General features: G+C 39.8%; 2 protein-coding genes and 1 long non-coding RNA gene across 6 annotated transcripts in view; 2 read left to right on the forward strand and 1 right to left on the reverse strand.

The window, feature by feature from the left end:
- Nucleotides 1-5,468: 5,468 nt before the first annotated feature.
- SLC26A8 (solute carrier family 26 member 8) lies at nucleotides 5,469-86,515 on the reverse strand. Its single transcript, XM_045866152.1, has 19 exons — nucleotides 86,331-86,515; nucleotides 80,668-80,807; nucleotides 67,343-67,459; nucleotides 65,693-65,874; nucleotides 58,529-58,693; nucleotides 57,683-57,832; nucleotides 52,719-52,801; nucleotides 28,620-28,767; nucleotides 27,668-27,781; nucleotides 21,941-22,018; nucleotides 19,683-19,778; nucleotides 18,236-18,342; nucleotides 18,085-18,154; nucleotides 17,565-17,657; nucleotides 17,326-17,457; nucleotides 13,140-13,511; nucleotides 10,888-10,942; nucleotides 10,607-10,791; nucleotides 5,469-5,900 (listed from the first exon to the last, which is right to left on the reverse strand). Exons 1-19 carry the CDS (start codon nucleotides 86,513-86,515, stop codon nucleotides 5,469-5,471), a joined length of 2,904 nt encoding a protein of 967 aa, XP_045722108.1.
- Nucleotides 86,516-96,813: 10,298 nt separating this feature from the next.
- Nucleotides 96,814-144,179, forward strand: part of MAPK14 (mitogen-activated protein kinase 14) — a 73,727-nt gene continuing 26,361 nt past the window's right edge. The window contains exons 1-8 of one of the 4 annotated variants that reach the window (XM_045866784.3): nucleotides 96,817-97,352; nucleotides 120,757-120,886; nucleotides 126,940-126,998; nucleotides 141,561-141,672; nucleotides 142,380-142,409; nucleotides 142,746-142,793; nucleotides 143,484-143,598; nucleotides 144,162-144,179. The exon at nucleotides 144,162-144,179 is cut by the window's right edge and continues 54 nt beyond it. In XM_045866784.3, coding sequence (XP_045722740.1) covers nucleotides 97,237-97,352; nucleotides 120,757-120,886; nucleotides 126,940-126,998; nucleotides 141,561-141,672; nucleotides 142,380-142,409; nucleotides 142,746-142,793; nucleotides 143,484-143,598; nucleotides 144,162-144,179 — 628 coding nt within the window. In that variant the 5' untranslated portion in view covers nucleotides 96,817-97,236. Of the gene's footprint in view, nucleotides 97,353-120,756; nucleotides 120,887-126,939; nucleotides 126,999-141,560; nucleotides 141,673-142,379; nucleotides 142,410-142,745; nucleotides 142,794-143,483; nucleotides 143,599-144,161 lie in introns of all 4 variants that reach the window. The other 3 variants (XM_045866783.3, XM_064597525.1, XM_064597524.1) reach the window with 3 other exon arrangements.
- On the forward strand, nucleotides 97,370-118,027 carry LOC135365556 (uncharacterized). Its single transcript, XR_010413606.1, has 2 exons — nucleotides 97,370-98,210; nucleotides 100,820-118,027. It is a non-coding gene; the product is annotated as an uncharacterized LOC135365556 (long non-coding RNA).

The raw sequence follows: 144,179 nt of genomic DNA on the forward strand, positions 1-144,179 counted from the left end.
GCTCCACAACCAGCATGGAGCCTAATGCGGGACTTGAACTCATGACCCTAAGATCAAGACCTGAGCTGAGATCAAGAGTCAGACGCTTAACCAACTGAGCTACCCAGGCACCACTATACTTTTTTTCCTCCTTAACTGTCAGACATTTTTCCTGCCTCTTCAAATGCCTTGCAGTTTTTTTTTTTTTAAGACCTTATTTATTTATTTGAGAGAGAGAAAGAGATAGAGAGAGCATGAGAGGGGGGAGGGTCAGAGGGAGAAGCAGACTCCCTGCCGAGCAGGGAGCCTGATGCGGGACTCGATCCCGGGACTCCAGGATCATGACCTGAGCCGAAGGCAGTCGCTTAACCGACTGAGCCACCCAGGCGCCCAAATGCCTTGCAGTTTTAAAAAAGTGTATGCTGGAGGTTGTGCAAAAAAGAGAGACTGAAGTCAATGTTATTTCTTCCCACATAGGATACATACTTCTTATTAGGCAAAAAAAGTGAGGACCGATCATTCTAATTGTATTAGAAATTGAGCTGTGTTATGCCTTTAGTTAGACTCAGTCCACCTCTGGTTTCAAATGTCTCAAGGGCAAGATCTTTTGTATGCTTATTAAAGGCCACTTCCTCTAATGACTTTGTTTTCTAGACAAAGGTACTTTGAGACTTGGTAGATTTCATTTTGCCTTTGCAGGCCAATCCCTAGTCCCCTGAGTGGCCCTGGCACTCAGCCAATGTCTCAAAGAGGAAACCAGTCAACTTGCCATAACCACTTAAGTGGCCATCAAAAGTTTCATTTCTTTTGTTTTTTCCTGGCAGAGCCCCTCTGCCTAAGGAAAACTTGATTCCAGATTCTGCAAATAACCCTTAAGAAAAAAATGGCCAATAATCTCAACTTACCTGGGAAGGAGTCTTTTCTCTCTTAACTTTGAGTTCTTTTACTCTTCTTGGCTTCTACAACTTTCTAGTATCTTTTGAACTATTTCATAATTCATTCATTTTTTAAAAAAAAAGATTTTATGGGCGCCTGGGTGGCTCAGTTGGTTAAGCGACTGCCTTCGGCTCAGGTCATGATCCTGGAGTCCCGGGATCGAGTCCCGCATCGGGCTCCCTGCTCAGCAGGGGGTCTGCTTCTCCCTCTGACCCTCTTCCCTCTTGTGCTCTCTGTCTCTCATTCTCTCTCTCTCAAATAAATAAATAAAATCTTTAAAAAATAATAATAAAAATTAAAAAATAAAAAAAGATTTTATTTGACAGAGAGAGACACAGCGAGAGAGGGAACACAAGCAGGGGGAGTGGGAGAGGGAGAAGCAGGCTCCTCGCTGAGCAGGGAGCCCAACGCTGGGCTTGATCTCAGGACCCCGGGATCATGACCTAAGCCGAAGGCAGATACTTAATGACTGAGCCACCCAGGCACCCCTCATTTTTTTCTTGATACTGAGGGAGGGATGCTCTGTCACTTCTCACTACATTTTACTCTGAAGCAGAAGTTTTCTCATGTTCTTTTCCAGTTAGTTCAAATAAAGATCGGAACAAGGTCCACACATTCCATCTTTAAGACTCTGAATTTATAGATTTTCCATCCTTGTTTTTGTTTTTCAATTTATTTGTTGAAGAAACTGGCTCATTTGTCCTGTTGAGGTTTTTTGGGTTCCACTGATTGACTCTACTTAGTATCATTTAACAGATTCCTCTGCCCCCTGTATTTCCTATAGTCTGGCAGTTAGATCTGCAGTATTGATAATATTCAGGTTTAATTTTTTTGGCAAGATCATTTCATAGGTTGTACTGTGTATTTCCTCTTTTATTATATAATTCCTATGTATTTTTTTTTCAAAAAAAGTACTTTCAAAAGATATTTGAGAGGGGGGAGGGGCAAAGAGAGAGGGACAAGCAGACTCTGCGCTGTGCGTGGAGGACATCTCGGGGCTCAATCCCACAACCCATGAGATCATGACCTCAACTGAAACCAAGAGTCAGATACCCAGCTGACTGAGCCACACAAGCACCTCTCAAAAAAACTTTTTAATTGATGTATAGTTGACAATTCCTACATATTTATGCCCAGCTCAAATGTCATTTCTTCTCAGTAGTTTTCCCTGATCTGCATTCTTTCTAACCCCTCCTGCCATCTCTATTTCCACAGTACTTTCCCTCTCATCATCACCTTTTCATTTAGGAGTCCATGACACTCCCTCCCACAATGCCTGTTTGTAGTTTGGAAGCTCCTTGAGGGCAAAAATCATACTTTATTCACCCTTTTAGCCTCATGCCACGGTATCCCATCTATTTGGGCAGCTATAACAAGATACCACAGACTGCCAGCTTATAAACAACAGAAATTTATTTCTCCCAGTTCTGGAGGATGGGAAGTCCAAGGTCAGAGTGCTGGCAGATTTGGTGTCTGGTGAGAACCCACCTCCTGATTCAGAGATGGCCCTCTTCTTGCTGTGGAAGGGAGGTGGTGGTGGAAAGTAGGAGGGATCTCTCTGAGGCCTCTTTTATAAGGACACTAATCCCATTAATAACTATAAGGGTGATCTAATCACCTCCCAATGGCCCACCCTCTAATGCCACCACCTTGGGGGTTAAGATTTAAACATACAATTTTGGAGGGATACATTCAGACCATAATATTCTACTCCTGCCGTCCAAAATTCCTGTCCTTCTCACATGTCATCAACTCAAAAGTCTAAGTCCAAAGTCTCATCTAAATATCATCTAAAATATGGGTGAGACTGCCTGTTACAATTCATTGGGCTTTGTGATATTCAACATATTTAGACACAGCTACCTAAGGTTACCTATTTTGACCAGTTTCTTTTCCAGACCTACTTTTCTGCAGGTCTAGTGATTCCACTTAGTTCTTCACATTTAAAAATCATACCCCAACCCCCATTTACTGTAGATCATAAGCTTCTTTGAGGTATTTTTTTTCAGTGGTGGAGAAAACTTTGTGCTAAGACACTAAACTTTCAGATCCAGTCTGTACTGGTTTTTCAATCTTTAGCATTTTTCTCTGGTCTCTCCTTGGAAGATAAAAGCTGCAATGATGGGGGTGCCTGGGTGGCTCAGTCGTTAAGCGTCTGCCTTTGGCTCAGGTCATGATCCCAGGGTCCTGGGATCGAGCCCCGCATCAGACTCTCTGCTCAGCGGGAAGCCTGCTTCTCCCTCTCCCACTCCCCTTGCTTGTGTTCCTGCTCTCGCTATCTTTCTGTCAAATAAATAAATATTTTTTTAAAAAAGCTGCAATGACGACCATGCTATGAAAAGTGAGCTAAGCAACCCAAACCATAGTATTTTATAAGGTTTGAAATGTCTTAGAATTGCAGGTGATCTGCATTTTGGAAGAAGATTCAGCCTTTGAATTGTTACTCAGTTTACATTTTCTTTAATGCTGTACTATTTACAATCAATTAACCATTTTTATTTATCTTACTACTTTGGGAAAGGATGGATGTGAAAGACAGACTGTAATCCAAGCACCTCGTTGGGTCCTTCTGAGGTCACATACCAAAGGTAAGATTTGGCTAAGTTGCAGTTGCAGCAGAAAGGACCAGAGTCTAAACTCTACCACTTGCTGCCCAAGTATCAGAAGCCACTGATTCCAAGTTTAAAGACCTTCCTCTGATGGAAATGTGACAATACAAGGCAGCTGGTGTGAGAGGGCGGCAGCCCACAGAAACCGGGCTCTCTATGTACTTTCTAGTCTTCTATTTTAAGTGTGAAGTATTTTCTTGGTTTTGACAAATTTCTATGTCTGTCCCTGCCACCTTGACAATTCATTCTGAGTTTGACCCAGTTTCTGGTTAAGTCCTTGGTGCCAGAGCAATTACCACTAGCCTCCATCTGGCTGTGTTCCTGGGTGCCTAGCTTTTGTACTTACCCATGGTCACCTCTTGGTCTCCCATTTGGCTCTGCCCTCCTAGCAGTCATTGGAACTTGGTTTAGGCCTAACTCCTACTCATCCTTTGGGTGCCAGGTCATAGGTCATTGCCATAGGGAGGACTTCCTTGACACCCGAGATAGGTTCAGGCCTTCCTGATGTATGCCTTCAGACTTTCCTATATTTTACCTTCAAGGTACTTACCACAATTTATAATTATTTTTGTCATCTATTCTGCTCATCTTGAATCTTCAGCACCTGGGACAGTACCTGGCATATAGTACTCAATAAATGTATTGAGTAAACATGAACAAATGAAGCTTGTGATGTGGGCTCCCACCTCTTTTAGGGTACAATTGTATATGACCTCGAGCTAGTTACAAAACTTATCTGAGTCTCAGTTTAAGCATGTAAAGTAGGGCTAATATCGTTCTATCTACCCCACAGTTTGGGGTGTGCATGGAGCAGATGCTTAGTGAATGTAGAATGAGTGATTGCACATGTCATCTCTGTGATGAGACACCTATATTTTAACAAGAATTTCTTTTACCTAACAGATGAGAGAAATTGAGTACCCAAGCAAGAGGAATCTTGTTTATCAAGCGGAAAATAAAATTCAGGATTCCATATACCTTTGCCCAGGGGTCCATTATTTCTCTTCTGCTTACAGCTTAATACTAGATATTTTTTAACAGGGGAGTGGGAATTTTTTTGCATGGATTTAGACCAAACTAGTAATGACTGACTTTTCCAATTCCTAAGAGGTTTGTGTCTGTCACAGACTTTAAGTTTGGTCCACCAAGAATCAGATTTTAGATTGCTTGTACCTTAAAAACTTGTAAGAAAGCAGCAGTGGTGAATGTGAATCTGAATACCAAAGAGAACTCTAATACCTCTATAAGCTAACATTTTCATCAGTTGGTACAGCTTGACTGGTCTTCTGAAACAGTGGTTGGATAAGATCCTGACTTTGGAGTGATGGCAAAATTGTTTTCAGCCTAACAATTCTTTGTACTCCAAGCCTCACAGGCTGGCCTAGCTTAACCTACCTATTTCTGCATTTCCACCATCAGTGCAGTGAAGATACGTTGCATATAAAATACCAGTGCTACCCAGTTTTTCCTTTTCTTGCTCATCTCTTCTTCACCATGTCCACCCACTTCTGGAATTTCTCCCACCCAATATTTCCTTAGGCATACAGGATACAGAGAAGGAAAAAGATGAAGGAAGGGTCCAAATGTAAGTAGATTTATATAGTTTATTTGAGCCTCATCTCTTTGGAGAAAGGGAAACAGATGAAAGGAGTAAGCTAGATATGGTTGGACAATATCCCCAGAGGTATGGGGTATGCAAAGAAGGAAATCTTTCACTAGAATATCTGCTGAAGGTGAAATGAGGTAAGCCTAGATAGGGAATTCAGAGATAATTCTTGGTATTTAGTATTGTGATCTGGGAGTGAGATCCCAGTGCTGAGCAAGCAAGAGGCTAGCAGATGGAGGGTCCCAAAACAAGAATTGCTAGGTTTTCTGACCAAGTGAACCCATTCGGGCAAGGAGGATTTGCCAAGGGAATCTGACTCCTTATTCCCAGTTCATTTCCTAAGGATCCACAGTTTTATTGCCCTTGGGTGAATATGAATTCTTATGTTGATGCCTTCTCTCCAATGACTGTGTCCTAGGCCGATCCTGACTTGGGGAGCTGGGAGGCATGGACTGATACAGAGGCCAGTACTGCTGCCGAGGGTAAGTATGAGCCCTTGGTCTGGGTTTGGACTCAGACTCAGGCTTGAGCTCCAATTCAGGCTCTAGCTCAGATTCAGGCTCTAACTCTGACTCAGGCTCCATCTCATGATCCAGGTCTAGCTCTAGATCCAGCCCAGCTTCTTGTTCTGACTCCAGTGTGGGCTCCAGCTCCAGGTCTAGCTCCAACTCCTCCCCTGTTATTGGTTCCTGAACCATGGTGTAGTCTGGATTTATGTTTTTGGAGACATCTAGAAGACTGCGGTTCATTTTATGTCCTGACTCTCCATTCTAAAATACACACAATTAGATGGGTTAAAATTTCCAATTAAATTTAACTTTTGAACAGTCAAGGAATTTCAGAATACAATAGGACTTAAGATACGAGAAATCATGAGTTCCTGGCAAAGTAGAAAATATTTCTGGCTCACATCTGCTTTTCATCTTTGCACCCGCCAGTTCCTTGTTTACTCCCTATTCTTCAGGCTCTATTATTCATAACTTCTGATTTCTTTGGCTTTCCTAGCTAGCCTGGATTTCATGGTCAACCATTAAAACAGCAGTGGTCTTGGCAGCATTCTGAAACATCTTGTCTTCTTGATCTTACTTGTCTTTCCAACCCCTAGTGTAATTTTGGCAGGGCATGTAAGGCCCTTTGTGACCTTGCCTCTTGCCATCTTCTTTAGCTTTACCCACATCTGTAGTCTCCATCCTTTGCTCTAGCCTTAAAGATAACCAAAGATGTCTGACTTCTGCTTACCTTTGCTCATGCTGCTCCCTGTGCCTGCCTTGTCCTTCTCCATCTTGTCCACATACACTTATTCACCGTTCCAAATTCAGATCAAAGATGACCAACCAGGATCATAGCTTCCTTTGTGTTCCAACTATACCTCACTCACACCTCTATCACAGTGCCAATAATGTATTGCTTTATTTATTTACAAATCTATTTCCCCTATTAGACTCTAAGCTCCTTGAGGTAAGGCAATGCCTGGTTTTTGATAACCCCAGTACCAGGCACTGAGCCTGTCACATAGCATATGCCCCACAGGCTTGGTGAATCAACTTTGCAGAAGCATTCCATAGAATTAACAACTTTCACCTCTTCTGAAACAATTTTTTCTCTTCAGCCATATGACACTCTTTTGCTTTTCCTCCTTCCTTCCTGGTTGCTCCTTTCTGGTCTATTTGTTGTCTCCTCTAATTCTTTTGGACTTCTAAATGTTGGTAAACCCCAGGGCTCGATCCTGGGAACTTCTGCACCTACACTCCTTCATAGGCAATTTTATTTAGTCCCATATTTTCATTATTATCTATGTGCCAATGACTTCTTGGTTATAACCCTTCCCCTGATCTGCTCGTTCATATACCCATTTCCATTCTGACATCTCCACTTGGATGTTTACCGGGCATCTTGAATTTAATACATCCAAAGTAGAATTTGCTTCTCTCCTAAGCTCCCTAGCTTAGATGTCAGAAAAAAATTTTGACATATTCAATACCAAGTCTTAATATAAGTCCTGATAAGGATGTTAGTAAACTAGAAAAATACTTTTTAAAAACAGAGTATAGACATTGGGGAGGGTATGTGCTATGGTGAGCGCTGTGAATTGTGTAAGACTGTTGAATCACAGACGTGTACCTCTGAAACAAATAATACATTATATGTTAAAAAAAAAAGAAGATAATAGGAAGAGAGAAACGAAGGGGGGGAAATCAGTGGGGGAGACGAACCATGAGACACTATGGACTCTGAGAAACAAACTGAGGGTTCTAGAGGGGAGAGGGGTGGGGGGATGGGTTAGCCTGGTGATGGGTATTAAAGAGGGCACATACTGAATGGAGCACTGGGTGTTATATGCAAACAATGAATCATGGAACACTACATCAAAAACTAATGATGTAATGTACGGTGATTAACATAACATAATAAAAAAAAAGAAAAAATAAAAACAGAATAAATATGATGTCTATCTTAAGCCAACTGTTACCACTATCCTTAATAGAGATACATAAGAAGTTTTTCTCATAAAATTCAGGAGTAAGACAAGACAGCCCATTATTACTTACATTGTTCTGGGAGATCTAGCTAATGCCATAACATATGATACTGAAATAAGCATTTTGACAATTGGAAAATAAGGTATTTATATTATTTGTAGAAAATATTTTTCTATTTAGAAAACTCAAGAGAATTAACAATGAAACCTCTTAGGTCTAATAAAAGGATTCACAAAGGTGGCCAATAATTTTATACAAATCAATAGGTTTCCCATAGGCTAGCAATTGCCAGGTAGAAAATATAATGAAAAAGAATGTTCATTTAAAAAAATCAATAAAAGTATAAAATAAAGTATAAAGTATTTAGAATTTGTCTGTATAAGGAAAATCACAAAATCTTACTATGAATGCAACATTTAAAAAGACTGAATAAATGTGAAAACAGCCCATGTTCCTAGATAGGAAGAACAAATACTGTAAAGATAGCAATTGTCAAATTATTTTATATTTTTAATGCAATTCTAATGAGAATTTGAGTGGGATCCTTTTTGCGGGGCGGAGTTGGGGTGCTGACAAAAGATTTAAAAGTTTGTTTGGAAGAATAAATTGGTGAGAATGACTTAGCAGATTTTGAAATAGAGGACTGGTGACACATGACTTCTTAACCAAATGCTAAATGTATTACAAAGCTGTATGGAAACTATACTCAACAGTGAAAACACTAAGTTGGAAATAGACTTCAGTTTTCATAAGAATGTAATATTTTATAAAAATAGCATTTCTAATCAGTGGAGGAAAGATAGCTTATCCAGTACATGAGTTAGCTCAGAATGGTTTGCTGTACAGATAAGAAATAAAGATTACTCTTTAACACCACACACTGAAATATATTCTAACTAGATTAAAGAATATAATATATAAACAGCTAAAACATAAAAATCTAGAAGAAAATACAAACAATTTATTTCCTAAGTGAGATGACATTCTAAACAAAAGGCAAATGGAAAATAAGAAAAGGTTAATATAGGAAAGACAATGTAATATGCAAAGCAAATCTGCCAAGTATATCATAATTATAAATAAAATAGAGAAAATTTCACTTAGAGTAAAGGCAGACTACATAATTCAGACGTCCTACTGAGGACAGCCACAAGAGCTGGGTAAAATATTTTGAAACGTCTGCTTGAAGACACTACAAAGCTAACAAATATGATGAAGAACTACCAGGCCAAGATTTGGAAAAGGTGAAAATCTACAGAGGTGAGTCTGGCATTTGGGACCAGTTTTGTAGAAGGTATTTGATGATTTTGAAGTGACACATATATACAGAGCAGTGCTTTTGACAACTTCAAGGGCTTACGAGTTGTCAAAGTTGCATTCCAGGGTCTGCCAAGGGAGGGGCTGTGGGTCATCTGGATGGCCTAGAACACCTCAAGTCTAAACTCAGATCAGTTAACCTGGATCGCTAGTGCCTTCAGGTACTTGGCAAAACAGTCAAATTCTTTCCAGAAGAAAAATATCATCCTGGTCCCCGAATTATTTTTATAAACATTTTCTAAATACAATGTCTGGCACACACCCAAAGATTACCAGGCACACTAGACTGACAGTGAAAGATGGACGTTGAATCTCTAAGGCAGTGGTTCTCAAAATGTGGTTTCTGTATCAGTAGTATCAGCGTTAACCAGTACTCGTTAGCAATGCAAATTCTCAGGCCCTACCCCAGACCCACTGAATCAGAAATTCAGGGGATATGGGGCACAGAGGGATCTGCAGTCCATGTTTTAACAGCATATTTTGGTGATTCTGATGCGTACTAAATTTTGAGAGCCATAGGAAATGTCTAAGCATAAGCAGGAGGACCTCTGTCAGAAATGTTAAGAGAATTATTGCTGCATGTAGGGATAAACCTGAAACACTCTGAGGTTTCTTCCAACTGAAAGGCTTTGTGACTCTATGATTTTATAGATGGGAGTGGAGTATAGAGCAGAATAGAAAAAATGTCCATTGAGGAAAAAGTTGTTCTGGATAAGCAGAGGCACATAACCTGTGAGAATTATCAATAAGCAAGGGAAATACATTACTTTAAAAAGAAAAAGAAAGTGGGGTGCCTGGCTGACTCAGTCTTTAGAGGATGCAACTCTTGATATCGGGGTCGCGAGTTCAAGCCTCACATCAGGCACAGAGTTTACTTAAAAAGAAAAAGAAAAAAAAAGGCTGTGTTTTGCAAGCTTGGATATCTTTTACTTCTTCAAGTGTTCAGAAAAACTTATTACTCTGGTAATACTTGTCATAAAAAATTCAAACATTATTAAAATGAATTAAGTCAAAGAATCAGGGGTTTAATTAAAAAATAATTTCTAGTCATTAGATAATATTTGGTACCCATCTGTATTTTAATTTCCTTTTCTTTGAGTGGGGGGCAAGGGGATACCTTTAACCTTCACAGACACTGATTTAAAAACACTGAAATAGGCCCAGGTCTTTACTTAGTATTAATAAATGGCTAAAAGTTCTGGCTTATAGATCATTCTCCTTTGCATTTGTCAGGTTGAGTAACTCTTATGTTACTCCCAATGTAAATAAGAGCCAAAGTGTTAGACTGTCAGATCTTTACATCTGCTAGTCCATCAGCTGTTATTCATCCTAAAGGTGGTGTAGGGATGGATTCTAAAGGTATAGCTAGGGGAGATATTTAAAATATTCAGTAACTGGGATGGCACTGGCACTAACCAAGCTTGCTGTAAAAGGATCCTTGAGACCTCTGCTGTGTTGGGTAACACGCTCTTCAGTTGGGAAAGGATCCTGAATGGCACCCAGATGCCACGGCAATGGGGAGACCTTGGGACTCAGTTCCACTGCTATTTACCAACTGGTAAGGGAGCCCTTCGATGTCCCAGCCATACTCAAAAAACTTTCCTGGCCATTGCTCATCTCTACTCAATCAAGTGTCTCCCCCTGCTCACCCCCCACAAGGATGCTTCACATCATCCAACCTTGTCTGTTTCTGAGTAGGTTTCCTGTATCACTGTCTCAGATTCGTCCATGCTTAACTCGGATGACTCTGGAAACTTCCTCGACAAGGCAAACAGCACAGCGTCATGAAGGGTGAGGAACAGCTGGGCCTTGGTGATGCCAGAGTCAAAGAACTCATTCCTCTCAAAGGCCCTGACCACGGAAGCTACAAACCAAACCCAGAACACACACAAGGTCAGACACCTGGGGAGGAGAGCGTTCAGCGTGCAAATAGCCCTCTCATAGGGTGAAGGATACTCACAGTGACACCCTGAAATGAGTACCAAAATGTTCGCATTTTGGAAGGCATTGCACATCTGTGAGGAGAGAGTAAATCAGCGTTAGTTATCTTCATGCTCACTAGGAAAGGGCCTTCTGATTAGCTAAGTTTTGTTGGTTTTTTTTTAAGATTTTATCTATTTATTTCACAGAGAGAGAGAGAGAGTGAGAGCAGGAACACAAGCAGAGGGAGAGGGAGAAGCAGGCTCCCTGCTGAGCAGGGTGCCTGATGTGGGGCTCGATCTCAGGACCCTGGGATCATGACCTGAGCCGAAGGCAGACGCTTAACGACTGAGCCACCCAGGCGCCCCTGATTAGCTAAGTTTTAATACCCTTTGGTCGTTCACTTGTCTGGAGTATATGTATCTCTGCATTCCAATTCAGCTCTATAAACATTTGATGAGTGGACTTTCATATGCCAGGAAATGTCTAAAGTGCTGGGAATACGAAAGAGAATCAGATGTTCTCATGTGGGGTGGGGAGTGAGAGGGAGTGTTGCCCATGGTCTCAGGTGGGAAACAGTTCACATAAATAATGCTCCTGAGCACAGTGCTAGGAGAAAGACAGGCACAGGTGTGATGGGGACATACTGCACAGCCCTCAGGAACAGCCAGATCTTGGTATTATTGCTTAGTGTATGCATGTGACCCCCTTCTTCCTGGAGTTCACTGAGGAGGGAAAAAAAAAAAAAAGTGGCCCAGAGGTGGTCAAGTGACATATAGAGAATGGAGTTCAGGAATCCTGAGGCTCATATTCAGAACTACTCTCCACAGCCCAGCAGCACAACCAAAGACAGAAAAGTCCCAAAGATAAGACATTGAGTTTAATTGAATCTGAAAACGGGGTGGAGACAAGGATGTCTTGGATGGGGGAGCCCTTAACATTAACTTCTTCTGAGCCTCTCATTTTATAGATGAGGAAATGAAGATCCAGTGCAATTTACTAAACTACCTTGGGTCAGATGGACAGCGAATGGTAGCAAAGCCAGGATAGAGGACACAACCACAGATGGCCAACCAGAGTTCTTTCTGCTCTGAGAAGTTTCCTGTTGCCTCAGACCAAAGAGGAGCTGGACTCATATAAGGGAGAATCATAGTTCTTTAGGAAAAAGATGATTTGATAAGATAGGATCAGAGGATAAAAGAAGGAAAATCAACCAAAGGATCGGAGGATAAAAGAAGGAAAATCAACCAAAGGAGTAGATCTCAAAAAAAAAAAGGTGGGTGCAGTCAGACCCAGGAAGTCAGTGTTCAGGATGTTTACACCTGAGCCATCACCAACAGGAGCAAGAGTGGAAGAGAGGGCTGTAGAGGGACATAAGCTGGCTGAAAAGCAGATATTGTACTTAGGAGACATTAACAATAAAGCTGATATGGCTAGTTGTGCATCTAACTGTCCACATAAGGAGAGGAATGACAACTTTTGGAGAAACCAGAGAGTAGGAGAGAAGCCAGGACTCAGGGACACAACTTCTGAAGAACAAGTCATCCCTGCCCTTTTTACCCAAAGATGCAGGCAAGGAGGAAGGAACTGGGGAAATCCTGTGGGTCCTGGACAAGGCAGCCCCAGGCTTGCAGAGTCCTCTTTATCACATCTTCACATCTGAGAGTCTTTGACAAGGTCTACTGCAGAGCAGCGATATGGTGGAGGATTCTTGGTGTGCTTTTTTTCTATAGCATTCAGACCTGTTCTTGAAAAGATATGAACTCCTAGGATATACTGGGAGTGGCTGGGTGGGTAGCACAGATTGCTGCCTCAGTGGTATTAAAATTTCCCACTTTTGAGTTTTTGAGAAATAATATGCCATGCTTAGAGAACCAATCCCAGTTCAATAAATCAGAGTGGTTCATTTTCTTTTTAATCTGGTTGACTTTTTTTTTTTTTTTTTAAGATTTTATTTATTTGTCAGAGAGAGAGAGAGCACAAGCAGGGAGAGCAGCAGGCAGAGGGAGAGGGAGAAGCAGGCTCTCCACTGAGCAGGGAGGCCAACGCGGGGCTCGATCCCAGGACCCCGGGATCATGACCTGAGCCGAAGGCAGATGCTTCACTGACTGAGCCACCCAGGCACCCCTTACTCTGGTTGACCTTAAATTGTCTTTAGTGTCCAAGTTTCTAGTGGCCCCAGAGTCACATAGCAGCTGATCAGTGACAGACAGCATTCAATTGGGATCTGGGCAGGCAGGGGCAGGGGTAGGAGGGGATCAGGGCTCTTGTGAAAACCTCCTCAATACTTACCTGTCTTAACACCACTGAAGCCTGTGGATCCACAAAATGGACCATGGAGAAATCCAGGATAATGGTGTGGATGCTGGGTAGAAGAGAGATATCTGAGAAGGGGAGGAATGATCTGTCCCTCCCCTGGTTTTCAGCAATGCCAGGCAGTGGCATCGAGCTGTTTCTAGAGGGGTTATTAGAAAGCCAAGCTTTATCCACAGCCTCGTAGTTTGGCCCAGGGTTTCTGTGAGACATGGAAGATATGGTGTATGGTACTTGTTCATTGGACGTGGACTGGCTCATGTTCATGCTCTCGAAACGTGAGCAGCGGATCAGGTTAATGGAGGAGGAGTCTTGGTCCTGTTTACTTTCAAATCGTTCTGTATAGACAACCTGAAACAACAGAGTTAGAGGAGGACAGTGAGGAGGCTCAGAGGAGGGCTACTATGCCATTTCTGTCTATGGACTCACCTTCCTCTCTGGCAGGAAAGCTCCCTGTGGACTAGGAGCTTGGATTTCACTTGGATACCTCATTGTCACTTTGAGCTCACAACTAAAACCACATTCACCAGTGTTTCCCTCCCAACTTCCCTCGGTGTACCAGGGATGATTTCATTGTCCTGCAAGCCAGACTTAAAATCACCTTTGCTTTACTCCTTCCCCTCATCCCTGGGTTCTAATTTGTCTCCAGCACCTCCTAACACATTGTTTGAAGTGTTTCCTCCATCAGTCCCTTTCTCAATGCCTCCATCTTTCATCAGACTTCCTTAAGAAGATAGAAGGTACTCGAGCAGGGCTGTCTTTGCCTTTTGCTCCTTTCATCCTAATAGGCCTGGAGTGCCTGCCATAGCTTAAGGACAGTACCAAGTCCCAGGAATACAATGGGCATGCAGTCACAGGCACCAGGTTCTGCCTGTGCGCCCATTCAAAGGAGAAACAAAAACAAGAACTATAAGGTACATGGAAACATTTTTTAAAAGTTCATTTGCTAGAGTGGTATAGTTTGGGGTGATGTTTCTTCTTTTTTTTCTGTTGTGCTAATAATATTGCTTATGAAATAAATTTTAAAAACATTAAATGTGAAGGTAAAAACTGTACAAGGTAGTATATGTTGTAGAGCAAAAAAAAAAAAAAAAGTGGTATGGATGGCTAATAAATTATAGTTCAATGGAGAGGGGTGTTCCTCAAGGCTTGAGAGTCCCTCAGGCCAGGCCTTTGGGGGAATAGTGGAGGATGGGCTCAGTGGCGGGGAGATGCAAGGTCCTTCAGGTGGAAGGAGACCTCTGAGAGCCTCCCCTTACTCTCCCTCATCCACTCTACACACTCTTGTCCCTTAAGGACTTTCAAGATTCACTCGCACCTGTTGTCTGCCTGAACTTACTTCCTAGGACAAGCCTCTTACTCAGAGGACCCCATACTTATTTCCACCCCAGTGTCTTTGTCCAACCTTATCCACAGACTGGGAATCCTCTTTTTCCCCATCTGACCTAAATCCAAATTTCCCTCTCCTGCCTAGCTCAAGTCCATGGTTACCAGGAGATTTGCCTGACTTTTTGAACTCATGCCGATCTTTCTTTATCTGAAGTCTTAGAGTTGTTAAATTTAAAGACACAATTCTGAACATGACAGTATACTGTGTGGAATGGTTGACTGTCCTACTTCACCAATTTTTTAAAAACATTTTATTTATTTATTTGAGAGAGAGAAAGCACGAGAGAGACAGAAACACGAGCCAGGGGAGGGGCAGAGAAGCAGACTCCCCACTGAGCAGGGAGCCCGATGCTGGACTCAACCCAAGGACTCTGGGATCATGACCTGAGCCAAAGGCAGAAGCTTAACCAACTGAGCCACCCAAGCACCCCTACTTCATCAATTTTAAGATGCACCACACTTTTTTATATTGTCAAGAAAGAAAAACAAATCACTGCAAACTAAACTGTGACATGCCATCAATTACACAATGAATCCAAATTTCAGAGATGTGAAAAGAACATATATCTTAGGATTGATAAAATACAGAAATAGCCTTGTAGGTCACATTAATAGAGAGTCATCTCCCTAGTCTGACTTAAAATTCCATGTATTGGGGCCCCTGGCTGGCTCAGTCAGTAGAGCATGCAACTCTTGATTTCAGGGTTGTGAGTTCGAGCCCCATGTTGGGTGTAGAGATAACTTAAAAATAAAATTGTTAAAATAAAATAAAATAAAATTCCATGAATTGTTTCAAAATAATTTTGTGATTTTGAGGGGCTATATATGGGTGGGCATAGAGATGAAACAAAATTGACCATGAGTTGATAAATCTTGAAGTGGATGGTGGGAATATTGAGGCTCATTATACTTGTCTCTACTTTTGTTTATGTTCAAAATTTCCTTTTTTTTTTTTTTTTAAAGATTTATTTATTTGACAGAGAAAGATAGCGAGAGAAGGAACACAAGCAGGGGGAGTGGGAGAGGGAGAAGCAGGCTTCCTGCAGCTCAGGGACCCCAATGTGGGGCTCGATCCCAGGACCCTGGGATCATGACCCGAGCCGAAGGCAGACGCTTAACGACTGAGCCACCCAGGTGCCCTATGTTCAAAATTTCCATGAAAAAACATTTTTAAAAAAGAACAACCTGGATGAAGCTCCAGGACATTATGATGAGCGAAGTAAGCCAGTCACAAAAAGACAAATCCTGTATGATTCCACTTAATGAGGGATCTGGAATAGTCAAATTCATAGAGATAGAAGGTAGAATGGGGGTAGCCAGGGGCTGGGAGGAGGAGGAAACGGGGAGCTGTTGTTTAATGGGGACAGAGCTCCAGTTTTGCAAGATGAAAAAAAATCTGCAGATAGATGGTAGGGATGGTTGCACAACAATGTGAATATATTTAACGCCACTGAACTGTATACTTCAAAATGGTTAAGATGGTAAATTTTATGTGATGTGTTTTACCTCAATAAAAAAGAAAAAGAAAAAAGAACTACCTGAGGACAGAGACCCTTCAAATTCGTTTTCCTTTTTCATAGTGTCACAGTTCTGGGTGTAGAGTAGAAGTTCAATAAATACTAGGTGATCCTATTCCACTCTAAAGTGTATTTGCTGATGCCCTGTAAACACCCTCTATGATGCTCAGTGCAGTGTGGAAACAAAAATTAGAGAGAGTGGTAATTCTGTCTTCTTGGCAGGAAAGTTGGTATTTTCAGGGAGTTGAGTAGAACTTATGCTCCATTAGGGTATATGGGAATGAAAATGGGTGCTTAGTGTTTGCAGGTGTCTACATCAGGGGGACAGGAGGTGTTTTTGTCGGGGGGAGTAAATGTGCGTGCGTGTGTGTGTGTGTGTGTGTGTATAGAATTCCCCTCCAGGTATAGGTATAGACTGGGTGAAAGGCCCCAAAGCTAGAAATGAGCTCTTTGGAAAGGGAATAAATATTAGACGAAGGGAATTAATTTAGACCAAGTCTGAGTTGGAAATAATGAACACTTTGTAATTCATCAGCTAAAATAACCTTCAGATGGTGTAAAATTTCCATCTATACTTATCCACCCTCCACTCCCCATCATCGTTTCCTTGGTCACAGGCAGACATCAGAAGACCCTGGAACATCCTTAAGAACCCCAGCTACGTCGACTCTGCTGCCTTAGTTGGAATTAGAAACAATCTTATTTTTTTTAGAGGGGGGATGAGGAGCAGAGGGAGAGGGAGAGAGAGAATCCCAAGCAGGCTCCATGCCCAGGACTGAGCCCGACTCAGGGCTCGATCCCACAACCCCAAGATCATGACCTGAGCCAAAATCAAGAGTCGGATGCTTAACCGACTGAGCCACCCAGGGGCCCCTAGAAAACAACCTTTAAGTCACTTATTTTCAGAAATCTAAAGCCAGGCAGGTAAAAGTTAGAGAAATAGGTATAACTAAGGTATTACTATCAATCTCAATAGGCAGAGTGTACTCTCTGTGCTCAGATTAGTCACTGGCCATTGAATAGGGACTCAAACATCTCCTCCTACCGACTTAAGTCAAGATTTAATCTCAAAGGGGGCCCTGTGTCTTCATTTCTGAGTAGAAATCTTTGATTTCCAATTACCCCAGAGCCCACCTAAGAGCCAAAGTCCCTGAGGGGGTTTCAATTTTCTTTCCTTGCTTCTTCTTTTTCAACGACTAATGCATGTGTCTTTATAAAATGTGGAGAATGTTATGCAGAAAAGAAGAGACGTTTCTAACCCTGGGCGACAGCTCTACTTCATCACAGTTGCAGAAACACTGACATATCTTCTCTTCCCGTGAGCCTTCTTCACTTTGATTAAACAGACGGAACACTTCTTCTTCTTTAAGAGGCACCCTTACCATTTCAACCTGAGAGAAGTAAGAGAGGTCTCGTACAGGTGGTGAGTGGGCAAAGAGGGGGCACCTGGGGAAGGGGAGGGGAGCAGGTGGAGAAAGGCAGGGGAGGCAGCCATCACCTCTTTCAACAGCTTGTGCTTTAGGTGATTAACATTGACAAATGTGATAGAGTTGCAGCACTGGAAGATTTTCACCCCAGGAAGGTTTGTAACCTGCAAGTCAAATGTAAAATGGAAGGCAATTTCTCAGCTCTTTTATGGAGCAAAAAAAAAAAAAAAAAATCTCTAGAACCCCCTGGAGAATCTGTATTCTTCTTTACAAGAGGCCAGAATTAGCAAGTTCTTTCCACTCACTTTCACCCCCTGCTTTCCTGCTTTCTTCTTCCCCCTCCATTTGCTCTTTTCTTTTTCTTGGCCTCCTTCCCCCTAAAGGACGTGATCCTTAACTGGCTACTGTAGTCTAAGGATCTACCTACTTAAGTCACCTGCCTCTGCCTTCCTGCCTCCCTTTCCCCAGCTTGGCAGATGCGTATTTGTAGTACAGCCAACAACAGCAAAGGGATTTTGTAGAAAAACTAAGCAGCAGACCTGGTCCAGCCCATCCTTTGGGCGAAGGAGCGGAACTGATTTGGAGTCTTACCTCCCGATAGTCACTGAAGCTTCTATAAATGTTGGTGTTAGGGATCTGACCCAGGAGGAGAATCTTAGTTCTGAAAGGAAATGTATTTGCTTTTAGGTCATAGTTGCCTTACCTCACCATGGCCAACCTCCTATTACCTGAGACAAAGTACCTGTGTGACCGAACAGTGATGATGAAGAAGGCAAAAGCTACTGAAACAAGTAGTCCAACATCCAGTCCCAGGAAAATGGCAGATATGAACGTCACCAACCAAATAACCTTATGGAAAAGGGGAAGAAGGGCAAGGGAAGACCATGACAACAAGCAGAATTGAGAAAACCACCAGTTCTCTCAACTCCCCTTCCCCCTCCCCTCCCTCCCGACACCTCGAATTTAGAACACAAATTCCACAGCCATATGGACTGACGCCATCACAAATGATTGGGTTCCAAGGCTGTCTAGCAATTCCTGTGTGCATCCTTGGTCATTCCTCTTTTCAATTCTCTCTTGAAACCTCATGCGCAAAATAGGGATGACAATATCTACTTTATGGGCTTTGTTGAGATTGGAAATCCTGATCCTAAAGCAACCCAGAACACTCAACAAATGAATGGTAGTTGCTATTTTAAGACCTATCATGTACAACTTTTCAAGCCCTTACCCCACCACCTTTTCCATCACTCTCAGCAGCCAACCTGACTCATCTTCACAGAGCAGATAGGCTCAAACTCCCTTAAATATTTACTTCCCCCTTCACCTGCCACTTGTTAGTAGTATCCATGCTTAACTTTCCCTCATTCTCTTTGCTCCTGTTGGAAGTGCTCTCCTTCCTTCTGGGCCAAGAAGTGACCCCTCTGCACTGGACCACATCCTCTCTTAGCTCCTCAGGGACCTGGATCCCAAAACTATTCCTTTTCATGTCTCTTTGCCTCTACCAGGTCCTTCCCCTCTCATGATCTTTCATCTACCATCTTTTATTTTTTCCTGTTTCCCATTTATGTTGTGCTCTAGATGGAAGGAGGGTGTTCCATCAGTTAGTCTGCCTGGCAAGACACTGCCTTCTCTTAGTAAGATTTGTGCCTCCTATCCTGGAATGCGTTCACACTAACTGGATTAAAAGTCATTCACCTACGTCATGTATGACCGACCTTTTTTACTAGATTTGTATCTAATTCTAGCCATTAATTCCTTTTTATTTGCATAGTTTTTGGAATGAGGTCTCAATATTTCCATGCACCAATAACCTTGACTTCCCCCCCTTTTTTAAGCTAGAGTATTAGTTATCAAAGAATCGCTAGTGTCCTTCATCCTGATCTCTTTTTTTTAATTTTCTGGGGTTTTTTTAAAGATTTTATTTATTTATTTGAGACAGAGAGAATGAGAGACAGACAGCATGAGAGGGAGGAGGGTCAGAGGAAGAAGCAGACTCCCCGCCGAGCAGGGAGCCCGATGCGGGACTCGATCCCGGGACTCCAGGATCATGACCTGAGCTGAAGGCAGTCGCTTAACCAACTGAGCCACCCAGGCGCCCCATCCTGATCTCTTTTGTTTGTTCTCGTTCCCTCTTTCCAACGTTCCCCTCTGTCCTTCCGTATTTCAGCCAGTGCATCTATACTCACACAGTCATATTGATTCTGCCTCCACAAACTGGGTAGGTTGTAAATGGTTTCAAAGTAGGGTAGGATGTTGCTCAGGATAATACCAGCCAGCACAGCCTATGGAGAAAAGGTAAACCCTGCTTCATTTTCCCTTTGGGGGTAAAACTCCCAAATCTTCACAAAGGAACCACAAAAAAAGTCAGCCATGCCACTCAGCAATGTAAAAATTATCAGGGCCTCAAAGCAGAATCTAACGTACTTTAAGAAACATTTTCTTGTTTTCATGAAGTCCCTGCACTAGCTTAACATTTCTTAGCCTTTTCCTAGCCATTTCTCCTCTATGTGCTATGCTCTGCCTGGGAATTAGAACTGATCCTATCACCAGGAATGGCTGGGTCCAAGCTTATTCTGGTTTTCTGAGGTTACTCAGTGACCAGTGGACTCAGTAGGTCAGCAGAGGAGGGATGGGCAAAGACGAAGTCAGTAGAAATCACTTCTTTCCCATCTTCATCTTCTTTTCAGTCAAGAATCTCTAAATGTTCTGCAATTTGCAGGGACATGTGGTGGGAAGGAAAAGAAACTCCACCTCATAGAGTTTTTGCAAGATTTTTGGCAAATCTTTTCGTAAAACAATATATGATAAAAATGTAGCCTTTCTGGATATTAAGGTAAAACATGCTCATGTATAAAGAAAGAAGTAGACTTATATATAATTTCCATCACCCAATAGATAACCATTGGTAACATTTTGGTATGTGCTATATATTTTTTCACACAAAACTGGAACAATATTGAAGATACTATTGTGTATCATGTTTATAAAAAAATTGTGTTGGTCCCCTTGCTAACTGGTTGAGAACCTAGCCAGAATGCTCCACCAATTACTCCAATAAGAGTTTTATAACAAGCTATCCATAATCTCTCAAGGAAGGAAGGGATCATTCATAGTTTAGTACCCATAGAGCCCCATTATTATAGCAGTTCAGCTATTCCACTGATCAGATGGTGTTCACAACTTCTCATCCAGAAACATCCTAACTAGATGCTATAAAAATAATGTGACCTAACATGGTGAGCCAAAAGCAAGGGTTGTTCTGTCCCCAACGTATTTATAATAAAGGAGTGCCCTTAGTGAATTCTGACAGATTTTTATTTGTTTGCAATTTTAAAAAATTCTGATTCTTCTAGCTATAAAGAAAAAAAATCCATGTTCAAAGTGAATTAGTGAGCGGCTCTCCTAAAATAGACTCTAAGAGTTATAGCACCTTGCTATAGAAACTACATTCTGGAGATGACTTCTGCTGGGAATCGGAGGACAGCTTGTGTGATAAATACAAGCTTAATCCCACCTTCCATGCATATAGATTCTGGGGCTGAGTTCCAAGATCTCTGACTCACAAGAGCAGAAGGCAGCAGGAGCCTTGAGGTAGTCCTGCTCTTCTGAAACCTGGTATTTACCAGGTGGGATGGAGGTGTTCAAAAGGATGGGGATAACATTTACAACCACTCCAGCTTTAGGGACTGCCACCTCAGTGTGTAACCAAGCTGCTCCCCCAGTCATGAAACCTCTTCCCACCTCCCTTGGTACTATCTAAAAATGGCGAAAGGAACATTAAGGAAATTTACAAGGAAATTGTGGTCACTGAGCATTGATCTGTACTGTAACAGAGAACAAATTGATGACCGCCAATCATTGAATGCACCTGGCATCTAGATGCCAGGCGATCAGTCTCTCGCAAAGGGAAGAAACGGCAAGTATATAGAGGCAGCCCAGCTGAACAGGGTTAAAACCCAACTTTCAGACCCTGCTTTCTAGTGAGCGGCAGTAATAGGGGGATTGAGTTCATATGAATGCAGAACAAGGCCTTCTGGAAACGGCTTAGGAAAACAGATGGCATGAATACACAATGAGTTTCCAAGCCTGAGTCAGTGAGGGGCGTTCTGGCATCTGAAGTCTATTTTGGTCATCTTTAACTGAATCCTTACTTATAAAACTTACTTTATAGCTGAAGCAATAAAAAGAAGATTAATGAGAATGAGAATAGTAACAATAATACCTAATATTTCTTGAGCACTTACGATTAGCTCAACACTGTTCTCTCTATGTTATAAACATTACCTTATTGAACTCCCAGTCCTGTGAGGTGGATGCTATTATTTTAAAGGGAAGGGATGAGAGATAGGACAGGGTGACCACTGGAGACAAGGTGAATACCCCACCAAGATGCAATCTGGAGATCTGATCTTTCTCCACTCAATTATTTATCAGTTCTACTTACATTTGGCATTTCGTGGAAAAAGCGTCCCACCTTCACCATCAGAAGTAGCATCACACCTGCGCCTACCAGAGATGCAAACTGAGGAGACAGAGCCAGTAGGAGAGAGACCATCAGGAACGTATTTGTCCTTGTCTGCAACTGAGGCCTTCTGCTTGGTGAGAAGTGCGTCATTTTTTTCTTAAAAGGAGTTGAGTGTAACCATCCAGCATAAGTGCATTTTTGTTGAACTGACATTTTCAGGTCTTGTCAAAGTGCTGAGCATACACTAAGAAATACTTGTTGAATGAATGCATGAATGCTTTCTGAAAAGTGCTAAATTGTGTTGGCTATTTGAATCTTTATTGCCCTAGCTTTGCGCTGTGAAATCTGGGGTCTCCTAAGGTCGGGCTTGCATTCCCTCCCAACTTTAACTCCTCCTGGAACAGTCTAGAAAAGCCCTAGTAGACTCAGCACTGTCTGCCCTAAAATCCCAACCCTTCCACTTCCCATATCACTAAATACTTCCCCCCTCGCTCTCCAGTTTGGAGCTTGGATAGCTTCCCATCGAACAGTGTTAGAAGCGCCATCTTAAAAATGCAATGATAATCATTTCTGATGTTCCTCAGTTTTTCTCTGCTTCATTACCATAAAAAAAAGTTACAAATGTGAGTCAGGGCTGCAGATAGCAGCTCTGGGTCCTATCCTAGCTGGGTGGATGACTCTGGGCTCAGTGTTGCTTGGTATGCAGTGGTTCTGATTAGCAACTAGAGAGCAAACTGAGTGACACAGTTCCCTTTACAGTCTCAAGGCGCTCTGGACATAGTCTTGAACTCAGTATGTCCTCCATGGATAAATCTCCATCATTTAAGCCCCTAATAATAAAAACTGATACAAAGCAGTATAATCACCCACTATGTTGGGGGATGTGTGTGGGGGAAGATAAAACAAACCACAAATCAGAACAATGGCATAAACAAGCAAGAACTGAGGGAGTCCCTCAAAGTTAAACCATTAAGTGAACCGCTCAGCAATGATTCTCGACTTCTCTCTATTTCTTAGGAGTGGAAAAAAAGAAAGAAAAACCTTTCTACTGGATTCCCTCTCGCTGCTCACTGCTATTTGCGTATAAATGCATCACTGAAAGTAATAGCAAGGAATTCAGTTTCCTACTTCATTCTTTCCCTATCCCCGCTGCTTTGCAGCTGACACCACTTGATGTAGTGTTGAAAGGAGGATTCAGGAAAATGGACCACTACAAATGAAACTCAGGAAGTTCTACGGACAAACATTTTACACCCTTTAGAACTGAAACAGGTAACTGAGACCATAAGCTCCTCCAGCCAATGTATACATGCCTGTTGCTGGATCTAGTGTAAGGGTCTCGCTTCGGATGGTCTTTGTTGGCACTGTAGAAAAACTACTTTGGTCAGCACAGGAAAATTCATCAGGACGTTTCTTCCTACCACTTCTTCTTTGTTGTTGTTCGTTTTGTTTTGTTTTTGTCTGTTTGGCTTGGTGTTTTGGTTTTCTGGTGTCCCTGGGTAAGCTTGACCTACCTACCACTTCTTTTCTCCAAGTTCTTCAGATTGAAGGAAACAAAGATATGTAGATGCTAAAAAAAGCTACATAAAACCCAGATTTAAATGAGTACAAATGAGACACTGAATCCCATAAAATTTGCTGCTGAGAGAGGGTTGGGAGGCCTGCCAATAATTGTGTCTCCCTTGGCTGCACACACAAAGGAGTGGACTTTGGGATCAGAGGGCCATGCTTGGTGGCATCGTGCCTTAGGAGGATGCTTGATGGCTCTCAGAATCTCAGACTCCATGTCTGAACACAGCAAGCATGTAGAACTTTACATCTCGTGCATATTTTGCTATTCTGCTCTCATTTTCCATCACTTCCCGGGTTTTCTTGAACAAAAACTGACTCAGCCTTCTTGTTGGGAATTCAAGGCACTGTGAGTTCTCACAAGCCACAGCCACTATCAACATGTGGACCCTCAGACACCAATTACTCCATACACAGTGGGTTCCATGAAATTGAAGAGTAGATTGCCAAGTACTGGCCAGAGCCTTAGGGACCTGGGGTAGAAGCTATGATTTTTTTTTTTTTTTTAAGATTTTATTTGACAGAGACATAGCTAGAGAGGGAACACAAGCAAGGGGAGTGGGAGAGGGAGAAGCAGGCTTCCCACTGAGTGGGGAGCCCGATGTGGGGCTCGATCCCAGGACCCTGAGACCATGACCTGAGCCAAAGGCAGATGCTTAACGACTGAGCCACCCAGGCTCCCGAAGCTACAATTTTTGAAACTCTTAAGTGACAGGCCCTATGATAGGCACTATTATCATCTAATTTAATTCTTACAACTGAAAAGTTATCTTTATCCCCATCTTACAGATGAGGACTAGAGCCTCAAAAAGCAAAAGTAACTTGCCCAAGGTCACACATCTAGGAACCACTGAGTAAGGTTTCAATCTACCCGATCAGCTGACTCCAAGATCTAGGCTCTCTCCAACTGCCCCATTTGCTTCCTCTAAAAAGAATACAACACATTTCTTTCTTTTATTATCTCTTTCTTTTCTAATAATTTTTTTTTTAAGCAGTTCTCATAGCCTGGGGACATGGCTAAAAGGCCAGTCCTTGGAAATCAGGGAACAGGGAAAGGAGCCCAATCATGGAGAACAGGGAAACTCAGTGGTCAGAACGAGATGAACCTGGTGATGGAGTGGGGGACAGTCCAATTGGCCACAGGTCTGGGGCTCTTCATATCCCCTCTGCCCTGGCCTGCCAACACTGCAAAGCCAGGCCATGACTGGAAGAACCAATAGGTTTTGCTGCAACCAGTGAAGATAAGTGGGTTCTAGACAAGGAAAATTAAAGTGAAATCCAGAAATAAAGTGGTCTTTGGTGGCAGGTCAGGTCTGAGAGGTACAGAGCCAGCCCCTTAGCTTCTCTTTCCTATAGTCCTGAGGAACTCTGAGGAAATTAGGGTGTCCTCTGGCAAGGTGACTCAAAAATCCCCAGAGAGGAGGGATAGCGAGAATACCCCCACTGCTGTGGGATGAAGAAGGCTAAATGAATCTCAGAGGCCCTTGCTTGTCCAGAACAGAAACTCAGCGTGGAGGCTGGGGAGCCCCAGTGCCTCCAGGGCCAGGGACCAACTGGCATTCTCTGCCCAAACCAGCAATTTACTGGGCAAATTCAGGTCTCAGGGAAGGGCTGACCAACATCCTTAGGACAATGCCCCTCCTGAAGTGTCACTGCCCCACAGGGAGAGTCATTGGTAGGAAAATGTGCTGCATAGGAGAACAATGCTGCAGCAGCTGCAGAAAACAGAATGAGAGCCCCAGGCTACCTCTGAAGGGGGCACTTTGTCAGACAGGTTAAACTCAACTCAAGCTGAACTGAAGGCCTTCTTCCTTCCTGCTATCTACACATAGCCTAACCTTCTTTGTTTTTTTTTTTTTTTAATTTTTAAAAGATTTTATTTATTTATTTGACAGAGAGAGACAGAGAGAGCAGGAACACAAGCAGGGGGAGAGGGAGAAACAGGCTTCCCGCCGAGCAGGGAGCCCTATGCGGGGCTCGATCCCAGGACCCTGAGATAATGACCTGAGCTGAAGGCAGCCACTTAATGACTGAGCCACCCAGGAACCCCTCTTTTTTTTTTTTTTTAAGATTTTATTTATTTGAGCGAGAGAGAGAGAGAGAGAGAGAGAGAGACCGAGTGGGGGGAGGGGCAGAGGGAGAGAATCTCAAGCAGACTCCCCGCTGAGCGGGGAGTCTGACCTGGGGCTCAATCCCAGGACCCTGGATTCATAACCTGAGCCAAAGGCAGACGCTTAACTTACTGAGCCACCCAGGCGCCCCAACCCTAACCTTCTTTCAATAATAATCCACGAAAATCCACTTCCTCCATCCGTCTCCTTCTTAGTGTTATTATTAGGCCACTTTTTATTCATAAGACTTATTCTGCACTTAATGTTACTTGCCCTGTGATTCATTCCAGCCGTGTGCATCATTTCTCCCCACATGTATCTTACGCTTACCTACTGAATAAACAAGACATGTTGCTAAAAGTTAGTGGGGACTAACGTCTGGGATGACCATTTCCACTTCTTATCAGGAAATCCCCTCTTTTTGACCTGAATGATTGTACACATGTGCAGAGAACATCCTTCTTTTTCATAGAGTCCACCTTCCTTCTTTCTGTCCAACGGTGGTGGAAAAGAGCTACACCTTACGGGCCAGAGTGTCTGGCAAAAGCTCTGTGACAAAACCGAGTCCACGTAAAGTGACATGACATGGTCTTACTCTAGACCCAAGCTCTAGCCCCTGCTGACTTTTATTGGCTTTCACCTTACATTTCACCTCTATTTACCCATGGATGGGGACACTTTATCTTCTCCCATTAAAGTGTAGTGTCCATTCGTCTGACACTTTAGTTTCTACCTCGCGTCTGAGGCCTAAGCTTGTGGTTGACCTCTGTCACTGTTTCTCTGCCCTCTGAACCCTGACCCATTCTTTGGGCTTACTCCAGTTTCGATGCTGATAGTTCTCTGACATTTCATCATGCTGCAGAGCTGAGCGGGGGCACCTCCCATGTGGTAGAGCTGGAATTTCTATCTAGTCAGTTCAGAACCCGTGGACATTGGACTTACAGAATCTCATGCCTGCAATTAGACAAAGAGCTGGCCTTTAGAGTCCTCTCTACCATCATCCTCCCCATCCCTCTCCCCTCTGACCCACACATTTAGTTTACTAATTCAGCATACCTGAAGAGAATCTGACCTAGATGATTTGCTCATATTCCAAGGCAGACCGGTCATAAATTCTCTAGGCTCATTTAGACAAAGGCCTTACTCTCTATCATGAAAGCCTCTTGCCATGCCCCTTGAGGAAGCTAGGAAAGTTTCTAGTTCTGCAGCTAGGATGGTGAGAGTTGTATTACTTGCTTTCCCAGATGAGAACTGGGTATATATCCTTCCATAGAAAACAATGTTAAGAGGTGATGGTTAGTTTACCTGAAATATTTTTCTTGGGGGATGTTACATGGAAAATGGGTTTTTATGGGCTAATACATAGAAACCTCTCACATAGAATACTATTTCTACAGAAAATGACTTTCAAGTTCTACACTGACAAATAGCTTAAGACAAAAGTCTAAGCAAAAATTTAGGCAAGCATGAAATCCAAGTTCCTCCAAGAGATCTTTCCAACAAACATAACATTAAAGCAGTAACATGGGGCACCTGGGTGACTCAGTCAGTTAAGCGTCTATGATCTTGATCTCAGGGTCCTGGGATTGAGCTCCCCCTTGGGCTCTCTGCTTAGTGAGGAGTCTGCTTCTCCCCCTCTGTCTGCTCCTCCCCCGATCATGCTTTCTCTCATTCTCTTTCTTTCAAATAAATAAATGTAATCTTAAAAAAAATAAAGCATTGGGGCGCCTGGGTGGCTCAGTCGGTTAAGTGGCTGCCTTCGGCTCAGGTCATGATCCTGGGGTCCTGGGATCAAGCCCCACATCCGGCTTCCTGCTCAGTGGAGAGCCTGCTTCTCCCTCTCCCTCTGCCTGCCACTCTGCCTACTTGTGCTCTCTCAATCTGTCAAATAAATAAATAAAATCTTTTAAAAAAATAGAAAAAAATAAAGCAGCAACATGATTAAATAAAATATCCTTCTATGACTATACATATGAATAGATATAAATATGTTTTATGTTAGAGATAAAATTCTATTCCAACCTACCTGTTGTCTTCCTCCAGACTTATCTTGGATAATAGTCCTGATAATAGCACCAGTAAACACACAAGATCTGAAAAATGAGCTGATGACATTGCAAAGGCCGATGGCTATTAAATCCTGTAAAGAAATGGCAAACACATTTGGTCCACTGTTTGTTGAAGAATGCAGATTTGAGTTTGAACTCAAGGTATACTGTCTATTTCTTATGTATGATGATAAGATTGTTTCCATCACTTCAGACAACACTGAAATATTCTTAGAAAGAACAAAGGATGGCGAATCTGATTTCTGGATTAACTTCATTTTAGCAGCCATCATGAGAAAAGTACTTTTTTAAAGTGGGAAATGAACTTTTTGTCTTATTATTCCCTTTCACATGATTATGGGGACTTAGAATGGCAGAGGGAAACATAGTACTATTTTTCCCCCCTCCCTTATATACTGTCTCAAAATCAAAGTGGGACACCTCTTGCTTCCACATTTCTCTTTGGAGTTCTAGGAAAAGGGCCAAACTTAGAATAGTGGGGAGATTAAACAAACAAACAAAGAAGGACTGTTTCTGGGAGGGCAATGTAATTATGTTAGTAGCCTGGTTTTAATATTCCCTAGCATTCCTTAATGTGCCTCAGTATGTGGTTGACTCCTAAGGACTTGGAAAGAAAGATAAAATTAAGAAGAGAGGAATTCTGCTAGCTTAACAACGCGATCCCATATGTTAACTTCTTGCCTCCCTACACCATAGTTGTTCTGGGGGAATAACACTCACGTGAATTTAAGTGACTTCAAAGTTAAGTATGCCACACTCCTCAAAAATCCTTTGGTAATTATAATTCAAATTATGGTCCCACTGACTCTCTGGTTACAAAGAATGCAGTCTTCATGTTAGCAGGAGGCTCAGATCAGAGCACAAAGATGTAAGGGTCAGAGGAAATAAGAGAAAGGCTTATCATCTCACCTGGTTGGAATTCACATGGTAGTTATGGTAATTGGCAATCTTCTTGCCCAGAAATATGAGCAGAGAGGAGCTCACTAAAGCTAAGGAGAAGGCTTCTAAAATAAGTTCAGGAAGAATGTTCAAATCTGGCATCACAGGAAACAGGAAGCTGGAATAAAATGGAATCATTCCTGGATAGCAAGAACAACTTACTGGTCCCACCCCGACTCCAGCCTTATCATGTGGGCAACCGGCCTGACCCTTTTTAAAAAAAATAACAATAAGAGATAAGAGCAACTGAGGCAGCAGCCTGTCAAAACCGCAAGCAAACCCAGCCAGCTTACAAAAGCCATTGGGGGGCGGTGGCGGGGGGGCGGGGGCGGAGTAGGAGACCTAAATCTCCTCTGGTCCCAGGAATTCAGCTAGATAGTTATCAAACCATTTTGAGCACCTACAAACTCAACAGGAGATGGAAGAAAAAAATAGCAACAACTCTCTGAACAGAAAAGCGACCACTTTCTGGAAGGTAGGACGCGCGGAGAAGTGAATCCGAGGCGATATTTGGGAGGATAGACGGCGGGGGAGGGGCCTCCGTCGGCCGCTTCTGGCAAGTGATAGAGCCGCGGAGCACAAAATCGGAACTTTTAAAAGTCTGCTCCGCCGAGGGACGTCACTCTGGTGGCTAAGCGGGGGGTGGAACCCTCCGGGACAGTGTGGTCTCAGGATCCTCGGGGTCACAGAAAGACCGGGGGTGCCTGAGTGCGGCAGAGCTTCCAGGTAACGGAGCGGGGAAGCCGGCTGCAGAGGCGGAGCCCAGGCGCGGGCTCTCAGCTCGGGGTGGCCATAAACCGTGATCCGCGGCACAGTCGGGCCACTGCTCCTCCAGCAGGGACCCAACAAGCAGCAGATTGGGGAGACTCACCTTCCTCCCCTGGGAGGAGCCGCGCGGGAGCGCACCGCAGGGATCTGCTGGGTTTGGAGACTCCACCCGGGGTCGGGTGACAGAGAGAGAAACGCGCGGTCATGGGCCGGGTGAGCACGGAGTGCAGCCAGAGACCGGGGAGACGGGAGTGACTGACGGCTTTTCTCTGGGGGCTCACTGAGGAGCAAGGCCCCGAGTTCTCGGCTCCTCTGGGGCGGAGATTGGGAGGCCGCCATTTTCACTCTCCGCCTCCAAAGCTGTACGGAAAGCTCGCAGGGAACAAAAGCCCCGGAGAGCAAACCCGAGCAGATTCCTTAGCCGGGAGGGGGCAAGGGCGGGGCAATTCTGGCTCCGGCAGAGACATTTGGAAACCACGGCAACAGGCCCCTCCCCAGAAGATCAGCGAGAACAGCCAGCCAAGACCAAGTTTACCGATCAATGAGGACGGCACAACTCCAGCGCTAGGGGAACACTGCACATAGAATTCATGGCTTTTTTATCATGATTCTTTAGTCTTTCAAAGTTAATTTTTTAATTTTAATTTTTTTTCTTTTTCTATTTTTTAGTTGAATTTTTCTTCTTTCCTTTTTCAACCAACATCTTATCAATTCCTTTTTTAAATCTTTTTTAATTTTCATTTTTACAGTCATATTCTATCTCTTCATTTTATTTAACTTTCTTTTTTGTATATATATATATAGGTTTTTCTTTCTTTAAAATTTTGGGATACAGTTTCTTCTAACAGACCAAAATATACCCTAAATCTAGTGTATGATGTTGTCCTAGTATCCCGCCTGATCACATTCTCTGAGTTTTTTTTTTAAACTTTTTTCATTCTTTTTTCAACCAACTTCTTATCTTATCAATTCCTTTTATAAAATCTTTTTAAATTTTCATCTTTACAGTCATATTCCATCCTTTCATTGTATTTACCCTTATTTTTGTATATATATGTTTTTCTTTCTTTTTTTTTTAAGATTTTATTTATTTATTTGACACAGAGAGGGAGAGAGAGAGGGAGAGAAACACAAGTAGGGGGAGTGTGAGAGGGAGAAGCAGGCTTCCCGTGCCGGATGTGGGGCTTGATCCCTGGACCCTGGGATCATGACCCGAGCTGAAGGCAGGCACTTAACAACTGAACCACCCAGGCGCCCCAAGTTTTTCTTTCTTTAAGATTTGGGTGGCAATTTCTTCTAACAGACCAAAATACACCCAAAATCTAGTGTGTGGCTCTGTTCTATTCACCAGCCTGATCATATTCTTTTCATTTACCCTTTCTTTCCCCCCCAGTTTTGGGTCTCTTCTGATTTGTTTAGTGTATTTTTTCTGGGGTCATTGTTACCCTTTCAGCATTTTGTTCTCTCATTCATCTATTCTCCTATGGACAAAATGATGATGGAAAAACTCACCTCAAAAAAAAGAACAAGAGGCAGTACTGACTGCCAGGGACCTAATCAATACAGACATTAGTAAGATGTCAGAACTAGAGTTAAGAATGACAATTATAAAGATAGTAGCTGGGCTTGAAAAAACCATAGAAGATACTAGAGAATCCCTTTCTGGAGAAATAAAAGAACTAAAATCTAACCAAGTTGAAATAAAAAAGGCTATGAATGAGGTGCAATAAAAAATGGAGGCTGTAACTGCTCGGATAAATGAGGCAAAAGAGAGAATTACTGATAGAGAAGACGAAATGATGGAGAATAAAGAAGATGAGAAAAAGAGAGATAAACAACTACTGGATCACAAGGGGAGAATTCGAGAGATAAGTGATACCATAAGACGAAACAATATTAGAATAATTGGGATCCCAGAAGAAGAAGAGAGAGAGGGGCAGAGGTATATTGGAGCAAATTATAGTGGAGAACTTCCCTAATTTGGGGAAGGAAACAGGCATCAAAATCCAGGAGGCACAGAGAACCCCTCTCAAAATCAATAAAAATAGAGTCAACACCTCGACATCTAATAGTAAAACTTAGGAGTCTCAGAGACAAAGAGAAAAACCTGAAAGCAGCTCGGGAGAAGAGATATGTAAGCTACAATGGTAGAAACATTAGATTGGCAACAGACCTATCCACAGAGACCTGGCAGGCCAGAAAGGACTGGCAGGATATATTCAGAGCACTAAACAAGAAAAATATGCAGCCAAGAATACTATATCCAGCTAGGCTGTCATTGAAAATAGAAGGAGAGATTAAAAGCTTCCAGGACAAACAAAAACTAAAAGAATTTGTGAACACTAAACCAGCCCTACAAGAAATATTGAAAGGGGTCCTCTAAGCAAAGAAAGAGCCTAAAAGTAACATAGACCAGAAAGGAACACAGACAATATACAGTAACAGTCACCTTACAGGCAATACAATGGCACTAAATTCCTATCTTTCAATAGTTACCCTGAATGTAAATGGGCTAAATTCCCCAATCAAAAGACACAGGCTATCGAATTGGATAAAAAAGCAAGACCCATTTATACGCTGTCTGCAAGAGACTCATTTTAGACCCAAAGACACCTCCAGATTGAACGTGAGGGGGTGGAAAACCATTTACCATGCTAATGGACATCAAAAGAAAGCTGGGGTGGCAATCCTTATATCAGACAAATTAGATTTTAAACCAAAGACTGTAATAAGAGATGAGGAAGGACACTACATCATAGTTAAAGGGTCTATCCAACAAGAAGATCTAACAATTTTAAATATCTATGCTCCTAACATGGGAGCAGCCAATTATATAAGCCAATTAATAACAAAATCAAAGAAACACATTGACATTCATACAATAATAGTAGGGGACTTTAACACCCCCCTCACTGAAATGGACAGATCATCTAAGCAAAAGTCAACAAGGAAATAAAGGCTTTAAATGACACAGTGGACCAGATGGGCTTCACAGATATATTCGGAACATTCCATCCCAAAGCAACGGAATACACATTCTTCTCTAGTGCACATGGAACATTCTCCAGAATAGATCACATCCTGGGTCACAAATCAGGTCTCAACTGGTACCAAAAGATTGGGATCAGTCCCTACATATTTTCGGACCACAATGCTTTGAAACTAGAACTCAACCACAAGCGGAAAGTTGGAAAGAACTCAAATACATGGAGGCTAAAGAGCATCCTACTAAAGAATGAATGGGCCAACCAAGAAATTAAAGAAGAATTAAAAAAATTCATGGAAACAAATGAAAATGAAAACACAACTGTTCAAAATTTTGGGATGCAACAAAGGTGGTCCTAAGAGGAAAGTATATAGCAATAGAAGCCTTTCTCAAGAAACAAGAAAGGTCTCAAATACACAACCTAACCCTACACCTAAAGGAGCTGGAGAACAGCAAATAAAGCCTAAACCCAGCAGGAGAAGAGAAATAATAAAGATCAGAGCAGAAATCAATGAAATAGAAACCAAAAGAACAGTAGAACAGACCAACGAAACTAGGAGCTGGTTCTTTGAAAGAATTAATATGATTGATAAACCCCTGGCCAGACTTATCAAAAAGAAAAAAGAACCCAAATAAATAAAATCATGAATGAAAGAGGAGAGATCACAACCAACACCAAAGAAATACAAACAATTATAAGAATATATTATGAGCAACTCTATGCCAGCAAATCAGATAATCTGGAAGAAATGGATGCATTCCTAGAGATGTATCAACTACCAAAACTGAACCAGGAAGAAATAGAAAACCTGAACAGACCCATAACCACTAAGGAAATTGAGGCAGTAATCAAAAATCTCCCAACAAACAAGAGCCCAGGGCCAGATGGCTTCCCAGGGAATTCTACCAAACATTTAAAGAAAAATTAATACCTATTCTTCTGAAACTGTTCCAAAAAATAGAAATGGAAGGAAAATTTCCAAACTCATTTTAAGAGGCCAGCATTACCTTGATACCAAAACCAGACAAAGACCCCATCAAAAAGGAGAACTACAGGCCAATATCCCTGATGAACATGGATGCAAAAATTCTCACAAAATACTAGCCAATAGGATCCAACAGTACATTAAAAGGATTATTCACCATGACCAAGTGGGATTTATTCCTGGGCTGCAAGTTTGGTTCAACATCTGCAAATCAATCAATGTGATACAATACATTAATAAAAGAAAGAACAAGAACCATATGAGCCTCTCAATAGATGCAGAAAAAGCATTTGACAAAGTACAGCATCCTTTCTTGATTAAAACTCTTCACAGTGTAGGGCTAGAGGGTACATACCTCAATATAATAAAAGCCATCTATGAAAAACCCACAGCGAATATCATACTCAATGGGGAAAAACTAAGAGCTTTCCCCCTAAGGTCAGGAACATGGCAGGGTTGTCCACTATCATCACTGCTATTCAACATAGTACTAGAAGTCCTAGCCTCAGCAATCAGACAATGAAAAGAAATAAAAGTCATCCGAATTGGCAAAGAAGAAATGAAACTCTCACTCTTTGCAGATGATATGATACGTTATGTGGAAAACCCAAAAGACTCCACCCCAAAACTGCTAGAACTCATACAAGAATTCAGTAAAGTGGCAGGATATAAAATCAATGCAGAGAAATCAGTTGCATTTCTATACATCAACAACAAGACAGAAGAAAGAGAAATTGAGGAGTCGATCCCATTTACAATTGCACCCCAAACCATAAGATACCTAGGAATAAATCTAACCAAAGAGGCAAAGGATCTGTATTCAGAAAACTATAGAATACTCATGAAAGAAATTGAGGAAGACACAAGAAATGGAAAAACGTTCCATGCTCATGGATTGGAAGAACAAGTATTGTGAAAATGTCTATGCTACCTAGAGCAATCTACACATTTAATGCAATCCCTATCAAAACACCATCAACTTTCTTCAAAGAAATGGAAAAAATAATCCTAAAATTTGTATGGAACCAGAAAAGACCCCGAATAGCCAGAGGAATGTTGAAAAAGAAAAGCAAAGCTGGTGGCATCACAATTCTGGACTTCAAGCTCTATTACAAAGCTGTAATCATCAAGACAGTATTATACTGGCACAAAAACAGACACATAGATCAGTGGAACAGAATAGAGAGCCCAGAAATGGACCCTCAACTCTATGGTCAACTAATCTTCGACAAAGCAGGAAAGAATGTCCAATGAAAAAAGACAGTCTCTTCAACAATCGTGTTGGGAAAATTGGACAACCACATGCAGAAGAATGAAACTGGACCATTTCCTTATACCACACACAAAAATAGACTCAAAATGGATGAAAGACCTAAATGTGAGACAGGAATCCATCAAAATCCTTGAAGAGAACACAGGCAGCAACCTCTTCGACCTCAGCCGAAGCAACTTCTTCCTAGAAACATCGCCAAAGGCAAGGGAAGCAAGGGCAAAAATGAACTATTGGGACTTCATCAAGATAAAAAGCTTTTGCACAGCAAAAGAAACAGTCAACAAAACCAAAAGACAACTGAAAGAATGGGAGAAGATATTTGCAAATGACATATCAGATAAAGGGCTAGTATCCAAAATCTATAAAGAATTTATCAAACTGAACACCCAAGGAACAAATAATCCAATCAAGAAATGTGCAGAAGACATGAACAGACATTTCTGCAAAGAAGACATCCAAATGGCCAACAGACACATGAAAAAGTGTCACTTGGCATCAGGGAAATACAAATCAAAACCTCAATGAGATACCACCTCACACCAGTCAGAATGGCTAAAATTGACAAGTCAGGAAACGACAGATGTTGGCGAGGATGCGGAGAAAGGGGAATCCTCCTATACTGTTGGTGGGAATGCAACCACTCTGGAAAACAGTATGGAGGTTCCTCAAAAAGTTGAAAATGGAGCTACCTTACGACCCAGCAATTGCACTACTGGGTATTTACCCCAAAGATACAAATGTAGTGATCCGAAGGGGCACGTGCACCCCAATGTTTATAGCAGCAATGTCCACAATAGCCAAACTATGGAAAGAGCATACATGTCCATCAACAGATAAATGGATAAAGAAGATGTGAGATACACACACACACACACACACACACAATGGCACATTATGCAGCCATCAAAAAAAACCAAAAACGAAATCTTGCCATTTGCAACGACGTGGATGGAACTAGAGGGTATTATGCTAAGCGAAATAAGTCAATCAGAGAAAGACAAGTGTCATATGATCTCACTGATATGAGGAATTTGAGAAACAAGACAGAAGATCATAGGGGAAGGGAGGGAAAAATGAAATAAGACGAAACCAGAGAGGGAGGCAAACCATAACAGACTCTTAATGTCAGGAAACAAACTGAGGGTTGTTGGAGTGGAGGGGGGTGGGAGGGACAGGGTGGCTGGGTGATGGGCATTGGGAAAGGTATGTAGTATGGTGAGCGCTGTGAATTGTGTAAGACTGATGAATCACAGACCTGTATCCCTGAAACAAAGAATACATTATATGTTAACTTAAAAAAATTTTAAAAAGAGAAAAAAAAGCCATTGCGAGAACATGCTCTGCTATCTTCCAGGTCAACGTTTTTGCCATGTAGTAATAGCAAGAAATAGAATAGGCAAGCCACAAAGATTGATGGAAAATGGCTCATCTACGCTATTAGAGACCATACCAGTGGATAAACAATAGGCAGATATCACGTCTGAGCTGGTTTAGAGCTAAAAAGCTCAATGAATTCTATTCTATTCACACTCAAATCTTTCAGGGTATAATTTAAATCACTGTCCTTTGTATAAATTATTTCCATTTCTACCCACACCTTCCCTCCTGTAGTTTTTTTCCCCCCAATTTTTTTTTTATTGTGGTAAATATGCATAACATGAAATCTACCATCTTATCCATTTTTAAGTGTACCATTCAGTGGTGGTAAATGTGCAACCATCTCCACCATCCTCGTCTGGCACTCTTTCACCTTGTAAAACTGAAACTCTATTAATCCAATTAACCAATTAACTCTCCATTTCCCCCTCCCCCAGCCCTGGCAACCACCATTCTCCTTTCTGTCTTGATGATTTGGACTACTCTAAACACCCTATATAAGTGGAATCATACAGTGTTTGTCTTTTTGTGATTGGCTTAATCTGCTCAACATAATGTCCTCAAGGTCTCCATTGATGGACACTTTCGGTTTCTTCCACATTTTAGCTATTGTGAATAATGCTGCTATGAGCGTGGGTGCATAAATATCTCTTCAAGATCCTGCTTTCAGTTTTGGAGGGTATATATCCAGAAATAGAATTGTGGGATCATATGGTAATTCTATTTTTAATTTTTTGAGGAACCTCCATACTGCTTTCCATAATGGTATAGTTTACATTTCTACTAATAGTGCACAAAGCAATCTACATCCTCATCAACACTTGTTATTTTCTGCCTTTTGTAAATATGTATATATCTGTGTGTGTGTGCATGTGTGTGTGTGTGTACCCAGTAGCTATCCTAATGGGTATGAGGTGGTATCTCATTGTAGTTTCAATTTGTTTTCCCCAAATGATTAGTGATATTGAACATCTTTTCATGTGGTTATAGGCCATTTGTATATCTTTTTTTTTTAATTTTATTAATTTATTTGACAGAGAGAGAGACAGTGAGAGAGGGAACACAGGCAGGGGGAGTGGGAGAGGGAGAAGCAGGCTTCCTGTGGGGCAGGGAACCTGATGTGGGGCTTGATCCCAGGACCCCGGGATCATGACCTGAGCCAAAGGCAGACACTTAATGACTGAGCCACCCAGGCATCCCAGGCCATTTGTATATCTTTGGGAAAATGTCTATTCAAGTCCTATCCCCATTTTTTGAGTCAGATTGTTTTCTTTTTTTGTTGTTGGATTTTAGGAGTTCTCTATATATTTTGGATATTAATCCCTTATCAGACATATGATTTACAAATACTTTCTCCTACTCTGTGGGTTGTGTTTTTGCTCTGTCAATAGTGTCTTTGATGCGGAGTGCCTGGGTGGCTCAGTCGTTAAAGCATCTGCCTTTGGCTCAGGTCATGATCCCAGGGTCCTGGGATAGAGCCCTGCATCGGGCTCCCTGCTCGGCGGGAAGCCTGCTTCTCCCTTTCCCACTCCCCTTGCTTGTGTTCCTGCTCTCACTATCTCTCTCTCTGTCAAATAAATAAATATTAAAAAAAATTTTTTTTTAAGTGTCTGATGCATACAAGTTTTTAATTTTTATGAAGTCCAATTTGTCTATTTTTTCTTTTATTGCCTGTGCTTTTGATGTCATATATAAGAAATCATCACCAGATCAAATGTCATGAAGCTTTTGCCCTATGTTTTCTTCTAAGAGTTTTATAATTTTAGGTTTTACATTTAGGTCTTTGATCTATTTTGAATTAATTTTTGCATATGGTGTCAGGTAAGAGTCCAACTTCATTCTTTTGCATGTGGATATCGAGTTTTCCCAGCATCATATGTTGAAAAGATTGTCCTTTCCCCAGTGAATGGTCTTGGCATCCTCGCCATTTGACTGTATATACAAGGGTTCGTTTCTGGGCTCTCCATTCCATTCCATTGGTCTATATGTCTGTCTTAATGCTGGTACCAGACTGTTTTGATCACTATAGCTTTGTAGTAAGTTTTCAAATTAGGAAATGTGCATCCTCCAGCTTGTTCTTGTTTTTCAGGATTGCTTTGGTTATTTAGCGTTCCTTAAAAGTCCATGTGAATTTTAGGATGGGCTTAATTTATTTCTGTGAAAAACATCATTGGGATATTCATAAGGAATGAATTGAGTCGGGGTGCCTGGGTGGCTCAGTCAGTTAAGTGTCTGCCTTTGGCTCAGGTCATGATCTCAGGGTCCTGAGATAGAGCCCCGTATCAGGCTCCCTGCTCAGTGGGGAGCCTGCTTCTCCCTCTCCTCCCTGCGCTTGCTCTCTCTTGCTATCTCTGTCTCTCTCTTTCTCAAATAAATAAATCTTTTTAAAAAAAAAAGGATTCAATTGAATCAGTAGACTGCTTTGGGTATTATTGATATTTTTTTTTTTTTTAAGATTTTTAAAATATATTTGGCAGACAGAGAGAGAAAGTGTGCACACAAGCAGGGGGGAGCAGCAGGCAGAGGGAGAGGGAGAAGTAGACTCCCTGATGAGCAGAGAGCCTGATATGGACTCGATCCCAGGACCCTGGGATCATGACCTGAGCCAAAGGCAGATGTCCAACCGACTGAGCCACTCAGGCCCCTGGGTATTATTGATATTTTAACAATATTAAGTCTTCCAACCCATGAACATGGGGTGTATTTCCATTTATTTATGTCTTCTTTAATTCCTTTCATCAGTGTTTTGTAGCTGTCATTGTACAAGACTTTTACCTACTTGGATAATTCCTAAGGATTTTCATCTTTTTGATGCTATTGTAAATGGAATTGTTTTCATAATTTCTTTTTCAGATTGTCCATTATGAGTGTATAGAAAATCTACCTACTTTAGTATGCTGACTTTGTATCCTGCTATTTTGTGAAATTTATTAGTTCTAACAGGTTCTTATGTGGGGAATCTTTGGGGGTTTCTACATAGAAATCATATCACCTGCAAACAGATAATTTTAATTCTTCCTTTCTAATTTGGATGTCTTACTTCTTTTTCATGCTTAATTGCTCTGGCTAGAATTGCTGATCCTATGTTGAATAGAAGTGGTAACAGTGGGCACCCTTGCCTTGTTCCTGATCTTGGAGGAAAAGCTTTCAGTCTTTTACCATTGAATATGATGTTTGCTTTGGATTTTTCTTTTCTTTTTTTTTTTCTTCAGATTTTATTTATTTATTTGTCAGAGAAAGAGTGAGCACAAGCAGGGATGCGGCAGACAGAGGGAGAAGCAAGCTCCCTGCTGAGCAAGGAGCCCAATGCAGGACTCGATCCCAGGGTCCTGAGATCATAACCTGAGCCAAAGGCAGACGATTAACCAACTGAGCCACCCAGGCATCCCAATGCTGTGTATTTTTCATATGGCTTTTATTATGTTGTGGCAGTTTCCTTCTATTCCTAGTTTGTTGCATGTTTTTATTTTGAATTTTGCCAAATGGAAATAATCATGTTTTTTTTCATGCTCTTTCATTCTATTAATGTGGTATATATTGATCTAGTTTTGTGTGTTGAACCATCTAGCATTCTAGGAATAAATCCCACTTGTTCATGATGTATAATTCTTTTAATATGCTGCTAAATTTGGTTTGCTAGCTACTTTTGAGGATTTTGTTTATCACTGTTCATCAATGTTCATAAGTTTTCTTTTCTTGTAGTGTTTTTGTCTGGCTTTGGTATCAGGGTAATGCTGGCCTCATAGAATGAGTTGGGAGGAGTTTCTTCCTCTTCAATATTTTGGAAAAGTTTGAAAAGGATTGATATAGTTCTTCTTTAAATGTCTGGTAGAATTCACCTATGAAGCCATCACATTCAGGGCTTTTCTTTATGAGGATATTTTTGATTACTGATTTAATCTCCTTACTAGTTATAGGTCTATTCGGATTTTGTTTCTTCATGATTTAGTCTTGGTAGATTTTGTGCTTCTAGGAATTTTACATTTCATCTACATTATCAAATTTGTTGGCACATAGTTGTTCATACTACTCTGTTACAGTCCTCTTTATTTCTGTAGAATTGGTAGTGATATCCTCATTTTAATTTCTGATATGATCTTCTCCCTTTTTGTCTTAGTACATCTAGCTAAAGGTTTGTCAGTTTTGTTGATCTTTTTAATGAACCAACTTTTGGTTTCATTGATTTCCTCTATTGTTTTTCTATTCTCTATTTCATATATCTCTGCTCTAATCTTTATTTCCTTCCTTCTGCTAGCTTTGGATTTAGTTTGTTCCTCTCTTTCTACTTCCTTAAATTGTAAAGTTGGGTTGTTGATTTGAGATCTTTCTTTTTTTATATATATATAAGTGTTTTTGGTTCTAGATTTCCCCCATGGCACTGCTTTTTCTGTGTACCATATGTTGTGGTGTTCTGTTTTTGTTTTTGTTTATCCCTATGTATTTTCTAATTTCTCTTATGACATCTCCTTTGGTCCATTTGTTCAAGAGTGTGTTAATTTCCACAGATTTGTGAGTTTTTATGTTTTTCTTTTGTTATTGATTTCTTTAAAAAAAAAAAAAGACTTTATTCATTTGAGAGAGAGAGAGCTAGAGAGCACAAGCAGGGGGAGTGGCAGAGGGAGAAGCACACTCTCTGCTGAGCTGGGAGCCCAATGTGGAACTCAATCCCAGGATGCTGGGATCATGACCTGAGCTGTAGGCAGAAGCTTAACCATCTGAGCTACCCAGGCGCCCCTTGTTATTGATTTCTAACTTCATCTCATTGTGGTTAGAGAAGATTCTTAAAAAAATATCTATCTTTTAAAATCTTTTGAGACTTAACTCATCACCTAACACATGGTCTATCCTAGACCATGTGCACTTGAGAAGAATGTGTATGTTATTGTTGTTGAGTAAAGTGTTCTGTATATGTGTGTTAGATCTAGTTGGTCTATCATAATGGTTATGTCCTCTGTCTCCTTACTTACCTTTTGTCTGGTCGTTCTATCCATTACAAGAGTGTGTTACTGAAGTCACCAACTGTTATGGTAGAACTCTCTATTTCTCAATTCAATTCTGTCCTTTTTTGCTTCATGTATTTTAATGGTTTGTCATTAGGTGTGTAAATGCTCATAATTGTTTTATCTTCTTGCTGTATTGGACCTTTTATAACACACAATGTCCTTCTTTGTCTCTTGTAAAATTTTTAAATTTAAGATCTATTTTGTCTGATATTGGAATACCCACTCCTTTCTTTTGGTTACTATTTCCAAGGAATATCTTTTCCCATTCTTTCACTTTTAATCTATTTGTGTCTTTGGATCTAAAGTGTGTCTCTTACAGAGAGCATATAGTTAGCTCATGTGTTTTATCCAATCTGCCAATCTCCGTCTTTTGATTGGAGAGTTGAATCCATTTACCATTTAAGGTAATTACTGATAAGGTGGGATTTACTTTTGTCATTTTGCTCTTTGTGTTCTATAAGCCTTATAGTTTTATATGTCCTTCATTTCCCATTACTATATTTTGTGTTCAGTTGATTTTTTTGTAGTGAAATGTTTAAATTCCTTTCTGATTTCCTTTTGTGTATATTCTATAACTATTTTCTTTGTGGTTACCATGGGTATTGCATTTAACATCCTCAAGTTATAACGCTAGTTTGAGTTTATACCATCTTAACTTCAATAACGTACAAAATCTCTGCCCCTTTACAGCTCTATCCACACCCCTTTTGGTTACTAATGTCACAGAATTACACCCTAATACACTGTGTACCTGAAAACAAAAACTAGTAATTCTTTTTTTTTTTTAAGATTTACTTATTTGAGAGACAGAGAGTGCAAGAAAGAGAGCGCGAGCAGGGGGAGGAGCAGAGGGAGAGGTATAGCAAGGCTCTCTGCTGAGCAGGGAGCCCGATGCAGGGCTCAATATCAGAACCCTAGGATCATGACCTGAGCTGAAGGCAGATGCTTAACTGACTGAGCCACCCAGGTACCCCAAAACTAGTAATTCTTTTAAATGCATTGGTCTCTTAAAATTATGTAAAAAATAAAATGTGGAATTACAAGCCATTGTTAACAATACTAGCTTTTATAATTTCCCATTATTTACCTTTATTGAGATCTTTATTTCTCTATACAGCTTTAAGCTACTGTCTAGTGTCCTTTCATTTCACCCTGCAAAACTCCCTTGTCCAGTGGTAATAAACTCCCTCATCTTTTGTTTATCTGGGAATGCTTTAATTTCTTCTGCACAAAATTTTGAAGGAATATTTTGCTGGACATAGGATTCTTGGCTGACAGGTTTTTTTGTTTGTTTGTTTTAGCACTTTGAATATGTTGGCCCACTGCATTCTGGCCTCCAAAGTTTCTGATGAGAAATCTGTTCATTACTTTATCAATAAGCCCTTGTGTATGATGAGTCACCTCTCTTTTTGCTTTCAAGATTCTCTTTGTCTTTTGAAGTTTGGTTATTTATATAGATATGAGTCTCTTGGAGTTTCTCTTACTAGGAATTGTTGGACTTAGACGTTTACATTCATGTCTTTCATCAAATTTGGGACTTTTCAGCCATTTTTTCTTCAAATATTGTTCCCATCTCTTTCTTTCTCTCTTCTCCTTCTGAGACTCCCATGAAGTGTATGTTGCTCTGCTTGATGGTTTCCCATAGGTCCTTACAACTCTGTTCATTTTTCTCTTTTTTCCTTCTATTCCTCCAACTCAATAATTTCCATTATCTTATCTTCAAGTTCACCAATTCTTTCTTTTGACTGCTCAGATCTGATTTTGAATCCCTCTAGTGAATTTTCCTTTCAGTTATTGTACTTTCTTAGCCCCATAACTTCTTTTTAGTTTTTTTTTTTAAGTTTTCTCTTTATTGATATTTCCATTTTGTTCATACATTGTTTTCTTGACTTTTTCCACATTTTCCTTTAGTTCTTTAAGTATTTTTAAGACAAATGCTTTCAAGTCTTAGTCTAATAGATCTGCCATCAGGTCTTTTTCAGGACAATTGCTGCTGTTGTTTCTTTTTTCTTTTGAATGAGCCATTCTTTCTGTTCCTTTATCTGCCTTTTTGTTGAACACTGTATATTTGAATCTAATAATGTGGTACTCTGGAAATCAGATTCTCCCCATTCCCAGGGTTTGCTGTTTTTATGCCAAGGATAAGCTTGATATATAAACTTAAGGTTTTCTCAGGGCTTTTCTAAGCCTGTACCTTTCACGGGAATGTGTGGTTACTTTCTAATTTTTCCTGTACATGCAGTTATTTATTTAATGCCTTAATCTTTTTTTAAAGATTTTATTTATTTATTTATTTATTTATTTATTTGACACAGAGAGACAGCTAGAGAGGGAACACAAGCAGGAGGAGTGGGAGAGGGAGAAGCAGGCTCCTGGCTGAGCCTGATGCGGGCTCAATCCCAGGACCCTGGTATCATGACTTGAGCTGAAGGCAGACACTTAACAACTGAGCCACCCAGGTGCCCCTAATGTCCTAATCTTTAATGTATGGCTTCCAAAAGGGGGAAAAAGAAAAATGAAGAAAAAAGGGGTACTAGCCCTTTAAATCCTTGGAAGTCACTTTTGCCAGAGGGGGAGGGACTTGCAACAATGGGACTGAGGTGCAACAACAATGGCTGTTCACCTTTTTGTCTGCACCTCTGTGATCAGAACCAGCAATCAGCAATCAGAGCAAAGGTCCCCAGTATTTGGAGGACAGGGTCTTCTTTGCTTGCTCCTGCAAGCTGCCTGCAAGTTGCTCCAGGTGTTCCACTGCCTGCCCTAAGGCTGGGTATGGGGGATGGTAGCTGCCACTGTGCTAAGAGCTGAAATTTACTGAAATTCATTGCAATTTATCATCCACACCCTCCCCTGGAAGTTACAAGCCTTCAATAGGCTACAGAGTTCCAAAATAGTTATATCAGACAGATTCTGCCAGTGCAATTTTTGTCTAGGTGGGGAGAGAGATTCCTGGTGCTTCCTATTCCACCATCTCCCCAAATCCTCCCTAAACTCTTGTTGTTTTGAGGTCACCAGAATGTTGAGACTTGTCCATCTTGTTGGTAGTCATGGTCGTCTAATTCTATTAAGTCAATACATACAGTTTCTACTAAGATCACATCATATAAAACATTGCCAATCTCATATAACCATGACTAGAACTTCTTCCCAGGTATATCTCCCCCATATTGTTAAGTAGGGAACTCTCCTTAAGACAACAAACTTTCTTCTTTGTCAGTATTACTATCAGATTGCTGATGAGAGAATTAAAGATTATCCTGATTCTTGTAGGAATGGATGCTTGTCTGTTTGTGTATGGGTTTAAGAATTTCACTGTGTTGTCCAGAGTATCCAAGTCAGCTTCTGTGTGGTGAATTTTAGGCTGACTTCTTAGGAGTCAGAGACTGTGTTTTTGGTTCCCTTCATATGCATGCATCATTGAGTACCAATCATAAATATTTGTTAATTTATTTTTAAAGTGGAAAATTTCCAAATATTTACAAAAGAAGAAAGGATGGTATAGTGAGCTCGTGTGTACCCATCACTCACTTTCAACACTTAACAATTTATAATCAGTCTTATTTCATTTGTTCTCCTACCCACTGCCTATTCCAAGATTATTTTGAAGCAAATACCAGGCATTATATAGTTTTTATTGTAAACATTTTAGTGTACCTATCTGAAAGATATACACCAAAAGATTATTACCAATTTATCAATATTATCAAATATACAATTAATGTTCAAACTTTCCCAAATGTCTCATAAATATATTTTACAGTTTGTTCAAATTAGAATCCAAATAAGACCCATATGTTACAATTGGTTGTTATGTCTCTTAAATCTCTTTTAAGCTGTAGGTTTCTGCTCAATATTTTTGTTTTTTTCCCCTGTAACAAAATCTGTTGTTGTTGTTGTTGTTGTTAAAGAAACCTGGACATTGGTCCTTTTCCCAAAAGATTTTGCTGATTGCATCCCTACATTATCATTTAACATATTCCTCTCTTGTATTTCTTATAAATTGGTAGTTAGCCCTTCAGGTTTGGTTGATACATGATAGGTTTCTGGGCAAAAATAGTTCATAGGTGGTGGTGTGTACTTCTGTCAGGAGGCACACAATGTCTAAGTGTCTTTTTTAAAAACTATAATTAGAGGCGCCTGGGTGGCTCAGTTGGTGAAGCATCTGCCTTCTGCTTAGGTCAAAATCTCGGGGTCCTGGGATCAAGCCCTGCATTGGGCTCTGCACTCTGTGGGAAGTCTGCTTGGGGTTCTTTCCCTCTGTCCCTCCCCCAGCTCATACTCATATTCTCTCTCTAGAATAAGTAAACAAATCTTTAAAAAAAATTGTTCTATTTCTGTGAAAAATACCATTGGAATTTTGATAGAATTGCATTGAATTTGTAGATTGCTTTGGATAGTATGAGCTTTTTTTTTTAAAGATTTTATTTATGTATTTGACAGAGAGAGAGACAGCGAGAGAGGGAACACAAGCAGGGGGAGTGGGAGAGGGAGAAGCAGGCTCCTCGCTGAGCAGGGAACCTGATGCGGGGCTCGATCCCAGGACCCTAGGATCATGACCTGAGCCGAAGACAGATGCTTAACGACTGAACCCCTAGTACGAACATTTTAACAATATTAATTCTTCCAATACATGAGGATGGAATATTTTTCCATTTATTTGTGTCTTTTTCAATTTCTTTCAACAATGTCTCATAGTTTTCAGTGTACATGTCTTTCACCTCCTTGGTTAAATTTATTCTTATGTATTTTATTCTTTTTCATGCAATTGTAAATGGGATTGTTTTCTTAATTTCTTTTCTGATAGTTATTGTGTCTTTTTGTGATGTTAACAGATGATATACTAGTATCCCTTAATGGTGATATCCTAATTCTATAATTCCTCCTCCCTTAAATGGCTGTAATACTTATATAAAATGAAATGTCTTGTATCAAGGATTTGGATATCCCAAAGAGCAGTTGGATATAGGAAAGACATGATAAATACTTAATTTGTTCTTTTTATTTAATGATTTTCAAAATAACAAGTTATTTTGTAGATGCTGTAGAAACAGATGCTGTAGAAACAGCATTTTGGGAGGGTGAAAAAATGAGTTTGCTTTTTTTTTTTTTTTAAGATTTTACTCATTTATCTGAAAGAGAGAGAGAAAGAACAAGCAGTGGGGAGGGGCAGAGGGAGAGAGTGAGAGAGAAGCAGACCCCTCACTGAGCAGGAAGCCCAAGGCGGGACTCAATCCCAGGACTCCAGGATCATGACCTGAACTGAAGGCAGATGCCCAACTGACTGAGCCACCTTTTAGAATTTTTAATTCACCAATTTAAACATATTTTATGTGTTTGGCCAGTCAAAGCCTCAAAGCGATACATAGGTTCAATGCAATTCCTATCAAAATTTCAATGACCCTTTTGCAGAAATGGAAAAGTTGATTCTAAAATTTATATGGAATCACAAAGGCCCCTGAATAGCCAAACACAATCCTAAAAAATAAGAATAAAGTTGGAGGGCTCAGGGTTCTCCATTTTAAAACTTACCGCAAAGCTATAGTAATTAAGATTGGTACACAGATCAATAGAATAGAATTGAGGGTTCAGAAAGAAACACAAACATTTATGGTCAATTGATTTTCATCAAGAGTGCCAAGACCACTCAATAGGGAAACAACAGTCTCATTACCAAATAGTATGGAGACAATATGGACATATTCACATGCAAAAGAATGAAGTCAGAGCCCTATCTTACAACATATACAACAATGAACTCGAAATGGATTAAAGGCCTAAATGTAAGACCTGAAACTATAAGATTCTTAGAAGAAAACATAGGGGTAAATCTTCATAACCTACGATTAGGCAATAGTTTCTTAAATGTAATACCAAAAGCTCAAATAACAAAGGAAAAAATAAAGTGGACTTCATCAAAATGAAAAATCTTTGTGCTGTCAAGGATCTGTTGAGAAAGTGAAAAGACAACCTACAGTATAGGAGAAAATACTTGCAAACTGTGTATCTGAGAAGGGTCTAGTATCCTAAATTCCTACAACTCAACAACAAAAAGACAACCCAATTAAAAATAGTCTAAGGACTTGAGTAGGTATTTCTCTGAAAAGATATAAAAATGACCAGTAAGCACATGAAAAGATGCTCAACATCATTAGCCCTTAGAGAAATGCAAATCAAAGCTAGAATGATGTACCACCTCATACTTACTAAGACGGTAATAACAACAATAATAATAAAAAATAACAAATGTTGGTGAGCATAGGAGGAAATTGGAACTTTGTGCATTACTGGTGGGAATATAAAATGGTGCCACTGCTGTAGAAAATAGTTTGGCAGCTCCTTAACAAATTCAACATAGAATTACCATATGACCCAACAAATCTACTCCTAGGTATAAACTCAAAAGGAACGAAAACAGGTACTCAAAAGAAAAACCTGCACATGAATGTTCATAGTAGCACTATTCATAATAACCAAAAGTTGGAAATAACTGAAATGTCTATCAACTGATGAATGGATTAACAAAGGTGGTATATCCATATAATGGAATATTATTCAGCCATAAGCAGGAATGATCCATGGTACAATATGGATGAATCTTTTTTTGTTGTTTTGTTTTGTTTTTTATTCTTATGTTAATCCCCATACATTACATCATTAGTTTTAGATGTAGTGTTCCATGATTCATTGTTTGTGCATAACACCCAGTGCTCCATACAGAATGTGCCCTCCTCAATACCCATCACCAGGCTAACCCATCCTCCCACCCCCCTCCCCTCTAGAACCCTCAGTTTGTTTTTCAGAGTCCTTCGTCTCTCATGGTTCATCTACCCCTCCGATTTCCCCCCCTTCATTCTTCCCCTCCTGCTACCTTCTTCTTCTTCTTCTTTTTTTTTTTCTTAACATATATTGCATTATTTGTTTCAGAGGTACAGATCTGAGATTCAACAGTCTTGCACAATTCACAGCGCTTACCAGAGCACATACCCTCCCCAGTGTCTATCACCCAGTCACCCCATCCCTCCCACCCCACCCCCCACTCCAGCAACCCTCAGTTCACTATTATCCAATTTTTATCCAGTTTGTTTCCTGCAATTAAGAATTCCTCATATCAGTGAGGTCATATGATACACGTCTTTCTCTGTTTGACTTATTTCTCTCAACATAATACCCTCCAGTTCCATCCACGTCATTGCAAATGGCAAGATCTCATTCCTTTTGATGGCTGCATAATATTCCATTGTATATATATACCACTTCTTCTTTATCCATTCATCTGTCTTGGCTCTTTCCACAGTTTGGCTATTGTGGACATTGCTGCTATAAACATCGGGGTGCACGTACCCTTTCAGATCCCTACTTTTGTTATCTTTGGGGTAAATACCCAGTAGTGCAATTGCTGGATCATATGGTAGTTCTATTTTCAACTTTTTGAGGAACCTCCATACTGTTTTCCAGAGTGGCTGCACCAGCTTGCATTCCCACCAACAGTGTAGGAGGGTTCCCCTTTCTCCGCATCCCCGCCAACATCTGTCGTTTCCTGACTTGTTAATTTTAGCCATTCTGACTGGTGTGAGGTGGTATCTCATTGAGGTTTTGATTTGGATTTCCCTGATGCCGAGTGATGCTGAGCACTTTTGCATGTGTCTGTTGGCCATTTGGATGTCTTCTTTGGAAAAATATCTGTTCATGTCTTCTGCCCATTTCTTGATTGGATTCTTTGTTCTTTGGGTGTTGAGTTTGATGAGTTCTTTATAGATTTTGGATACTAGCCCTTTATCTGATATGTCATTTGCAAATATCTTCTCCCATTCTGTCGGTTGTCTTTGGTTTTGTTGACTGTTTCCTTTACTGTGCAAAAGCTTTTTATCTTGATGAAGTCCCAATAGTTCATTTTTGCCCTTGCTTCCCTTGCCTTTGGCGATGTTTCTAGGAAGAAGTTGCTTCGGCTGAGGTCGAAGAGGTTGCTGCCTGTGTTCTCCTTTAGGATTTTGATGGACTCCTGTCTCACATTGAGGTCTTTCAACCATTTGGAGTTTATTTTTGTGTGTGGTGTAAGGAAATGGTCCAGTTTCATTCTTCTGCATGTGGCTATCCAATTTTCCCAACACCATTTGTTGAAGAGACTGTCTTTTTTCCATTGGACATTCGTTCCTGCTTTGTCAAAGATGAGTTGACCATAGAGTTGAGGGTCCATTTCTGGGCTCTCTATTCTGTTCCATTGATCTATGTGTCTGTTTTTGTACCAGTACCATACTGTCTTGATGATGACAGCTTTGTAATAGAGCTTGAAGTCCGGAATTGTGATGCCGCCGGCTTTGCTTTTCTTTTTCAACATTCCTCTGGCTATGCGGGGTCTTTTCTGGTTCCATACAAATTTTAGGATTATTTGTTCCATTTCTTTGAAAAAAGTGGATGGTATTTTGATGGGGATTGCTTTGAATGTGTAGATTGCTCTAGGTAGCATTGACATAATATGGATGAATCTTGAAAACATTATGCTAAGTGAAAGAAGCTAGAGTCAAAAGACCACACATTTTATGATTCCATTGCAGAAGAGGCAAATCCCTAGAGGTAGAAAGTAGATTAAGGGGCGCCTGACTGGCTCAGTCAGAACACGTGACTCCCTTGATCTTGGGGTTGTGAGTTCAAGTCCTATGTATGGTATGGAGTTTACTTAAACTAAAAAATTAAAATTAAAATAAAAGAAAGTAGATTAAGTGGTAGCCAAGGGCTGTGGAGGGGGACAAATGGGACAGGGCTTCTTTTTGGGGGAAAGATAAAATATTTTAAAATTAGATAGCAATGATGGTTGTACAACTTTGAGAATATAGTAAAAAATTGAAGTGTACACTTTAAAATGGTGAATTTTATGATATATGAATTATAAATTCATAAAGCTGTTATTAAAACAAGATAGTAAGAGAATATTATAAATAATTTTTGCCAATATATTTGACAATTTAGATTAAATGGGCAAATTCTTTGAGTCACCAAAATTGAGTACTAAAAAAAATAAAATAAATTGAGTACTCTCAAGAAGAAATAGATAACCTGAATTGCAGAGAATGTTTATGTAATTTAATAGTAGTTGTACTTAATAAATAGTGTATTAAAAATTGAATTTGTAGTTAAGAACCTTCCCACAATGAAAACTTCAGGCCTAAATATCTTCACTGCTGAATTCTACCATGAAGAAATAAATAATGCCAATTCTATAGAAATTCTTCCAAAAATTAAAGATGAGAGAATACATCCCAAATCCTTTTATAATGTCTACAACACTCTGATACTAAAGCCAGACACAGATATTATAAGAAAAGAAACTCTCAGGCCAATATCCTTCATATACATAAATGCAAAAATTCTTAACATCATTTTAGCAAATCAATATATAGAATGATAATAATACATCATTACCAAGTGAGGTTTATCCAAGGATGCAATCAATGTTGATTTAACATTCAAAAATCAATCATGATATTAACAGACTAAAAAAGGAAAAGAAATCTTCATGATTTGGGGGGCAGTATTGTTTTCCCATAGATCCATAGAATAATCCTTCAAACTGATTTTGGACGCACACATACGCTTTGGTTTCTATATCTCTAGGTTTATTTTCTAAGTAAAAAAAAAAAATCATTGAAATGTTTTAGATGAAGTTTACTATTTGAAATGTTTATTCTTCTAATTATTTTTATCATTTCATCAAGACACAGATATAGGAGTCAATAACTGACTTCCAAATCTTGTGTAAAACCCAAATTCAGTAAAATGAACAATGTGTTAAATACACTTGGGAAAATTATTTTAAAATATATTTTGTGATATATTTATATTTAATCCCTCATCTAATTAAATGTTATTAGCTTATGCATTTTCAGTTTTATTTTCCTTAGAGTAGGAAGCATCCCTTCTAGCACCTCAAAGTACTATCTCCTCCTGTCTTCCTATTTCTCATCATTATTATGTACAGGAATCTAAATTCCTATTTTTGAATATCTTTTTCTTCACCATCAAACTATGTCTGTTTTAGTTCTCTATTTAAAATATACTTATAACTTACAAGCACCTAGGTGTTTTCCAGGTAATGAGCTAGATAGAAATATAACAATGCTCAAAGGCAGATATTTACCCTTTTGTTAAATTTTCCCTTTTTGTACTTTTAAGAAATTAGAGAAAAATGTGGCTATCCCAGGGAGGTAAACAGTAAATAGAATTTATTGCCCAAATCTATGTTAGTAAGCCTTAAATATTTAGTATGCTAACACAAACTACTGTTTTTCCTTTCTGCTGTTCTCTAACATTTAATTCTTTTGTTAGCAGTTTAGGTTACCAGGAGACATGGACACAGAAAGAACTAATTTAAATTGTTCAGTTTTTCTAATCTTTAGCAACCTTGGATAAACATATAATAAAAAGGGAAGTTCAAAGCAATACATAAAAAAAAAAGCAATACCTAAAATTAGAAATTTGAAATGCTTACCTGTCTATCTATACCCTGAATCTTGCAATGAAATAAGCAAAAGTTGACCATATGGTTTTTAAGTCATCAATAGAGGGATTACAATCATAGATTTTGGAATTAAATAGAAATGGGTTCAAAAATAGCTCTGCCCCTGACCAACTGTGTGATAGTGGATGAGTAATTTAAATTGGTAAACCTTAGTTTCTTCAGCCATAAAAAGGAGTATTACTATGAGGTGCAAATGAAATAAAATAATTATCATCAGTGTCATTGTTATTCTTGTTATTTTTTTCTGAGAGCAGAGTCAGTCTCATTTACCATTGCATTCCCTGGCACCTAGGTGGTCTGCTCACATTTTTTTTTTAATTGAACAGAATTGCAAATGATTTAGTCATCATCGGATTTCATGGAGAACTGGTAGGACATGAGACTAATCCAATCTGCTTTCATCGAAGCAGCCTATGTTGTATTCTCCCAGAATTTGCCAGTATCACTGACTCTTGGCAGTATTCCCCACTGAACAGCATAAGGAAATAAGGCTCTTCAAAAGCCTGCCTGTGAGTCAAGAAAGTGCAATGTATTGCCTTTCTTAGCTAAAGTGATTCATCTGATCAAGGTTACAGGAACTAAAATTTCCTAAGAGAAGAGCAAGAGTGACCCATGGTCACTGGTAGGAATTATAATGTAAATTCATTCCAAGTCCTTAAGAACTCCATATGGCAGACTATTTGAAGACAGCTTTCTACTCAGAGCAATGAAATAATGCTTCTCAAGGACACCGATTCAGTCGAAGTGGGTGAAGACAGAGGAACACTCCTGAGCACTGAGCTCTAGGAGAGAGGCCAGGAAAACAGAGGCCTCTCTTGTTCCATCCTTGAGAGCTAGATAGGTACGGAGGTTGAGAAGGCCTGTGATGTACTGCGAAAAAACTGTGTGAATGTCTCTGGTACCCAGTGCATCCAACCGTTTACTCGTGTAAGGGGAATTGGCTCAATTATGGGAAGAGAGTATGAGGCTGCCCAGAGAAACAAAGGGTTGTCCTAGCCCATCTTCTTTCATGAACCTCTGTATTCTAAAATGAATTTGAACCCATAACCCAAATTTGTCTGTGGCCAGGCTGCTAGTAGAGAATACCAATCAGGCTGTATGGTCAGAGGCTAAGCAAAGGTAACAGAAAGGGAAAAGTAATCCTGAAAAGTGGAGTTACTGACCTATAAGGAATCATATCAATGAGCATCCTGCTGGTTTCTGTGGCCATGCTTATCTTGTTTGCCAATGCAGTGAAGCCAAGAATCTGTAGGGGTTAAAAAAAATGCATGTGATCATCTAAAAATTATGAACTGCTTCCAGGAGCAGAGGTGCTTATAGCCTTGGCAAGACAGGGAATGAAATATGTGGCAGTCCCTATGCCTGAAAGTGGGAGAGAGAGGCGGGGCCAGTTCAGTCGAGTAAGAAAGGCGGAAATTTTCTCTGACTCTTGGCTCCCTAAGCTCTTTTTATTTTATTTATTTTTTTCAAGATTTATTTATTTATTTGAAAGAGAGAGAGAACACGTCAGGGGAAGGGGCAGAGGGAGAGAGAGATTCGCAAGCAGATTCCCCACTGAGTGTGGAGCCCAACTGGGGGCTCGATCCCAGGAGATGGTGACCTGAGCAGAAACCAAGAGTAGGAAGCTTAACTGACTGAACCACCCAGATGCCCCTCCCTAAGCTCTTTTTAGCATTGTAGCCAGAATGAAAAGCAATTTCAGCCTTGGTCTCTGATATAACAATTGGAACAAATTGATGTCTTCACCAACTTGGAACATCTAGACCAAATATAAACATGTTGTAAAAGTTTTTAGATCTAGGGACACGGTACCAATATAAATAAGGCTTTGGGGGATTGTTGAGGTATACTGAGAATCATATATTTTTTAAAGATTTTATTAATTTATTTGTCAGAGAGAGAGAACAAGCAGGGTTAGCAGCAGGCAGAGGGAGAAGCAGGTTCCCCGCTGAGCAGGGAGTCTGATGCAGGACTCGATCCCAGGACCCTGAGCCGAAGGCAGATGCTCAACAGACTGAGCCACCCAGGCATCCCATGACTTGCTTTTTTTTATCTCCCTTTTATTTACTCCTAAAATAGCAAGTCTCCTTTCCATTTCAACTAGTGGCAAAACAGACAACCTAGCAGCCTTTACACCTTTTAGAGACCTCACACCAAAGCAAATTAAGCCAGAGACAAAAGAACTCGATGCCCAGGTCATAGATAGCTGCTTTACCCCATTCTCCCTATTAGCACATAAAACTTTTCCCAGCCTCTGCTGAGAGTTCAGACACTGAGCAGAATAGCAATTTGTTTACCTATGATGCTGTGATCTGATGAAGACCCCTGGGAAACTTACAGGTCAGAAGGGAAAGGAAAATCTGGATCATAGCTTGAGTCAGAGAAAAGTGTTATTCTTTATATAGTTAAGGGACAAGAAGTGTGGAAACTGGCCAAGGATCTCTTTTTATTTCCAATATAAAGGTGATGCTTGCTAATAAAGGAACATGGAGAAAATATGAAAAATTAAAAAGCAGAAGCAAATCACCCAAAGACAACTATTTTGATGCTTGTTTGGTGTTTGCTATACAACTTAAATGAACCCATACACAAATACACACTCATATATATATATATATATATATATATATATAAATTATGAACATATAATATGTATAATTTCTTAGAGCCACAGGATTCTTGAATTGTCAGTATATTCTATCTGGATCCCAGATATTGCCTTGAAACTTTCCCTTACTATTTGACACTAGTGTGTTAAGGACAGATTGGTGGGTGTGTGCAGTTTTCTCCAGCACGTCTAAACAGTAAATGTCTTGGTGGGTGCAGTGAGAAGCTTTTTACACCCTAGGGCATAGCAACTTTCATCCTCCCTCTCCCATTTGCCTCACTGCCAGGGAAAACATGCAGGTCTTTTCCCAGTTCTAGACGACATCTCTAATCCTTGCTACTTGGCGGACAGTGATCCTGATCACTTGACTTGCTTGACATGTGTATAAGTAATGTATTGCAGGCTTTGATAACCTTTGAGTATAAATTAATTCACAAAAAAGTGTAATGTCTAAACTGCAACAATTCTAAGTCTTCACTGACTTTTATTGCTGGATCTCAGTTTCCTCCCCCACTTCACTCCATGGTGCATCCTAATTATTTATAGCACTCCCCAAAAGGAATGTCTTAACTATGGCTCCCAAACCAATCTGTCAGTCATAGTCAACTCAGAGAATCCTCTATAATCTTACTTCTCGCCTTTCCCCATCACTCTGGTTAATGTTCATTGCCTTTGAGGTTGCTTGAGGGAATATCACTATGATCCCTGCTGCTGATGTCTCTTAAAAGAGGGCTGATTTGGGTCGCCTGGGTGGCTCAGTCATTAAGCGACTGCCTTCGGCTCAGGTCATGGTCCCAGGGTCCTGGGATCGAGCCCCGCATCGGGCTCCCTGCTCGGCAGGAAGCCTGCTTCTCCCTCTCCTACTCCCCCTGCTGTGTTCCCTCTCTTGCTGTGTCTCTCTTGGTCAAATAAATAAATAAAATCTTAAAAAAAAAAAAAAAAGAGGGCTGATTTGCCACAACGTGGATGGACCTGGAGGGCAATATGCTAAGTGACAAAAGCCAGACAGAGAAAGACAAATACTATATGGTATCACTTACATATAGAATCTAAAAGCAAAAACAAAACAGTCAGACTCACAGAAACAGGGAGTAGAAAAGGGTTGCCAGGAGTTAGGGGCTGGGGGAAATGGGGAAAGGTTGATAAAAATGTACAAACATTCACATTTAAGATGAATAAGGTCTGAAGATCTAATGTAATGCATGGTGACTATAGCAGATAACATTGCGTTGTATAATTGAAATTTGCTAAGAATAGAACTTAAATGCTCTCTTTCTCTCTCTCTCTCTCTCACACACACACACAAGATAAATAAACAAGATGGAAGTGTTAATTAACTAGATGGGCAAATCCTTTCACAGTGTATATGCATGTGAAATCACCATGATGTACACTTTATATCAATTACACCTCAATAAAGCTGAAATTAAAAGAGAGAACACCAATATCTGCATCACATATGCCATCTGCTGGTGACTCCAAAGCCTCAGCTTCTTAAGGTGTCAAAGCTGAGCTGGGTTCCGTGAAAAGGAGAGGTTGGCCCTGATTCCACTCCCCAAACTCCATCTGCACGTTGTCCCTTAGGCTCTAGGGCACCATTATTTATGTACAGGATTTGGGAAGTCTTTGATAAAACTAGTCTTTCAGTTTCTGGCCTTTATGAATTAATAGCTTTTCAACTACTCCAAGGAAGAAAGAATACACACCTCCACAAGAAGTAGACAACAGTTGTAAGATAGAGCTTGTTCTCAACTTCCAAAGCAATTCCCATACTCTTTTAATCATGCAGAGTATAGACCTGGATTATTTAGTATAGAATAGGTTATGCCGTGGCATACAAATCATGAGAACTTAGTGTTATTTTTTTGCCCACATATAGTCTCTTGTGGGTCAGTGTCTCTCTGGGGCAACTTCTCTGCAAACAGTGCCTCGGAGATCCAGGCTAATTCCACCTGGGGACCCTATTATTTCAACATGCAGCCCTATGATTACCACAGCAGGGAGAGAAAGAACGTGGGGACTCACACGCTTTCTATAAGAGAAAGCTTTGGCCCCAAAGTCACTGGCCCTGACTAACTACAGGGCAGCTGGGAAATATAGGGCAACATGTGGACATTTGGTGAACTTTAAGCATCTCTGCAACAGAACACTTCTTAAGGGGAAATTCATTCTTGTGGACACCCAAGGGTTCAGCAATCCTAATATGAGAAATGCTGACTTTAAAAGCCTGAGCTTTATTTATGAAAATATCTTTATCATTGTAAAAATGTTAATCATAACTGCAAAAGATAAGTTTTATCAGTAGATTTTTCTTAAAGAAAGAAGAAATGTTATCATTAGATAGTGGTGAGCCACAGCTCTGCCGCTTACTAATGACATGGAATAGGCAATCCATTTAAGATCTCATCTCCCTCAATTTCTCTACTGTAGCATAGTGAGAATGAAAGGAGGCTGAATAACAGTATGATGGCAACACTATTAAAGTAGAAACAGGGGCACCAGCCTGGCTTGCTCGGTAGAGCATGCGACTTTTGATCTCAGGGTTGTGAGTTCAAACCCCACATTAGGGGTAGAGATTACTTAAAAATAAAATCTTAAAAAAAATAAAATAAAATAGGAACAACATTCTACATAGAAGAAGACGGGAATTCAGTGAGCATAGGCCTGTCAATATATATTTGAAGGAAGAAAACAGTGAATAACTGAAAACCCAAAATTATCAATTGTAATTGACTTTGGGAGGTGTAGAAATTTCTTTTCTTCCGTTTTTTTTCTTATGTTTTTCAAAGTTGCTAGAATGAGGGGTACCTGGGTGGCTCAGTTGGTTAAGTGTCTGCCTTCAGTACAGGTCATGATCTCAGGGTCCTGGGATCGAGCCCCGCATTGGGCTCCCTGATCATCAGGGAGTCTGCTTCTCCCTCTTCCTCTGCCCCTACCCCTGCCTGTTCCCTCTCTCTCTCTCAAAAAAAAAAAAAAAAAAAAAGCTAGAATGAACCTGGGTTATTTCCATAAGAGAAAAACCCTATTTCTGAAATAGTATGAAAGAGGCAATAGAGAAATTTACTTTAAAAATAAGCATGTTTGGGCGCCTGGGTGGCTCAGTTGGTTAAGCGACTGCCTTCGGCTCAGGTCATGATCCTGGAGTCCCTGGATCGAGTCCCACATCGGGCTCCCTGCTCGGCAGGGAGTCTGCTTCTCCCTCTGACCCTCCCCCCTCTCATGTGCTTGCTCTCTCTCATTCTCTCTCTCAAATAAATAAATAAAATCTTAAAAAAATAAATAAAAATAAAAAAATAAAAATAAGCATGTTTTACAAATATAAGCTAGTATTTAAAATTAAATGTATTCCACTTTGTCACAATTCAACATGTTTTTAAAAAATCATTATTTTTATAGTCTCCTCTAATCCTTTCCCTTTCTAGTTTGCTTGGTTTTTAATTAATTAATTAATTTATTTATTTTAGAAAGTAGGTCTTTTAAATGATCTAAACCATGACTTTGGAGCATCAAAATACCTACCAGAAAAATTTCCATGGGAAACTCGATTGGGTACCGATTGAAAGAAATTCTGATACATTTGTTGATTCTCAGCACAACAACAGCAGTTAGAAATAGTAGGATGCTGGTAGAATTAGCTTTTGGGAGGGTTACACAGTAGTTAACTATGTTCTGAAAGAAAACAAAATTACAAAGGCTTAGAAGGGGGTATGATAATTGCCTTTATCTAAAAAATGACACTCTCTCTAGATTAGTTCAAAAAGAAATCCCTAGGCAGTGTCTCTGGGCACAAATGTCTTTATGAGCATTACTAGCACAGTGAGGGCAAATGGGAGGATATATATATTTTTTTAAGTTGAAAAAGAGATATTAAAAGATAATAATGCCCGATAAGGAGAGAATACAATTTACATGTTTCAGTGTAATGGAAAGGACCCAGCAGTTCTGTTTATCAGCCTATTCTTTACTAATTTTTCTAGACCATTGATGATCTTTAGTATGGCTCCTATGCCATTCTTGCATTAAGGGACTACGTAGCATTTTATATTCTTTAGATGTTTTAGGATACAGGTCTGCTATGAGGCAATTAATAGGAAGCATTATGATACGTTACAGTATTTTAAAAACCTAATTTTAATGTAAATCATGTTTGTTTAAAGGACTGGGCAAAATGGTTAGTGCAACTGAGAACGTGATCCCACCGGCATCTGCAATTAATTAAGACTGTAAATCTAGAAGAGATGGAATTATTTCTAAGACCTTGTTGACCCAGCCGCCTCTGCAGCAGTCTCTCCACTCGGGTCCACTTCCTTTTGGAGGCAAGGGGAGGGGCACCTGTATCTCGGGGTGAGGGTAGAAATTACTCACATAGAAGAAGGAGATGGGACCAGCGTGGAAACTAATCATAATCCCGAAGATGCAAGTCAGTTGGGACAGAATAATGTGTGAAGCCGCGGCAGCCAGGTAAGCGCTGATTGCAGCCTCCGGCAGGTACGTGGCCACGAAGCCAAAACCTAGCAAGCCCATTGATAGCTGCAGGAGGTTCAGATGGAAAAGAAAACCAGAGTGAGACAGAATGTCACCAAACCAACAAAGGCATCAATTAGGCGCTCTCCAGGAGGTTTCCGACAAAAAAGTTCAGTTAAGCCCTTTGGGTAACTCTTCCGTCTCTCTTTTTCTCAGCAACTGAAATTGACGAGCTACGTCCCTGGTGTTGATTCAGGAGCTCTCCGCACCCGCGCTAGACCACACTTCCTTCTTGCTTCAGGAGCACTTCAGCTTAAGTTCTTGCCCGAGGATCTATTGACCTTATTAATGTGAGGTTAACAGTGACCAAGTGGTGATCAGAACAAGCTTTTGCCTTTTTAAGGGCCCTTTTGTTAAAAGCTTTGATAGCCCTTTTCAGGAGATGTTAATATCCCTGCGAGGAATGCGGCTTTTCACAAAGGAAAAGACAAGTTAAAAAACCCCCGGGTTCCAGCTCAAACTCCTCGGCCTTTGACTTTTATCTTTACTAAGAATGGTTAAACTGAATGTATGTCTTCAGGATTATATATATAATAGATAATATGTATATATTATATAACATATATAAGACGTAAATTCAGTTTCTATAAATCCAGTATACATAATAAATATAATTTATATATTATATATGCATAGCACATGTAAAATACTATATTACATTTAATACATAATTTATATATTTATGTTACATAAATAAATGTAATTATGTATGTTATATAATAATAATTTATATAATTTATCTGATTATATCTTCGTATATAATTACATATAATTCTATATTTATATATAATTACATATACCACAAATTATACATTAAATATAAGGTTACAATATAGTATTTTATATGTACACATGCATATATAATATTTAAGTTATATATGTATATTATATATACGTATTTTTAAATATACAAAGGATCTAAAAGGGTAGACCCCGAACTATTAATAGAAGATACCTTTGGGGAATGGGATTCAAGGCTGGGGCAATATTGGGGTGCCTGGGTGGCTCAGTCAGTTAAACGTCTGCCTTCAGCTCAGGTCCTGATCCCAGGATTTTGGGATCAAGCCCAACAGGAGGCTCCCTGCTCAGCGGGGAGTCTACCTCTCCCTCTCCATCTGCCTCTCCCTCTCCATCTGCCTTTCCCCCCAGCTCATACTCTTTTGCTCTCAAATAAATAAATAAATAAAATGTTTAAAAAAGGTTGGGGCAATATTTTAAGATTTATGCACTTTTTTTTATTAGAGACTCTTGCAATATACATATCCATCTATTCCCCCCACACACACCCCAAGTAGGCTCTATCTCCAATGTGGGGATTGAACTCACGACCCTGAGGTCAAGAGTCACATGCTCTACTGACTGAGCCAGCTAGGCGCCCTCCATCTTTTATAATAAAAAGCAATTAGAGGGCGCCTGGGTGGCTCAGACGGTTAAGCGTCTGCCTTCGGCTCAGGTCATGATCCCAGTGTCCTGGGATCGAGTCCCGCATTGGGCTCCCTGCTCGGCAGGGAGCCTGCTTCTCCCTCTGCCTCTGCCTCTCTCTCTCTCTGACTCTCATGAATAAATAAAATCTTTTAAAAAAAAAAAAGGCAATTAGAAAATTATGGATAGAGGGTGAGCCCCATTCCCCTTAAGAAAGTAGGTTAAGAAAACTTGCACAGCCTAATGAAGAAGATGGGGAAAGAGAAGTCTTGAAGCCTACTATTGTTAGCTCACCTTCCACTGCACTAGAAGCTCTCAGAAAACAAACTTGGAAGAGTAAATCTTTGAGGTTTAAAAGCTTTTGTTTCCAAGCTTTCAGTCAGTTGAGCCCTGTCTCTCTACAATCTCTGGTCATTACTGTCCATAATGTTCTGTTACTCTAATTGCGCCAGTCAGCTTCCTGTCTTTTGTGTGACTGGCTGATTTCTATTTCTGTGCTTATGCATGAATTCCTCTTTTTTTTTTTTTTTGCTATTTCTGCCAATCTATGTCCATCATCTCTTTCAAGAGCTCAATAAAATTCCTCTTCAGGGGCGCCTGGGTGGCTCAGTTGGTTAAGCGACTGCCTTCGGCTCAGGTCATGATCCCGGAGTCCCAGGATCGAGTCCCGCATCAGGCTCCCTGCTCGGCAGGGAGTCTGCTTCTCCCTCTGCCCCTCCCCCCTCTCATGTGCTCTCTCTCATTCTCTCTCTCTGAAATGAATAAATAAAATCTTTAAAAAAAAAAAAATTCCTCTTCAGGAGATGTGCTGAAAAGAGCATGATTCCTAGGGAGGAAGAACTTGGCTTCAATCCTGGTTCTGCCACTCACTGGCTGTGTGAGCTTGGACAAGTTAACTCAACTCTCTGAGCCTGTTTCCTCATCTATAAAAAGTGAATAATACTCAACATGCAGTGTTTTGTATGGATTACATTGTATAATACATGTAAAACATTTAAATCTGAGAATAGTGACAGATGCACATACATTATCACTCATTCTTCATGCCATCTCTTTCCTTCCACTTTGTAAGTGGCAAATATCTATAACCATAAAACTCTTTCTTGCTCAACTGTAATGTGGCATCAGAATCTGTGTTAACCTAATTTTCTAGGCAGCCAATGTCAATCCATCAGAGTTGGACTATGACATGAAACCTATTGGCCATTCTTATAGAAAGCAAGTACTAAATGTTCAGTGAATGAAGAAAAGTCTCAATACATGGTTGTTTCCTTCACAGACAACTCCAACCAACTAAAGGTTATTCCTGTACTTCACATTGTTTTGACACTGAACACTTCACTTTTATTAATATTAATTTGCACTTTAAAATTATCTAAAGTGCAGATTCTGGAGGTAGACAACCCTGAGCCTAATTCCCAGTTTGGGATCTTACTGGCTGTGTCACCTTGGGCAATTCACTTAACCTCTCTATACCTTTTTTCCCTTAAAATATGGATCATAGTAATACCTACCCTCATACAAGGAGTTGCAAGGATCAAACGAGATGGATACATGTAAAGTGTTTTTGAACAGTGACTAATACACAGCAATAAATGTTATCTATTATTTTCTAGTACAGACTTTTTAAAATCTAAACTTTTTATTTTAGATAACTGTAAATTGATACGCAGTTGTGAGAAACATTACAGAGAAATCTGGTGTACTCTACTCAGTTCCCCCCAATGGTAACATCTTACAAAACTATAGTTGACCCTTGAATACCACAGGGGTTAGGGGCACCCCCCCCACAGTTGAAAATCCATGTATAACTTGTTTTTTTAAGATTTTATTTATTTGAGAGAGGGAAAGTACGAGCAGGGGGAGGGGCAGAGGGAGAGGGAGAAGTAGACTGCTGAGCTGAGCAGGGAGTCTGATGTGGGACTTGATCCCAGGACCCTGGCATCATGACTTGAGCCAAAGGCAGACGCTTAACCGACTGAGCCCCCCAGGTGCCCTCCCCCCATGTATAACTTTTGATTCCCCCAAAACTTAACTCCTATTAGCCTACTGTTGACTGGAAGCCTTACCAATAACATAAAGAGATGATTAACGTATATTTGGTATATGTGTTACATACTATATTATTACAGTAACATAGGATAGAGAAAAGAAAATGTTATCAAGAAAATCATAAGGAAGAGAAAATACATTTACAATACTGTACTGTATTTATTTTTAAAAATCTGCATATCAGTGGGCCTGTGAAGTTCAAACTCATGTTGTTCAAGGGTCCATGGTAATTGTTTTAAATATTTCTTCTACATACATTTTGAACCACATCACAGTGTTATAATTTCATTTCAACCATCAAACATAATTTAGAAGGCACAAGAGGACAAGGAAAATCTATTATATTTATCCATATTTGTACTCTTTCCTTTGTTCTTTCTTCCTTCCTGATGTTCCAAGATTCTTTCTTTTATCATTTCCTATTCAGAGAAATTCCATTCACCATTCTTTTAGGGTAGGTCTGCTGGTAGCAAATTCTTTTAGTTTTCATTCATTTGAGAATGTCTTGATTAACCTTTGATTCTTGAAGGATATTTTCACTGGGTATATGATTTTGGATCGACAGTTCTTTGCTTTTAGCAAACAGAAAATATTGTGCAACCTCCTTCTGGATTCTATGGTTTCTGATAAGAAATCTGTTGTCAGGGGCGCCTGGGTGGCTCAGTTGTTAAGCGTCTGCCTTCGGCTCAGGTCCTGATCCCAGGGTCCTGGGATCGAGCCGTGCATTGGGCTCCCCACTCTGCGGGAAGCCTGCTTCTCCCTCTCCCACTCCGCCTGCTTGTGTTCCCTCTCTTGCTGTGTGTCTCTCTGTCAAATAAATAAATAAAATCTTAAAAAAAAAAAAGAAATCTGCTGTCATTTGAGTCGCTCACCTCCCTCACCTCATAGGTAAAGTGTTTTTCTTACTGCTTTCAAGATTTTTTTCATTGTCTTTAGTTTCCAGAAGATTGGCTCTGATTTGTCTTAGGGTGGATTTCTATGGATTTATCTTGTTTGAAATTTTCTCAGCCTCTCGAATCCATAGGATTGTATCTTTTGCCAATTTGGGGAGTTTTCAGCTGTTATTTCTTCAAGTAATTCAGCCCCATCTTTTTTCTCCTCTCTTTCTGGGGACTCTTATGATATGAATATTAGATATTTTGTTATCACCCTACTTGTCCCTGAGGCTCTGTTCATTATTTTTCGTCTGTTTTCTCTCTGTTGTTCTGATTGGGCAATTTCCATTGTTCTTTCTTTGAGTTCATTCATTCTTTCCTGCCTCCTCTATTCTGCTATTGAGCCCATCCTTTGAATTTTTAATTTTGGTTATTGTTTGAAAATTTCCATTTGCTTCTTCATATTTTCTGTTTACTTGCTGAGACTTTCTATTTTCTCACTGTTTCAAGCATGTTCATTGTTGCTTGCTGAAGCATGTTTAGGATGGCTGCTTTAAAATCTTTGCCAGATAATTCTAACATCTCTGTCATCTCAGTGTTGGCATCTTTTTATTGTCTTTTTTCATTCAAGTTGAGATTTTTCTGGTTCTTGATAAGACAAGGAATTTTAAGTTCAATGATAGACACTTTGGGCACTATGCTACGAGACATTGGATCTTATTTAAACCTTCTGTTGTAGCTCGCTTATTTTGACAAAGTGATGGCAGGGGAGGGGGCAGGTGCCATCTCGTTACTGCCTGTAGATGCACAAGTCCAGCTTCTCCCCTAAGTTTCCGCCGACAGCTGTGGCAGTAAGGACTCTTCATTATTGCTGGGCAGAGGTGGGAGTTCTGGCTCCCCACTAGCCCTCTGCTGATATTATCCTGGCTGGAAGAGACAGGAATGCCTTGCTTCTTCCCACTTGGCCTCCACTGATACTACAACAGAGGGGGTTGTCTTCTTCACTAGGCCATCTCTGACACCACCCTAGCAAGGAGTAGGAAGGGGGTCTCATTACTGCACAGTGGGAATGAAAGTCTTGACTCCCTACTTGGCCTTCTCTGACAACATCCCAGTTGGAGGATGGGTGGGCACTTCATTACAGGTGGGTAAGGGTGAAAGTCTAGGTCTTCAGTTGGCTTTTGTTGGCATGAGGGCGTTGATACCACAGTTTTGTTTTGTTTTTCCTTGGTGTTTGTCTGGAGTATAGTAGTTATTATGTAAAAGTTTTCAACCTTGCTAGCCTTTTTTGGTGCTGTGGCTATAAAGAACAGACTTCTGTTAGGGCTGTGTGTGTATGTGCACGCACAGGTATTAGCATTTTGGGTTTCTGGCTTCTTCAGCACCAAGTTTGAAATATAAGAGGAAAGAGAAAACCCTGGAAACTCACCACTATGTTGTTACTTGGATTCGGAGGTTCTGAGCCAGTTTGCCTTCTTCTTTCCACTTTTCAGAGTCTCTTATGTTTGTGTTATATATAACGTTCCAAGGTTTTTAGTTGTACTTAACAGGAGGAATAGGGAAAAGTACATCTATTTCATCTTCCTGGAAATGGAATGTCTCCTCCTTTATTAGATGAAAAATAAACTGAGGCTCAAAGGAAGCGAGGGAACATGCCCAGGGTTATGTAGATAATTCATAGGTTGCTGACTTATTGCTTGTTATTTTGTCTTTTCCTACAAGATTGAATTTTTAAACCACAGGAATTTCATCTTTTTTAATTTTTGGTCTCTATCAAAGTACCAAATTCATATTTCTGTATCCAGTTGTTATAACATATTGATGCTTACTATGTGACAGGCTCTGCGCTGAGGGCTTTACATGTATTTTCTCACTTAGTCCTCATAAGTACCCTGCAAAGTAAATGTTATTATTCCCATTTTGTACACAAGGAAACTGAGGCCCATAAAGGTAAGGTGATTTAAGTAAGTCATATAGCTGGTATCAGGGCCGGACTTTGTAGGCTTTCAGTAAAACCTTACCTTATAAAAGACGGTCCCAGGAGAGATCAGCAAAAATTAGCTAGAGAGTAGATTGGTTGCAAAAAAAGAGAAATAAAGCTAGCACATGTGACTTTAGTTCAATGGGTGAAGCTTTAGATGGTAGACTCTGAGAGAAAATCAAAGACACACCAAAAGTAAGTTTTGATATTTTAATATGTCATTGATATTATTGTCATTTGGCTGTGCTCCTGACATTTTAGGAAAAGGATTCCAGGTCTGACTCTAATGCTTACTTAACCCAAAATATAGTATGTGAGCCTATGAGTGCTAATCTTGTTGAAAGAATATAGAGAGGTTTTTTTTTTTTTTTAAACATGAAATCATGAATAGAACTCTAGATCATAGTCCCTAGGACCCTTCTTTAGTTTTAGAGAAGGGACTGATGAGAATGTTCAGTGTCTCATCCTAAATCAATGGTGAATGATTTCTGAGGAGGGGAGAAGTTTTGTCACTAAGGAGAGCCTATCCACATATCCTGTAAGTTTTCCAAAAATAAACCACAAAAGTTCCAGATATATAACAACAGATAACAGGAGCAACAAAAGGAAGGGGTTCATTTGTAGCTCCTTTATTTATTTATTTCTTCTTCAGGGGTTCAGAGACTCAGATCCTACCTGAATAATCCCAGTCAGAAAAGTTGTGGATGCCACCACACTCAAGGATCTGTTATAGTCCGCAAGGAAGGAGGGCTTAGAAAAGTCATCCCTGATGAAAGTTCCCAGAATCAGGTGGCCATTGTTGAATGGGTACAGCCTCAGGACATTGATCATCAGAGCACTCATAAGGAAGAAGGAACCTGTGAAAGAAGGTGTTGAGGCAGAAAGTGCAGTTTTAAATCCAGGTAACCTGACATATTTGACAAAAGCAAGGCATGGTCTGATGTTGTTTTGTCTTTGATCTGAAGAACTTTTCTTTTTTGAAGGTGGCCATTGGAGAAGTAAGAAAGAGCAAAGAAAAGAACTCTGGCTCCGCATGCCATGACCAACTCCCAGAATTTAGATCTTGGTGGTCCAGGTATTAACCTCTTTACAATATGGGCATATGGAGTGGGATTCAAAGAGAAATTGGCTGGAAATGCCTATCAGGCTCAGCCACTGTACCTGCTCTTAAAGATGGTAAATGAGATTGTGGGGAGTGGATCAGAAAATAAAGCTAATCAATAATAATAAGAAAAATAACAACTATCACTTATGAAGTATTTACTAGGTGCAAAATGACACTGAGCTAAACCTATTTCAAACATGATTTCATTCAGTCCTCCAGTCCACATAGTCACATATAGGAGCAAAGGCAAATCTTACCTTTAAATTGCCTAACAGAAACAAAACTCTAGTAGCCTTATTATCAGTATTTGGAAATGATTGCAATATGCCCCAGGAACTTGGAAATATGGGAATAAAATTGTTTGCTCAGTCTCCAAATGTAAAATCAACACATAATGGATTTTAGTAAAGACATGTGATATTGTCCTTAAAAAAAAGGCAGGATTAGCACTCCACATCTAGAATAATGGGATGGTAACCAGACTGAATATACAAACGTATCTGGAGAAAAAATGTGTCCGTCAAAATGATCAGTGTTGGTTGGGTGGTCAGTTGTTCAGTGGGGAAGCCAATAAAAAGGCACTTTACTAAGTAGATGTTGGCAATGTCCTTCCAAGATTATTGCGCATTTTGTGGTTTGATTTCTATGCTGGTTTACTTAAGTGAAGAAAATGTGCTGCTTATATGACCTTCAACTAGTTTGGTCCCTGTGACAGTTATTTCTAATTATAAATTAGTAGATGGACTTTGACTCAGGGAAGGAAGGTGCTTATCCTATGGATTTGAGTGCTTTGATTACTGTGACAGCATTTTCTCATTGTAAATTAATAAGCTAACATGGTTGTTATAAAGTAGGCCCATGGACTTGGGTTATTACAGGTCCAGCTGAAAGATGGATCCACTCTAGGAATATTGGCAAACTTGCCTCTGGATCTTCTGGGTTGAGGGCAGTCAGATTTCAGTGGGTGGGAATTTCACTAAGGGTAGTACCTCTGCTGTCTAATTGCTTTGGGAAACTGCTGGCTGGCTGACTTGTCTGGTGGTGACATTAATAATGGCTCAATCTCGAAACTCTTAGCGCTCACCCTATGGATAGAATGTCCATCTTTTGCCTCCTTTTTTTCTACCTTAAACATAGCTTTAATTGGGGTTCTTAGCCAATAAGGGAATGACTGAGGCAGAAAGTCCATCCACCGCCTGTGGTTCCAGTGCTGAACTCACCAATGGACATTTGATGACATGATCCAAAAATGACATAAATTACTGAAGAACAGAAAGCTGCATAACAGACATTGAGAGGAGGAATCAGTTGCCTTGCCAGCAAACTAAACGTCAGGGCTGAAAAACAAGATAATTTAAGTAAGGAAAGGTAGGCTGGCTTTTCATCTTCAATAAAAACTGTAAAGAATATTTACAATAAAAATGACCCACGTGTCTCACTGACTGAGTGTGGTAACAACATCTCTTGACATATAGCCCTTCACTAGTCCCTTTTATTACCTCCTTTGATACTTAGCTTCTCCTCCCACTTTACCATGTGCTTTTACACCTCAGTTCTAAATCACAGGCTCAAATACCTCTCACTTCAAGGTCTTCATGCTAATCGTGGAAAACAGACGCCACAACAATAAGACCTCTGCTTCCAACAGCTCAGAAGCAGCCCCATTTCACCCCTAGTCTAGTAGCAGAAGGCCCTGGGGAATCCTCTAGGACTGGAAATAAAGCTGGAGAGCAAGGCAAGAACCATGCTTAATTGGCTTGATTCCACGTTGGCATGTGTTTCCTCTCTTCCATATGCCAATTATTTAGGTCTCTTTCTTCAACAACTCCTTCAATACTTACTTTCTTTTCCAAGAACACCATGAGAATTTGGAAATTTTGAAGCAAATGGATTAACATGCATGGTGTCATCCTTTGATGTCTCAAGCCCACAGCTCCTGCCCTGAGGGCCTATCTTTTTTTTTTTTTTTTTTTTTAAGAGAGAGAGCAAGAGAGCACACATGCACATGTGCAGGGGTGGGGGAGGGTTGGCGGTGGGGCAGAGGGAGAGGGAGAGAGAGACTCTTGAGGAGGCTCCACACCCGGCATGGAGCCTCATGCGTGGCTCAATCTCATGGTCCTGAGATCACGACCTGAGCCAAAATCAAGAGTCTGATGATCAACCGACTGAGCCACCCAGGCACCCCTGAGGGCCTATTTTCAATTTACATCTTACCGTGTGCTCTTCTGAATTCAGTTACAAGTTCAGTGAGTCAATTTAGTGTCTTAGACAAGCAAGGCTTTGTGTGTGTGTGTGTGTGTGTGTGTGTGTAGAAGTTCAAACACATACAAAAATAGAGTATAATGAGCTCCCATATACCTATCACCTGCTTCAACAGTGGTCAACTCATGGTCAATCTTGTTTCATCTATTCCCTCACTCCTTTCCCACTTCATATTATTTTTAAGCAAATCCAAGACATGAAATTATTTCATATATTGATATTTCAGTATATATCTTTAAAAGAAGACCCTCTTTTTTTATCTTTTTTTTTTTTTTAAGATTTTATTTATTTATTTGAGACAGAGAGAATGAGATACAGAGAGCATGAGAGGGAGGAGGGTCAGAGGGAGAAGCAGACTCCCTGCTGAGCAGGGAGCCCGATGCGGGACTCGATCCCGGGACTCCAGGATCATGACCTGAGCCGAAGGCAGTCGCTTAACCAACTGAGCCACCCAGGCGCCCCTCTTTTTTTACCTTTAAAGTAACCTCTACACCCAGTGTGGGGCTCAAACTCATGACCCTGAGATCAAGAGTCTCACACTCTACCAACTGAGCCAGCTAGGTGCCCCAAAAGAAGACCCTCTTCTATTTTATTTTATTTTTTTTAAAGATTTTATTTATTTATTTGAGAGAGAGAGAGCGTAAGTAGGGGCAGAGGCAGAGGGAGAGAGAGAGGAAGAAGCAGACTTCCCACTGAGTAGGGAGCCCGATGTGGGACTCTATCCCAGGACTCCAGGATCATGACCTGAGCCGAAGGTAGACTCTTAACCAGCTGAGCCCCCCAGGCACCGCAGAAGACCCTCTTTTAATTTAACTACAATACCATCATTATACCTAAGAAATTAATAATGGTTCTTTATCAAATAGTCAGTAAATGTTCAAATTTCCCTGCTTATTTCATAAATGGTTGTGGTAGAGGGCCCCTAAGATGATCTGCAATGGCTAATTGGTATTCATGCCTCTGTGTGATCCCCACCTCTTAAGTGTGGGATGGACCTAGTAACTTGCATCTAATAAACAGACTACAACAAAAATAATAGGATGTCACTTTTGAGAGTAGGTTGCAAGAAGATTATGGCTTCTGTCTTGGTTGCTCTCTGACTCACTGTCTCTTTCATCCAGGTCACCACCTGCCAGCGTTGGCTTCAAGAGTGTGTGACCTATGCAATTAAATAGGGCTTAGAAGGCTCCACACTTGGCTTAATGCTCTACTCTGACCATCTTGAAATTCTGAATAATTTTTGAACTAGGGGTTCTGCACATAGCTGATCCCATCAGCTGCCATGTTAGGAGGACACTCAAGTGCTCTTGGAGAGGCCCACAAGGTGAGAAACCCAGGCCTGCCAGCAAACACATGAGTTAGCCTGAAGGCTGATCTGCCCCAGTAGAACCTTGAGATGACGGACAGCTTGATTACAACCACACGAGAAACCTTCAGGCAAAGATTTGCTGGGTTATGGGGTGATCTTTAAAAAAACATTTGCTGGGGCGCCTGGGTGGCTCAGTTGGTTAAGCGACTGCCTTCGGCTCAGGTCATGATCCTGGAGTCCCGGGATCGAGTCCCGCATCGGGCTCCCTGCTCAGCAGGGAGTCTGCTTCTCCCTCTGACCCTCCTCCCTCTCATGCTCTCTGTCTCTCATTCTCTCTCTCGCAAATAAATAAAATCTTAAAATAAATAAATAAATAAATAAAATAAAAAAACATTTGCTGGGCGCCTGGGTGGCTCAGTTGGTTAAGCCACTGCCTTCAGCTCAGGTCATGATCCTGGAGTCCCTGGATCGAGTCCCGCATTGGGCTCCCTGCTCGGCAGGGAGTCTGCTTCTCCCTCTGACCCTCCTCCCTCTCATGCTCTCTGTCTCAAATAAATAAATAAAATCTTTAAAAAATAAAAAATAAAAATAATAATAAATAAAAAAACATTTGCTATTATATGTTGTACTATCTTTTACAATCTTTGTATTAGGACTCAAATGAGGTTCTCACATTGGTTGATAGGTCTCTTAAATCTTTGTAATTTATAGTTTCTCCTTCCACATTTTTTTTTCCTAAGCAAGGCTCTAATGATTGCACAAACAAAAAACCAACCCCCCCAAAAAAACACCCCCCCCAACCCACAGAGAAAAATTGCTCAAATTAGCTTAAGCAAAACAGGAAATTTACTAAAAGAGTACAAAGGGCAGTTAGGCCACATCAGAGACTGGAACCAGAACTAAAAAACCATCAGGATCTAAGGCAGCGATATCCCTATTTTCTTTATCTCCAGGCTTGCACAGTCTCCTGTCTTTGTTTCCAGTTTGGGGCTACTGTGAACAACATTGTCATGAATATTCTTGCACATGCCTCTTGGTGCATCAATGTACAAGTTCCTTGGGATTCTATATCCTGAAGCATAACTGCTGGGGCATTTGCCAGAAAATGCCAACCTGTTTTCCAAATGGTTATACAATTTACACTCCCACCAGCATTGTGTGACAGTTCCCATCATCTGCATCTGTGTTAGCACATGATACTGTCAGATTTCAATTTTTAGTGTATATGAGTTAGCGTCTTACTCATTTAAACTTCACTTTTCACTTCACTGATTGTCAATAATATTGATCAGTCTCATTGAGTTGTTTCCTTACAGATTTGTAGGAGTATATATATTATAGATTTAAATCCTTTGTTGGATATATGTATTACAAATATCTCTCCCATTCTGTGGTTTGCTTTCCAGTCCTCATGTGTCTTTACATGAACAAGACTTTTACTTAATTCAATTTATTAGTCTTTTCCTTTTAGGCAGGCTAGTGCTTCTCATGTCTTGTTTGAGAAATCATTTTCTACTTCAAGATCATGAAAATATTCTCCTACATAAACCTAAAAAATCTTTGTTTTACCTTTCACATTTAGGTCTTTAATCTACCAGGAATAGATTTTTGTTTATGGCATGAGGAAGAGGTCTAAAAATTGTTATTTGTTGTTGTTGTTATTGTTGTTTTTAGTAGGTTCCACGCCCAGCCTGGAGCCCAATGTGGGGCTTGAACTCATGACCCTGAGATCAAGATCTGAGCTGAAATCAAGAGCTGGACACTTAACTGACTGAGCCAACCAGGTGCCCCTAAAAATTGTTTTTTTCATGTAAGTATCCAGTTGTTTCATATCATTCATTAAAAAGTTTGTTTCTATAGTGACACATCTGATATAAACTATGCAACATATATTTGTGTGACTCTTTTCTGTTCGATTAGTCTGTCTATCTCTGCAATACCACACTGTCTTGCTATTTTGTAGTAATTAGTTTAGTAATAGTTTTGATAAGTTAGTCAAAAATGCCTAATTTTATTGTGAAATATAACTACCTATAGAAAGTGCATTAAAATAGATGTTGATGGGGTGCTTGGGTGGTTAAATTGGTTGAGTGACTGACTCTGGTTTTCAACTCACGTCATGATCTCAGGGTGTGGGATCAAGCCCTGAGTTGGGCTCTGTGCTCAGTGAAGAGTCTGCTTGGGATTCTTTCCCTCTGCCCCTCCCTCGACTCATGCACTCTCTCATGTGCACTCTCTCTCTCAAATAAATAAATAAATCTTTTAAAAAATAGATGTTGAGCTGAATAAATACTTATAAAACAAACACCTTTGTTACCACCACCCAGGTCTTTGATTACAATTCTACCTATCCCCACAAAGGTATTCATTATTCTGACTTCTGTGATAATAATTTCTTTGCTTTTCTTTATAGTTTTACCCGTAGTGCACATATTTCTAAACAATACAGTTTAGTTAAGTTTGAATTTTATATTAATGGAGTTACACTGTATGCAATTTTTATTTCTGCTTCTTTTGCTCAATGTCATGTATATAAGAGTACTCCATGTTGTGGTGAGTTGCTTGAGATTGCTCATGTTCCTTCCATGTATTCCAATATATGCATATATGAAGGTTTATTTATTCTGTCTACTTTTGGTGGACATTATCTTAAATATTATAACTTTATATTAAGTCTTGATAATTGGAGGAACAGGTCTTCCCGTGCTGTTCTTTCAAAAGAATATGGCCATTCTTGTTTTTTTGCATTTACACATTCATTTTAGAATCTGCTTATAGTGTTCTATTAAAAAAATCCTGTTGGGATTTACATTAAAAAAATAATGAATCTATAAAGTTTATTTTGAGAGCACTGAGATCTTTAAATATTGAGTCTTCTAACCCCTGAACATGTTTTTTTCAAGTAATTTCAAATAATTTAACAATTTAATATTACTCAGTAAAGTATAATTTCTCTAAAAAGGCCTTACATATCTTTTCTTATTTCATTACAACTTATTTCATATTTATTATGCTTTGGTAAATGGTATCTTTTTTAAAATTTCACTTTCTGTTTCCTTCAGGTACATAAGAATATACTCGATTTTTATATATGATCTTGTATTGAGCAAACTTGATAAAATTTTATTAATTCTATTAATTTATTTGTAGATTATTTTCTTCATTAAAAAATCATCATCTGGATGCCTGAGTGGCTCAGTCGGTTAAGCGTCTGCCTTCGGCTCAGGTCATGATCCTGGGGTCCTGGGATTGAGTCCTGCATTGGGCTCCTTCCTCAGTGGGGAGCCTGCTTCTCCCTCTGCCTGCCACTCCCCCTGCTTGTGCTCTGTCTCTCTGACAAATAAATAAATAAAATCTTTTAAAAAAATCATCAACTATAAATAATGAAGTTTTATTTCTTCCTTTACAATCCTTATATCTTATATTTCTTTTTCTTGCTTTAATATACTGCCTATGAATTCAAGTATAATGTTGAATAGCCCCTTTTTACTCTTTTTAAAAAATATATCTTATTGATTTATTTTTTAAATAGGCTCTATGCCCAGTGTGGGGCTTGACCTCGACCCTGAGATTAAGAGCATGCTCCACTAACTGAACAAGTCAGGTATCCCAGCCCTTATTTATTCTTTTTTTTTTTAAGATATTTTTTATTTATTTATTTGACAGAGAGAGAGAGAGCACAAGCAGGCAGAGCCACAGGCAGAGGGAAAGGGAGAAGCAGGCTCCCCGCTGAGCAGGGAGCCCGATGCAGGACTCGATCTCAGGACCCTGGGATCGTGACCCGAGCCGAAGGCAGCCGCCCAACCGACTGAGCCACCCAGGCGCCCCAGCCCTTATTTATTCTTGATAAGCAACATATAGCACAAAGAGAAAGTCTTTTGAAATGTAGGGTTTCTTTTTTTTTTTTTTAAGATTTATTTATTTATTTTAGAGAGAGAGTAAACAGGGGGGAGGGGCAGAGGGAGAGGGAGAGAGAATCCTCAAGCAGACTGCCTGCTGAGTGCAGAGCCTGATGCAGGGCTCAATCCCAGGACCCTGAGATCATGACCTGAGCCTAAACCAAGAGCTGGCTGCCCACTCTCTGAGACACCCAGGTGCCCTGAAATATAGGATTTCAAATAACTTACCAAGTTATACAGGGAAGTAAGAAAATTACTTGGTACGAATCTGAGAACTAAGTGGTCTAATCTTGGTTAAGCTTAGGCTGTGGAGAAATAGAGGGAAACGAAGTTTCCAAACTTTCCACTACCTTAAAAAATTTTTAAGTTTTTAAGAAAAGTTAGACTTAAAGAAAAGTTACAAAAATAATAGTTCCCATATAACCCTTACTTAGCTTCTCCTAATGTTAACATTTTATATATTCATAGCATAATTATCAGAATCAGGAAATTAACATTATAAATTAACTAACGACTTTTCCCACTAATTTCCTTTTTCTGTCCCAGGACTCTATCTAGAATCCCACATTCCATTTAGTTGTTATTTCTCCTTAGCCCTGCAATCTATAATAGTTCCTCAGTCTTTACGTGACTTGGACACTTTGAAAGAGTATTAACAGATCAGTTATTTTGTCAAATGCCCCTCGTTTGGGGATAGTCTTAGGTTTCTGCATGATTATACTAAGGTTACATGGTTTTAGTGAGAATACTACAGACATGATGTCATGTCTTTCCTAGTGCGTCTTATCACAGGATTCATAAATCTCTATATGTCTTACTACTGGTGAGGACATAGCATCAATCACTTGGTTCAGGTTGTTTCTCCCAAGTTCTCTACTGTAGAGTAGTGAACCAGTTAGCAAATATCTTGAGGAAGATTCTTCAAAACTATGCAAATCTCCTTACATAGTTTGCAAACTTTCACCCACTAATTTTAACATCTGTTAATGGATTTTATCTATGACAATTATTACTGTGGTGTTTCCCTAATGGTGATTTTCTATCTTCTTTATGTTTATAAATTGGAATTCTACTGTAAGGAAGATCTAGAACTTTTTAAATAAGTTCTTCACCATGTAGTATTTTTGTTTCATTTGAAGGAAATTATTCAGTTGTCAGGTACTGCCTATTCAAATGTAAATAAAACTTTTGAATTATTTATACTACAAATTATTTCATTATTCACACTACTTAAAATAATACACAATCCCTTAGTCAGTTAGCAAGAGTTGCTCAGATTCATTCATTCATGTAGTTATGTGATTATCATTATTCACCAAAGATCTTGAGTACCTACTATGTGCTAGATACTATGCTGGATGCTAGGTAAACTTATAAATCCTAATGCAATTCTTCTTTTGGTATGAAATTACAATGATGATTTGGTAATTTAGCAGGGGTATGTCCTCAATTTTGACCATAAATGAAGGACCTTTCATAAGTGGGAGTCAGTAGTGGACTCACAGTTAAAACGTCAGTGCCAAGAGTTCAGGTCTTTCATTGTAGCCCTCTAGAGACTTTCTGATACTTTTCTGGAAGTGAATGTACTGATACAAATGGAACATTTTGGTTTATAGCTGCCACATGCAAATTTTAAAAGGTACTCCTTTATTTTGGGAATGCAAGGCTGGTTCAATATTTTAAAATCAATTAATGTAATCTACCATATTAACAGTTTAAAGAGAAAAATCACATGGTCATATCAATAATGCAGAAAAAGCATTTGACAAAATACAACATCCATTCCTGATAAAAATTCTCAGCAAGCTAGAATAGATGGAAAGTTCCTCTACCTAATAAAGGGCATCTACAAAAATTCTACAGTGAACATCATACTTAATGGTGAAAGATTCAATGCTTTCCCTCCTAAGATCAGGAACATGGCAAAAATGTCTATTCTTACCACTCTTATTCTTTATAATGAGTTTGGAAGTCTTAGCCAGCCCAATAAGCAAGAAAACGTCATAAAATAGGGACACAACTGTCCCTATTTACTGGTGACATGATTATCAATGTAGTAAATCCCAAGGAATCTACAAAAGATTCTTAGAACTAATAAGTGAGTTACAGGGTACAAGGTGAACACACAAATCAATTGTATTTCTATATGTAAACAGTGAACAATTGGAAACCAAAACCGTTTTTAATTACTACAAACAATATCTTCTCCCAAATGAAATGCTTAGGTATAATTCTAACAAAACATGTGCAGGATCTGTATGCTGAAAACTACAAATGCTAATGAAGGAAATCAAAGAAGACCAAAGTAAATGGAGAGACATACTGTGATCATGGATTGGAAATGTAACATAATAAAGATATCAATTATCTCCAAAGTGATCTATGGACTTAATGCAATGGCTACCAATATCTCAGTAGGATTTTTTTAAAAAAGATTTTATTTATTTATTTGTCAGAGAGAGAAAGAAAGAGCACAAGCAGGGGGAGTGGCAGGCAGAGGGAGAAGCAGGCTCCTCGCTGAGCAAGGAGCCCGATATGGGACTTGATCCCAGGACCCTGGGATCATGACCTGAGCCAAAGGCAGATGCTTAACCGACTGAACCATCCAGGTGTCCCTCAGTAGGATTTTATTTTTGTAGATATAAACAAGCTGATGCTAAAATTTATATAGAAGAATAGCTAAAAACAATTTTGAAAAAGAACAAAAATGGAGGGATCACACTACCAAATTTTAAGACTCATTATAAAGATACAATAATCAAGACATGATATTGGTAAAGGGATAGACAAGTAGATCAATGGAACAGAATAGAGAGTCCAGAAATAGGCCCACAAAAATATGGCTGTTTGATCTTTGACAACAGTGCAAAAACAATTCAATGAGTGATAGCCTTCTTTAAAAATGAATGTTGAATATGCAACTAAAAATAAACCTTGACCTAAACTTCACACTTTATGTAAAGATTAACTCAAAGTGGATCATAGTTCTAAATGTAAAACATAAAGTTATAAGACTTTTAGAAGAAAACATAAAAGAAAATCTTTGTGACCTGGGGGTTAGGTGAAAGTTCTTATATATGATAGGAAAAGCACAATCTGTAAAAGGAAAGAAAATGGATAAATTGGACTTCATCAAAACTAAAACCTTTTGTTCTGTCAAACACACTATCAAGAGAATGAAAAGATAAGCTACAGACTGAGAGAAAATATTTGCAAACCACATATCTGACAAAGGACTTGTATCCAGAATATATAAAGAAGTCTCAAAAATTAACAATAAGAAAATAAAAATTTTTTTCCACTTAAAAAATGGGCAAAGGAGTTGAACACTTCACTACAGAGGATATGAGGGTAGGGGTGCCTGGGTGGTTCAGTTGGTTGAGCGTCCAACTCTTGGTTTCAGCTCAGGTCATGATCTCAGGGTCATGAGATTGAGCCCCACGTGGGGCTCTGTGCTCAGTGCGGAGTCTGTTTGAGATTCTCTCTCCCTCTCCCTCTACCCCTCCAGCTAATCTCTTTCTCTCTCTCTAAAATAATAAATATATAAATATCTTTTTAAAAAGGATACGAGGAGAGCAAACATGAACATGAAAAGATGTTCAACCTCATTAGCCATAGGGAAATACAAATGAAAACCACAGTGAGACATCACTACATACCTCTTAGAACGGCTACAATAAAAGATAATAAAAACTGGCCTTCATCAAAATGAAGAATTTTGCTCTGTAAATACTCTGTTAAAAGGATGAAAAGACAGGCTATGGATTGGGAGAAAATATTTACAAAACACAAAAGACAAAGGACTAATATCTAAAATACATAAATAACTCTTGAATCTGAACAGTGAAAATGCAAATAATCCAATTAGAACATGAGCAAAAGACAAGAAGAGCCATTTCATTAAAATATACAGGTGGGGAATTAGCAAAGGGAAAGATCTTAAACATCATTACGCATTAGGGAAAGGCAAACTGAAACCACAATGAGGTCTCAGACACCCCTACTAGAATGGCCAAAAAAAAAAAAAAAAGTAGTGACAACACCAAATGCTAGTGAAGATGCAGAGCAACTGGATCACTCATAGATTGTTGGTGGGAATATAAAATGATACAACCATTCTAGAAAAAAGCCTGGCAGTTTCTTAAAAATCTAAAGATACAACTATTCTAAAATCCCAAAACTGTGCTCCTGGACATTTATCCCAGAGAAATGAAGACTATGTTCATTAACCTATGTACAGCAGCTATATTTGTAATAGCCAAAACCCAGAAACAATCCAGATATACTTTAAGTGTGCATGTTTAAATAAACTATGGTGCATTCATACCATGGAATACTACTCAGTAATAAAAAGGAAAAAAACTACTGATACATACAAAAACCTAGATGAATCTCCGGAGAATTAAGAAGAGTGAAAAAAAGGCAATCTCAAAGAATTACAAACTGTATGACTCTATTTCTATAAATTTCTTGAAATGATAACATTCTAGACATGAAGAACAGATTAGTGGTTGCCAGGGTTAAGGAGGGGATGGGGGCAAGGGGCAAGTGGGGGTAACTATAAAAGGGCAATGTGAGGGATCCTTGTAGTGGTAGAAATGTTCTGTATCTTGACTCTATCAATGTTAATATCCTGGTTGTGAGATTGAACTATAGTTTTTAAGGTGTTACCACTGGGGAAATGGAGAAAGGATACAAGGAATATCTCTGTAGTTTCTTACAAATGCATGTGAATCTATATTTTTTTAAAGATTTATTTATTTATTTGAGAGAGAGAGAGAGAGCACAAGTGGGAAGGAAAGGAGGGAGAGGGAGAGAGAGAATCTCAAGCAGACTCCACGCTGAACATGGAGCCCACATGAGGCTCAATCTCATGACCCTGAGATCATGACCTGAGCTGAAATGAAGAGTCGGACACTCAACCAACTGTGTCACCCAGGCACCCTTGAGAATCTATAATTATCTCAAAATAGGAAGTTTAATTAAAGAATACAAACAACATCAAGTGAAGGGCGTGGAGGAACTAGAATTTTCTACATTGTTGGTAGGAATGAACAATGGTAGGTACAGCCGCTCTGGAAAACAGTTTCGCAGTTTCTTATGATGTTACACACACAGCTACCATATGACCAACAATACCACTCCTGGGTATTTACCTTAGAGAAATGAAAACTATGTTTTCCGAAAAACCTGTACCTGAATGTTCATAGCAATTTTGTTTGTGACAACCGAAAACTAGACATGATCTACCAACAAGTGAATGGGTAAACCAGCTGTGGTACAGCCATGCAATGAACAATTACTCAGCCATGAAAAGGAGCAAGCTTTCCATGCATATTACAATTGCCATTAATTTCAAAGACATCATGCTGAATTGAAGAAGCCAGCCTTCGAGAGTTACAGACTGTCTGAGTCCATTTAGACCATATTCTCAAAAAGACAAAACTGTGATGATAGAGAACAGATCAGTGGTCAGGGGAGGATGGGACTAAAAGGAATGGCATAAGAGTGTTTTGGGGCCGATAGAACTGTTTGTATCTTCATTGTGTTGGTGGTTACATAAATTCATACGTGGGTTTAAATTTATAGACTTAAACACCAAAAGGATGGGGCGCCTGGGTGGCTCAGTCGTTGGGCGTCTGCCTTTGGCTCAGGTCATGATCCCAGGGTCCTGGGGTTGAGCCCTGCATCAGGCTCCCTGCTCGGTGAGAGCCCTGCTTCTCCCTCTCCCACTCCCCCTACTTGTGTTCCCTCTCTTGCTGTCTCTCTCTCTCTGTCAAATAAATAAATAAAATCTTAAAAACACAAAAAACAAAAAACAAATAAACAAAAAAAAACCCCAAAGGAAAGAAAGTCAATTTTACTCCAAGATAATTAATTATTTAAAAAGGGATCCCTTTTCTCCAACTAACAGCCTTGTGCCAGAGTTGGATATTAGCTACCACTTGCCCTTTGCTCGGCCTCTTTCGTGCTTTGTATGACCTGTACCGTCACAGGTTTCAAACCTGTCTGATTGGTCCCAGAAGAATAAAGGAATAGTGTTTAAATACTATGTGGGGAATTGCAAACTACTATGAGTAAAGGATTAATAAAATCTTTTCTCTTTGTCTGTGGATAAATTTGATATTGGGTTAACTTTCTAGCTGTTTCTTTGGAAACCTGGTAAAGGTGAAATGTCATCTGTTACCAGCCAACACTGGTTATGGCAAAAATGAGCCTGATTAGTCTACTATATCTGGACCAAGATGATCGGTGAATGAAGGATAAATATCCAGTGGGAATTGTTAGCTTTGAGCTGCTCTGAGCACAATAACTCTTGTAACTGGGCATGCCATTTGTGGGACCCTGGAAGCAACAGTTACGAGAATTACAAGAGATGTTGGTTCCTATTTGGGAAATGCGGCTTCTAAAGCCCATAAAACTCCTGTGCCTCTGTGTGATCTTGTTGTCTTCTATCTGAACTGCCACTTGGGAGACCAAAGAGTGGCCCCTGGACCGCTTTGTGTGTAACTTACTGAAGAGATGCTAGCATGCTATGTTTCCTATCTTTTACCTTCCTAAGGAAAACCAATGCCAACTGAGGTCTATTATAGTTGTGTGAGTATGAAATGACTAATTAAGCAAAAAAACCCCACAACCATTGAATGGGCATTGCAAATAATCTTGAAAGTATTCTATCTAAACTAACTGAGTTTTTTTTTTAAAGATTTATTTGAGAGAGCGAGTGAGTACTGGGTGGGGGAGGGGCAGAAGAGAGGGAGAATCTCAAGCTGACTCCCTGCTGAGGGCAGAACCTGACATGAGGCTCGATCCCACAACCCTGAGATCATGACCTGAGCTGAAACCAAGAGTCAGACGTTTAACCGGCTGAGCCACCCAGGCACCCCAAAACTAACTGAATCTTTAGGAACCACCCTGGAAGAGTTAGAAATCTGGCAGGTAAGGGAACAGATGGTAGTAATGTGAATAGAATTCACCTATTTTTTCTATTCATCTAACACAGGTAATTGTTTACTCTGGGTGAGCAGACAAGGTCTGATAGGTTGTGGGTGAAAAGGCTTCGAATGTTCCTTACCTTGGGGAATTTGCACAAGGCCAACAGTTAGACCAGCAAGTAAGTCTCCAAGAAGCCAATCCTTGAACCGATACAAACACATCCACTCCAGGAAAGGAAAAATCGTTAGTATGCATCTTAGGAACTTGTGCCATGAGCAGCTGTGAGGAAGAAGAACAGAGACTTGATAAGATTTTCCAAAGAAAAAGCCCACATAGCCAAGAAAAGACCCAGTGCATAATTGTTCCCATACAGCAGAATTTCTTGTCCGCACTACTGACATTTTGACATAGTGGACTAGATAATTCTATGTTGTCGTGGGTGTGTCCTGTGTACCGTAGGATGGTTAGCAGCACCCCTGGCCTTCACCCACCGGATGCCAATAGCATCCCCTCCCCTGGTTGTGACACACCAAAATGTCTCCAAACATTGCCAAATGTTCTGTGGGGGACAAAATCACCTCTGGTTGAGAACCAAATGCCATATATATATATGACAAGAACTAAGCCTTATAGTCTAGCATACAAACAGGATGTTTGGAAAGAATTAAACCTACCAATTTTCCAGTAGAAAAATGGACTGTTACTGCTTTCTCTTGATAAGGACAGTGTTTTGCGATGTGATATTGGTGGGAGGCAGGGGCCATTAACACATCCACATCATTCCCATATACCAATTTTCTTTACTGAACATTAACTCTATGTGGCTTTGATCTGTAGTATGTAGAAATTTATAGAAAAGGTAGGTAATGGAATCCTGGGTTTTAGGAGTTAGCCATATAAAGAAAAAGCAATAAAATAAAGCTTTTTTTTATCCTTTACCCTAGTGGACATCAATCAGAACAAATTTTATTATCCAAGGGACATTTGGCAAAGTCTGGAGACATTTTTGGTTGTCATACTGAGGGAGAGGGTGCTATTGGTATCTGGTGGGTAGAGGCCAGGGACGTTGCCACACATCCTATATAGTGCATAGGACAGCCCCCTCACCAGAGGTCCAAAATGTTAATGATGCTGAGATTGAGAAAACCTATATTAACCTTTAAATCATCTAAAACAGCAAACCACTGTTAATCAGTCAGTCAATTGGTTAATCAATCAACCAGTAAAACTAATTTGGTTTTAAATTGCTTTTCGTTATTTACATCTTAGTATGGGCTGAAAGCAAAAAGTGTGAAGGCTTTTCATGTATGAGCTATAGTTGGATAACTGGGATTTGACTATAGCAACAAATAGAACTTTAGTGTATGCAAAGCTAAAATGTGTGCTCACAAAGAATTTCACATGCTTGACTCTCACAACTATGAGCATTACTATCCTAAGGTAATTGAGGCCAAATAAGTGTAAGTGATTTTTCCAAGCCCCAGAGCTAGGGCTACAAACCAGGGCTTCTGATTCCTACTTCAGTGTTCTTGCCAATCTATTACCATCCATAGTTCATATCGACAGCTATTAAATTCTGTTTGGGAGCCAGGACAAAGACCATTGGTTTGGAAGGAACTTCACATTGCTATTTTTATGAGAGTCCCAGGATGTTAGGCAAGGATACCCACTGTATTCTCTCCAGTTATGACCCCCAAAGGAGAGAACAGAGCATGTCATGGGGACAATTTGTTCCTTCATCTGGTCCTGTCTCTCCTTCTCTCCATGTGCCACTGGGCAGAAGACAAGCCACCCAAGGCAGAGTCATCAAAGCTCGTTAGCATGGGAAAAAAAAAAATACAGTGGACATGGAATGATGAGGATCTAGAACTGAAAGAAAAACAAGGAAGGAGCTAGAGGGATAGGAATTGAAGCCAGTGGGGGAACAGTAGAAGCATTTCAACACGAATCTGGATTTTACTCAAGGCATCTTAAAAGTGAGGAATGTAAGAGTCGATGTGAAAGTACAGGGCACATTTTGACAAGAAAGGGAGTATTTGTAGTTGCTAATGGAAAGGGAGAAGATGAGGAAAGAGATGAGGTTTTCTGTAGAAAAGAAGAGGTGGTTGTGGCGCCTGGGTGGCTCAGTTGGTTGAATGTTGACTCTTGGTTTCAGCTCTGGTCATGATCTCATGGGTCATGAGATCAAGCCCCATGTCAGGCTCTGTGTTCAGAGAGGAGTCTGCTTGAAGATTCTCTCCTTCTGCCCCTCCTCCCACTTGCTTTCTTTTTCTCTCTCTCAAATAAATAAATAAATCTAAAAAAAAGAAGAGGTGGAGTTCAAAGATTTTTTTTTTTAACTAAAAACCCCCACCTATATAGTGTTTTTTATTTGCTAGGTGCTTTACAAATACTCTTTACATCCTCACAACCAAGTAGATGCTGGTATCATCCCCATCTTTACAGATGGGGAAACTGTGGCAAAGTAGGGTTAAATAGCTTACCTAAGGTCACGCAGTTGGGAAGCAGCAGAACTGGGATTCAAATCCAGGCAATCTGGCTTCTGAGCCTTGCTCTTAACCACAGAGTTATGCAACTTTTCATGTTAAAAATCCAAAAGTGGATGGGCGCCTGGGTGGCTCAGTCGGTTAAGCGACTGCCTTCGGCTCAGGTCATGATCCTGGAGTCCCGGGATCGAGTCCCGCATCGGGCTCCCTGCTCGGCGGGGGGTCTGCTTCTCCCTCTGACCCTCCCCCCTCTCATGCTCTCTCTCTATCTCATTCTCTCTCAAATAAATAAAATCTTTATAAAAAAAAAAAAATCCAAAAGTGGATACAATTGTGCGTTTCAGAAATAAGGAACAAGAACGGCTAGAAGAGCCCATGGGACGCAGAATTGATCAGATTTAAGTGTCTAAGGATAGGACAGGTTGGCGGGGGGTAGGCTGAAGTTTCTTTGGTAGTACCTTCTTATGATGAAGTAAAAGTCAGGAAAAGACTCTCCTTTTGTAGAGACAAAGTCAATGTGACCCTAAATCCCCTCTTTGACATATGACCTCTGACCCATCTGGAGTAGAGAACATGAGAATAGTGATGTAGGACTGGAGAGAGTCTCCAAGACCATAACTTTACAAAAGGCAGGATATGGACAAAGGAGAATGCCTCAGAGAAGGAAGGTCCACAATAGGGCTGTGTGGAGGACTTCTATCTTATTACCCAACACAGGCCAACCATGGTGATAAATCAAGGGATGAGAGAGACTGATAAATCCCAAGTTTGAGTGGGAACAACTTGAATACTTAGGGTTGATATAATGATGTAGGTTACAAAGGTCCTTAACCTGAGGCCTATGGACACCCCCCTCCCCATGGGCCTGTAGATAGAATTTGTAGGTATGTGAACTTAGGAAAAATTATACCTTTATTTTCACTACCTCCTAACTGAAATTTAGCATTTCTGTCAATTATGAATATTGACAACAAACCACTGTAGGATCGGCAGAACCTGACTTTGTTACCAATAGAAATCACAATATTTTCATATTACATTTTTTAAAATTGTTGCAGAGATCTTAAGATATTATTTATGTTCATCACTACCTTGAAATTATGGTAGTTATTAGATCCACATTATTAAATAACATAATTGTGGCATTTTAAAGTATTTTGATAACTATATTTCAACCTAACTGGTTTCCCTTATAATCCTATGTATTTTATGCATTAAAAGAATATTTTGGACAAGACGACACCATTCAATGAGGGAAAGAACTGTCTCTTCAACAAATGGTTCTGCGAAAATGGGATCTCCACATGGAAAGAATTAAGTCAGACCCTAACTTTATACCATATACAAAATTAACTCAAAATGGATCAAGAATCTAAATTTAAGAGCTAAAACTATAAAACTCATATAAGAAAACATAGAGGAAAATCTTCATAATCTTGATTTTCACAGTAGTGAAATATATGTATATATATCAAAGATGACGCCCAAATCACAGGCAACAAAACAAGAAAATGGATAAACCAGATCTCATGAAAATTAAAAACTGTTGTGTACCAAATGACACTATCAACCCACAGAAAAGACGATCCACAGAATGGGAGAAAATATTTGCAAATCATATATCTGATAAGGGTTTAATATCCAGGATATATAGAGAACTACTACAACTCAACAATAAAAAGACAACCTAATTTTAGAAAGGGCAAAGGAGGTAAATAGACATTTCTTCAAAGAAGGTATAAACAGCCAGTAAGCACATGAGGAGATCTCAACGTATTGAGTTATTAGGGAAATGCAAAAAACCAAACCAAACCAAACTCTACAATGAGATACCACTTCACGCCTAATAGGATAGCTATAATTTAAAAAAAAAAAAAAAAAAAGGAAAGGAAAATAACACAAGCTGAAGAGGATACAGAGCAAAAACACTTGCACATTGCTAGTGAGAATGTACCGTGGTGTAACTTGTATGAAAAAGTTTGGTAGTTCTTCAAAAAATTAAACATAGAGTCACCATAAGATCCAACAATTCTACTTTCAGTTATTTACCTGGAAGAGTTGAAGACATGTTCTCTAACAGATACTCCTATGCCAATATTCATAGCAGCATTATTCACAATAGCCCAAAGTGAAAACAACCCAAGGGTGCACCAACAGATGAATGGATAAGCAAAATACGTTATTTACATACAATGGGATATCATCTTCCATAAAATGAAATGAAGTACTGATCCATGCTACAACATAGTTCAAGTTTGAAAACATGATGCTAAGTGAAATCAACCAGATAGGAAAGTTAAAAATTACGTGATTACACTTAAACAAAATATCTAGAACAGGCATAGAGACAGAATGTAGAGGAGAGGTTACCAGGGGTGAGGAGGAGGGGAAAATGGGGAATTATTGCTTAATGAGTACAGAGTTTCTGTTTGGGGTGATGAGAAAGTTTTGAAAACAGTGGTGATTGTTGCAGAACATCATGAAATGTCATTAATGCTGCTGATTTGTACATTTAAGACTGGTTAAAACGGCCACTTTTCTGTTATATGTATTTTACCATAATTTTTTTTTTTTTAAGATTTTATTTATTTATTTGACAGAGAGAGACATAGTGAGAGCAGGAACACAAGCAGCGGGAGTGGGAGAGGGAGAAGCAGGCTTCCCGCCAAGCAGGGAGCCCGACATGGGGCTCGATCCCAGGACCCTCAGATCATGACCTGAGCCGAAGGCAGACGCTTAACGACTGAGCCACCCAGGCGCCCCCCATAATTTTTTTAAAGTTAAAAAAAAAATTATTCTGAAAAGATGTCCGTAAGCTTTACCAGCCTGCTAAAAGGTTCATAGCACAAAAACAGGTTAAGGGCCTCTGAACTGTAGGATCCACATAGTCCTGGCGGCTCTCCGAGGCAGTGAGTTCTACATTGTACGATTGTACAACTACAAATACTACATAGGCACCAAGGGATATGAGGTTAGAAGGATCTTCTTCTGCTACCACTAGTTAGTCCACCATCGCTGCTTTTGTTGTTGTTAAGAGACTGGTAATAGTAGTTAATCAAACAATGTATTTATTAAATATCATCCTTAGATGCTGTCGGGGACATCCAAGGACTTTGTGCCCAAGAAATTTATAATCAACAGGGTGTGACAGGACAAACCATACGCAAACAAACAACTGAAGAAAAATCACACAGCAACCTACGGGTCCCAATGACAGGAAATCAGAGGAGGAGGACAGAACCAGGCGCCAAAGGAGTAAAGTAGAATTTTGGTTCTGCCAGCCGGAAGGCAGCTGAATGACCCCCCCTACACCTACCGGCACTGGACGTGGTGTCTGAAGGTGGTGATGTCGATGTCCAAGTTCCCAGAGGAAATACTCTTCCTTCTGTGTTCCTGTTGAAAGATCTCCTCATTGTATATATCTCGCTTGACATCATATGTAAAAGAATTTTGCCTGTATTTATAGCCAGAACCCTGGGTGCTCCTCTCTGGTTGCAACATTCCTGGTTGAGTGGGAAGAGATCAAAGAAAAAACAATTTTAAAAAATCTAGATTCTTGGCACATTTTTATGGAAATAAAATTTCCATATAGTGGTATCTTATATTTGCATAACACATTGCTGTCTTTTTTTTTTTTTTAAGATTTTATTTATTTATCTTTTTGTGTGAGAGAGAGAGAGCACAAGCAGGGGGAGTGGCAGGCAGAGGGAGAAGCAGGCTCCCCGCAGAGCAAGGGGAGCCCGATGCGGGACTCGATCCCAGGACCCTGGGATCATGACCTGAGCTGAAGGCAGACGCTTAACCGACACACTCCTGTCTTAAAAAACTTTCTCTTATATAATTTTATACTCAAAGCCACCCTATAAAAAATGCAAGGTTTGTATTAGTCTCATTTTCGAAATGGGGAAACCTAAAAGTTTCAACAGCCTTGGCTGTTTAATAATTAGAGTCAGGACTAGAACCCAAGTGTCTTGCTAGGAAACCTAGTTTTCTTTATGTTCAATTATGTTGTCATGTTGCGGGGCAAATGATTAAGAGGTAAAAGTCAGTATAACCATCAATTTTCACTGGAAACACTGAAGATGAAGTGGTCGATACAGTATCTTCTTCCCTTTATCCTTTCCTTCTCTTCATAGCACTTGTTAGGACCTGATTCAATATTTGTCTATTGTCTGTTTCCCACACTAAAATGTAAGCCCATGAGGCAGGACTTTGTTCATGGCTGTATCCCCAGGTGCCAGAATATTACCTGAAAGTACCCAGTTAGTAGCACCATGGTGCAGCGAAAAAAACTTTGCACAGGCTGTCAGGAGACTGGGGTTCCAGCCCTGGCAGTTGTTCTAACTAGCTATATGATTAGGGGCAAGTGTCTGAGTGTCAGTTTCCTTTAGTTTTATGCATAAAATAACATGGCTGGAACACATGGTCTCTAAGGGTTACATTAAGCTTAAAAAATCTATATCATCCTCTCTTTTAGGAAAATGAGAAGGGGGAGTTACTGAGGATGGCTATAGATCCATTTCTGGGAGAAAGGATAATCATTTTTGATCATCTATGTTTTTTTTTTTAAGATTTTATTTATTTATTTTAGTGAGAGCGTGGAAGAGTGTGGGCAGGGGGATGGGCAGAGGGAGAGGGAGAAGGAATCCCAAGCTGACTCCTTGCTGAGAGTGAGCCTGATGCGGGGCTTGATCTCACGACCCTGAGATCATGACCCGAGCAGAAATTGGGAGTCAAATGCTTAACTGACTGAGCCACCCAGGTGCCCCTCAAGTAGTCCTTTTATGGGTGAAGCTAAAAACAAGTTTAATGTATCAGCAACTTTCTTTTCCTTCAAAATGATCATGTATCATCATCATCATCATCACCAGTATTTAGAGAGCACTTACTATATACCAAGCATTGCACTTGATTTTTTTCGTGAGTTATTTCACATAATTTCCATGACAATCCTAGTACTGCTATTATCCTCATTTTATGGGTGATAAAACCAATCAATTACTTTACACATTTTGAAAAGTTAACTAACTGGGCCATAGACATAGATTGTATTTTTACCCTCAAAGCACTGGGTAGCAGTCGTGTGTTGTATAACACCTATGTGTATAACACTAAAGATCACAGATTCAATGAAGTGAGAAGATTGGGGAATATAGAAGAGGATGGAATAAGTATTTTACAATGTATCACTTAAGAGAATTAGTAATTTGTGTTTTTCACAGAAAAAACAGAACTGTACATTAAAACGGGTAATATTTTTCCTTTTCTTCCCCCACCCAGAGGAATATTCATCCAGTCTTCCTCACTTTTCCCAAGTTATCTTTTTTTTTTTTTAAAGATTTTATTTATTTATTTGACAGAGAGAGACACAGCGAGAGAGGGAACACAAGCAGGGTGAGTGGGAGAGGGAGAAGCAGGCTTCCCGCTGAGCAGGGAGCCCGATGTGGGGCTCGATCCCAGGACCCTGGGATCATGACCTGAGCCAAAGGCAGATGCTTAACCACTGAGCCACCCAGGCACCCCTTCCCGTGTAATCTTACAATAAGCTTCCATTGCTAGAACATATCTCTTCCTGGCAACTGAGAGAGCCTAATTAACCTGCCAATTATACTGAGATTATAAAAACTGCCATCCAGGTCGGATCCAGGGTTTGGAATCCAGCATTTTCTTTCTGAAAGTGGCACCAAGGCAGGATTGCCACGAAGCAGGCAACATACAGACATCAAGGCACGAGGGAACAGTGGGACTGATGGAGGCAGCAACAGCCCTTCGGCTTCAGCAATGGCGGGCACGGGGCATGTGGGGCCCAGCCAGGCCAGGTCTGATCTTTCTCAAGATGAGCAACAGTTGCAGATTTTTATCTGAAGTCTTCTGACTTTGAAATGTTGTCAATTACTTTGTACTTTTTTTTTTTTTTAATACAGCACACTTCTAACAAAACCCCTCTGCAGGCCAGATTCAGCCTGTGGACCATCAGTGTGTGATCTCTGTACCAAGAACCTTGTTGTCGAAGACGCAAAATACCCTCGTCTTCTCCCATCACAAATTATAGTTTATCCCCCAAGAATTTCTCTCTCTTTCCAAGCTAAAGTAGTTGTATTTTCTGTTGTCACACCCTTTGGAGGTACCGAATCCCATTAGTTCACTTACAGAAAGTAAGATTTCATTTTATTGTCTTCAATCTATATCATTTATATTTCGAGAGGTAGCTCCCATCTACTAGACTAAGTGTGTCTGCTTTTATTTTCACAATTTTATAAATTTCTACCATATGTACTCTTGGCTTTCATTTGTTTCTGACTTAAGAATTCACGTGCTATTTCATCTGTGGTCAGTTAATCTAGTGTTCAACAAACATTTGCTGAATGCTAGGTGCTATGGGGATACAAAAGAACAAAGACTCTATAGTCTAGTAGAATAAAAATTCCAAAATATAGTGCTGTAGGAGTTGAAAGACAGGTATTAACATTTATTGCTGCCCTGCCATATGCCAGGTTCTTCACACCCATCATCTCAAGAGAGGCACTATTTTCCTCATGATGATTATACCCATTGTACTGATGAGTTTAGTGAGTTTCTCAGTCATACAAGGCTTAAACAGCACAGCCAGAACCTGAACCCCATCTTTCTGATTCCAAAATACATGCCACATCCTAATACCATGTGATCTCCTACAGAGCGGGATTATTAATTCCAACCTAGGGGGATGAGAAAAGCCTCCTGGGGGAGATATGAGCTCTGCTCTGTCTAAACTGGGGGCAGGGAGGAGAATAAGGTATTGCAGGAATAGAACAAGATAAAATTACAGAGATAATATAAAGTGAGTAATTTAATAAGTCTGAATAAATGGGCGCCTGGGTGGCTCAGTCGACTGAGTGTCTGACTCTTGATTTCCGCTTAGGTCATGATCTCGGGGGTGTGAGATCGAGCCCCGCTTTGGGCTCTGTGCTCAGCGGGGAGTCTGCTTTAGTTTCTCTCCCTCTCCCTTTGCACCTCCCCCTCTGCCCCTTGCCCTGTTTATGCGCACTCTCTCTCTCTAAAATAAATAAAATAAAACAAATCTTTAAAAAAAAATAGATTTGAGTAAAGTCAGTGTCAAGCCCAAAAAAGTAGGTTGAGGCCTATTCCTGGAGGATCTTGAATAGCTGGGTTGAACTTGGACTTTTTAGCTATTTAAAGTGTTTGAAACAGCATTTCTCACAGAATTAGAACAAACAATTCTAAAATTTCTATGGAACCACAAAAGACCCCGAAGAGCCACAGCAATCTTGAAAAAGAAAAACAAAACTGGAGATATCACAATTCCAAACTTCAAGCTATACTACAAAGCAATAGTAATTAAAACAGTATGGTACTGGCATAAAAATAGACACATAGATCAATGGAACAGAATAGAATAGAAAGCCCAGAAATAAACCCACAATTTTATGGTCAATTAATCTTTGACAAAGGAGGAATGAATATACAGTGGGGAATAGACGGTCTTTTCAACAAATGGTGTTGGGAAAACTGGACAGCCGCATGCAAAAGAATGAAACTGGATCACTTTCTTACACCATACATAAAAATAAACTCAAAATGGAATAAAGACCTAAGTGCGAGACCCGAAACCATAAAAATTCTTGAAGAGAGCACAGGCAGTAATTTCTCTGACATTGGCCATAGCAACATTTTTTCTAGATATGTCCCCTGAGGCAAGGGAAATAAAAGAAAAAATAAATTATTGGGACTAAATAAAAAATTTCTGGACAGTGAAGGAAACAATCAATAAAACAAAAGGCAACCTACAGAATGGGAGAATATATTTGCAAATGACATATCTAATAAAGGGTTAGTATCCAGAATCTATAAAGAACAGATACAACTCAATACCCCAAAGATAAATAATCCAATTAAAAACGGGCAGAAGACATGAACAGACATTTCTCCAAAGAAAACATCTAGATGACCAACAGACATATGAGAAGATGTTCATCATCACTCATCATCAGGGAAATGAAAATCAAAACTTTAATGAGATATCACCTCACACCTGTCAGAATGGCTACAATTAAAAACACAAGAAACAAGTGTTGGCAAGGATGTGGGAAAAAAAGGAACCTTCTTGTGTTGTTGGTGGGAATGCAAACTGGTACAGCTGCTGTGGAAAACAGTATGGAGGTTCCTCAAAAAATAAAAAATAGAACTACTCTACAATCCAGTAATCGCACTATTGGGTATTTACCCCCAAAATACAACACTAATTCAAAGGGATACGTGCACCCCTATGTTTATTGCAGCATTATTTACAGTAACCAAACTATGGAAGCAGCCCAAGTATCCATCAATAGATGAATGAATGAAGATGTAGTATATATATATATATACACACAATGGAATATTATTCAGCCATAAAAAAGAATGAAATCTTACCATTTGCAACAACATGGATAGAGCTAGAGAGTATAATGCTAAGTGAAATAAGTCAGGGAAAGACAAATACCATATGGTTCCACTCATATGTGGAATTTTAAAAACAAACGAGCAAAGGAAGAGAGAGACAATCAAGAAAATTCTACTATAGAGAATAAACGAATGGTTACTAGAGGGGAGGTGGGGGGACGGGTAAAATAGAAGATGGGGAATAAAGAGTACACTTACCATGATGAAAAAAATAAAGTGCCTGAGCAGGACTAGTAATATGCACAGGGAGGTTCTTTGTGAGGATGAATGGTGGCAGTGGTATGGTCTAGAGGTATACTGTCCAGTATGGTAGCCACTGGCTACCTGTGGCTATTTAAATGTAATTAAAATAAAATAAAACAACAAAAAAATCAGTTCCGCAGTTGCACTAGCTACATTTCAAGTGCTCAACAGCCACATGCAGCAGAGGTCACCCTACTGAACAGTGCAGGTATAAAACATTTCCATCATCACAGAAAGTTCTATTGGACAGGAGAGACTGAGGCAAAAAGTCCAAGTGGAGACCATTATTATTACTGTAGTTTAGGGCAAAAGTAATCAAGTCATAACTCGTAGGAGGGACCACAGTGAGGATGGCTAGTAGGACAGCAGGAAACCTGTCTTATGGGGCTTATCACATGACTGGCAAAAGGCATCGGGGTAAAACACATGATTTCCTTATTGGTTTTTGTTGTTGTTGTCTGGAGTATGTCATCTCTGGAGTTTATCCAGATTCATTATGTCTTTGTGGATTTCTTAGAAATCCTAGTGGTTCATTTTCATGCACTAGCAGGACACTTGTGACAAAGTATGATGACAAGACGCTCCTATTTACTAGAGCAGATGCAGTTTGATGTGGAGAAAGTGGTGCATTTCAGAAAAAAGTTATCAAACTACACTGATGGGATAATATACCTTTCAGCTGAGACGCAGTGCGAGGCGGGTGGGGGTCTCTGTTACTGATTCTGAAGGCATCAGTGTGATGAGCCTCTGTATACAGTGTGATCAACAACATGCTAAGCTCTACCCATAATCTTGAAGGTAAGTGTCCACTTATAAAACAATTCCCTGGGGTGCCTGGGTGACTCAGTCGGTTAAGCCTCTGACTCTTGATTGTCCCAGCGCTGGGCTTGTGCTGGGTGTGGAGCCTGCTTGAGATTCTCTCTCTGCCCCTACATGCCCCTTGTGCATGCTTGATCTCTTAAAAAAAAAAAAAAAAAAAAAAAAAAGAATGAAAAAGAAAAAAAAAGAAGACAATTCCCTGTTGCTTCCTGACATCAGACAAAAGATTTAGGTGGGTTGACCATGGGTCCAAAGTTCTTAACATTTCATTTTCTTATTCTAAAATGTGATTCTGGGCATCGGGCTTCCCTACTAACTAAAATTATTTTAATCTGTGTAGCCCACACTTGGTTCCACACAAATAGCGTCAGCATCATCTGAGAACGTGTTAGAAATGCAAATTCTCAGGCCCTACCTAGCAAGACTTAATTATCAGAAACTCTAAGGATGGGCCAGCAGTTGGTTTAAGAAACCCTCCAGGTGATTCAGATACATAGTCAAGTATGGGGACCACTGTAAATGCAGCCAATTATCTTTACTTGGTCAGTCTTTCTGTGCTAACTTTGGGGGCATTGTTAAAAACAGACACTTTTGACATAGCCCCTGCATCCCACATACTACCCCTGTCTATCCGGCCATCCATTGATTCATTTACATAATGTGTTGAAAGTATTTTAAAAAGCCAAGAATAAAAAATTTAAATAAAACCCAATTTTCTGACTACTGACCTGATAGAGATGAAATCCTGAACCTTAGTTTAGTTGTAAGAATATCTTTCCCCTCATAGCCTCATCTTTCTTGTATTCTCTATAATCATGGTAAGGTAAAATTCACTTCCAAAATTTCAAATAAGCATTTGTAATTCCATCAGACACAGCAGCCCTTTGCCCGTTACTACCTCATTTTTATAGGGAATGTATTTGGAATATACAAAAGGCACAGGCGAGGTGCATTGCTTTTAATATCCTTCAGTCACGCTGTCTGGTGGCTGGGGATGAATAGTAAGTCGACAGCCCTCAAGGAGCTGACCATCGGACACATAAAAAAACTACCTTTAGGGCGCCTGGGTGGCTCAGTTGGTTAAGCCATTGCCTTCGGCTCAGGTCATGATCCTGGAGTTCCTGGATAGAGTCCCATTTCGGGCTCCCTGCTCGGGAGTATGTCATCTCTGGAGTTTGTCCAGCTTCATTATGTCTTTGTGGATTTCTCCCTCTGACCCTCCCCCCTCTCATGTGCTCTCTTTCTCTCTCTCTCAAATAAATAAATAAAATCTTAAAAAAACCACAACTACCTTTAATGCGACTTGGTGAGACTATTACCAGTGGGGTGTGTTGGAGAGAAACTCGCTGTCGGGGTGGGGATGTTGGAGAAGCCTTCAAAGGGGGGTCCCTGATATATTAACAAGAGTCAAGAGAAGGGGGCCAAAACAGGTGGGAGTGGGGGCTCAGTCCGAAGGAACAAATGAACAGAGCAGTGAGGTCTGAAAGCAGAAAGCGCGCCTGGGCACAGAGGGTGCGGTGGTAGGGAGAGGCCTCGGGCTGCAGACAACTCAGACTAACGAGCCTGCGAGAATTCGGTGCAAATCGCACGCATCGCCTCTAGTCCTTGCGTTGCGGTTCCGCGGCCTTTCGTAAGTAGAGACGGTGCCTCAGAGAGAAGCTCTCGGGGACTACCGGCATTCATTCATTTCACCAACACTGCCTAGCGCCCCGCGACGCGTCTGGCCCTGCGGGTGACGGACGCAGCCCCCGCCCGGGGACTTCGAAGGGTAACGAGGAGCTGGTGCCCCGCACCCGGTCGCCCGCGTCCCGCTCAAACCTGCGGCCCCCGGCCCCCGGCGGCTCCCGGCCGCGGCTCCACCTGGTTCCCTGCGGGGGCGCGGGTGCGGGCGCTGGGGTCGGACGCTGCTCCGGCCCGGCTGGCGGCGCTGTAGACGCGGACGCCGGCGGTTCCCGAGCCGTTGAGGCCGAACCCGCGGGCGTTGTGGCGGGCGGGGGACCGGAGTTCGGGCGAGGAACGGCAGCAGGGGCCGCAGCGGTGGGGAGCCTGGAGGTGGGGGTACCCAGGCCGGGGAAGCCGCTTAACCTGTGCCATCTGGGCCTCCACTTGCTTTGGGGTTGGACTGCTCTTGACTGGGGGCCTTCTTGATGCCAGGCCTCGTGCCCCACACTTCACACACGGTAATTCACTTAAGTCACCCTATGACCTTGTCAGGTCAGAAGACGCAGGAGGAAACTGGAGGCTAGAAGGTCACTCAGGTCTCCAGCCTTAACTCTCTTCCCCGCGAGACTGGCTCCTCCCACTGAAGGACAGTCTCCTGCCCAGGTCTCTTGGGGGGCTCCCCCCAACGCCCCGCCCTTTAACCTTCTGAAGTTGACTCGGTCCCTGTCACTGTCTCTAACTACGCCCTGAGTCCTGCTTGGCCCAGTTGCAGTTTTACACTTGCTCGATTACTGTATTAATGTCTAACACATTCACTTTACCTATTCCTTCCTTTTTGTAGATTGTCATCCAATAAGGCAGGATTTTTATCTCTCATTAACTGCTATATTATCAGTGCCTAAACAATATGGTGGGTATAGTAAGTGCTCAATAAATCGTAAACCCCATGTAGGCGGCAACTGTGTTTTTGAAAGGACTTTAATCAGAAGTGCCTGGCCCCGACTAGGCATTCAATACATACTTGTTGAATGAGTGACTGAATGTGCTGCTTACTTCATTTTTGCCCTTTCAGTCACTCTCACCTCACTATCCCAATTTTTTGGATAATTATATGAATTCCTTAGGATTCCTACTTCCGAGTTTCCTCCCTTGTATCCATCCACTCATCATCTTGATTCCCCACTCCCACCCGCCATTTCTTCACAGTCACATTTTTGCTCTCACTTTCTCCTTCAACCTTCATTACTTCTTGGAAAGTTCCCTAACCCGCAGGTGGGCTTGGAACATTTTCAAGCAGCATGTCTTCATCGGGGAGAGAATCCAGGCTAAGCCACACTGAATCCCCCAAGAAAAGCTTTCCATGAATCACCCATGATTCTGGTTTTTGTTTTTGTTTTTCCTTGAGGAGAACTGAGGATTCTGCACCACCTCCTAAATTGAGATCATGGTCATTATTCATAATTTGTCCAATAAATATTTATGGGGTACCTATTATGTTCCAGGCACTTGCTAGATGCTGGGACAAGATAGGCAAAATCCAAGGGATGCGTAACACCAAAGAGAATAATCATGGTAAGTGCTGAGAAGTGTCCTGGCTTGGACCCAGTTACTTCTAAGAGAGACTGTGACAAGCTTTAACAAAGGAATACATTGGTAACAGTGGGGGTAGGTATGGGGTTATAATATCTTGCCCATTCACACTTTATTATCTTGTTCGGCTTTACAAATGACCCTATTAGGTGGGAATGTAAGGCAGGAATTATTTTTGCAGAAACTAGAACGAGGGTCTAAGAAAGGTCAATTGACTTGACTAATGCGACACTGCCAGAGGACCACTCTCTGCCTTGCTCTCCTTAATCTGAGAGGCATGAATCAAATGCCTAAGATCGTCTTCACTGGAAGCTTTAGAGCAGGATTCAGTTTCAAACCCTCAGAGTAATGTTTTCAAAAATCCTTGTCAAAGGGAGATACCGGAGACTTTCCTGAATCAGAACTACCTGGGGCATATTGTAAAAATGCGCATTCTTGGTGCCTATCACGGACCTATCCACTTAAACGCCCTGTGGGTCCTGGGACTTTGCATTTTTAAACACCCAAAGTGATTCTTCTGCACATAAAAGTTTAAGAACGCTAGGAGAGTTTGGATGGAAAACCTCATGCTCAATGCAGAGCTAATATTTACTTTTGGGATAGAGTTCGTCATAATCCGAAGATTAGGCCGTATGTCCTTGAGCAGATGGAATACAACAGCTTTCTGGCCAGAACTTTCCTTTTTTAAATGTAAGTATATCTTGGAAATTGGGAGTTCCGCTGAGCAGATGCTCGGCTGCTGGTGACTACGGGCAGTTCAAAGAACTTTTGGCTCTTTTCCCGACACCCTATTAGTCACTGTCGCTTTCCACCGTGGAGCCAGGCATTTGCCCCGCCGACCACGGAGGGGCGCACGCGGCATACGTTGCCACCTTATCCCTTCCTTCCCGGGTCCGCCTTCGCGCCGTTAAGAACAGTCCCTGAGAGTTCCTGCCTCTGGTCTCCAGCTGTTGCTCTTTTCTCGCGAGAAGTGCTCCTCCCATCCTCTCCCGTCGTCAACCCCCTCCCATGGGCAGGTTCCATATTGGGTAAAATCTCGGCTCGCGGAGAGTCCCGGGAGCTGTTCCCGCGAGAGTACGGCAAGAGGCTCCTGTTCGCTGGCTCTGGAACGGCGACCACTGGAACCTCAGCGGGCGCTGCAGCTGGAGTCGTAGTTCCTCGGCGCAGCCCGAAGTCGGCCTGGTCGGGGAGAGGGTGCAGGGAGAGCGTGGTGGGCGCAGCCTTGAGCCCCGTAGCGTGCCCTTGCCCTTAGCCGGGCTCGCCCCCGTCGCTGAGGCGCGCCCAGCAGCTGCGGCTGACAGGGGCCGCGCGCGCGGGAGTCGGCGGGGTCGCGTCTGCCGCACCTGCGCCGACTGCCAGCTGCGGGTCCCCGCCGGGCCGGGCGGGCGACGAGGGCCGGGGAGCGGGTGCGGGCGCAGGCGGGGCCCCTCAGGGCCACCTCCTAGCCCCGCGGCCGCGGCTGGAAGATGTCTCAGGAGAGGCCCACGTTCTACCGGCAGGAGCTGAACAAGACAATCTGGGAGGTGCCCGAGCGTTACCAGAATCTGTCCCCGGTGGGCTCCGGTGCCTATGGCTCCGTGTGGTGAGTGTCACCGGGCTTGGGTCTGCGGTGGGCTGAGTGGCCCTTAATACCCTAGAGCCAGGCCTGCCCCCACAGCTCAGCGATGCACCAAGCGGCAGGAATTTTCCTTGGGGGAGGGCATCGCTGCCCCTTCGACCCATGTCCTGCACTCCTTGCACCCCTCACTCTGCACCCAGAGGTAGGGTGGTCAGCTGTGTGCAGGATGCAGGTCCACGGTGGCCTGTGATGCCGGGGCTCGGCCCTGGCTCGCACTCTGCGCGAGCTCTTCTTGGGGGGTTGCTGCTCCGGGGGCTGGCACGGAGGCGGGGGTGTCTCTTCGCGGGTCTCCCTGCCAGCATCGAGCAGAAGGATCCTCTCCGGAGGTGCGCCCACTTTGGGCGCCGAAGCCTGCCCTCAAAGCGGACAAGCCCGGGGAGCTGCAGGGAGAAGCAGAAGGGCAAAGCTCGACCAGGAGACTGCGGTTGTCCGGACAAAACTGACGACGAAGGGCGTCTGTCCGGGCTTTTTTGCAAACCTCTTTCGAAATCTCATTTTGAGAAGCATTCGTTTTGAATTCGCACTTGCATTAGCAGAGACCCATAGAACCTAAAATACCGACTTTATCTCGGCCAGCATAGTGCCAGCTTGAGTGGTGTGTTTCCGATTCGGTTGAAAGCGTATTTCCTTTTCGCAGAGTGGGGGTGGGTGGTAGTGCTTGCAAGAACACTGCAGCTTGAGAAACTGGCGGCCTCACTGATTAGTCACATACCACTGCTCATTTAAGTATTGTTTGGCAAAACAATTTTCTCATTTGGAGCGAGTGAGATTCAGATCCGTTGGACGCGCTCAAGATCAAAAAGTTATTAACCATGCTGTGAGGTATTGTAAATATTTTTTAATTGCAATACATCTTGTGAATATTGCGTTTTTAAAGTCCCTTAAAGAGTTTGCAGGGAACCGACATTTGTAGACTGAGGTATGCGGTGGTTTTCGTAAAGATGTGGAGTATATAGCAAAGGAAGGAAGAGACCCTTCTCACCTTTAACTCTCACTGTGTGTTTTAAATTGATACCAAAAAATTTCTGGATCTGAAATATTTCACTATTATAGGTATTACACAGTATATTTTAGATTTACTGTAGCTTGAGAGCTGCTGATTTGAAACTAATTCATGTATTCATGTGCATGCATCGTTTGAAAAGGGCTCTATAAAATTATTTTTTGTTTTGGAACAAATTCCAGACTTTTGGATGTGTTAATCTTTATAATTCCTGTGTTTCTGAAAGTCACATCATGAATTTCCTGTTTGGTAGAATCTTCTGGGTAATTGAGATTGTGCAATTGTGTCAAGCAACAGATCATATTGCATTTTCTAGTTCAGGCTGCGTGAGTTAATGTTGCTGATGGCCCCATGCTTGACATCTTTTCCCCATTTTCATAATATGGCAGTTTACATTTTAAGGGAATTTGCAACATTTTATTATATATATGCATATATGTGCGTGTGATTGATTTGCAAATTTTCAAAGATTTATTTGGATCATTGTTCCTTTAATAGCTTACTCTTTGACCTCTATTTTTCATTCTTCAGTTGACATTAATTTTTGTAGTACCAAGTTTTTGTTTCCAATGATGTTTAAACTTTAATGAAATGATACAGCAGAATAGCTCAACTATGGGGAGTTTAGTGAACTTGAAAAGAACTGCTTGCAAGGTTTTCCTACTGTTAGTATGGATAACTCTGCACTGGAATTGAAGATTCAGATTAACATTGAAGTGTCATAAAAATGACCTTTACATTTCTTTAGTACTATACTTTTCTGGCTTACAGAAGCCAGCAGTATCTGACACTTGGAAGTAATTTTGCTAAACAGATTTTTAAAAGTAGGTAATATGTTCACATTGTATAAAATTCAAAAGGCTCAAGGATATTTAATGAAAGGTATCCTTTCCTTTCTTGTTCTCCAACCTTGCTATTCCTTTCCTCAGAGACAACCATTGTTAAGTTTTGTATGTGTCTTTACAGGATGGCAGAGTTTGTTCCCCCGCCTTTTTTTAGTAGTAGTTTTGCTAAGGGATTTAAAGTGTAACCTTTGGTATATTGGTGGAGAAAAGTACATCTGATATTATGTGACAATTGACTGTAAACAAATGTAACTGATTTTGGATTGAAAATATCAGAATTTAGATCTACAAGTAAGTGGTATCTCATTCAGAATTATTTGAAGTTGTTCTTTCAATTAGCAGTTTTTTGGGTGTTGCAGAAAACTTTTATTATTTATTTTTTAAATTTCTCTTAGTATCCATTCTGGAGCCCGTGTTATTTTTCACTACCATCATCCTTTGAGAACAGATTTGATTTTAGGGAATAACACAATCAAACTGAATTCAAATAATTTAGAGACTTTGTACTCAAGTCTGGTGAAAAAGATTAGGCATTCAGGTTGGTCATACTGTTTTAGGTCAAATAGGAGTTGTAACTCTAAAGTAATGACCGAATTTCTTGTGTGACTTGTAGAACTGGATCTGAAGTCTATTCAAAAAAAGAATCTCTGAAAGTATTTTGAGGAATACAACCTCACTGAAATAGGTGTCAGTTTTCTAATTTGATTGTTCCAAAGTGTGATATACTTTGATGTATGACTTAAAAATTTTTTATATTAAGCCTATTTTCGTTATTTTAATTTGTGCTAAGTATATGGTAAAAAAACAAGTAGCAGCCTGTATGATAACCAACTGTGAATCCAAGATCAAGGAATCAGACTAGAAATTGAGAATTGATAAGGTTTTATAAATATGCTTTTCCTTTGTAAGGGCTAAAGGGAACTAAATAAGTCTTGCAGTTTCAAGGAACTTTGTACATTGTCTGTGAGGGGAAATGAAGCAAAATTGTTTAAGAATACTTTGTTGCAAAGCATTGATTTTTTTTTGTTGTTTGGGGACAGAAGGGGGGACTCTTTGTGGTGAGTTTAAGGAAATATAAACAGGAACTTAAATGCCTTTCCTCTGGGTATGGTTTTTCCAGACCCTTGCTGTTGATTAGGGGAGGTGGGGCCCTGGTAGCCATAAAAGAGGTGAGAGTTGAGAATTACTCTTAAGTCATAGTCATTTGTTTACTCAACAATATTGAGTACCGACTATGGACTAGATAACGGGCTAGGTTTCATGAGCTAGAGCGCTGAGCAAGACAGAGTGAGATAATCCATTCCCTTGTTGAGCTTATAGCCTAATGCGAATAATAACTATATTTTATGGATTGCTTACTGTGTTCTAGGCATTTTGCTGTGTAGTTTATATTTATCATCCGTATATAAAGCTTATACAAGATTTTTAGTAAAAGGATGGCAAAATTTACTAAGAAATCAAATCCAGCTTCCTAAAAGCTTTGTGGAATAAGACTGTATATACATAAATATAAATAAACAAAGGTAAGTTTTAGTGTTAATAGCCATTCACTGCTTTAAATCTTTTCTTTTTTTTTCTTTTAGGATGAGCCAGGGCACAGATAAATGAAAATACATCATTGTTGACTATGCAAAGATGACTTTCTTGACTCCTGATCAGTAAGAGGGCTTGCCCTTTATTTTTCCAGTGGCAATGATAGACCCGTACTGATCTTTCTTCCCATTTGCTTTTCTTTGCAATCAAAAGCAAGGTGATTGGCTGCATGTCACCAGTACCAACAAATAAATATTTAAAGATAATGGCAAATATTTATATTATATATGAAGACTTTTAAAAAAGAATTCAGTCAAATTTGTTATAAAGTTATATTTTATTTATCAAATCCCATTTTTTTACTGATGCGTTCCTACTGGCTCACATTTAAAAATAAGGGTATTCTGAACCTCCGACTTTTCAGTTCTGCCAGTTTAATTTCTTGATACTGAAGAGTACTCTGTTTTTTATTTCTCTCTAACTCAGCTTTAGAGATGATCTGTGTGTTGACTTTGCCTTTCATGGGCAACAGTACAGATGGCGCTGAGCCCCTGAAGCTTTGGATTCAAAGGTAGAAGAATTCACTGGGCTAGATCACTCTCATTTTAGTATAAATTGGCATTTTTATGGCGTTTTACACTATGAAGTATTTTCATTGGAAGCATCATCATTCTTCACTGGTTCTCTGTTATTAACCCAGTTATGTAGATGAAGAACTGTACTCATTCACTGAAGGAATGGCTTACTTGTCAGTGGTGCTTTGGATTTGGTTCTGGGGTTTCAATACTTTAGAAGGCTTTACATATAGGCTGCTGAGTTTGTGTGATGGTACCTTCTTTTGTGCTGTTTGTACTTACCTTTTTGTGAAGAAAGGGGTTGCTGGGTCACTTGCAGTAGAGCTGTGACTGTACAGAACCAATCCCACCAGTGTCATTGCCTAGCTAATCTGAGGGGTAGTGACTTGACTTGTTAAAGGTTAAAGTCACACCTCTTCCTCAGAATTGATAGACCAAAAAATGAACTCATTGCCCAGATCAACTTTTTCCCCCAAGTAATTATTAGGCAGTGCAAATAATTTAATTCCTGAATTTATGAATCCTGTTGGTTTGAAATTCTTCAGTGTGCATTTTGTAAAGTTGGGACTATCTGTACATGTTTGTGTTATGTAAGTATAGGATATTAATAGAAAAAACTGCCTCTCCAGGCCTTTGAAAATACATTAGATTTTGGCTCTTTACTGTGAAATTTGGTATTGATTTGTTCCTATCCAAGAGGTATCATTACTGTAATACTCAATAAAAACTTCATTGTAAAGTGGGTTTCCCTGACTTAGGGAACCTAGGGATTTTATCTCACAGTCACCATGTACTTGGAAGTCATGCACGTATGTCTTCAGGACAACAACAACAACAACAAACTCTTTAAACTTGAAATGTTTTTGTGTAAATAAAGCTTTCAGTATAGGAAGTTTGACTTTGCACAGGGTTTCCGTAAATTAAGTGCATGTGTGTTAAAGATTTATAAAATGAACCAGTTTTCCAGCATTTCAGCCTGTTAAGAATTTATTCCAGGAAAGAGGAAAATGGTCTGTAAATTCTGCACTTTTAACAAATAGGTCCTGGATTCTGACATCTTGGCTCCTAGGCTGAAGGTCAGGGGAGAAAGAGTACAGAAAAGAGAGCAGTCTAGGATGGCCCTCAAGTTCTGGTTTTGGACAAACGGCTATCTGAACTTTGGAGTATTGTAGGATTGTGGAAGCAAAGGGAGAGAAAGATGGGTTCATGCTAATGTCCTTGAGGACAGGACTGTGTGTTATACTGATACTTGGAGCACCTACTATGTATGAGTCATTCTTCAGGTGTTGGAGACGGAGTATGAACAGACAAAAATTTCTGCCCGTAAGAAACTATATTCTAAGGGTGATGAAAGTAGAAATAGATAATAAATAAAATTTATAGTATGTCAGGTGGTTGGTGCTATGGGGAAAATGAAGCAAGGAAAGGAGAGGGAATACTGGGATGGCTGTGTTGCGCTTTTAAGCAGGGTAGTCACGGTAGGCCTCAATGATGAAGTGACAGCTGAACAAAGACCTGCAGGAGGTGATGTAGAACACGGGTTGGACTTGGGTGGGGAGGGAAGAACATTCCAGGCTGAGGGATCAGGAGGTGCAAAGGCCTCTTTCTCCAGAATAGCTAGGAAACCAGTCTGGCTAGCACTGACTGATCCAGGGGCCAAAAGTAGTAGAAGAGGGTGGAGGGGCTGCAGATGTGCAGGGATCATGAAGGGTCTTGCTTGCCTTTATAAGAACTGTGCCTTTTACTCTGCACAGAGGGGAGGCCGTGGACAGTTATGACCAGAGGAAAGACATGATCTAATTTATGTTTTAACAGATCACTCTGCTCTGGGGTCTCTGTTTTTTCATTTCTATTCCCTACCATTAGAGGTGCTACTTGTAGTTTAGGGTAGAATGGGGGAGTCTAATGAATTGGTGCACAACCCCAACCCATGTGCACAACTCTCATTCCAGAGTGCCAGAGCCGGAACTTCTGTTGGGCCCTAGAAATTCAGGGTATTCCAGTCCAGCTCTTTAAATAACATGGGCTTACTTCACTTTTTCAGGTTTCTGTTGCCAAAAGGAAGGGAGCAAAGAGATTAGCTCTAGACTTCTGCTGACAAAAGAAGATTAGCCTGCTGGCAGGTTGACTGTTTTCTAACTTCTTTGGGCTTCTAGGTTTTTTCTTACGATTGGGTCATATTTTAAAAGACATTTTACCTTCAACATTTAAGATCTCATTTATTTTCTGTTTTACATTCCTCTGCCTTCCCCCATTATAGTAATTTTAATAGAGGTCTGATTATTGTTACCTGTTACTAATGTTTTGGCTGTGAGGCCCCCAGGACTTCTCTGTTAACTTGAATAAGTCTTACAGTTGAACAATTCTACACATACATGACCCTATAAAAACCCATAGGGTTTATTGTCTTCCCTGCCTTTATAGATACACAGGCTTCTCTCCTCGTTCATGGAACCTCTCCCCCTTTTACTGCTCTATCATCTAGTTGGGGAAAATAAGTGTTTCTAAACACAGATTCCCATGGCAACATAACAAAAAGGTAATAGAACAAATGTTTATTTTGTCTAGCTGCTGTCTGAGTAACTTTAGACCCTGAACACGTTGGCTCCTGTTACTTTGAATGATGTTGTTACAGATTTCCTTGTTTCCCTCAAAACCTCTAGGGCTTGGTGGTATTGTCACTGTGCCTGTGACATGAAGGAAGGTATGAGAGTATGTGTGTCTTACTGTCAGTCTACCCACAAGTATGCATTGGTTGCTTTTCCAAGCTTATGGTCCCAAATGGAGGCATCACAACACAACCATGCCGGAAAAAAAAAAAAAAAAAAGGCAAAAAGCACACCAGTTGTCCCCTTTGTTTTCTTAAATTCATTAATTCAGTATTGTCTGTGTTAAGCATTGTACTAGATGTTATGTTTATAAAAATAAAAAAAAAAAAGAGAAAAAGCAGGAAGGGTGACTGCTTTCGAAAATATCAGTCTAGAAGGGACATGTTACGTTGTTTCCTCAGAGATGGCTTTGGAAGTAGCTTTTCTTCTCTGCATTCTTTCACTTAAGTTGACATTTCAAATCTACCTTTATGTTTCTAATGCTTCCTTTGAAATTTTCTTTTAGATTCTTTTGTCTCTCTTGACTCTAGTGACATACTGGTCACTTTTTATATCTAGGGCAACTCTGTGCAAGGATATGTGTTAGAAATCTGTGTCAGAGAAGCCTTTCCTTCTGATGATTCAGATCTAGAAAGTGATGACATCAGCATGTGCCCACAACAGGTCAGAACTTCTTTTGATCTGCCCAGGGCTCATGGAGGCTATGTGTTAGGGGAAGCAGGGGACTGTGAGGGTAAGGGTCCTTTAGATCCTTCACCCAGCCCTATACTTCCACTGGGGGTGGTGTCTCTGCTGTGACAGCCTTCTTCACCTACAAATTAAGTGCCCTTAATCATGACCTTAGTCTGTCCTGTGACATTCAGCTTGAAGTGTCTGGTTTACGCAAGTGTATATTGAATTCTTTCTTGTATTTCCTCATCCTTGTAGTAGATAAAACTTTATTTCCAGAAATAATTGCTTTATTCTTAATATCCCCAAGAGATATTTCTTTTTTTTCCCTCTTCTGTCAAATCCATCTAGGGCTTTAGCTAGCTTTGAGCCTTCTTGAACTTAGGCTTTTGCATAATAAGTTTCTATTTATGTTTTCTTCTCCAGGATACCAAATCCTGGGAAAATCTTAGTTATTTTCCTCAGCTCCCTAATTTTCATATTAAACTGAAGTGAAATATTGATGTTGGCATCTTATGTTGATAAACTTCTAGTAATTTTCTCATTTGACATTATAAGTTTCTCTTCCTTCGCTTAGTGTCCTAGGTGCCTTATGCTTTGAATGACCTGCTTTGAAATTAGCAATCTCAATAAGTTAAATGATATCAATGCTAAAGGGAGCAAAAGGGGGAAAATAGCAAGTTAAGAAAACAGTAAGTATTATGAACATCTATCAAGCTGTGTTTACATTTCCAAATATAACGTAGGGTTACTCAGCTTACTGACATTTTGGGTGGGATAATTTTTTTGTTGTGGGGGGCTGGCTATCTTGTGCATTGTAGGATATTTAGCAGCATCCTTGTACCCTGCTTGCTAGATGCCAGTAGCAATCCCGAGTTGTGACAACCAGAAATGTCTCTAGACATTGCCATATGTCCCCTGGGGACAAAATCACCCTTGTTGAGAACTACTTATATAATCCTATATATTTGGGTTGATTGGCCCTGAGGAAAAACTAGATAGGATAACTTGAACCTTCCACTAGCAGAAGGATAGAAAAACTATACTTTCTGTGCATATTCTTTTTCTTCTTCTTTTTTTTTTAAGATTTTATTTATTTTAAAGAGAGCACACAGCACGGGTGGGAGGGGCAGAGGGAGAGAGAGAGTCTCAAGCAGACTCCACGCTGAACACGGAGCCTGATGCAGGGCTCGATCCCAGGACCCTGAAATCATTGCCTGAGCCGAAACCAAGAATCAGACGCTTAACCAACTGTGCCACCTAGGCGCCCTGTGTGCAAATTCTTTTTTAGTTCATCATATGATACAGTCTCAACATGGCTTCGTTTGTACATTGTGTGTCCAAATTTGTACTTCTAAACCTTATCTCAAGAATATCTAACCCTTTGGTTTTCAAGTCTATTGAGATGTAATGTTTCATGCTTTTCCTTGATTATTTTTCTTAACATTGTTTGAGGATGATCTCATGTAGCACCAACTATCCTAGAAATAGACTGATGTTACAAACTTGTATGATTCAGCTTTAGAGATGTGGAGGTGTGATATTTGAAGAAAGCTTTCTTTAGCACTGATGAATGACAGTGGTCATGAAAATTACAATCAGGGAACGAGCCAATTGCCTGAAGATTTCTGTAACTTTCTGTAATTCTATTAAGGCAACATGATTTTGAAAGTTTGAAATGTGTGTGTATATGTATTTGCTTATGTGTTAGATTTACTGTAGTGAAGAAAATCTGTTGGTTATCCATCAGTGTTAAATGCACATCAGTGTTAAAAGAAATAGACATAAGGGGCACTTGGGTGGCTCATTTGGTTAAGTGTCCAGCTCTTGATCTCAGCTCAGGTCTTGATCTCAGTGTTGTGAGTTCAAGCCCTATACTGGGATCCATGCTGAGCATGGAGCCTACTAAAACAAACAAAGAAATAGACATAAAATGTAAGTGAACTGTATATATAAAAAGGTATTGATGTATAGAGAAGTGGGGGCATTGTGGGCTATAGTAGTTAGACTGGTTTCATGGAAGAAAAGGATTTGAAGGTTATTTTGAAAGGTGGGTAGTATTTGGAGAAGAGGAAAGGGAACATTTTTTTAGGGAACAGGAGAAAACACAACTAAGAGAATTAGTTATGAGATGGACTGGCCTGACAGCAAGAATATCTCAGGTAGCTTGAACTCAATTGCGGTTCTCTTTCTGATTGTGCTTCAGAATCAGTGTGGAGTTTTTAAAATACAGATGCTTGGATTCTACCCCCAGAAATGAAGAAGTAGGTCTGGAGTAGGGCTAAGGCATTGCATTTTTCTAGGCCATGGAAAGCTGTTAAAGTTTCTTGAGTTGTGAAGTATTGAGGAAAGGTGTTTTAAAACTCCCGACTGGAGTGCAAATGGATTAGAGGAAGCAAATGTATTGCTTTTAAAAGTCTTCAGTGATTTGTTTATGTGAGCGTCTGTTTATTCTGACTCTCCAATGAGATTTCTCTGTTCCTTGAGGTCAAGAACTATCTGCTTTGGTATGTATTTATTAATCTTGAATTATGTTCCAGGCACTGGGCTAGATTCTGAGGATACACAGATCACTTATAGCTTCTGCTTTCCCTCAGAGTTTGGATTTGGAAACAAATAATAAAGGGGTTTGTTTTTTTTTAGTTCAATATCTAAATTATTGGCTACATTATGTTGCTGATTGTAGTCTTAGAGCCTATCTAATAATTGCTGAATAATGTACATTTTAACTTGTAGAAACTATATGTTAGTTATCCATAGCATTGATAACAAATGATCAAGGATTTGGTCCCTCAATTATATTTTAACTTCCCTATTTTACTGTTATTTCAGAGGTTTACTCAGCCTCAAATTTGAGAGTAAGAGATCTAAAAATATATATTGAGAATCTATGATGTGATAAACCCCATGCTGGAAGCTGGTCATGAAACTGTTTTATAATAGCATGTTATTTCAACTTAGAACTTTTAAAACTACCTGCCTTTTATAGTTCATAAAGTACTGTCACATAATTATCTTATTTGAGCCTCAAAACAGCATTGTGGGATAAGCAGAGCTGATTACACCCCCATTTTATTTATTTGGAAACAGGCTTATAGAAGCTTTGCCCCAGATCACCTGCTAGGAGGTGCCAGAACCAAAACTAGAACTCAAATCTTTTGACTACTAGTTATTTTTCTCTGTATCAGACTGCATGTGTTTATGCTTACTAGAATTTTTTGAGATTAGGTCATCAAAATACTGCAGAGACCATTCACTAGGAAGCAAAAGTAGCTTTGTTAAATGAAATTCCAGTGATTTTTCTAGAGGAGTAAAAAGATTCTTAAGTAGTATTCCCAAAAGTAAGTGAGATATCTTGAAAATTCCAGTATTTTGTTTAAAAAAACGAAACAAAACCATATTGCTAAGTGTAATGATTTAAAAATATGACCATAAGTTATTTGATACTTCTCCTTTAAAGAGGTGGAGCTAATAATCCTCACCTTCAGTGAAGGTGGTACTGACTCACTTCTCTAATATATGGAATGTGGTAGTAATGATGGAGTGTGATTCTGAGGGTAGGTCATGAAAGATATGTGGCCCCATCTTGCTTTTTCTCTCAATGTTTCTCTGAAATCAGTTGCTCTAAAGCAGTTTTTCAACCTAAGCACTATTGACATTTTGGACCAGATAATTCTTCGTTGTGAAGGATGTTTAGCAGTAACCCTGGCCTCTACCCACTAGATGCCAGTACCCCCCCCCCCCAACACACACTCCAGGTGTAACAGCCAAAAATGACTCAGACATTGTGAGATACCCCCTGGGGGGTGGAGCTGCCCTCTGTTGAGGGACAGCCAACAGCTCTGTTGAGAAGACACCGAAGCAGCCTTACAGAGAAGCCCACATTACGAAGAACTGGGGCCTGCCAAAGCCACGTGAGGCAGCCGTCCTGGAACTGGATCTTCCAGCCTCGGCCAGGCCTTCAGATGACTGTAGCGAAGGCCAGTATCTGGACTGCACTCTCCTGAGAGACTGTGAGCCAGAACCACTCAACTATCCTGCTCCCCAGTTCCTGACTCACAGAAACTGATATAATAAATCTTGTTGAAGTCACCAAACGTGGGGGTAATTTATTACTTAGTAATACACTAAGTGTTACTGTAAAATATATGTGTATGTCATATAAGATGGAGAGTGACAGACTGAGCAAACCAAAGATTGTGAAGACACACTAATGCCTGTTATATGCATCTGTAGTCATCAGCACCACGCTCTAGCCAACTGAGCTAACAGGCCACTTGATGCATCTGTAGTCATGTTTGTAGCATGTTTACAGGGTGCTTTTCTGGATATGAAGCCTATAAATACTATTACTGTAAAAGGCTTTTAATTGGAGCAGCAGGCAGAGTTGATTGATGGTAATCATAAATAGTTACAGTGTAATATAGGATTAGTTTATTTCATATTTGCTTGAAAGGAGTTAAAAACTAGTTAGTGATAACTTCAAAAACATTTGTCACTGAAATTTTCAAACAAAAGTAGAGAAGATAAAACATGGTAACAACATTCTAATGAGGCTTGGGAAAATTAATTCCACATGTAATAAAATAATCCACATGTAATATTTTTGTAATCAATATGAGATAACTATTGCTCTTGATGCAGATGTATCAACTGCATTTGCAATCAAAGAAATATGTTAACTGACACCACTGGGGCTTTTAAAGCTTCAGTGAAGAAATACCTTAAAATCATTCTTTTTTTTTTTAAGATTTTATTTATTTATTTGACAGAGAGAGACATAGCGAGAGCAGGAATACAAGCAGGGGGAGTGGGAGAGGGAGAAGCAGGCTTCCCGCTGAGCAGGGAGCCGGATGTGGGACTTGATCCCAGGACCCTGGGATGATGACCTGAGCCGAAGGCAGACGCTTAACGACTGAGCCACCCAGGCGCCCTCATTCTTTTTTTCAAATGGAGCTTTACAGCGAATGAAGATTAATTGAATTTCACATTTTAATCACAAATTGGTTTGGATTTTTAGATTGCATGCCTAAGTGAATTTCTGCATTGTTTGAGTTTTAGTTTTCATCAGGCTAATAAAAATTAAAAAAATTGTGAAAAACATTTTTGCTCCAGTAGCTTAGAAGTTTTGCAGCAGGAATTAGACCAATCAGGGATGGCAGGTATCTAGCATATGTGTTGCTATGCTCTGAGTTCCAGCCACATAGCTAGTGTCCCTAATAAATCCTGTCACAAATACACTTTCCTATCTGAATGAGATTTTCATGAAAATACCCAATTTGCATAAAAGTTATTGAACTATTAAGTTGTGTAAGGCAAAGTATGTGGTCAATTAAATGACTCTTCGATTCAGTCTACTAATCTATTGATAGAGTGTTTAATATGTCACTTGTGTTTTGAGCCTCTTTGAGAGGAATATTTAAAAACTCAAAAGTTGGGGATTGGTTGCATTGTACACACTTGTAACAGTTGTATTAATGACATCTGATGTTCTTCCCATTAAGTATGGAAGTGTTATTGTAAGAAACTAAATTCCACATATAAAAAATACTATATATAGTTGCACATAGTCAAATCATTTTGTGATTCTTTAAAAAAAGTGTTATTATATAAACATTAAAACAAGGTATTTGAGAGTTAGTGAAGATATTAACGAAAGCTAACAATGTTTCAAATGTGATGAGTTTTTAAAGTCAGTTTTAAGTCCCTTGCTGCTCTGAAGAATATTTTTTGTTTCCTAAATCAAAACTTGAGTTCTAGTTTTTGCATAAATTTACCTTATTTTCATAACATTATTTCCAAAATGGAGGGGTAGAGCATAAAAATAAAAAAACTAGTGATACTTGCACATTTGTCTGAATTTAGGAGGAAGAAAAAGTAGGTTTCTGTAGTAGAGGGAGATGTGTGCCAAAAAATGTCTAGTATGATATTTATTGAAATTTGTATCAGGTGTTATAGGTTAAGAGAAAGTTCCAAGTTAGTAGTATAAATTACTTATTTAGAAGGCACATTTTATTTTATTATTATTTATTTTATTTTTTTTAAGATTTTTATTTATTTAACAGAGAGAGAGAGAGAGAGCACAAGTAGGCAGAGCGGCAGACAGAGGGAGAGGGAGAAGCAGGCTCTCCGCCGAGCAGGAAGCCCGATGCGGGGCTCGATCCCAGGACCCTGGGATCATGACCTGAGCTGAAGGCAGCCGCTTAACTGACTGAGCCACTCAGGCGCCCCTAGAAGGCACATTTTAAAGGCTATTAGCAGTTAACCTGAATTCAGTTGGAAAAAAGCCTCAAATTGTATGATCTGGAGAAGAGATGTCATGTTTTTGCAATTATTTCCCTCACCTTAGATATTTTAATTAATTTGATGCATTCAAAAGAATTTGTTAATTCAGTGTAACTACAAATTTTAATATGTTTAAATTTTTCCATTAATTTCCAAAAATAAACAAAATTGTGTTTGTCGTTTTAACCATTATTGAGGGTTCATTTTTTCTCATTAACATCATTCCAGGGATTAGAGAAGTCATCTGTGACCACTGAAAGAAATTGTAAAACCACTTCTGATCCTCACAAATTACTCAGAGACTTGTCAGATGATTGCTCATTCTTCATTCTGTTGGGGAAAACCCAAATTGTTTTTTGAGGAAAAACCTCGTACTGTCATTTGTCCTCCCATGCTCTGTTAATGTGAGCACTTGTCCTGGGTAGGCAGCAACCTCGCCTTTCTTAAGAGGTGGTCTCTCTTACTCTACCCAGCGACTCACCTGGCTGTTAAAGCATATTGATCTGCCTCTGCCTTGCTGCATAGAAAATCTGCAGGCCAGGTGCCAGCCCTGGAGCAGAAACAGAGTCTCTGTTTCTCTGTACCTATCAAAAGCTCAACTGATGGAAGTCATCTTTGGAGGATTGTCTGAGGAACATGGAGCTTACCTTTTTTTCTCAACACACTTAAGATTTCCTCTTAGATTAAGCCCATCAGAGAACAGCAGCATGCCATGCTATTATGTACTCTCTTCCCCACCGTTGCTAATAATGAACTGTATTTTGGCTTTATGAAACAGTCTCCACTGATATAGATACTCTAAGAAGAGAACCATCTGAAACCCACTATTATATCTGTGTAAGAATGTTGATTAGGACATTTTTACCACATTATACAGTGTCTCCTTCATGAACATACACAGCAGGAACTCTTCTCTGGTTTTATTACAGGAATAATTATGCCTCTCTTCAGTTCTCCTGAGTACCTAGTTTGTTTTTATTATATGGTTCCTGTGACTCATGTCTTAACTGGTTGTGTTCTCTTGTTGTGTGATGGCTTTAGTGGGCTCAGAGCCCACTAAAAAACCCCACTCTAATGGGTATTTAGAAAGGACCTCATAATAATCATTTGTATGTTAACCTCACCCATACAGAATTTCTTATTTTCCTGTAATCACTGTTATTTCAAGTTATGTATGTATAGTTCCAGACTGCTTTAAACCTATTGTGGAATAAAGTGGGATAAATAAATTTAGAAGTTAAACAGAATTATACTAGGATATATTAAGAATCTAATAAGCCAGGTGCACCTGGGTGGCTCAATTGGTTAAGCATGTTCCTTCGGCTCAGGTCATGATCCCAGGGTCCTGGGATCGAGCCCTAGATTGGGCTCCCTGCTCAGTGGAGAGTCTGCTTCTCCCCCTACTCTGCCACTTCCCTTGCTTATACTCTCTCTGTCAAATAAATAAAATCTTTAAAAAAAATCCAATACACCAGTTTTTTGGGGGGGAGAGAGGAGGCAAGTTTGAATGGGTAACAAAACATTCAGTTTTATTGAATATTGTGTCCTAGGCACTGGATTCACATCAGTAGATGAGTGAGCATGACATCCTATATTACAATCACTGCTTTTAATGAATTTTATATTTTTCCTTTAATTTTTTCTTTACCATATCAGTGATTTTATAAAATGTGAGTTAATTTTATTAACTTTGGGAGATTTCATGTGAATTTATAATGGGAGGAAAACCTTATTAAACAATGTATCCTGAATTTTAGTTTGGGGAATCTTACCATTGTAAGGATAATTCCATTTTATGATGTTGTTCATGAAAACCAGGTTTTATTTGTAGCTATAATTTTTAAAATGTAATTAAGAGGCCCAACTGGTAATACTAGTAAGTGAATCATTGTAATAAAGGTAAAGTGAATAGCTGGTCCTGGGGTTGCCCTTATTCTGGACAGCTTGGCATTCTGGAAAAAGAATGCACATTGAAATTAGACCAATCTGGGTTTGAATCCCACTGCATGTGAGTTATATGCCCTTGGATGAGTTGTTAATGTTTTTGACCATTAGTTTCTTATTTTGGAAAGTCAATATAATTATCTCAAGGTTATTATGAGGATTAAATTAAACATTTACCAAAAGATGTATGACATAACCAGGTATCCAGTAAATTTGAATTTCTTCTCCTTTGATTTAATTGGTTTTATCAGGTGATTTAAAAAATTATTAGTAATTTTTGCTTTTGGTAATCACAGTGTTCGATTTAGGATGAAATTTTTCCTCTTTCTAAATACTGCTTTGATTGGGGATAGTAACAGGAGGCTAGGTCAGAGCAGTTAAATGCTTAAAGTAGTGGGTTGAGGATGGATAGTATATTCCTTGCTTCAGCAGCTTTGCTATAGGAATCACTAACTGATAAGCAGAAAGCAGTTTCTCTGAACAATTCCTGCTTACCCTCTTTTGTGAGTAAAATGTTTTAAAAAGTGAGAGTGTATGTCCTTTGAAGTAAAAATTATTTGTTCTAAGGAAATCATGCAATTATTGAAGAAGCAGTGTGAATTAAGATGTCCATTTTAATAGTATTTATTGTATTTGTGTGTGTGAATGAATGGAATGGCCATAATGCCCATCAATAAAGAGAATGGTTGAGTAGATTGTGGTGCAGATATTTAATGAAATTACTATAAATGTTTAGTAAAGTGGAAAATGCTTATGCCTTAGGGATAGAGGATACAAATTTATGTACTATGAGTATAGCTATGTGTAAGTATCATTTGAAGGAAATATGTTAATCGTGTCTTTATGAAAGAGAGTACCTATTTTTTTTTTAAGGTAACAATAATACAGATGACTTATGCTTCTAATTTTACTAATAACCTTATATTAAAAGATACAAGCTCATTAAAAAAATCAGGATAGAAAAATATAAGCAAAAATGTTAAAATTCTGAATATATTAGACATCTCTTCTCTGTGTATATTTATATATACATGTATGGGTATGCATTTTTTCCCCACAGGTAGGATCATTCTTTACTTCTTTTTTTTTTTTAATCAACATATAATGTATTATTTGTTTCAGGGGTACAGCTCTGTGATTCATTAGTCTTACACAATTCACAGTGCTCACCATAGTACATACCCTCCCCAATGTCCACCACCCAGCTACCCCATCCCTCCCACCCCCCTCTATCATTCTTTACTTCTGAAACTTGTTCTCTTTCCCATCAGTAATATAAAACGTGTACATATTAGTACTATATGGAGATCCTTGTTAATGGCTGCAGTATATATGGGAGAAAATACCATAAGCTAAATTCTCCCCTATTGGACATTAAGGTCGTTTCGGGTTTAGTTTCTATGAACAAGCTGCAATAAACACATATATTGTGAATCCAATTTATATATTTTTGTCTGTAAACTTTTAAACCCAATTATATATTTTGAACCCAACTTTTAAAAAGTAGTCAACTGTATATAGTTACACTATATTATTGGGCATTGTTTGCTTTCATGTATATTTTCATCATTCCAGTTAGATGGTAGGTTCTGTGACATCAGGTACAATGTTTAGTGTTTCTTTTGTATTCACAAAGCATCTCATCAAGGAGATATTTCAGTAAATATGCTCAGGAAGTGATATTTTGGTATTTGTAAGATACCACATCATTGCCTCCTCCCGTATTCTAGATTCACAGCGAGTAGTAGAACTCTAGGGATTGAAAAACTTCCCCTAAATAAAGTAATGCATATAGAGCAAAAGTTATTTCTTATGAAATACTTTTCATTAAAACTATCCCGAGTTCAGTGTAAAATTACAGGAAAAACTTTTTCCATGTGAAATGCAATTAACTGTAGTAAGAAGCTTTTTAAAAAAGCAGAGTTCATACAATTAGAATATATATATATATTTTTTAGATTTTTTATTTATTTATTTGACAGAGAGAGACATAGCGAGAGCAGGAACACAAGCAGGGGGAGAGGGAGAGGGAGAAGCAGGCTTCCCGCTGAGCAGGGAGCCGGATACGGGACTCGATCCCAGGACCCCGGGATCATGACCTGAGCCAAAGGCAGACGCCTAATGACTGAGCCACCCAGGCGCCCACAATTAGAATATATTTAAAATGGGCCGAACTTCTTGCAAAGTTGAACTTGATTATCCATTAAGAGTTCTATTCGAGATCCATTGAGGATCCATTCAGTGGTATCCATTAAGAGTTGATGCTTGAAAACACACCACTTGAATCTGAGTCTCAGCTCTGTGATTTCCTTTCTATACTGTGGGCACCATTACTTCTTTGTGCCTCCGTCTTCTCACCTATAAAATGGAAATCATAATAATGTCTTTTTATGAAGTTGTGATAAAGATGCTCATTCATGTAAAGATCTAAAAACAGTGCCTTGCAATAGTAAGCACTCAGTGATTATAGGTTTTTAACATTAATATGAGTTTCTTGTTGGATGCTATTGATTTTATTTTATTTTTTTAAAGATTTTATTTTTGAATAATCTCTTCACCCAATGTGGGACTTGAACTTATAACCCCGAGATCAAGAGCCACATGCTCCACGGACTGAGCCAGCTGGGCACCCCTGGATGCTATTGAATTTATAAAAATTGAGAGCCACATTATAAAGTTGAAGTTTTTTCTTTCATGTTTCAGATACCTACATCACAAAATATTCTTATACTTTTGTTAAGCATTTTTTGAGAATGTGCACGTGCCAGGCATTAATGCTACGTCCTGTGTAATATAGTGGTGAATAAAACAGAAGACACTAACTGCCCTCAAGGTGCTTATGATGAGTGGGAAAGGCAGACATTATTAATGTCCAATATTTAAGCTTTACTATGGGTCAGGCCCTTTTGCTAAAACTACTACAAAAGTTATCCTCTTTAATCTTAACAAGCATTCTCCTTATTAGGTATATACCTTATCCTCATTTTATGCATGAGGCTGAGAGAACTTAATTAACTTTGTCAAGATTATACCGCTGCTAAGTGGCAGAACTGAAATGAAACCAGAGAGTCTAATACCAAAGCCCCAGCCTTTATTTAACCACTCTGCTGGGTGGTAAATAAAACATATAGTAATAAATTGCGATTATTGGGGTAGGGTACTGATTAACCCTAGCCTGCCTTTCTCTAAATAGATACAGGAGTCAGAGATAAAAATATGTACTTTATTACTGTACAGCTGGCATGGAGAATGGCTTGGACAGGCAGCTCAAATGGGCTTCTTATTTTGTCCCCACTGCATTGAACTTGCACATTCAGTCATGGGCAGGTCAGCTAGAAACCTGATGACATTCCCTGTTCCAGGAGGTCCCAAAGGGCTTACCAGCAGAGGAGAGGGGAACATGCTCAGCCTGCAGGTGGACAGGCAAACTGAGGTGGAGAGTTGAGGATAGGTCACATGGCAGTGGTCATTTTCTGTCTCAGTAGAGCCATTGAGGGGTTAAGAGAAGAGTATACATTTACTTGGTACTTCCAAGAGGGAAGAAGTTACTCTTTTATGGGTTTGTAGGAACAGGAGTGGGAGAGGGGAGTACACCCCCTCTGTTTATGTAGGATAAGGAAGGAAACAAGGAGGGTGTTGTGACAGAATAACTGAGACCTGTTGATAATCTCGAGGAGGATGGCAATTTAAACCAGTGCTTGAAGGATAAGGATTCAGCTGTGGGGTGGAGTAGAGATGGGAGAGAAGGGCAGCTCAGGAACCAGAAACAACCCGTTGAAGAATTTAAGGAACTAAAAGGAGCCAGCATGTTCAAAACATAGTGGCTGAGGGAAAGGAAGGAGCAGTACAGGAGCAAGATGGAGTGGTCATTGGTGGTCATATCACTTGAGCCTATAGGCTATGATAGGAAATTTGCATTTTATTTTATATGCCAAGGAAATTCCTTGAAGGATTTGAAGCAGTGGGTGTTGCCATCTAATTTTATTTTTAAAAGATTGAATTGGATGCTTGTAGAGAGTATATAAGAAGGGAACAAAACAGGGGCAGGGAGACCAGTATAAGAAGGCAGGCTGGTGATGAGGATGTTGTGGACCAGTATGGTAGCAGTGAAAGGAAGAGAAGTTGAATTAGAGATGTATTTTGGAGATGGAAATGACAAGACTTGCTGATTTGGATGGGGGCCAGGAGGCTGGAGGAAATCAAGGATGATATTCAAATGTTTAGCTTGAGCAGTTGGCTGGAAAGTCCATTTATTGAGATAATAGGAGACAGAGAGAGGAATAGTTCTAGGTGTTTTGCATTTGCTAAGTTTTAAGGTGCTTATGTGGTTTTCATGTGGAGATGTTAGGTAGGCAGTCAGGCTCAGAGAAGAGATTTCAGTGAGAGACATAGATTTGCAAGTTTTCTATATAAGATGGCATTTAATTTAAAGTCTTGGATATAGATGAAATCATCTAGGAGAATGTGGGAGAGAGAAGAGGGCCCAGTGTCATGCCCTGAGGAACTAACAGAGTTCCAAGTAGAGGGACCACATGCAGTGGCGTCAGAGAGGGAGCTGCCATAGAGGTCACAGAAAACCAGTAGAATGTGCTGTTATGGACTCCAGAATGGAGAGTGTTTAGACAAAGGGGAAATGTTAACCATGTCAACTGGTAATCCAGGAAAGTGACCGTTGGATTTGGTAACAGGTCATTAATGACCTGAGAAGAGCAGTTTCAGTGTAGGATTGAGGAAAGAACGGGAGCTGAGGAAATGAGTCAAACCTTAAGATACATATGAATTACTTGGAGGTCTTGTTAAAATGTAGATTCTACTTTAAGGCCTGAGATTCTGCATTTCTAAAGAGCTCCCCCATAGTGCCAATGCTGCTGGTCTTGTGGAGGAGCAGAGGTATAGATTAGTGGTTCTCAGACTGAACCGTGTGTTAGAATTATGGGGCGGGTTTGATAATACAAATTACTGTACCCACTTCGGTTTCCAATTTAGTAGATCTGGGGTAGCACCTGAGAATTTGCATTTCTTATCAATCCCCAGGTGACACAAATACTGTTGGTCTAGGAACCACACTGTTGAGAACCACTGGAGAATTTTAGCTGTAGTGGAGAGCTTTCAAGGGAAATTTTTTGTTTGTTGAGGTTGGGCAATAACTTGAGCATATTTATGTTGATGAGAATGATCCAGAAGATAGGGAGAAACTTAGAAGGGAGAGAGAAAGGGAATGAAGGAGTGAAGTCCTTGAGGGGATAAGGGAGGTGGCTCCAGAGCATGTATTGAGGTCTCGGATTTTTGTAAGAAAGGGCATGTGTCCTTAGTTACAGCAAAAGAGGAAGCAGAGAAAATAGGTCCAAGTGCAGATGGGTTTGTAGATTTACCCATAGGCAGATGGAGCTTCCTTTTGCTGGTTTCTATTTTCTTGATGAAGGCAGGGGCAACTTTTAAGGAAGAGGGTGAATTGGAGGTTTGAGAAGAGAGACAGTGTCAAATGAGTAAGAAAATGCACTTCCTAGAAAAAACCGGCAGTTCTGAGAGCCTAATATTTGAGGTTAAGTTCAGAAATTAAGAATGAAACCAGTCTGTATGGTTGTACATTCTTTTTTCTTCAACCACAATTAGTTCTTGGATTCAGACAAGGAGAATTAAATAGTTGAGATCACCCAAAGTTAGACTTTATCCAGGTGAGTGTAGGAGACACGAGGCAAAGACAGAGACACAAGGGAGCATGTAGTCTAAGCCAGGCAAGAAGGGAAATGAAGATGGGAGAGGGCTTGAAGGATAGAATCAGCCAATGATGATGAGGTCAACAAATCGTTATAGTCAGGGTACAAGTATACTAGAAGTAAACTGAAAGGCATAGAAGGTTTGTGATGGAAAATGGGTGCTGGCATTCAAAATTGTGTAGGCGGGGCAGCTTTTGGTGTTGATAGAGGTCCAGGGCGTGACCCTGGAGGCTGGATGAGGTGGAGTTTCCTGGAGAGGTCAGGAAACTGAGAGGCCAGGATGTTGGATGTGTCCTCCACCTGGATATTGAAGTTGCCAAGAGTGATGACAGAAGCTGGGAGTGGGGAGAGACTTTGAGATAGGAACTAACTTTACAGTGAATAATGGAAAATTCCAGGTCAGTGGATTACAGCAGCAGAGAGGTAGTGATAGCTGTGAGCAGGGGCTTTTGTAATACAAATGGAGAATCATAGTCTGGAAGTAGGAATGGTTGGTGAGGAGGACATCTGCCCCACCTGCTGGCCACGAGGTACCTGAGATACGAGAGAGAATTCCCTCTTAAGGGCAGGGCTGTAAGAGAAGTAGTGTCTTCAAGGTAGAGCCTAGTTTCAATTAAAGAGTTGGAGGGAGGGCTCAGAAAGGGGGTTGAAGATTTATAGGAGTTAATACCAAATTGGGAGTTGAAGAGCGAGGACGTAGTCTAAGGATTTGGAAGGGAAAGGAGGGGAACTTCTGGAACAAGTACGGAGTCACATGGGAAAGAGTTTGGTCATGATAGATGATCCGGAGGTCTTGGATGCCCATTAGAGCCTGAGATAAACAGGAGGATGAGGCATGATTGGATTAGCCCAGTCTCTAAAAATAATTAAAATACACATCAAGTTTCTTGCTATAGTTGTCCTACATGATTTAGCCTCTGCCTGTACCTCTGACCTCATTCTTTTCTCCTCTCCCCTTGCTCTGTGTGTTCCACCTACACAGGCCAGCTTTACGCCCTCCAGCATGCCATATTTTTTCTACCTCTGTTTCTTCTTTTCTCTGTTTGCACTTGCTCTTCTGAGAGACAGCATGGCAAAGTGGTTAATAGCATGAGCTGTGGATCCAGATTCCCTCCTCCTGCCACTTTCTAGCTTTGTGATCGTGGGCAAGTTCTTTAGCGTCTCTGTGCTTCCGTTTCCTCATTTCTGAGTGGGAGAATGATAATAGCATTTCCTTCGTAGTGGTGGTGTGGATTAAAACTTATTTTAATTTTAAAAATTAACGTTAAGGGCCTAGAACAGTTACTGGTATGCAGTAAAAACTAAATAAATGTTAATAATACTATTTTTTCCTTCTGTTTGAAGCTCTTTTTCTGTACACCTTGACATGGTTGCTGCTTTCTCATCATTCAGTTGTCTCAGTTTGAACCTACTTGCTCAGACATCCTAGCTAAAGTAGCATATCCCCCCCCCCCCCCGGCTTTCTATCATTTGTCCCATTATTCTGTTTTATTTAGTCATAGCATTCATCACTATTTGAAATTATTGTATTACTCTGCTCATCCCCTCTCCCTTATCCCTTGGGGACAGGGATTTATTGACTTGTCCTTCTTATATCTTAGCTTCTAAAGAGTGGCAGATACTTTGTAGGCACTCAAGAAATTTTTGTGCCAACTCATTGTCCTGAAATCATTCCAAGCCCTCCACTCTGATCAGGCAGCATTTGGTGGCAAGGTGACAGTGAGGCCTAAGGCAGAGAAGACAGAATCCAGCTCTTTGTATATCAGTCTGTTGGCTCATGTAGATCAAGTGGCTGCTTGTTTTTGTGCTAATTGGGACACAGCTACATCCATTTTTAAATTTATTGTCTGGCTACCCTCTGGCTATAACCACAGAGTCGAGTAGTTGTGACAAAGACCCTAAGCCTCACAAAGCCAAAAATATTTATTCTCTGGCCCTTCATGGAAAAAATTTTCTGATCCCTGATTTAGATGCATAGAAAAAAAAAAAAAATGAGGAGACACCAAAACTAAAATGTTACTTTGGATAGTGGGATTATAGGTCGTTACGGTTTTTATCTTTATACTTTGTATTTTGTTATAAACCCATTTAATTTGGAAATGAAATAGCTTTCCTTGTAAATACTAATTTTGAAGTATTTAGAGCACATTCAATGATGAATTCTTTCTTTCTTTCTTTTTTTTTTAAGTGCTGCTTTTGACACAAAAACCGGGTTACGTGTGGCAGTGAAGAAGCTCTCCAGACCATTTCAGTCCATTATTCATGCCAAAAGGACCTACAGAGAACTGCGGTTACTTAAACATATGAAACATGAAAATGTAAGTTATTCATGCAAGAAGAATAAATTTTGGATTTTGCATTCTTTACTGGATTTACTTAAGGCTGCAGTGTCCGAATATGGGAGTCCAAGGCTATTTTGTGTTATTACGGGTTCTTTCAGTGGGGAAGTTTGAGGCGGCATGCCTTAGATTCACTGAATGCCTTATTGAGGTGACTATTAATTTATAGGTAATTTAGTATTATAATTTTCCTTTTTAATCTTCTTTAAGACAGCTTTTCCAGATTCAGGTATTTTAATGAATGTGACAAAGACGTTGTTTAGGTTAAATATAACTTTTTCTTTTCTGTCAATTTGGAAATTTGAGGGCAGTGCCGTCCTGCGAAGGAGTGCTTCAAAATCCTAATACAGTAAATAAAAGGATGCAGTTGGACTCTTAGCTGGAAGTGAAAAAACAATTAACGGAGGGCACTCATTTTCCTAAATTTCAAAATCACGTTAAGAAGAATTTATGTGATTGCCATAGGAAAGGAACTGTAAAATTTGTATCATTGTGGAAACGATGGCTGTAGAGATTTTAGAGTCATTTGACCCTATCAGTCGTTACTGTGTAGAAAAAAATTCAGAATGTCTAAATTTATTATTTGGCTATTCAGGCCTTTTCTGTTTTAATAATTGAACTTAAAAAAATTTTCTTAGATTGCAGATCAGTGATACTTTATTAATATACACTTGTTTCACAGGGTACAAATTTCTTCTAAATTGGGAGCATTGAGACTTGAATTTGGAATTGGATAACCCATGCTGTTGTAATCACAGCTATAGCTTATTTATTTTCATGGTTTATTTTAATTGCATACTATTGAGCAAATTCTGTTTTCCCCAGGAAATAGAGGTTTCTATTCCTAGGTATAATTTTTATGATCATCCATGTACAAAGCTGAGTTTTTAAAAAGTTCAGTGCAGTGCTACAGCCTTCCTAATCAGTGACCTGTTTGCACGAAGTTGAGATACATGGAAAAAGCTACCAGGAGAAGCTTTATTCCAAGGTCTGCATACAATCAAGGTGTCCTGGCAGCTTAACTGATGCATTTACATTTGGTTTTTAGCACAGTTGAGTGTGTATGCTGTTTTTCATTACACATTCATAAATGTGACAAAGACATTATCGTAGCTCTTTAAATAAATAAAACTTTGAAAATGGAATGCAAGCGAAACACTTATAGAACCCCAAAGCACTTTCAGGAGGCCCTGGGATCCCACTGATGTTGCCAGTGCTCATTTCTGAACATCTGGTTTAGATTACCAGCACTGTACTTTATTGTTCTGCTTCTCTTCATAGACCATTTAAGCCAATGTTTAGGGCAACGATTATTTTGGGTTATCTGACTCCATGCCTTAGCTTTTCCAGTAATCATAAGAAACAAGCTTATTTAGTTTATTTTGCTTTAATTTTCTGTGATAAGATGCTTCAAAATGTGTCTTATATGGTATTAGGCTGGTTACATTTGGGTCACTCTGTATCTGTAGAAATGAAGAGGCCACAGTGATGGGATATGATTGTTCTAATTTAGGAAGGGCTACAAGAATCTTTAAAAAAAAAGAAAAGGGGCTGATGGGATGCCTGGGTGGCACAGTTAAGTGTCTGACTTTTGGTTTTGGCTCAGGTGGTTATCTTGGGGTCCTGGGATTGAGCCCTGTGTTGGGCTCCATGCTCAGCAGGGAGTCTGCTTGGGACTGTCTCTCCCCCTCTCTCTGACCCTCCTCATTGCGTTCTCTCTCTCTCTTTCTAAAATGAATGGATAAATCTTTTTTAAAAAAAGGGGAGCTGATAGTATTAGGAACACAGGATTTTAATTTACATAAGTTGTTTCATATGCAGCTTGCTTAATAGCATTTGGCCTTTTCATGTTAACATGTTTAGGTTTTAGCAGTATTGATATGGAGGGTCATCTGTACTTAAATATTGATAATTTGGTTTTGAACAAAAGAAGGCATATGGCTGAATGTTTTATAGTTCTCTGTTCTGTTAGGGGCTAATAGACTTTGACTCAATATAGGAAAATTCCTGAATATCAGCCTATTCCACAAACACTTGTTAGGAGCTCAAATTGTAAAAGTAGTTTTACCCAGGGAAGAGCCAAGACCTCCAAATAAGTTTAATCGAGGATTTTAAGAGGCGTTCCTCTCCTTCATATTCCTCTTTCTTTTTCAAAAATGACTCTTTTGGGGGTGCCTGCGTGGCTCAGTCCGTTAAGTGTCTATCTTCAGCTCAGGTCATGATCCCAGGGTCCTGGGATCGAGCCCGCATCAGGCTCCTCGCTCAGCGGGGAGCCTGCTTCTCCCTCTCTCTCCCCCCACTCATGCGTGCACATGCACACACTCTCTCTCTCTCTCTCTCAAATAAATAAATAAAATCCAAAAAAAAAAAATGACTCTTTTGGGGGGCGCCTGGCTGGCCTAGTCAGTAGATCTTGGGACTCTTGATCTCAGGGTTGTGAGTTTGAGCCCCACTTTGGGTGTAGAGATTACTTAAAAATACAATATTTTGAATGAATGATTCTTTTGGGCCACTGTACAATTTTTAGCTAGCCGCTAGGACTTCAAAAACAGCAGCAGCTTAAAACTCTTGACAATATTAAGTATTGGTAACAAATACAATTTCTAGGTGCCAAGTGCACATGTGATCTTTTACACAAAAATGCCTGACTCAGAATCAGTGGTTCATCTTAAGTTATTTCTTTTATTAGTGATAATGAATGACAGACACATACTTACCAGATGAGTAATAGGAGCTAGGGGTATGTCCTCTGTGCCTGTAAGAGCTCCTCAATGAACAGAGTTAGCTGGTGCATTCCTGATTGAACTTGTGACCTTGATCTCATTAAAACCCGCTCTCAGGAAAGATGAAAGGGAAGCAGCCTGCCCACTGCATCTTTTTGCTTTCTGGATAGGTGCTACAAAGATTGTCTGGACTTAAGGGCTTGGGGATCTGTACATTTTGAAATTTAAAAATATTCAAGGAATCCTTTCATAAATTTTATTTGGGAGCCTTAGATTTAACACTACCATGATAGACCAAGTCATTGTTTTGGTGCACTTGTGTTAAATACATTAGATACTGTCTTTGGTGACTGAGTTAAAGTGGATTTTTTTCTTGAGTATGTGCCAATTTAGTAAAAATGTGTTACTTCTGTCTGTCAGCTTTTGGACCATTGTAGGACAATCATCAGAGACATTTGCTGATTATTTCTATTATAAATGTCTTTTCTAAATAATTGATTCCTGGGTTACTTTTCGGTGTCTGAAAGTATATAATGGCAAAAGGAATAAAGAAATAGGCTAAAGTATAACTTGAATTAAAAGGAAATTTCCATTTAAGAAATGAGAAATGAATAGATTATGGAATATTCCTAAAAGTTCTCCAGACCTATTCTAATGCTGGGAAACTTTTATTTTACAGTATTTTCCTTTTGATGAATACTCCATAAATACAATTAATGGAGAAGGGATATTTGTAAAAGCCAACAAAAAATTAAAAATACTTTGATGTAACATGGGCAGTTTTAATCTCATAAAATGTGTCTTTTTTAGGAAATTAAAATTTGATGGGCTGTTTACTAACATGCTTGCTCTTATTTTCCACCTTAGTTTATTGTGCTTCTGGCAGTCATGCTTCTTAATCATTTGAATAATTTAGCTTCGCTTTGTATCTCAAATTTTGTACTGGAAGCGGCTGCTTCAAATAGCTTGTTTCTGTGCTTTGTATTTTGTAATTCTTTATAAAACTTAAGGATTGTTATCCCCACTTATTTTGGTAATCAACAGAGGGTCAGGCCTTTGGGCTAGGCACCTTCAGTCACATTGTTGACTTAATCTTCCCCACGATGCGATAAAAATAAGCATCCCCTTCTCTTCTGTATGAGGAAGTGAAGCTTGGAGAAGATACCTTTCTTTCATTTATTTAACAAAATATTAATTGAAGTGCTGTGTGCCAGGCACTATTCCAAGTGCTGGGATTATTGGATTGAAGAAGACGTAAATTCATGGAACTAAGAAATCGCAAACTGACTGTGGAGTTCAGACTTACAGCTCTTGGATTCTAAAATGCTTGTGTTTTCAAATTGAAGTTGGAGCTGTTATTTGGAAATGTTTTGGACTTATTTTGTTTTACTTTATTTTGTCTTTGAGGTAACTCTTGCATGAAAAATCCTATGTAAATTGATCTCTAGTGATTTACTTTAATCTGAGGAATTTCACAATCACCATTGAAATAATGTAAATTGTTTTAAACTTTTTCTGTTGTATTGGGGAGATGAGGCATCTCACATAACAAGAATCAATGTTTAGAAAATATTGGAATAAAATTGGCTTCTAGATCTCAGTTACCTAAAGTACAAGTGGGGATGGGGAGAGTAATCAAAAGACCAGAGGTCTAAGCCAGGAGTATATCTAACTCAAGGAAGACAATTATGGTGAAGGTAAAAGGTGAAGGTAAAATAAAATGATTTGACTTAGATTTAAAGCACAACTCAGAGCTGTTGTAAGGTCAGGGATCCACTGTTGCTGAGAATGTAAGCTGACTTCACCTTTATGTAGGACAATTTGACAATATTAAGATCCTTAAATATATTGGTGTCCTTTAATGCTATAATTCTGTTTCTTGAAATTTATTTTCTGGAAGGAAATACAAGATGTGCAAAATATATATTACACATGTACATATGCATATGCACATACGTGTGCACACACACTTGCAGTGTTCCTTAAATGTCCAAAGATAGGAAATTGGTTAAGTTATGGTATATACAAATGGTAGAGCATGAAAAATATTTGAAGATACAGTCATTATGTAGTAAGTGACAAGGCAGGATATAAAACTGTGCAGAGTATAATCCCAACTTTAATTTACATACATCAGAAACATCAAAGGAAATATCTCAGAATGTTAATGATAGTTATAATAGGTAGTGCAATTATAAGTAATTTTTATTTTCTTGTATACAGTTGTCTGGGTAATGATCTTACGGATAACTGTACCTTTCCTTTGGAATAAGGTGCAAAGTCTTGAAAAGCTATTCTCCTTGACTTCCAAGGTCTTTTTGTTGTTGTTGTTGTTGGCTTGTTTCCCATTTGGGTTCAGGCTGTATAATTGAAATTGCTTTTTAAAGTCTGATAGTTAGATGAGTGGAGTAACATTCTAATTAAGAGTGTTCTTTTTTATGATAATGTTTTGAGCATTGGTATATTTTACTTTCAGGGCTGTTCATTTAACTTGCTAGGTTAGAACAGCGTGCTAATGTGGCCCAGGCATGGGCCAGTGTTCATGAAGGCCATTTAGCTTTTGTTTGTTTCGTTTCCAGATATTCTTAACTCTGGTTTTAGGAGTAACTGGCGGTGGTTGGGGAATGGTGGTGGTATATATGGATTAGTCAGTATAACTCCATGACCAGAAAAACTGCTCAAAGACCATGGATTACTGAGTATTAAGTAGTTTTTGCTTTATCCTTGTATAAGGATGGCCTTTTTCCCCCCCATTTTTAAATAGTCTGATCTAAATACTTGATGATGATTAAGAAAAGTATCTGAATATTAAGAATATTATAAGAATAACCCCAAGAATATACTAAGAGAATATTTTGGGGCTTAAAAATGTCAGTCCTTTCTAAAGGAAAAAAAAAGTCAGTCTTGAAGACTACATGTGGAAAATTTTCATGGGATAATAATAGTTTAAAGAAGAAAAAAGATACTATAGTAATAGCTGTTGAAGTGTGACTTTTTTTCTGCTTGTTCATCATTAGACTGTTAGTGCATGTGTAAGTCAAGAGCCCTAAATCTTTTTGCTTCCTGATAAACTAATGGCTATATGTGAGCAAATTCTAGAGAAATGATGTTTTTAATGGTAAAATATGTTATTCTGGGAAGTGATGCTAATAAGTAAAAGTCAAAAGCATAATTTGGGTGAAAAAATAAGTTTCAGCTAAGTGTATGAGATAGTGGGATTTGAAATCAGTTCTTATTAAAATGTTTAAGACCTGATGGGTATTATAGTTCTATATTTATTTACTGCTTGATTTTTCTGTTTTCTTATAGGTGATTGGTCTGTTGGATGTTTTTACACCTGCAAGGTCTCTGGAGGAATTCAATGATGTGTGAGTGAATCTTTTGCCCTTGCCTTCCTCAGCTGGCTGATGAAGATTAGCAGCCCACTTTTATTCCTGCACAATTTAGCAGTATACAGACTTTAAAAGATTCTTATTTCTACCATCCAACTCCCCTAGGGGAAGGGGATGGATACAGAGATGTATATCATGTATGGTATAAATCTGTGTGGGAGGGGTCGGCGCCCAAACCGCTGCATTGCTCAAGACTCAACTGTATATTAGTATTTTCATCATTCCAGGCACATTGTGAAGATTCAGTGGTGAGTCCTTGCAGGAGTTCCATGGAAAAGAGCATAGCGAGTTTTGATTATGATTTTGTTCTCAAATGGCCTGTCCAGTTTTAAAGGGACACCTTTACACTTTACATCATTACATTCGCATCAAGAAATGTAACCAGGCCATGGTTCCATATAAGTTCTTCTCTCTCTTTTGTCCAACTTGTGTGTGGAAATGGTACTAGACCTGCATGCTCTTCCTTGAAGTATTGGATTTCTGTCCTGAGACAAGGAGTGGGCCTCAGATATTGAGAAAGCTGCTGCATAGTGCTAGTTCTCTCAGTGCTAGCCTGAGATTATCAGGAACCAGTAGTGGGGGTTTGGGAAAATGAAACTGGAGAAAAAGCTGCTGTGAGAATATTTATTTAGTAGGTCACCACTGTGGGCAACTGGGCTGAAAACTACCAGGATCTTTTAGGAAGCAATTTGAATGCACCTGAGATGGAGAGCATTTATCCCCTGGCCCCTGACCCTGTTGGCAGGGGTTTGCTCCAGGGGGCATTAATGCCCTCACATGCTCAGATTGCACATGTGTGAGGATAAGATCGATACCAGCAAGTGTTCTTGTGCATATAGGAGCTTTCTACTGTAGCTTTCTCAGTATCTGAAGTAGCCCACCTCCCTCCCATCCCCAATTCACAGTTATACTCTACCGTAGAGAAAACACCTTAAATTCAGAGTTATACATTTTGTCCTCTTGAAATTTTGGCATTCCTACCTGGAAAGGATGACTGTTGTGAAAATCAAAACAGAATTGCAGATCATGGCTGCTTCTTTCTTAACCTCTACTCCCCGTTGTCCCCAGTGCTGAACTTAACCATTTTCTCCCTACCCTTATCCTGTGTTCAGTTTCTCTGACCTTTATCTTAGGCTGAGTGCAAGCACCATTTGCCCGTTTCCCAAAGAACAAGCAGGGGGATATGTTTGAGCTTGTGTGTTCTGTCTAATGAAAGGGTGAAAGAAAAAAATGAAAAACAAATGTAGAACATGAAATGTAAAAAGAAGCAGGAAAGGTAGCAAAAATTTTTTCACACCATGTGAACTTAGTTGGAAGATGATATGGCTAAGAATAGAAGATGAAAGTGAAGAATCTGGTCCAGGTACGAGAATTTCCACCCACATTAACTTTGATCCTGCTAATGAAAATTTAAGAAACAAGCAAAGGGTGGGTGCCTGGCTGGCTCAGTTGTTTAAGCGTCTGCCTTCGGCTCAGGTTGTGATCCCAGGGGTCCTGGAATTGAGCCCCGTGTCAGGCTCCTTGCTCAGCTGGGAGTACTTCTCCCTCTGCCCCTCCCCCATGCCTATGCTCTCTCACTCTCTCAAATAAATAAAGTCTTAAAAAAAGAAAAAAGAAACAAGCAAAGGGAAAGTAGGCAATAACTAAGAACCTGCAGCCCTGCTTGGCATTGGAATGTGGAGGCTTCCAAAGGTTATTGGAAGCTACCCAGGCAAGGGCATGGGTGTTGCAAATTGTTGAGCCCTGATGTAGGCTATACTTGGAAAAGAATATTGCAGGATGATATTTTTTTCCTTTAAAATTAATTTATTTGTTTAAAGACAATATTTTTAGAACATCTTTAACTTTATAACAAAATTTAGAGGGAGGTATAGAGATTTTCCAAATATGCCTCTGCCCCGACACGTGCATAACTTCCCACATTGTCAACATCACTCACCATAATGGTATTTTTTTTTTTTTAAACCAAGGATGAACCCATCGTGACACATCATAGTTTACCTTAGGGCTCACTCTTGGTGCTGTAAATCTATGAATTTGGACAAATGCATAACGACATATTAACATTTAATATTATACAGTGTATTTTCACTGCCCTAAGAATGGTGGGTTTTGATATTCTGCTTAGATGTGGAAGAAATGCTGAAGTAATGTGTTTGTGAATTACTCTGCAAAACATTTGAATCAGGTCTGAGCTATACCCTAAAACTTTAAGTATCATGGGGATGGATTTATTATTTAACAAAGGATTTGGTGATTTGCTAACCTGGGAAAATGCTGTATTTTGGCTTAATCAGGCATTATGGAACTGGATTATGAACCTGTTTTTTTCCATGTGAAAAGGTCTTATTTAAGGCTAGTGTCTATTTGAAAGGTGAAGGTTTGTCCATTGTTGTGCCTTTGGCTCCTTTATCCATTTGAAAGCCCCTGACTACAAGCATACCCACTGAACTAAAGTTGCATTTATTTCTTCATTCATTCAACAAATACTGTCACTGCTGAGTAGGAATCTGTTCTCTCTACTTGACTTTAGCTGGGTTCTAGCCATTTGTCTGTTTATTTATTTCCAGCTTTATTAAGATATAATTGACATAGAACATTGTGTAAATTGGGTTCTGATTATTTATAAACAAGAACTGAGTTCATCCCTTGGGAGCAAATCTCAGTACCACTTGTTGAATGCTTGCTGAGTGGAGTGTTAGAAAAAGTCTCCAAATAATGGGAAACACTAATCTTTCCCCTTGCGAAATCAAAACCTTACTAGGGGAAGGAAGTAAACTCAAGAACACTTTTGTAACCAGGTTACTTGGCTGTATGACCTGAACAAGTCACTTTGCTTCTCTGGGCCCCAGTGGTTCTCTAATCGAACCTAGTAGGCAAATGATGAAAATTGGGGTAGTGGACTTCTGAAGTTTTTTGTTGTTTTTTTTTTAAGATTTTATATTTATTTTAGAGAGGGAGAGAGACAAGCACTCCAGTAGGGAGAGGGGCAGAGGGAGAGGGAGAATCTCAAGCAGATTCTGCATTGAGTGCAGAGCCTGGAGCCTGGTGGGGGCTCGATCCCACAGCCCCAAGATCATTACCTGAGCCAAAATCAAGAGTCAGACACTCAAGACTCACCAAGCCACCCAGGCACCCCTGAAGTGTTTTTAATACTAGAGAGTCTCTGAAAATAGAATGGTAAACCTAAGGTTGCCTTAGGAAAATGTTTCATTGTTTATTTTTCTATGATGTTTGTATCACTGAAAAAAATTAGCACTTGTCCAGGACTATGGCTATTTCAGTGTTTTCCAAAGTCATTTCAGAATTTGCATAAGAGGCCAAACATCTTCACCTACAATTGCAAGGTTTGCAAATTTAAATACCTTTAGGGTTAGACAAATAACATAAATGAGGCTCAGTATTATACAACTGGAAGTGGTAGGATTTGTGGTAAAACAGAGTACTTATACTTCCTAAAAGCACTCAAATTGACATTAAAACAAAACAAGCAAACAAAAAACCCACTATTCTGGCCAAATCAAACACGCTGAAGGCTGGCGTGGTTCTACAGGCTGCCAGTTTTAGAGCAGGCTATAATTTGAACATTAACTTTTTGTGCTAATTAATAAAATATCTAGTTACTTTTCATATTTACACTAACTTAATTATGTGTTATGTGTATTTGTACCTTTATGTTTCAGTTAGCACTTTTCATTTATCATACAATTCAAATTTTCACTGAATTTTTAACTTCTTGGTTAATAGGCATTCTGCATACTTCATTTGTAAGACTGTACTTTTGAGAAAGGAACAATAGGTAGTGAGTTTGATCATTAGGAATAATGTACAGTTACTGACTCTAACAGATACTGTTTGGAAAATGGGGAATTAAAAGATGAGCATATCAAGTTCTTGACTGCCGTTTGATGTGGTTGCCCAGATGGCAAAATTTTGCAGAGATATAGCTAGACCTTTTAAATGATTGGAAATCATCTGGACATTTCTTTTGGCTTCTTAATTGCAGTATTTGGCAGGAGGTGGCATATATATGCATATGCATGCTGCAAATATTTAGTTACCAATAAAAGTCCAAAAATTTTAAATGGCTAGTCTTAGAACCTAACTGCTATAGTAAGCTGCATCTTTGTGCTACAGTATTGCCTTTTCTTGGTTATAGAGGTTCTCTAACCAAGCTTAGGAGGCAGTAAAGAGTTTTTGGACTTAGTGGGAACTATTTCCTCAAATTTCAGGAAAACTGAATTGTCATGGTAAGTGGAAGGCAGTCTGTCCCTACTATGTACCACTTTTTCCATTTTTTTTACAGCTTCACATTGCAAGTTTCTCATACCTGAGTTCCTTACCTCTCCTTAGTTCTTGAAGAGGGAAATGGAAGTGGGGTTGTAGATTCTTCTGTGATCTAGCAGAAGACCTTACAACAAGGGTCGGTCAGCAGCCATTGTTTTAGTGAAAACCAGTGGGCAGATTATAGCCTAGTTTAGAGTTACATTTGATAAAAATGATTGTTTAACCAATAAGTGTAGCCTTTTATGTCAATATAAAAGCTGCTGGGTATACTGAATACGTAAAGGGAGTTTCTGGATTTACATTTAACCTGATTTCATTCAATACTTGAATACCCAACTTATACTAGGCACAGGACTAGTCTCTGGGGAATGTAACAGTAAATAAGATAAACATGAGCCCTGATGATAGAGTTGAGACTCCTAATGGGAGAGAAGAAAATTTTTTTTTAATTTAATTTTTAATTTTAATTTTTTTAAAGATTTTATTTATTTATTTGACAGAGAGAGAGAGAGAGCACAAGCAGGGGGAGCGGCAGGCAGAGGGAGAAGCAGGCTCCCCACCGAGCAAGGAGCCCGATGCAGGACTTGATCCCAGGACCCTGGGATCATGACCTGAGCTGAAGGCAGACGCTTAACCGACTGAGCCACCCAGGCATCCTGAGAAGATAATTTTAAATAATCAAACAAAAGACAGTGTGGTCAGTTCCGAAAGATCCTACATGATTTGTTCCTGTGCACTGACACCATCTGTATTTTTTCCACTCACTCTCTGCTTTCCAGGCACTCTGGCCTCTTTGTTCTTCCTTGAGTACAGACATCCACATTCGCAGTAGGACCTTTGCCCTGGTTCCTAACGTGGGCCTGAACACTCTCCCTGCATATCCACGTAACTGGCTCCTTCATTTCTTTCAGGACCCTCCTCAAAGGTCTCATCACCAGGAGCTCTTTCCCCCTCACTACCGTAGCTGCAGTCTGCCTCACTGTCAGTGTCTGCTCCTTACTCCACTTTGTTCTTAGCAGATTTTACCATCCTGTGTTTGTTATTGTGTCTTTTCTCTCTCTGGCTTATATGCTGTAGTGGAGTAGGGAGTTTGTTTCCTTCCTTGTTGAATCTTTAGTACTTAGAGATTTCAGATGAGGAAACTGCACTTGAGAGAAATGAACTGAACTCTATAATACCACCTATGAAATTGCACACATCCCAGGTCTTTTGGCTCTAAATCTATTTCTGATCACATTTTTCTTGATCCAGGGCTATGATTATTATTTGAAAGTCTGCTAACCCTTCTTATTGGGTAAATACTGTGATCGGTTCTGTGTCAAAACTAAAGGCTTTCCAGGGGCACCTGGGTGGCTCAGTTGTTAAGCGTCTGCCTTCGGCTCAGGTCATGATCCCAGGGTCCTGGGATCGAGCCCCGCATCGGGCTCCCTGCGGGAGCCTGCTTTTCCCTCTCCCCCTCGCCCTGCTTGTGTTCCCTCTCTCGCTGTGTTATGTCTCTCTCTGTCAAATGAATAAATAAAATCTTAAAAAAACAACAACAACAACAAACTAAAGCCTTCCAGTTGCACGTGGTGCCTGTTATTAATGAGATGAAGCATAAATGTTTGTCTAAAACAAACGACCAAGTCAAATTTGTAGTGTGGAAGTAACATACAGAATATGAGAGAAGCTTAGTTGGAGGAAGAAGGTAATAACTGTATCTGAAGAAACAGATAAAAATGGATGGGGTATAAAGGTTGAAATTTATTCCAGACAGTCAAAGAAATAAAGAAAACATATGAAGTGTACAGAAAAAGAGATTTGCATTGAATGGAGAATGTTAAAGGAGTAGATAGATAACCATTGGTTTTTCTTTTGTATTTGGATAAAAACTGTGTAAGTAAATTGATTGGTTGACTTTTGTGGCAGAGAAGAATTGTTTTCCTAATTTAGCAAAAAAACATTACTTAGAAATACTGCTTTCCTCCATCACTGCGAAAGAAATACCCAGCCTCATTGTTTGGGCTTACAGACATACTTTCATTCTTTGAAAATAGGCTGAGCATCCAAGATAGGTGATATAAGAGAATCAGTGTGGGAGAAAGATGAAGGAGTTGAAGCTCCTTGTAGATGCCTACACTTGAAAACTGAATAAATTATACATCCTTTAAGAAAATATCATTGAGTTTTTGTCTGACGTGTCAATAAGATGCCCCGTTTTTCTCAAATGAGCTGATTTCAAAAGATAAAGAAGCTTCAGGGTCTAGCTTAGGGTTTGGGTCCTTCAGTAAATCTTTCCCTCATTAACTCCTTCCTAAGTCTGGGTTGGGGCCCTCTCCTGTGTGTTCGCTAGCACCTTGATGTTCCCTTTTATAGTTCTAATCATGCTCTATTATGATTTTACATTTATATATGCCTTCCTCTCGTCTTTTTCATCATTGCATCCCCAGTGCTCGGCAGTTAATATTTATTGATGGAGTGATTGAAGAAACAACCTTGTGCTGTCCTGTTTATAACTGGTTGATGAACTAGTTTTCCTGTAGTCTGCTCAGTGCATTCTCTTTTGACTAGCTTTTTTTTTTTTTTTAATCCTGTAACAGGATATATAGGATATAACTAGGCTCAATATTCTACCATGGAGTCTAGGTTGGTCGATGTGGGTAAGTAGAGGGCACCTCTCAGTAATCTTTGCTTCAAATGAGGAGAATAGTTTGTTGTGAAATAAGCCGGCTAAGCTGTCTACCTGGCTGCTAAATGGTGCTTTTACTCCTTACATTAGAAGCATCTGGTCTGTTGACCAGGTAAGATCTTTGGCATGAGTATTTCAATAAGATGTGTCTTGCTTGGTCTTACTAGTGATTCTATACGCGTTGTCCTGGCTCATTTGATTCTGTTCAGTAGTAATTGAGTGCTTACCATCTATCAGACACCGTTCTAGTTCTTTTAGATACTACAGGGAACAAAGAGAATTTTGTCCTCCTTGAGCATTGTACAGATAGATAATAATAAACAATGAGCATACAAAAAATTAGATAATATATTAGCAGGCAGTAATGCTGTGGACAAAAAAGGTAGAGTAGGGAAGGGAATCAGGAGTGTGAGGGTAGGGGGTGAGATGCAGTTTTAAATAGGTGGCCAAGGATAGGCCTCATTGAGAAGGTGAATTTCGGACCAATCAGCAGGGCGATTAGCCCCCCTGCAGAATAAAGCAGATTCCTCCCAGCCCGGTCCCGCTCCATCCAGGCATCCATCCCCTCTTGCCTGACAGCTGAGCAGGCTCCTCCTCCCGCTCCCAGCATGCACCCTGCCCCCACACTGTATTTTGTTTGAAGGAGTAGAGGAATTAGACCCATGGATATCTGGGGGAAATGCATTCCAAGCAGAAGGAACAGCCAGTGCAAAAGTTTTGGGGTGGAAGACTCCATGCTGAATTGGAATTGCAGCAAGGGGCCTGTGTTCCTGAAGTACGGAGGCCAGTGTGGAGTTGAATGAGAACAGGGGAGAGAAGTAGATGATGAGGTCAGAGAGATAATGGGGACAGGGTACCGGATTATGTAAGGCTTTAGTGGCCATTGAAGGGATTTTTATCTTTATTCTAAATGAAAATGGAGGGCTTTTGAGGAGAGAAGTGATATGATCTGATTTTTATTTTTAAAGAATTACTCTGCTGCTGTGTGCAAATAGACTGTAGCAAGTCCCAAGGATCATCTGGTGCATTTCGGAGGCTTGTGGTTACAAATTGTCAGTCCCTGTGATTATTTTAAATACTTTGTTTAAGTATGGAAATGTTTTTTGCCTTTTGATAATTGCTTTATCAAATAGGGCTGACAGTAGTGAACATGCCAATCTATAGATAGAGAAGAGCGTTTTTTTCCTACATAGGTTTTTTTTCTGGTCGTATAATGCTTTAAAAAGAAAGGTAATAGGGGAGGACTCTAGACAACTGGGTGTTGTCCAAGAAGTGCTTAATAAATGAAGTTCTAGAATGGGCGCTGTCTAGAGTACTGAAAACCATTTATTGTAGAGTTCTGCCTTTTTGCTCGTAGATTTTATATGTGAATCACTTTGAGAAATGGTGGTTTGTGCTCCTTAAGTTTGATTAAATTTAAAGGAGACCATCTTCACAAGAAAAGTGAAAAATGAGATTTGTGTCAGGCCATGTTTTCAGCCTTTAAACTAATAAAGTCCTACTTACTTAATTCATTTTTATTTAAATATTTATTTATTTGAGAGAGAGGGGAGGGACAGAGGGAGGGGGTAGAGAGAGAATCTCAAGCAGACTCCCTTCTATGCCAAGCATGGAGCCTGACGCGGGGCTCCATCTCACGACCCTGAGATCACGACCTAAGCCAAAACCAAGAGTCCAAGGCTTAACCGACTGTGCCACCCAGGTGCCCCTACTTAATTTATTTTTAAAGATGGATGTAGGGAAAGGAAAAGAGGGAGCCATTTCTCTCCACTGGCTGCAGCGTCTGTGCTCACAGCTCGTATTTGCCTGGAATCCAGAGGCCTCCTCGGCTAAGGGTTCCATAATGCCGGATATTTTCATCCTGATGTTCTTTGCCATCATAAGCCTGGTCATTTTGTCCTACATTATCTCTCTGCTCTAGTGGCCTGCAGCTGCAGTGGGGAGCCCTCAGAACAGTTCAGGGGAGAGGAAGGATGAAACTGACAGGCCGAACATCCTGCTTGGATCAGTGGATTTTTGCTTCTGGACATTATTTCGGCTCCTGATCTTCAGTCCAACAAGAGGCCTCTTTGCAGCAGCAGCAGCAGCAGACCTGCTGCCCAGCAGACCTCTTCCAGAGCCTTCTGGATATGGTTAACCCCTGTCAAGCTTGGGACTTCTCGAGCTAGAGGCAGAGGCACTCAGCTGGGACGTGAGGAATTCGTGGGCATGGCTGGCAGATGCCGTGTGCATTTGAGCTGTAGATAGAGAGTGTTGAGGACACAGAGCTGAAATGTAGACTCGTTCAAGTTACCATGGAAAACTGCCCAAATATTCATTTTGATAGCCTTTCTTTAGGTGTAAATGCAACTGCATATTATGCTAAAATATGTTGTTTCCTTTCCCTCTCAAACACGGGGGGGGGGGGCAGGGGGGAGGGGCCCCTTGTAAGTCCAAGAGTACATTGTCTATCTTCATCTGTGGAGTAGTCACTTTATCACTGTCTTTACAGATTGCACAGTTTGAGCTTGTGTGCTATCCCTTGTCTCACTCTCTAGCCAAAAGGAACTTGTCATTTGAATTTTTAAGATTTATCATTTTTTTTTTCCATCCATACCAGTTGTGCACCAGCTTCTCATTTAAAGAGAAAAATGGTTATATAGTCCTCATTCTTTGTGACTGGCAGAATTATAAATTATTGAAATAGGGTAGCTGTAACTCATCTTGTTATTTGGGAAAAATCTCTCTCTTACCCCAAAATAAATGTTTGTTTGTTTTTTTATATTGTCAAATGTTCCTTTTCTGGAAGGAAACCTTCAGTATATTTCTTTGTCCAATTAGGGTTGAAGAAACTAGGTATTTTGGAATCCTGACTAGACTTGGGCCCCAAATCTGTGGTACCTATTCCTTCAGAAAGTCCATCATAACTGTTCTACATTTGATTTTCCTTTCTAGCTTAAAAATAAACAAGGAGGGAAAAAAAAAATGGGAGAACTAGATAGCATTCCAGCAGTTCTTAAGTCAAATTTCCATTAATTTATTTGAGGTGTTATGAACACTGACAATAGTAGTTACATCTTTACTAAAATGTAATTAAATTTGCTTTCTAGAGACAAATGCTGTAGAAATTATGTGGTCATCCGTGACTACTCCTTTTGGAATCGACTTGTTTAAAATGTGCTCATCTATATTTTCTTCTCACTCCCTTGTTCACTGTTTAAAAGTTCATACCACTTCCATAAACATTCAGTAACTTCGCATGATGCTTGCTTTTGTCCACTGTTGGAAGATTTATTTTTGGAAACCTTTCTGTATATGATGAGTTGGAATATGACAATTGGTGGTTGTGGATTGGTCTTTGGGATTCATGGAAACGACATACAGTGATTAGGTTAGTTCCTGCAAGACACTTCTGCCATGAATAATGCTTTTCAGTTTACTTAATTGTAGCCTGGCAGCAATGCTTGATAGTTATTACTAGTTAGACTGATTAATCTTATATACTTACATAATGTTTTGACAGTCTCACCCTCTGTCTGGAAATTTTAGTGATAAAATGGATGTGGTCTCTGACGGGGACAGTGGTGGAATATTCTAATTAAAAGCATGCTCTTTCGGGACACCTGAGTGGCTCAGTAGGTTAAGCGTCTGCCTTCGACTCAGGTCATGATCCCAGGGTCCTGGGATCGAGTCCTGCATCAGGCTCCTTGCTCAGCAGGAGCCTTCTTCTCCCTCTGCCTGCCACTCCCCCTGTTTGTGTGGTTTCCCTCTCTCTCTCTCTGACAAATAAATAAATTAATTAAATCTTAAAAAAAAAAAAAGGCAAGCAGTGATCTTCTGGCTGTGTAGGATTTAAGTCACTGGTAACCATTTATTTATTTATTTTTTCATTTTATTTTTTTAAAGATTTATTCATTTAGTTGAGAGAGAGGAATAGCAAAAGAACACAAGTTGGGGGGTGGGAAGAAAGGGAAAAGCAGGCTCCCCTCTGAGCAGGGAGCCCGACACAGGTCGACACAGCTTGATCCCAGGACCCCGAGATCATGACCTGAGCAGAAGGCAGACGCTTAACCTACTGAGCCACCCAGGCACCCCTACTGGTAACCATTTAAACACAGTAGTTATACTTGAAATTACTATGGTTGCCTTGGTAATACTGCTTAACATATTTGTGAACTAGCACAGACATTTTAGTTAAAATTTTTAGGTTTTATTTCAAGACAAATTAAGATAGATTCTAAGTGGAATCATCGAGAACAATGTTTTCTTTGTTTACCTTTTCTCTTTAAAATTATTTTTTAAAGGGGCGCCTGGGTGGCTCAGTTGGTTAAGCGACTGCCTTCGGCTCAGATCGTGATCCTGGAGTCCCGGGATCGAGCCCCGCATCGGGCTCCCTGCTCAGCGGGGAGTCTGCTTCTCCCTCTGCCCTCTTCCCTCTCGTGCTCTCTGTCTCTCATTCTCTCTCTCTCAAATAAATAAATAAAATCTTTTAAAAAAAATTATTTTTTAAAGTTGAGAAAATAATCCTTTTATTATCCAAAGTCATAAAAAGTAATTATTTGCAAAACACACTTATAAAATAAAAATCGGATTCTCTCTTCCTCAACCTGAGCCTTGCAATTTGTCATAATTGAAATTATGGATATGGCAACCATTATACTAGATCCTCTGGGAGAAGTCTAAATATTAACCAGTTTCAAAATATTTCAAAATATTAACCAGTTATTGGCAACATTTTCATATTTGTCAGATTATGTGTCAGTGGGGTTGAAAACTTCGGTGACTGTGATTAATGGAATATTGCTAGGTTTTTGCCAGCTTTCTTCTTTCATTAAAGGTTAACTTTGATAGTAAGTATTGAGAATTACTACGGAAATTATCTGGAGATACTGCTTCTAGATTATTGTGATAATTATAAAACTTTTTTTGAAAAGATCATTCTCTTGACTTAAATTTGAAGTGACCTGGAAGAATTTGGAGGCAATATGTGCTGTGATTAAGATCATGCATGGTCTTGAGAGCAGACAGTTTTCATTTCAACCTGATATTACCACTCTTAACCTTGAGCAGGTTACATATCCTTGTTCTGTCTCTGTTTCCTCATCGATGAAATGGGAAAGCTAATGGGACTTAACCTTACAGAGTTGTCAGGAAGAGACCATGAGACGCAGGCATTATAAACAGTGCTTGGCACAGAATAAGCACGGACTGCATCTGGTTATGTTACGTTCAACTTGGAACATCTCTTAAGAGAACTACCTTTATGTAACATTTCAGAAAGTCCAGTTTTTTCTTTAAGTTACATTTACAGTCTGCCCTTCCTCAAGGCAGTATAATTGTGCAAGCTTTAAAAATATGAAATGCTAAAATCTTAATTTCACGTCTAGGTTAAGTTCTGTTGATCTTTGTGAAATTGGGAACTGGCTGTATCATCCCAACAGGGAAATTATGAAACAGAAAAAAATTTCAATTCCTCTTTGAGGAAAGAAAGTAATAACAAAGTGTGTGTGTGTGTCTATGTGAAGAGAGGTCATACACATATTTATTTATATAATACGTTAATAGTAGATTTAAATTTACTAGCCTGGTTTCTTTCCCCCCAAATTTATAAAAAATAAAAATAGAAATGAAATGAAATCAGCATTCTTCATAGCTCAGTTGGTATACATTATTATTCAGCCTCAGAAATGAGTAGTGATTCTTACACAGTAGATAAAACCTAACCTGCTTTTTAAAAATTCAGCCTTTTTAGTACTGATCTGGTTTTTATGTTCCCATGGCTGTGTAATACAGTAATGAGTGGGTAAGGTATTGCATCTAGAATATCTATGGTGAACCTGTTGGACTTGAATGTAATTGTTCCCTAATCTGACCACATAGGATTAATAACCAGCACCACACCTGTGAGGAGAGGTTCTGGAATGTCCCATCTTGCTTATAGATAATGTTCCTCCTTCCTTTAAAGTAAATGAGGGAATATTGTCAGTGAACAATATCCTTTTGCCAGTGAATCCTGAAAAAGAAGAATTATAATTTGAAAATTTAAAAATACTATTTTAGAATCTACAACTTTGTGTATAATGAGGTGAAAATAGAATGATAGATTTAAAAATCCCAGATACTTTTTTTTTTTTTAAGATTTTATTTATTTATTTGAGACAGAGAGAATGAGAGACAGAGAGCATGAGAGGGAGGAGGGTCAGAGGGAGAAGCAGACTCCCTGCTGAGCAGGGAGCCCGATGCGGGACTCAATCCCAGGACTCCAGGATCATGACCTGAGCCAAAGGCAGTCGCTTAACCAACTGAGCCACCCAGGCGCCCCTAAAAATTCCAGATACTTTATCACAGCAGTGCGTTTAGTAGCACTGTATATTTCTCATGGAACAACACTTTTTAAAAAACTGATACTAACACATACTTCATTCTGATTTTCATCTTTGCTCTTTTCTTTTCTCTTTAGATAACTAACATCAAGTAGGAACGAGTATAGAAATTTTTAGAAAAATAGATGGTAGGTCGTAAAGTTAGAATAGGGGTATTAAAAATGAGCCCCCCATGAGTAGTTATTAAGTTTTTAGCGATCACTGTGGTACTTAGTGGATAGCTATTTTATTTTATTTTATTTTATTCATCATGATAACTGTACTCTTTAATCCCCATCACCTATTTCACCCATCACTCCACCCACCTCTTGTCTGGTTTGTATGGTTCAGTTTGTTCTCTATAGTTAAAAGTCTTTTTGTTGGTTTGTCTCTCTTTCTTTTTTCTCCCCTTTGTTCATTTGTTTTCTTATGTTCTGCATATGAGTGAGATCAAATATATTTGTCTTTGACTGACTTATTTTGCTTAGCATTATACTCTAGCTCCATCCATGTGGTTGCAAATGGCAAGATTTCATTTTAATGGCTGAGTAATATTCCAGTGTGTGTGTGTGTGTGTGTGTGTGTACACACTACATCTTCATCCATTCATCTATCGATGGATACTTAGGCTGCTTCCATAGTTTGGCTATTGTAAATAATGCTACAGTAAACATGGAGGTGTATGTATCCCTTTGAATTAGTGTTTTTGTATTTTGGGATAAATACCCAATAGTGCAATTACTGGATTGTAGAGTAGTTCTATTTTTAATTTTTTGAGGAACCTCCATACCATTTCCACAGCAGCTGCACCATTTTGCATTTCCACCAACAGTGTCAGAGGGTTCCTTTTGCTCCACATTCTTGCCAACATTGGTTGTTTCTTGTGTTTTTAATTGTAGCCATTCTGACAGGTGTAAGGTGATATTGTAGTTTTGATTTGCATTTCTCTGATGATGTTGAGCATCTTTTCATGTGTCTGTTGGCCATCTGTATGTCTTGTTTGGAGAAATGTCTGTTCATGTCTTCTGCCCATTTCTTAATTGGATTACTTGTTTTTTGGGTATTAAGTTGTATCAGTTTATATATTTTGGATACTAACCCTTTATCAGATTTGCAAATATCTTCTATTCAGTAGGTTACAATTTAGGAGTGGCCTTTTCGTAAAAACTTTTAGAAGTCTTATGAAGATAAGAGCTTTTATAGGGGTTCTGGATCATTATGTAACTCTCCATTAATTTCTAGGTATCTGGTCACCCATCTCATGGGAGCAGATCTGAACAACATTGTGAAATGTCAGAAGCTTACGGATGACCATGTTCAGTTCCTCATCTACCAGATTCTCCGAGGTCTCAAGGTATATTCTTCCTTCTCCATTCCAAGGCTTAAGAAAAGGAAGGAAAAAAAACAACAACAAACCTTTCCTATGGAAAATTTCAAACACTCAAAAAATCACAAGTACAATCATAATGTAATGAACCCCTATGTTTACTCAGTGACCACAGTTACCAACATATGGCCAATATTGTTTCTTTTGTATTTCCCAATCCCTGGATTATTTTAAGGCAAGTCCAGGCATAATGTCATTCCACTCATAGATATTTCAGTATGTATGTCCAAGAGCTCAGGACGTCATTCTTACATCTAAAGAGTAGTAATAATTTCTTGAGATAATCTAATACCTGGTCAGTGTCAGGTTGAAAGTTTAAAAACCTCCTCAAGGAGCCCAATTTATTTGTGGGAAGGGCAGGTAAGTAATGTTTTAAAATTAAGCCACCTTTGACATTTAGCAGCTTTGAGTCCTCATTGAGCTCCACAGCACCCACCAGAAAACGGGTTGAAAGCTCTGTTACCTGAAGACAACTCTATGAGTAGAGCTGATGGTATAGAAATCATAGTTATGATAAATGTACAGATTACTATTAATTACTTGTTCTCATTCCTAATCCCATTATTTAATACTCGCATTTCTTACTGGTTCATGAAAATATATTTAACTGTGTCATATGACTGTAAGAGGTTGGAGATAACTTTATGATTAATTGACCTTTTTCTCTTTCACAGTATATACATTCAGCTGACATAATTCACAGGGTAATGTGATTTTGATTAAATTATTTGGGGAGGAGGGGGGTACTGAAGTGGAGAGGACCTGCATTCAGCCAAGATCCTAATCTAAACTTACTTTAGCCATGGAACTATATTGATTGATTGTAACTTTGCTCTAGGTTTAAACTGATTAAAGAAAAAAGATGTATAGTTTTTAGTTATTTAAGGCTAATTAGGACTAGCTAGTGACTATAGATGGAGATCATTGATAGCTGGATAAAGTCTTACCTTTATGTTTGGATCTTCATCATTACCTGTAGGGAGAAAACCTACCATGTATCATGAAGTTGATCCTGTCTTCTCTGTACTTTTGCTTCCTAGGACCTAAAACCTAGTAATCTAGCTGTGAATGAAGACTGTGAGCTGAAGGTGAGATGAACAGACACTGGTAATTGTTTGTTTCAACGTGTAATTATGTGTTTGACTAACCAGGCAGACTATATCCGAAGATTCATACTGTCCTTAGGAATATCAGATTTTGAAATTTGAACCGCCCCTCCGCTACCCCTAATCCTGGCTTCAGACAGCCACTGATCTGCTTGCTGACACTATAGATTTATTTTTTCTGGAATTTCACATAAATGGAATCATACAGTCTCTTTGTGTGTATGTGTCTAACTTATGCTTCGTATGATATTTTTGAAATCTATCTGTGTTTAACAGTAGTTCATTCCTTTTTATTGCTGAGTAGTATTCATTTTATGAATATGCCAGAATTTGTTTATCCATCTCTCCTTGATAGACATTTGCTTCAATTCTAGTTTGGGGCTGTGTATAGCTGCTATGAATATTCATATTCAAGCCTTTGGGTGGATGTATGTTTCCATTGCTCTTGAATAAATCCCCAGGAGTAGCATTTTTTGTTTAGCTTTTTGTAATTTTATTTTTTAAAGTTCTTGCTGTGTTTATCATGTGTTCTAAGCATGGACTAGGAAGTATGTTTATGAAAGTCCTATATTATTCTTCCTTTTTCTAAGGCAGTAGAGTTTTTTTCCCCTCCTGCTTTATAAGTCTTAGGAGCTTGACTGTCCAGTGCCTGATTTCTCTTTTCTCCCTTAGATCTTGGATTTTGGACTGGCCCGACATACAGATGATGAAATGACAGGCTATGTGGCCACCAGGTGGTACCGGGCTCCTGAGATCATGCTGAACTGGATGCATTACAACCAGACAGGTATTGCTTTTATTGGTTATTTGGCACCTTATTAGTCACCATGTTGGGTGTATTTGGGATTCTCAGAAGTAGAGATGATGGGAGTGGGAAGAAACATCTTTTTACCCCCTCAGTGATCCTTTTAAAGTCGACAGGAAATATTTCAGTTGCTCATATAGAGAAAGTGGGATTTTTATACACAGCTTTCAAACTTTGTGATTTAGCAGTTGGGTTTTTATTTATTTAGATTTCCAACATATCTGTGAGTACCTCTACCTGAAGACAATGGGTTCATAATTTTAACCGCTCAACATTACTTTGGAGAATCTACCATTTCTACCAATAAGAATCTCTACCCCTTTGTGAACAGCTTGTTTCTCTTGCCTTAACTATGTTTTGATGTCCCACCTATGTAGCCCTTTACTGGGGTCTTAATAAGCTTACTTCTGTAAAGAAGAGTATGATTGTTGAACCTCGAATGTATTATATATTAATTTGAGTATTTCACCTCTAGTTATAGTTTCATTTGTGGTCAAGTTTGATGACAGTGACATCGTATGCCCTTTTCTCTTTAATTTTGCCAGTTGATATTTGGTCAGTGG

Source organism: Mirounga angustirostris, unplaced genomic scaffold, assembly GCF_029215605.1.
Source record: "Mirounga angustirostris isolate CCGP_5_RB_7025 unplaced genomic scaffold, mMirAng1.0.hap1 SCAF_8, whole genome shotgun sequence".
In the NCBI taxonomy this organism is placed as follows: Eukaryota; Metazoa; Chordata; class Mammalia; order Carnivora; family Phocidae; genus Mirounga; species Mirounga angustirostris.

Excerpts from the sequence above, each read along its gene's own strand:
- SLC26A8 (XM_045866152.1), bottom strand. The coding sequence starts at position 86,515 with ATGTTGCAACCAGAGAGGAGCACCCAGGGTTCTGGCTATAAATACAGG. Across the intron at positions 80,808-86,330 it reads AGACACCACGTCCAGTGCCG|CTGCTCATGGCACAAGTTCC; the intron begins GTAGGTGTAGGG and ends TCTTCCTCACAG. Across the intron at positions 67,460-80,667 it reads CCTTGTGCAAATTCCCCAAG|CCCTGACGTTTAGTTTGCTG; the intron begins GTAAGGAACATT and ends CTTGTTTTTCAG.